General features: G+C 59.4%; 9 protein-coding genes across 17 annotated transcripts; 6 read left to right on the top strand and 3 right to left on the bottom strand.

The window, feature by feature from the left end:
- The first annotated feature begins 416 nt into the window (after window positions 1-416).
- SSU72 (SSU72 homolog, RNA polymerase II CTD phosphatase) lies at window positions 417-26993 on the top strand. The gene is made up of 5 exons (XM_047791077.1): window positions 417-748; window positions 11708-11851; window positions 24834-24973; window positions 25355-25473; window positions 26543-26993. Exons 1-5 carry the CDS (start codon window positions 570-572, stop codon window positions 26642-26644), a joined length of 684 nt encoding a protein of 227 aa, XP_047647033.1. The 5' UTR covers window positions 417-569; the 3' UTR covers window positions 26645-26993.
- A 1041-nt stretch (window positions 26994-28034) lies between these two features.
- Window positions 28035-33551, top strand: TMEM240 (transmembrane protein 240). 2 transcript variants are annotated; one of them, XM_047791074.1, is made up of 4 exons: window positions 28035-28161; window positions 28377-28483; window positions 32385-32752; window positions 32845-33551. In XM_047791074.1, exons 1-4 carry the CDS (start codon window positions 28105-28107, stop codon window positions 32991-32993), a joined length of 681 nt encoding a protein of 226 aa, XP_047647030.1. In that variant the 5' UTR covers window positions 28035-28104; the 3' UTR covers window positions 32994-33551. The 2 variants fall into 2 exon arrangements, with proteins under 2 accessions (XP_047647030.1, XP_047647031.1); XM_047791075.1 differs by having other exon boundaries at window positions 28036-28161; window positions 32544-32752.
- Window positions 33552-33628: 77 nt separating this feature from the next.
- LOC125133070 (ATPase family AAA domain-containing protein 3) lies at window positions 33629-48615 on the bottom strand. Its single transcript, XM_047791073.1, has 16 exons — window positions 48300-48615; window positions 46033-46109; window positions 45500-45601; window positions 45211-45270; window positions 44615-44684; window positions 44275-44440; window positions 44096-44165; window positions 43422-43577; window positions 42875-42931; window positions 42650-42775; window positions 42392-42516; window positions 42090-42141; window positions 41787-41857; window positions 41055-41222; window positions 39892-40000; window positions 33629-34411 (listed from the first exon to the last, which is right to left on the bottom strand). Exons 1-16 carry the CDS (start codon window positions 48499-48501, stop codon window positions 34262-34264), a joined length of 1761 nt encoding a protein of 586 aa, XP_047647029.1. The 5' UTR covers window positions 48502-48615; the 3' UTR covers window positions 33629-34261.
- Window positions 48616-54728: 6113 nt separating this feature from the next.
- VWA1 (von Willebrand factor A domain containing 1) lies at window positions 54729-59814 on the bottom strand. Of its 3 annotated transcripts, XM_047791985.1 has the most exons (4): window positions 59679-59811; window positions 58021-58578; window positions 56167-56445; window positions 54729-56082 (listed from the first exon to the last, which is right to left on the bottom strand). In XM_047791985.1, exons 1-4 carry the CDS (start codon window positions 59743-59745, stop codon window positions 55745-55747), a joined length of 1242 nt encoding a protein of 413 aa, XP_047647941.1. In that variant the 5' UTR covers window positions 59746-59811; the 3' UTR covers window positions 54729-55744. The 3 variants fall into 3 exon arrangements, with proteins under 3 accessions (XP_047647941.1, XP_047647940.1, XP_047647942.1); XM_047791984.1 differs by having other exon boundaries at window positions 54729-56445; window positions 59679-59812; XM_047791986.1 differs by lacking the exon at window positions 54729-56082 and having other exon boundaries at window positions 56313-56445; window positions 58021-58183; window positions 59679-59814.
- A 5961-nt stretch (window positions 59815-65775) lies between these two features.
- Window positions 65776-69071, bottom strand: TMEM88B (transmembrane protein 88B). Its single transcript, XM_047793174.1, has one exon. It carries the CDS (start codon window positions 68211-68213, stop codon window positions 67938-67940), a length of 276 nt encoding a protein of 91 aa, XP_047649130.1. The 5' UTR covers window positions 68214-69071; the 3' UTR covers window positions 65776-67937.
- Window positions 69072-72032: 2961 nt separating this feature from the next.
- On the top strand, window positions 72033-75767 carry ANKRD65 (ankyrin repeat domain 65). 2 transcript variants are annotated; one of them, XM_047793644.1, is made up of 4 exons: window positions 72033-72214; window positions 72356-72549; window positions 72729-73263; window positions 73658-75767. In XM_047793644.1, the coding sequence occupies exons 1-4, from the start codon at window positions 72122-72124 to the stop codon at window positions 74063-74065; spliced, it is 1230 nt and encodes a 409-aa protein (XP_047649600.1). In that variant the 5' UTR covers window positions 72033-72121; the 3' UTR covers window positions 74066-75767. The 2 variants fall into 2 exon arrangements, with proteins under 2 accessions (XP_047649600.1, XP_047649599.1); XM_047793643.1 differs by having other exon boundaries at window positions 72033-72549.
- A 3803-nt stretch (window positions 75768-79570) lies between these two features.
- Window positions 79571-83499, top strand: MRPL20 (mitochondrial ribosomal protein L20). The gene is made up of 4 exons (XM_047792608.1): window positions 79571-79736; window positions 79822-79932; window positions 81515-81592; window positions 83135-83499. The coding sequence occupies exons 1-4, from the start codon at window positions 79650-79652 to the stop codon at window positions 83306-83308; spliced, it is 450 nt and encodes a 149-aa protein (XP_047648564.1). The 5' UTR covers window positions 79571-79649; the 3' UTR covers window positions 83309-83499.
- Window positions 83500-86208: 2709 nt separating this feature from the next.
- CCNL2 (cyclin L2) lies at window positions 86209-95220 on the top strand. Of its 3 annotated transcripts, none has more exons than XM_047791065.1 (11): window positions 86209-86544; window positions 86875-86949; window positions 87212-87321; window positions 88515-88635; window positions 89949-90013; window positions 92414-92513; window positions 92908-93012; window positions 93096-93252; window positions 93714-93825; window positions 93906-93998; window positions 94112-95220. In XM_047791065.1, the coding sequence occupies exons 1-11, from the start codon at window positions 86245-86247 to the stop codon at window positions 94464-94466; spliced, it is 1593 nt and encodes a 530-aa protein (XP_047647021.1). In that variant the 5' UTR covers window positions 86209-86244; the 3' UTR covers window positions 94467-95220. The 3 variants fall into 3 exon arrangements, with proteins under 3 accessions (XP_047647021.1, XP_047647023.1, XP_047647022.1); XM_047791066.1 differs by having other exon boundaries at window positions 86230-86544; window positions 93717-93825; XM_047791067.1 differs by lacking the exons at window positions 92414-92513; window positions 92908-93012; window positions 93096-93252; ... (1 more) ...; window positions 93906-93998; window positions 94112-95220 and adding an exon at window positions 90578-91145 and having other exon boundaries at window positions 86214-86544.
- A 1483-nt stretch (window positions 95221-96703) lies between these two features.
- Window positions 96704-98092, top strand: AURKAIP1 (aurora kinase A interacting protein 1). 3 transcript variants are annotated; one of them, XM_047792767.1, is made up of 3 exons: window positions 96704-96834; window positions 97150-97209; window positions 97477-98092. In XM_047792767.1, exons 1-3 carry the CDS (start codon window positions 96804-96806, stop codon window positions 98022-98024), a joined length of 639 nt encoding a protein of 212 aa, XP_047648723.1. In that variant the 5' UTR covers window positions 96704-96803; the 3' UTR covers window positions 98025-98092. The 3 variants fall into 3 exon arrangements, with proteins under 3 accessions (XP_047648723.1, XP_047648724.1, XP_047648725.1); XM_047792768.1 differs by having other exon boundaries at window positions 96705-96896; XM_047792769.1 differs by lacking the exon at window positions 96704-96834 and adding an exon at window positions 96903-97048.
- The last annotated feature ends 14472 nt before the right edge of the window (window positions 98093-112564 follow it).

Below are 112564 nucleotides of genomic sequence, written 5' to 3'. Positions count from 1 at the left end.
GGGGAGGTCTTCTCAAAGCACCTAACCATCTTTTCAAACACTTCCACGACTTCATTTAAAGGTCAGACTTCGTAGAGTCTTCGGCAGAGCAGGAAAGGGAGACACGGCGGCTCGGGTGGCAGGAGCGAGAACAAGGGGCGTCCCCAGGGGCAGGCGGAAGCGCGCAAAGCCATCCTGGAAGACGCTGCCCGGGACCTGCCACTTCCAACGGCCGTCCCAGCAGGCCGGCGCCTTTTGCGTCACTCCCGGCGACGGCGCTCGTGACGTCATCTGAGCCGGGGCGGTGCCTTTGCGTCATTCCCGGAGACTGCGGCGGCTTGTGACGACGTCGGGTCGCCGGCGCGCGGGGCTGGGCCGGACGGCGACTCCTGTGCGGGGCGCTGGTCTCTGCGGTTCACGCACAGAGAAGAAGCGAGATCGCCAGCCGGCCGGGTGCCCGCGGGGCGGGGCCTCCCTCCCTCCGCTGCCCAGCGCTCCTGGCCGGCGTGGGGAGGTCGCCGGGACGCCTTGCGTACGTCCGTGCCGCACATCCCGACGCGCTACGTTGCCGGCGTCGCCTTTTGCGCGTCATGACTTCCGGGCACCGAGGTCGCCATCTTCCTCGCGCGGAAGCGGCGCCGCTGGGTGGGAGCTTGGAGGCGGGAGTCGCGGACGGTGCGGCTACCGCCATGCCGTCGTCGCCGTTGCGGGTGGCGGTGGTGTGCTCGAGCAACCAGAACCGGAGCATGGAGGCGCACAACATCCTCAGGTAGTTGGGGCCTCCGCCCTGGCCCAGCGCGCCCTACGAACACCGGCCCGACTGGCCGTTCCTCCGGCCGCATCCCTCCCCGGCCCATGCTGGGCAGTCCCGTTTCCCGGCCCATGCTGTGTGGCGGCGGCCGCTTTCCTGGCCCGCGCTTCCCCTGCCCTTGCTGGGCAGCCCCGTTCCCAGACGGGCGGTGCGCCCCGGCCCCCAAAGGATGCCCGAGATGCCGCGCAGCGCCCGGGTTCGTGGGCTTAGGGGCCGAGTGCAGCGAGGAATCGACAAGGCTCGGTCTACCTCGCGGTCCCCTCACGTGCGCGTAGCATTACGGAAAGGTCAGAGTCTCAGCCGAAGGGTTTCCGGGTTGTGGAAATCTCAGAGCTGCTAGTAAACACCAAAGGCTGGTGCGGTTTGCGTCTACTCTGTACGCAAGTCTGTGCATCTGAAAACAGTGGCCTAAATGGTCACCAGTGAGGCGGTAAGTTCCAAGACCAAGGTTTGGGTCCACCAGAGGATAGTCATCCAGTCTGCAGGGTGTGTCGCCTTTTGTCAAATCTGGAAAACTTGCACAACAGAACTCGAGGATAGAACAAGTCGTAAAAACAAAACGAAACCGGGAACGGCCAATTTTGTTGATTTCATGTATTTGTATATTTATGCACATCTCGGTTTCCAAATCTCATGCAAAAACTCCTCCCTCTTCCCTTGGAAAATCTCCAGTCAGTCATTTCTGAGCTACAGGTGAGTTTGGTTTCACGCTTCTAGTTCAAATTTCACTGAACTCCACTTTTGTGACCCTGGTGTGGTTTGTGCTTAATAAAAGTTTATTCCCGTTGGATAAAGTTTTTTTTTTAATCACTTCACAGAATGTGAAACGGAGCCGTTGCGTTACATGTCAACTTTGATAGAAAAACTAAGTTGAAAGTTTTTCTCTTCCCAAGTTTGCTTACATGGACGTTACAGGACAACCACACCTGCCCTCTCTTGGTTTTTTTTTGTCTTTTGTCTGTTGTTGTTGCTATTGCTATTTCTTGGGCCGCTCCCGCGGCACATGGAGATTCCCGATTCCCAGGCTAGGGGTTGAATCGGAGCTGTAGCCACCGGCCTACGCCAGAGCCACAGCAATGCTGGATCCGAGCCGAGTCTGCAACCTACACCACAGCCCACGGCAACGCCGGATCGTTAACCCACTGAGCAAGGGCAGGGACCGAACCCGAAACCTCATGGTTCCTAGTCGGATTCGTTAACCACTGCGCCACGACGGGAACTCCATTACCGCAGTTTTGATCCTCCTGAGTAACTTGGGGAAATCAGAATTCTCCCCCACCCCCTCATTTGTAATGAAACTGAAAGTGCCAGGTGTCCACCATCTGCTAATTACGAGTTCAGTTCTTCCTAACATCTAGCACGTTGTCAACAGTTTTGTGTTCCTGTCAGTATCCGGTAGAGTGTGATATGCTTTGAACCTAGCAAACCAATGTGAAATTTGCTTTTAAACTGGAGTTTTGTAAACTGTAACGTTGTTTTAACACTGGAAAGGTGTTAGAGTTATAGTATGCTCGACCTGATCCCCAAACTGCCCCCCCCCTTTTTTTAGTCTCTCTTGCAGCTTGGGGAAGTTCCCCTGACCAGGGGTGGAAATTGGCTGCTGCAGTGACAACGCAGGATCCTTAACCCGCTGTCCCACAAGAGAACCCCCCCAGCTGCATTTGCAGTCTGTTCAGAATTTTCCTAAAAGTGGGAAATTTAAGGAAAAGAAAGCAAGGTTCACACTACTGGAAAATTATTAAGGGAAATAAAATTTAATATCTTAAATTAGAATAACAAGAAATCTGGAGGACCACCTCGTTCTGCTGCTTCTGGCTGGTGATCTTTTTTTTTGGCCGCCTGGAGGCGTGTGGAGGCATATGGAGTTCCCCAGCCAGGAATCAGCTCCAAGCCACAGTTGGGGCAACGCCGGATCCTTAGGATCCTTAACGGACTGTGCCAGGTGGGGCCGGGGGTGGGTGGGGGGGCAACCTGCTTCCCAGCGCTCCCAAGACACCTCGGAACTCCTGGCTGGTGATCTTTTGTTTATGCTTTTCTGTGTCTGCATAACAAAGTTGGATGTAGTCTTTCAAAAGGAAATGTTTTTAAATTTCCTGTAGCAACTTTGTTAATAAATCAAAGTCTTGCCAGATTGCTCCTCCTGGACATCACTGTAAGATTCAAGCCTCTGCTTAGTTCACAATGGTTGACAGAGCACTGGGTCTCCTGTGGAAAGGAGGGTGCAGAAGACCCTCTCGAATAAGCACAAAGCAGGAGTGTTATGTGCTTTTACCATTTTACTCGTTTTCATATTTACACCTGAACAGGGTAGACTCAGAACGAGGCCGAAGGAGGAAGTTGGGGGTAAGATACATCATGTGTGCCATGAAGCCAAGTTGTTTTAGGTGTGAATTTCTAAAATGCCTACATTTGGGGGTGTTTTCCTTGTTAAAAAAGCAGCATTTGCTTGTTGCAAGACATTCTCCCTGTGGGAAGCCAGAAGGTGAAGAAGATGGTGAGCCCTCACAGTGCCAGTTTGTGCACGTCCTTTTTGAGTGCTGTCTGGACAAACAAACGCACGGAAGGGAGCTCGAAGCGGTGTGCTGGGATCTTTCTCCAGAGAACATGATTGTGGGCGGACGTCATTTCTGCCTTCACCTTGACGTGCTGGGTGGAACATAACTGCTCGTGTGGAGTGACGGCGCGGTTGCACCGGAAGGGCCTGGTCATCAGCTCCTGTGCAGCCGTCACTTGCACCGTCCCCAGGGGCAGACATGGGCTTGTTTGCAGTTTTATCGTGTCAACAGCCTTGTGCCATCCAGGTGGCTTTGCACACTTTTCTAGTTATTTCTTGGCATAAATTGCTAGAGGTGGAATTGTTGAGTCAAAAGGTGGACATAGTTTACATTTTCATACATTTTGCCCAACTGTCAGAAAAGGACCTGTTTCTGGAATCCCCATTTCCTCACAATATGGTCATTATTGACGTCTTTTCATGCCCCTGGGGCAAAAAAAGATCTCATCCTTCCTTTAGTTTTAAAATTGCCATTGATACTGAACGACTTTTTGTGTAGTTTTCACTTTTGAAAATTACGTATGGCTTTATCTCTATGATGTAAGGGTCGAAAAGCATCTTTAAGAAATTTACACCCCTTAGAGTTCCTGCTGTGGCACAGTGCATTAAGGATCGAGCGCTGCTGTAGCTGTGGCTCGGATTGTATCTCTGGCCTGGGAATTTTTTTTTTTTTTGTCTTTTGTCTTTTTGTTGTTGTTGCTATTTCTTGGTCCGCTCCCGCGGCATATGGAGGTTCCCAGGCTAGGGGTCCAATTGGAGCTGTAGCCACCGGCCTACGCCAGAGCCACAGCAACGCGGGATCCGAGCCGCGTCTGCAACCTACACCACAGCTCACGGCAACGCCGGATCGTTAACCCACTGAGCAAGGGCAGGGACCGAACCCGCAACCTCACGGTTCCTAGTCGGATTCGTTAACCACTGCGCCACGACGGGAACTCCTGGCCTGGGAATTTTGATATGCTGTGGGTTTGGCCAAAAACAAAAAAAATTTAGATGACTTTTGTTACAAATAAGAGAGCTTAAAAAAGATGTAGAGATTTATGCCTTAGGAATGCTGTGAACAGCATTAAAAATGGCATGAGGGGTGTTAGTGGGCTAAAAACATGACAGAGTCTGTGAGCATACTCTGGATGCAGCATCGTAGGACCTGGTATGGTTTGCAGGTGCACCTCGGATTCAGTGTGGCTGTGGATGTGCAGGCTGGCAGCTGCAGCTCGGATTCGATCCCTGGCCCAGGAACTTCCACGTGCCACAGGTGCAGCCCTCCAAAGAAAAGAAAAAAACAGCATAATAAGCAAAAAGGAAAATTGTGTGTGCAGTTTGGTTACGACTGTGCGTAGGAGATCTTCTGGCATGAGACAGGAAAAGGGGCGGAGTCAACTGAACATGCACAGTAGATAGTTTATCAGTGAAACTCAGTTTTACTTTATTTTCACCCTGTCGAAAGCCAGCTCGGTTGGTGTCATTCCGACAAGTCGAATACAGATGTTACTGAATGTTGGCATTTTCTAGAACCAGTCATAATGTTCCCTTGGGTGGTCATTCTTGATCTTTTTGTTACTAAATTGTTTGAAATGCCAGTCCTGGGAGGCCTTTGGGTTCTTGAGGGTGAAGGGAGACTGTTTCCGCAGAGCCTCCTGTTCTTTGTGGATTAAGATATTCCTCTGGAGCCAATTTATTTTTTGTTCCAAACTCTCTCTTAGATGTTAAGGGGCATGTTGAGTTTCGGAAGCTCTACAATTCTGTTTTCAGTTGTGACTTGCTAGGCAGTGTAATTTCTGGGAAGAGGAAGAGAGGGGCTGCAGACTGAGGAAGGGTTGGAATCAGTCTCTTGAGCTCCTCTGGCCCAGGTGCCTTCCAGATGCCATCTGAGTTCCTCCTTGGCTCTTAGGGTGTCTGCACTTAACACGGGCGAGGGCATGATACCCAGAGCAAGAAGCCATAGCTCGCAAGTGACAAGGGCTTGGACACAAGGGGCTCTGGTCCTGATAAATGGATGAGTAGCAGCACTGAGGCTCACGAGGGCATAGCACGTGAGCTGGAGAAGGACCCAGGGTGTGGGGAGTGCAGCAGCCAGCGAGGCCCCATGACTCCCTCATTTGGGGTGGTGGCTCTCAATTCTAATGTGCCTGGAGCGTGGGGCCCCAGCCACGCTGGGGTAGAGGTGCTCAAACTTCCTCTCCCACGGGGACGGAGCCTCAGGGCTGCCAGGATCTCGACAGGGTCTGAACCCAGCACACTCGCAGTCCTGGTGCTGGGGAGTTCCCTGGTGCTCCAGCCGTTAGCACCTGGCACTTTTCCCGTGGCGGCCCGAGTTCAGTCCCTGTTCTGAGAACTGAGATTTCACATCAGGGTGCTGCTGCCAGAGTTCCCGCCTTGGCGCAGCAGGGTCAGCATTGTCTTGGGAACACTAGGATGCGGGTTTGATCCCGGGCCCTGCACAGTGGGTTAAGGATGCCACGTTGCTGCAGCCGCAGCCTAGGTGGCAACTGCAGCTTAGATCTGATCCCTAGCCTAACAACTGCATGTGCTGTGGGGTGGCCAAAAAAAGGGAGTTCTCCTGTGGTTCAGCAGGTTCAGGATCCGGTTTTGTCACTGGAGCAGCTCGGGTGGCTGCTCTGGTGTGGGTTCAGTCCCTGGCCCAGGAGCTTCCATGTAGCACAGGCACAGCCAAAAAAATCCAAAAAGCAGTCACAATGCTGAACCTCCCCTTGTCGGGAACACGTTAAACCGGGAAGGGATGGTCAGTTCTGCCTTGTGCCGCCTTTGGCCGCGGTTTCTGGTATCTCGTTTCTGGGTGCACTTGAAGAAAGTAAACTGGGAACCGTGTGGGAAGGTGAAAGGATTTGAAGTCAGATCTTTAAGGATGGCAGAGGAGGCATCTACAGGAGATCACATTTGCCCCCCGTAGATTTTAAGGGACTGCACTGGCTTTTGCTTTTTGCCTTCCGGAGGCAGAGCTAAGACCAGAAGGGTGGTTGGAAGAGAGTAGATTTCTGTGTGAGTGTGACCGTTGAGACAAATCTTGGTGGACCAAGCGTGGTATCAGCTGCAGCAGCTAAAACATTGTCCCTGAAGAAGGACCTTCTTCAAGCTTCTGTAGGTGAGAGCAGGTGGAGCTGAGAGCAGGAGGAGACTTGAGCAGGTTTCCCGTGATGAGTGAGTGGCACTGAGGGCCTCAGTGTTGGTGCTGGAAGCAGCCCCGGATCCCGAGAACCCATCTGTGCTGGCACTGGCAGCGTGGAGACTCTGGGAGGCCGGCGGTGACCAGCAGAGCAGACCGGCCTTTGCGAGGCCCGGGTTGAGGAAGAGCAGGCCTGGAAAGAGGCATCTGAGCAGGAGCAAGCTCCACACACAGTGGTCTCCTGCTCAGCAGCCTCTGGGCTCCTCGACCTTGTGGGAGGCTGAGAATAAAATAAACTCCAGAAAACGTTTATCGAAACGCGCTTAAGGCCCACGTTCTGCTCGTGGTGACCTAAGCTTGACTGGCGTGTTAGCACTGCCCGGTCTTCTGGCCGAACCACTGCGAAATTGTAGGCAGGCACTTAGGTGTGATGGCCCGTGTTCCACAAACGTGAGGTCAGCCGGTGGCTGGAAACTGGGCTGAGTGCGCGGGGAGCGATTTTTACCTGTAGGAAGATATGTGTCCTACTTCTGGGCGGTTGTGCTTACAGGAGGTTGGCAGTCCCTGGGAGTCAGTCTTGGCCCAAATAATCTTTTGAATTAGGTTAGTAACCACACTACAGAAAATAGAAAAAATACCGTAACCCGTGCTGTCTTCATTTTTTTATTTTCTATTTTTTTTTTTGTTTGTTTGTTTTTTTGTCTTTTCTAGGGCTGCACCCATGGCATATGGAGGTTCCCAGGCTAGGGGTCGAATCAGAGCTGTAGCCGCCGGCCTACTCCAGAGCCACAGCAACGCAGGATCCGAGCCGCGTCTGCGACCTACACCACAGCTCAAGGCAACGCTGGATCCTTAACCTACTGAGCAAGGCCAGGGATCGAACCTGCAACCTCATGGTTCCTAGTTGGATTCGTTAACCGCTGTGCCACGACCGGAACTCCCTAACTTTGTTATTTTAAAACATCCTTTAGGCAGTGGAATAACAATCGAAATAGTTCTATTTCCCTGTGATACTGTAATCTCTTCTGTAATTTAGTGTGTTTGTATCTTAATACGTACCATGATTTCCATACTTTTCTGATAGATTTCTGATAACTCTGATAAATACTTGTCTAGAAGATCTGTTAAGTACAGAACAGTTGGCCCTTGAGACAAAGCTGTTTGATTGTCGGAGACATTTTCATAGTGCTCCGTCCCTTTATGTAGGAAACATGTCACCACACACAGTCACCCACGGGATGCACTGTGTTGTCGGGTGCACGAGTTTAGAGGCACCTGCGCTTCTGTTGCTCACTAGCCTTTTTGCCACTCGTGAACATTTTGTTGGGGGAAGAACAAACTTTTTGGTGTGATTTTATATTTAAACTTGCTGAGGAGCATTTCAGGAAGTTGGGGGGCAGTGCAGAGAGGTCAGCGCGCCCCACCAGGCGGCTTCTACCTGGGAGGCCTCCGCCAGCGGAGTTCTGCCACCTTCGCAGACCCGGCGGCCGCCCTCTTAGAAGCCTTGCTAGGGACACGCAAGGGAAGAAGGTCATCTTGGGGTCGACGGACTTCTAGTGACCTGGACAGGGTTTCGTTTGACACTTGACACCGCTCGGGTGACAGGAGATGGCTGAGGGAGGAGCCATCCCGGCCGTTTGGACCCCTGCCCCCATGGGGAGGGGTGGGAGACCCTGTGCCAGGAGCCCCGTGGGCAGGTTTTCCGTGGTGCACCTGCCCTGACCCGACCTGAAACGTCCTGGGGTCCAGTCCCCGGGTGCGAGGGGGCTGAGCACGCTCCGAGCCCCACCTCCTGCCCCGAAGCTTTGCAATCACTGTGCTCCAGCGTCCTGTGTCCAGGGTTTCCTTACTCTGGCCCCATTCCCGGAGTGTTTGAGAAGGATTTGCGTCTGTTTTGATCACTGCTGTACCCCCAGCACATAGTACGCTCGAGAAAATACTGCTGGATCAAGATGGAGTGGTAAACCTGCCGCCAGTGGAAACAGAAGTGGTTTTTCAGTCTTGAAACTTCAGCCACTTGGGATTTAATAGTTTCCTCTGCTGCTGCTTGGCTAAATCAAAGCTTATTCATTGTGTATTTCACTATCGTATTGCAAGAGTAGTTGTGCCTGGGAGTCCCTGTCGTGGCTCAGCAGTTAACGAACCCGATTAACATCCATGAAGACGTGGGTTTGATCCCTGGCCTCGCTCAGTGGGTTAAGGATCCGGCGTTGCTGTGAGCTGTGGTGTAGGTCACAGACTCAGCTTGGATCCCACGTTGCTGTGGCTGTGGTGTAGGCCGGCAGCTACAACGCCATTTGGACCCCTAGCCTGGGAACCTCCATGTGCTTCGGGTGCAGCGGCCGAAAAAAGGCAAAAAAAAAGGGTAGTTGTGCTCACTGTAATAAATTTTGATGTAGTTGTAAGAGGCGGGCTCCTTAATTTTTTTTCCTTTGGCTGCGGCATTCAGAAGTTCCTAGGCCAGGGATCAAACCAACACCACAGCTGTAACCAGAACCACAGCAGTGACTACACCAGATCCTTAACTTCTTGAGCCACACAGGAACTCCAAGGGTTGAGTTTCTTTAAATAAATTCTTGGGAGTTCCTGTTGTGGCACAGCAGAAATGAATCTGACATAACCATGAGGATGCGGGTTCGATCCCTTGCCTTGTTCAGTGGGTTGGGGACCTGGCAGCTGTAGTTCTGATTTGACCCCTAGCCTGGAAACTTCCATATGTTGCTGGCGCAGCCCTAAAAAAAGCAAAAACAAAACAAAACAAAAAAAACCCGCTTTAATTATGGCCGAGTACCTCAAAGGAATGACCAGAAAGAAGTGACTAAGATGTAGAAATAGCGATTAAAAAAAAGAAAGTGCTGGGAGTTCCTGCTGTGACTCAGTGGGTTAAGAATCTGACTGCAGGAGTTCCCGTTGTGGCGCAGTGCTTAACAAATCCGACCAGGAACCGTGAGGTTGTAGGTTGGATCCCTGGCCTTGCTCAGTGGGTTAAGGGTCAGGCGTTGCCGTGAGCTGTGGTGTAGGTCACAGACACGGCTCAGATCCCGAGTTGCTGTGGCTCTGGCGTAGGCTGGTGACTACAGCTCTGATTTGACCCCTAGCCTGGGAACCTCCATATGCCACGGAAGTGGCCCAAGAAAATGGCAAAAAGACCAAAACAAAACAAAACAAAAAACAACAACAACGAAAAGAATCTGACTGCAGTTCAGTTTGCGGTGGAGGCTCGAGTTCAGTCCATGGCCTGGCGCAGTGGGTTAACGAATCCAGTGTTGGTGCACCTGCTGCTCGGATTCGATCCTCAGCCCGGGAAGTTCCATATGCTGTGGGTATGGCCCTAAAAAAAAAAAACTAAACATCAAATTTTTTAAAAAGTGATGAAGGAGTTGCCCCTGTGGCACAGCGAGTTAAGGACCTGCGAGCCCCGGGGACCTCTGGAGATAGGCCTTTGGTTGCAGGTGAGCAGAGCTGGCAGCTGGCGAGGACTGGCCTCGGGCCGGGTGGAGGCCTGGTTGCCCTCCCCTTCCGGGCTGCCGTGCTGCTTGCCTGGACCAATGTGCTCCTCACTCGTCTGCTGCCACCTGCTCTCCATCACGGGCGTCTTCGGGTGCCTGGTTGGTTGCACAGCTCGGGGCTGCCGGGGACCGAGGGACAAGCCTTGGCTCTTTCCATCTTCAGAGGATGTGGGCCAGGGATATCCGAGCTGGGTCTCTCCAGATGGCTGCCCAGGACACCCTAGTCCACGTGCAGTGGCTGCGCTCTTCTGAGAGCCATGCCTCATTCTCGTGGCGGCAGCAGGTGACCTGCCAGTCTAAGGACTAGCACGGAGGACTCAGGCTGGGCTTCCAGAAGTGACGTGTCAGGTGGAGGCTTGCATGTCTCACCTGGTGGGTGTTGGCTCTGCGTCCCCCACAGGCTCTCCCTGGTCGCCACCCAGCTGCAGGGGAAGGCCCTGGCCTGGCGACCTTGGGAGCTGCTGCTTCTTATTTGTTTCTAGAGGTTTCTTTATTGGGAGTTCTGTGATTTTTTTTTTTTTTATTTTAATGATTTTTATTTTTTCCATTACAGTGTTCTGTCAGTTTTCCACTGTACAGCAGCGTGACCCAGTCACACACACACACACACACACACACATTCTTTTTCTCCCACGGGATGTGCTTCTTACCTGTGACTTAGGTGTGTGGGTGGTTGGGGCCTCTGGAGGCTCATGGCACCGCCCAGTTGTGAAGCCAGCACTCTCCAGACCGGCCAGATAGCCCCTGAATTGCAGTAGAAACATAAAAAAGCTTGAGACAGTTACCCTGCAGCCTCAGAGCCAAGGCCCTTGTAACACTCAACATGTCAGCTTCCCGCTGCGAGTGTGAAAGTACTTGAGGTCCCTGGCAGGTTGACCGAGACCCTGGGTGAGGCCCCTGTGTGTTGAGATGATGCTTGGTTCTTGGCATGCGATTGGTCTCGCGTGTGTGCCGCGTGTCCTGCCCGTTCCCCTTTTATTGGTCGGCTTCCTTCTCTTGGGCTGTCAGTTCCAGGGCAGGGTCCATAGCTGTGGGAGTGCTCCCAGCGTGGGTTCTCCTCTCTTGGCAAGCCAGCAGCACAGGTAGTTGGGGACCTGTTGGGAAGGGGACCCCTTCTTAGCTAGCATCAGAAAGTAGGGATTCTATGGCCCCACATCCTGCACAGAAGCCAGGACATGGGCAGGTGACAGGCTGCTCTCATGGAACCTTCCTTGGTCTGCGTGTCTGCCCTGTGGCTGTCACAGTGGAGAGAGACTCATTCCCTCTGTTAAAGGATCCTTCGTCTTCCGTTTAGATTAACTTTATCTAGCTTTTGTGTGACATGCTACAGGATTTTTAAAAATGGGTGAATAAAATACTGATAGTTAAGAACTGAAAAGCACATTGTGATAGCAGCAGAATTGCTCAGGGGTTCCCATGAGGGCAACTGGTGTCCACGAGGATGCAGGGTCCGTCCCTGGGTTGATCATGGGGTCGGGCACCCGGCATTGCCGTGAGCTGTGGTGTCCGTCTCAGATGCGGCTCAGATCTGGCGTGGCTGTGGCGTAGCCCTGCAGCTATAGCTGCGATTCAGCCCCGGCCTCAGAGCATCCACGGGGTGCGGGGACGGCCTAAAACGCCAAAAACATAAGCAAACCCAGACGTGCTCATTCGGTCCATTTCCCAGTTCGTGTTCCTCTGTCAGCTCTCGTGTCGGTCTTAATCCAGCTGCGGTCCTCTGTGTCTTTCAGCAAACGAGGGTTCAGCGTACGGTCCTTCGGGACAGGGACTCACGTGAAGCTCCCGGGACCAGCGCCCGACAAGCCGAACGTCTACGATTTCAGAACCACGTACGACCAGATGTACAACGACCTCCTCAGGAAGGACAAAGAACTGCATCCCAGGGGTCGCCCTTTAGCCCCGCGCTCCTCTCTGGCAGGTGTCACCGTGCGCACCACTCAGGGGTGTCTGCGAGGCGGGGTGGCGGGTGTGCGGGTCCTGGGTTTCTCATCTGGTGCTCGGGGGACAGTCCATGGGCTGGAGCCCCTTGGGGCCCTGGGCGTGCAGGACACGCAGGTGTGCACGTGAAGACACAGTTGGGGCAGCTCAGGCGAGAAAGGTGCAACCACGGCGTCCCGTGGCTTTGCACACTGCTGGCCTCCCGCCTCTGTGCTCCTCAGGTAGGTGTGTGTGCGGGCGTGCAGTGCTGCACACCCTGGTGGTGGTTCCGGAGGGTCAGATCACAAGAGGCCAGGCTGGCTGCCAGAGGATGCGTGTTAGGAGCCAGCAGCTAGAGCGGACTTGACTTCGGCAGAGAGAAAACAGACCGGGTCTGTTCCCTAAGACTCCCACGAAGGCAGGGCTTCCTAAACAGACCTCTAACTGACACCGGGCTGTCGCGTGGCTGAGCTCATCCCGTTTTGTTTCGCTTGTAAATTTTTCTTTTTAGGGCCGCACCCGCGACACACGGAAATTCCCAGGCTAGGGGTCGAATCGGAGCTGTAGCCGCCGACCTACACCACAACCACAGCAAACCAGATCTGAGCCGCATCTGCAACCTATACCACAGCTCGCGGCAGCGCCAGAGCCTTAACCCACTGAGTGAGGCCAGGGACCGAACCTGCGTCCTCATGGATGCTAGTCAGATTCGATTCCATGGCGCCACGACGGGAACTCCCGTCCTGGTGTTGATGGGAGGGCTGCTTCACCCCGGGCTGCTCCCTCTGTTCCCTGAGTGGTGGTCCTTCCCAGGATGGAGCCCGGACGCATGCCAAGCCAAAGGGGCATAGACACCACGTGGGAAACGCGGCCCTTTGACACTCTTGCAGTCTTCAATAAACTGTAAACTGCTTCCGCACAACTGTAGATCAGTCTGTTAGCTCCGAGGGGCCCCAGAGGTCATTCCGGCAGAGTGTTTCGGACGCCAGCGGCTTTTGTGCCCTCTGCTCTTTGGCTGCAGGTAAACGTCACTGGGGGTGTTTGGCCAGAGTCCCCCGCATTTCCTGGCAGTGCCGCAGCCAGGCGGAGGGAGCGGCTGGGTCATGTGGCTGTGGGGCCTCTGTGACGCACTGATCTTGGGGTCCAGGACCCACATGCGCCAGAGCCACCCTGCAGTTCCAAGGCCTGACCTGGGGCTGGAAGCCCTGCTGAGAATTTGCAGTGCCCCCCCCCGCCCCCCCGTATGTTTTATTCTTGGCCACGCCTTTGGCACATGGAAATTCCTAGGCTGGGGATCAGACCCACTCACAGCAGTGACCCGAGCCACTGTGGTGTCAACTCTGGATCTCTCACCTGCTGCACCACTGGGGAACTCTGCACACCCCCTTTCTCAGGAGCCCTGAACCTGCATTAGGAAAAGCTCCATGTATTTCCGGGGAGCTTCCAGCTGTGTCCTGGTCTCAGTGGTGCAGTGATGGGCCCTGCTCACGTCCTGGGTCTGAGCCCCAGCAGGGGAGGCCCCACCTCCAGATCTGTGTGGCAGGAGTGCCCTAGTCTTGCCCAAAGGGTTAGTCCCGGTCCTGTTCACCTGGACAAAGCCTGGTCTCAAGGCCAGGCTTTCACGGCGCGGACTCTCCATGTCCATAGCCTCATCCTCAGGCGCCGTCTGTCTGGAGGTTAGTGCTCAGCACCATTCTTTCTTTAAGACTCTTGTGCAGAAAACAGATGGTAGTGAACTTGCTGACACTCCCTTAACTATCACCACCTCGGAGCCATTTCTGGGCGTGGGCAGTGTTTACGCGTTTTAGACCAAATTCCGAGGAACGTGGAGAAGGAGGGATTTTGTGTGTGTCCCTGGGAACTGGACGGAAGGGCATCGGCCAGCATCTCCGGATTGAGATCCTCTGTGGGTGACCTCAGACCATGGCCTCAGAAGCATCCGGCCCAGGAGTCAGGCGACCGGGGTGGCTGTGCTCACCCTCTGGGGGGTGTGGGGATGTGGCCCCCATAGGCCCCTGTTGGTTCCTCTCAGAGGCTCTGGGTGGGGGGACACACGTCAGTTTACTGGCTTCACTTGGGTGGGATTTCTGGCTTCTGGGTCGGGGAGGAAGGGGCAGAAGGAGGCCAGGCCTGGTGCTCTGCTTAGCTTTGCCCGTTAGCCTGAGGCCAGTCAGGGAGGGGTTTCTGTGCCAGGGGTTCACTGGGGCACTGCCAAGACACCGGGGGTGGGTCCTGCCAGTTCGGGAGGGGTTGGCAGTCAGTGGTGATGTGAGCCCCACGCCTCGCTGTCTCCCCAGTTGCTGAAAACCCGTCTGGAGCCCATCGAATCCCTGGGCTTTTGCGGAGGTGCCAGCTTTCACAGGTGGCAGTGCACAACTGGAAGAGCATCGTGCGCTGTAACCTGCAGATCAGACGCTCAGGAAAGGCTGGCATTTGGGGACAGTGATGTGAGCAGAGGCCGGGGCGGGGGCTGGGCCCGGGGACCTGCTGGCGGCTGGGCAGGCTCCTGAGGACGAGCAGTACCGCCGGGACATTGTGCTTACCGGGCCTTTGGTGAGTTTGGGCCTGGAGCTCTGTTGTTAACTGTTGCCTGTGAATGTGTGGTTTGAGTTCTCTCCACAAGCAGGAGTGGAGTTGAGGGCCTCCTACCTCAGTCCCACGTGACTGCTGTGGCCTCGGAGCACCTGCCCCGGGTGTGTTCCAGCCCCTGAGTAAAGCTAGATTGGGGTGGTTGGGGTCTGCTTTCCCTTCCCTTCCCGGGTTTGTCAAACCTGGGTTCAACTCCCTGTCTGCGGGCAGGTTGCAAGCATCTTCTCTCTGGGCTCCTGATGCAGCAGCTGCCCCTCTGACCTTGAGCGCTTTGTCGCTGAAACGGCTCCAGGCGTGCTGTTCCACAGGGGGTGCATGGGGTTGTGGGACATTCTCCCGCCCCCCTGGCCCATTCCCCTCCTATGGCTCTGCCGCCTCTGCACAGCCGGCCTCTGCCTGGCCTGTAGGGGTCATGCAGCTTGTGGCAAGTATTGAGCTTCCATTTTACGTGTAGGCCCTCGCCCGCAATTGACTCCTTTCCCCTGTGGCGTCCTTTCAAATACAGCAGCTTCATGCTTGTTTCGTGGGGCTTTAAGTGTGGCTCCTGGGTCAAGCTGATGGAGGCTCCAAGGGTTTTTTCATCTGCCAGAGCCGGTGTCCACTCCTGCAGCCGAGCATCAGCTGACTTGGAGCACCTTTGGGGAAAGATCAGTCGTTCTCTTCTGCTAGAAGAATGGCCAGCCTGGACCTGATCACTGGGTCCTGGGCCCAGTGGAGGTTGCAGAGGAGGGGCTGCCGGGAAGACCGAGGCACTTTGTAAGTTTCGGTAGTTGCTTCGTGAGTCATAAAACCACTTGTCTTCAAGAGCAAGTCAATGCGAGGCTGTAGATGGAGGTCCTGGGATTCATTTCAGAGGCCCCGGTGTGCAGTGGCTTCATGTAGGCTCTCGGTTCCCAGACCCGGGATTGGACCCCGGCTGCAGCCGTGAACGCGCTGAGTCCTCATGACCAGACCACCAGGCCTCCCCAGTCGCGGTGCTTATTAAGGCACGTGACCAGTTGCTCCCCACATGGGCAGGTGAAAGTGCAGCCAGGACTGACACGGCCCAGATCCTGCCTCGGTCCGCGTGGTTGGAGACTCGCCTTGAGCCTGCGTCCACCATGCCTTCCCAGTGATTAACTACCGTTAACCGCTGGCTTTAGATGGTTTTTTCATTGTTTGTTTATTCCTCTTCCATCCTCTCGGTTTCATTGTCTCTTAGGCCTTGGGTTCATTTCTCTGCATGCTTACTCCTCTGTGTACTTTGTACCGTCCTGGGGTAGAAGGTAAAAATAAACACGATTTCTGAGACTCTGAGTCCCACGGCCTCAGAGTTCGTGGTCCATCCTGGGTTCGTGGTCAGTGGCGGACGCAGCAGCCCCTTCCTGAGGCCCCTGGGCTCTTCCAGCGCCTTGTGCTCCGCCCCCGTCCTGGGGCTGCTTCCTGCGCTTGAGGCCCCAGCCCCTCTCCTCGCACTCGGGCTCCGCCCTCTGTCATCTCCCACCACTGGCCTGTCCTCCGTGCTTACCTTGCTCGTGGACCCTGGTCCCCCGCCTTGGCCCCTGGCCCACCTGGGCATCAGACCTGCCTGTTGACCTGTCTCGTTTCACCCTGGTTGGCAGCTGTGGTTTCAGATTTTTGGAAAGTGGCATCTGTTTAATAAGAGGAAAGTGTGTCCCTAAAAACCAGACGCTGACTCTCAGGGGAGCACCTGTCTCGCTTTGCTGAGCTTGAGCTGGGGGTTCAGAAGGGCGCTCATGCTTGAAGTAAACCTGTGGCCTTGAGAGCTCGCAGACGAGTTCCTGTCGTGGTGCAGCGAAAACGCATACAACTAGGAACCATGAGGTTGCCGGTCCGACTCCTGGCCTCTCTCAGTGGGTCAGTGATCCAGCTTGGCCGTGATCTGTGGTGTAGGTCACAGACATAGCTCGGATCCCACGTGGCTGTGGCTGTGGCGTAGGCCGGCAGCTGCAGCTCCGATTCAACCCCCTAGCCTGGGAACCTCCATATGCTGCAGGTGCAGCCCTAAAAAGACCAAAAAAAAAAAAAAAAAGATTTCAGATGAGCTATAGAACATCCCGTGTCTGACAGGTGTTACCCCATCTGCAGCCAGGTGCCTGAGGTGGCCGCTGGGGTCCCTCCTGAGTTGACACTGGCCACACTGAGGCCCAGGGCCTCGAGGGCACACCTGGGGCGGGGGCTGAGTCTGGTCCCCACAGCCTGTGGCAGGTGAGAGGCAGACTCAGGGTGTGGAGAGAGTAGTGACACAGTGGAACCTGCTGGTGGATTTACTTTGCCTGAAGACTGGTGAGGCGGTGGCAGACCCCCTGCCAGAGCCCGGGCCACCAAGCCCCGAGTTGGGCAGCAGCGAGCCTGGCAACAGTGGCTCTGTGCTGACTTGGGAGCCTCCCTGAGGAGTCCTGAGTTCGTGTTTGTTTGTCTTTGCGCTTTGCAGAAGCTGCTGCTTTGATACCAAAACAAATGGGTATATGTATTTTGTAACTTAATTTAATTTTTGTGTTTTTAGGGCCACACCAAGTGGCATATGGAGGTTCCCAGATTAGGGGTCTAATCAGAGCTACAGCTGACAGTCTACACCACAGCCATAGCCACGTCAGATCTGAGCCGCATCTGCGACCTACAGCACAGCTCACAGCAACGCCGTATCCTTAACCCGCTGAGCGAGGCCAGGGATCGAACCTGCGTCCTCATGGATGCCAGTCAGCATCGTTTTCCTCTGAGCCAGGACGAGACATCCCCCAAACAAATGTATTTCCTAGCACTAGCAAGTCAGCCTGATAGCTGCTGGCCAAGCGGTTCTCACACTGTGTCCAGAGTCCGACTGTTGCTTTCAGGGCATCTGGAGCTTAGAGCTCTGCTCCCCGCCAGTGGCTGGGGCCTCACTCACCCCCACACACACACTGGTGCTGGTGGCCTGTGTTCTCGGGACAGCGCACAGCAGCTACAGGACAGTCCCGGCGTGAACCTGCTCCTTCACAGTGCTGTCCTCCAAAGCCAGGGATGTCACTGGGGCATCTTTGGAGCTTGTTGGGAGGTTCTAGCGGGAGTGCAGCTGCTCGTATACCCTTAACTGAAGAACAGTCCTTCTCCGTCGCGGATGCTCGGCCTCTGCAACTGAGCGCGCAGCTTCGGGAGGGGCGCCCTTGGAGCCGCGAGGGAGGAGGGGGACGCCCGCCTAGGCAGCCAGATCAACTGAGTCCACGCTGGTGATCAGTGGGGGAACAGATGGCGCAGCCAGATCACCCTCATATCCACTGGGGCGCCTTTGGGGACGCGCATCCTGGAAGCGAAACGTGCTGCAGGGAGGGCCTGGCTCCCACCCTGCAGGCCTGTAACCCCGAGTAAAAGCGGAAAGTCCGTGAGGACAAGGGCCCTCACAGTGGGCTGGCCCTGCTGTGCCCTGCTCCGTGGGGACCCTCCCTCCCGCTGTTGGTGTGTCTCTGAGAGGCCTCTGGACCCCGGCTGCCCCCAAGGGTCCTCTCACTGTGCCACTGGCTTCTCAGATGCGCCCCCATCCCCCCTCGTGGCCAGACAGCTCAGTGTCTTGTGCAAACTGCATTGTTTTGAGGGTGCCAGGCCGAGTGCTCAGCCTTGGTCCAGCAGGGGGCACCGGGCGGCCAGGGCTGTGTGGTCGGTGCCTGCCCTGGGCTGTGTCCTTTGACTGCTTCTGGCTCTGACCTAAATTGCTCCAGTGGAAGCTCAGTGCAGGAGGGGGTATTGTATTTTCCCTTGGGCTCCAGGTCTTTGGGGTGGGTCTCGGCCAGCGCTGGGCAGGCAGGGTGCTGTGTTCTCACCGCCTGGAGGCCGGAATGGAACCCAGAGTGTCACCACGTCCTCCGCGTGTGATGTTTGGGATTTGGTCTGTTTTTGAACCTCTTTGTAGAAGTGATTTGGTATTTGCAGACTAATTCATGATTTGAGGACTTTTTCTCTCTTTTTTTTTCCCTCGTTTTTTGTCTTGAGGGCCCTACCCATGGCATGTGGAGGTTCCCAGGCGAGGGGTTGAATCAGAGCTGTAGCCACCGGCCTACACCACAGCCACAGCAATGCCAGATCCGAGCCACACCTGCGACCTACACCACAGTTCACGGCAACGCCGGATCCTTAGCCCCCAGAGTGAGGCCAGGGATCGAACCTGCGTCCTCATGTTTACCAGTGGGGTTCGTTAATCACTGAGCCACAGTAGGAACTTTTTCTGAAAAAGTTTTAAAAAATAGTTCTCACTAAAACGCTCCAGCCTAAGGCTCGGCTTTGTCTTTTTGTGTCAAGGTTGGTTTGACGGTGTCACACAGCAGGTAGGAGGCAGGGATATGTCCATTTGGAATAAAATACTAAGACTACCGATCTCCCCATGGCATTTTTATCAGCCGGTTGATTAAACAGTTTTTTGAGCTTTCTCTCAAATTTAAAGAAATACATGTCATGTTTTACTCTATTTGGACAGGTGGTCTACCGTTTTTACTCCACTGAAGTCTGTAAAACTAGCTGGTTAGTCAGTCGTCATCCTCCCTGTCACTGGTTCACGTTGGGCTAAGAGCAGCCAGGAAGGCGGCCCTGCCCTCGCTGCCGGAGAAGCCCAGCCCAGGCACCTGACCTTGGTGTTTTTTCTGTTTTGGGGTCTTGGGGTTTTTTTTGGCTTCTTAGAGTCACACCTGTGGCATATGGAAGTTCCCAGGCTTGGGGAGCTACAGCTGCCAGCCTACACCAGAGCCACAGCCAAGCAGGATCCAAGCCACATCTGCAACCTGCACCACAGCTCATGGCAACACCAGATCCTTAACCCACTGAGAGAAGCCAGGGATCGAACCCACGTCCTCATGGATACTAGTCGGGTTTGTTACCGCTGAGCCACAACAGGAACTCCAGGGGTCCTGACCTTGGCCCTCGCTCCCCAAACCTCAGCTGTCTGAGGCAGTGCCTTGGGCTGGAGGGTCGCGTCCGCCTTCTGCGGGTCCTCTGTGGCTTTTACACCGTTTGGGGGTGCAGCTGCTGAAGAAGAGGGGTGTTAGCAGTCTCCCCCCGGTTCCTCGGACCCTCATGCAGATGCGGGCCAGGGGAGCAGAGCTGCATTCCGAGGCGGGGGCGGGGGCAGTGGGGCCTCTGGGGGTGCGTTGAGGCTGCTAGTCACACAGACGTGCTCCCCAGGAACGCTGATCTGCGTTCCAGTTCATTTTTCGCTGATTGCGACTCAGCGTTGGCGACTTTGCTGCTGCTTTGCCATCTGGAGAGCTGTCGTCAGGCCTCTGCTGGCTTGAGCTGCCCTGTCCCTCTGCCTCTCGGGACGCCCCTCCAGGCTCGGGTCCGAGAGCAGAGCACTCGCTTGAGGGCGGTTCTGGGAGCGGCTGCTGATCCCCGGGAGTGCCCGGCATTGGGAGCGCACGCTCTGAACAAGCTACTCAAGATGTTTGTTTTTCTAGTTTTCCTCATTCTTTTTTTTTTACGTTTTAAAAAATAGCTTATTCCACTTTGTCAGTTGAATATCAGAGTTGCTTTTCAGTGGATCGGTGTCAGGGGAGCTGCTTTTCTCCGCTCTTTCCCCACGGGGTCCCCGTTCCTTCTGCCTCCCTGCCCTGTTCTCTGGGGCCTCCTGCGTGCCCACTCGACGGGTCCCTTTGGTCGTGCGCGTTCTTAAGATTTCTGTTCGGGGTTGTGGCCGTGGCCGTGGCCGGAACTCATGGTTGTCTCAGAAGGTCCCGCTGCCACAGGGCTGAGCCCACCTTGCCTCCCCCTGGCCAGTGCGTGTGGGCCTTAGGAGGCCGAAGGCACTGGCTCTAACCTAGTGAGTGACCACAGATGACCCATGGCGCGGGGAGCCGCGTGGCACCTGACCACGGGTGCAGGCTGGCACACAGCGTGGCCTCTGTCAGTGCAGATCTGGAGTGAAGGCCGGGCCACCACCACGTGATGAGGCTGCAGTGTGACCAAGGTGCTTGGACTGCTCTGGGGGCGCAGGTGGGGCTGCCCGGGGGCGATGCCCGGGAGGCCTCATGCGTGGACAGGGGCTCCTGCTACCTCCCCTCCCCCAGGACAAGCACCCTGAGGGGAGCCCCGCAGGTGGGCAGGGGTCTGAGTGGATTCTTGAGTCCAGCAGAGAAGAGAGGCCGTCTCGTCGCTGGACTTGGGAGTGGGACCTCGGGCGTCCAGGTTCGCGAGGTCCTGCCCACCCTGGCCTGTGCTCAGCTCTGGTTCAGGCCTGGGGCGTGGCCAGCTGTCCAGGGGAGCAAGTCTGAGCACAGCCAGCCGCAGGCCTGTCCTGGCCCGGCTGCCCCGGACCCGTTCTGGCCGTCTGCAGTGACCCTAGCACCCAGCAAGCCTGCCAAGGGCACTCGGTCCCTGCCTTTGAGGGCACTTGGGTCTCTGCCGGAGGGCTTTGCACCTTGTGGTTCAGTGGGATCGAGCTCAAAACTCGAGGCAAAGTTCATGCGGAGGATCCAGAGCTGAGGGCGTTCTGGGGGTGTAGCCGATGTGGGGAGCCCCAGTGCCTGGGGTTTGGGGTTTGCACCCCAGCCTGGGCCCCAGGATGGGAAAATTCAGATTTGGCCTGGGGATGTGGGGGGCAGAAGGGCTGATCCGGATGGATCAGGACATCCTTGGGCTCCGTTCGGACGCAGCTGTCCCCCACTGGTGAAGCACCTGCCCAACCTGAGCAATCCGGCCCCTGACCGAGCCACCCGGAGCCCTCTTCCTTGCAGCCCTGGGAGGGGGCTGGGCTGGCACGGCCCTGGCCTCCCCCTCCCATCTGCCCTCTCGGGGTTCTGTCTCCACCCGGAGACCCTGCTCTGTCCTCAGTGTTCCATTGCATCTCCATTGACGTGTGCTGGGGCGACATTCGTGGGGAAGCCAGGCTGTCTCTCCTCCAAGCCAGGAAGCACCCTGTCCCCACCACTGCAGAGGCCCTGGGGGCATGGGGGCCCAGTGAGTCCTGGGCACAGGGCCTCATGCAGGCTCAGCAAGATCGTGGGCTGGGCTCCGCTGTTAACCCACGGCCTTCGGGAGAGCGTCGGCCTGGTTTCGGGTCTGTGGGCGCCTCCGCGTGCTTGGGAAGCGGCATCTGCTCACCGGTTTGGCTCCAGCTCTGCCCTTGGCCGCCTTCCTTCATGGAAACGTCTCTGCTTGACCCAGGCTGCCACCCGTGGGCTCCGTGCGCCCGGGCCCTGCTTGGTGTCGCCCCCACCCTGCTATGCACCATGCCGGGCCCTCCTTGTCCAACAGAAGCCGGGGAGCGGCTCCAGACCACTTCCTTCCACCCACTTGGCCCCTACTTGCTCCGGGAAGGCGGTCACTCATGCTTCTGAAAGGCCTTGCCCTGGATGCCCACCCATCCGTCGTCACCAACCAGCAGGGCACAAACACCTGACAGAGCCTTTTGTGTGCTTAGGACACGTGTGGAGATGAATGTGTGACTGGGGTTAAACCTCACGCTGGAGAAGGTGCCTGCAGTTAGAGGGGCCGGCGCCAGGGCAGGCACTCAAGGGGCAGACGCTGCAGCCCAGGGTGCAGGCCTGGGGCCCAGGGGGCCTCTCCGACTCTCTGGGGTTTGTGCCTTCTGCCCTTGACTTTGGAGGCGAATCCCCACTCCATTTCTCTCTTGTTCGGAACACTCCCTGAGGACACCCCCTGCCCCCCGCCCCGAACCCAAGCACTTCCTCAGGGGCTGCCGGGCCAGCTCCCTCCACCGCTGGGGTCTGTGTCCTTTGATGCTTGAGACCCCAGAGCGTCTCAGAGTGATCCTTTTTCTTTGTCCTTCCTGTGTCGGGTTCCAGAACCTCTGCATCTTTCCCGGGGCCCCACTCAAGATGCCCGCCTGTCTGTGCAGTGGGGGAGGCACCCACATTGCCCTTCACCCACCCCGGTGAGCGGAGTGGACACGCATGGGGCCAGGAATTAGGTGCAGGCAGGAGTCGCACGTGAGGGTCTGGGCCACCGCTGGGGCCCCAGGGCACAACATGGCTCCATCCTAGGCTTCTAGAGCCCTTGGCTTTGCAGGAAGGCTGAGCTCTCCTCCGAATCGCCCTGTCTCTGCGGCCAGGGCCTCCTGGTCACCCAGCTGCTAGGCAGGGAGCCCAGAGGCTACACCCCCCCAGGCCTCTCCCTCTGAGTTGGGCTTTTAGGCTGGTCCTGCCCCTCCTGGGGGTCGTTGCTGACAAGCATGTGAGGTACCTTGAGATGGCACCTGTCTTGGCAGGTCCACTGGCCCCTCACTGAATGAGCTCACCCAGGCTGGTCCCTGCGTCTGGGCCCGAGGTCACTTTTGGCCACAGGGGGCTTTGGGGGGTGGGGGTGGTTCTGGGGCCTGACGCCTGCTTCCTGCCTTCCCCGCTCCCTCGAGGCTCTGGTCCACGGGCTGGGCCCCGATGGGTCCGGAGCGCCCCGGCCCTTGCTCAACCGGGAGCCGTCATGGGAACATGCTGCCCGTGCCTGGGTCTGCAGCCTCGCTCCAGCACACCTGCCTGCCTGCCTCCGAGCAGAGTGGGGCTTCCCTCAGAAGCCAGACCTCAGTAAAGGCGTTGTCTTGGTGGCAGGCGGCTCTCCCGTCCTGATCCCTTTCTCCATCCCCATGTGGGTCGAAGAGGGAGCTCGGGCGGTTTGGGGTTTCATCCTCAAGGGCCTGAGCACCCGCTGTCCTTCCTTGGTCCTGCCTGGCACGGCCTGGGTCTCCCCTCTTCTGTAGTTGTCAGAAAAGGGCCACAAAGGCCACCGATGCACCTGCTCTGTTAGCTGATGCGGGGCAGGGTCTGATCTCCAAACTGGTCCTTTTCTTCTCCCCGGGACCTTCCTTCCATGACAGCATCTGAGCGAATGATCGAAGGTCGGGTGAAGCAGGGGCCAGCTCTGAGGGCTGTCGGACCTTGTCAGCAGTGCCCCAAGCACCTGATGGCCTCCTCTTGGAGCCGTCCCTGTGAGCCTCAGTGTCACCTGAAGCCCTGCTGTCTGGGAGGTGGGTCTCAGAGGATACCATGAGGGGCAGGGTGCCTGCATCCCGGCACTGCCCACGTGGGGCCTCCCTAGCCTTTGTTTTTCTGCTGGTCGTGGATGCCCGGCGTCCGGAGGACGGGCTTGGGGGAGGCAGACCTAGACGTAACAGCAGCACCGGCACCGTGGGCAGCTGGGAGGAGCAGTGCCAGGCAGGGCTGCAGGCCAGCGCGAGGTGGCCGTGGCTAGAACGCTTGTTTGAAAAGTGGCAAGAACCAAAATGCCCCACAGCGAGCAGTCAGGTATCTTCATGTGGCTCTTGAATATCTTTCCAAAGCTGTGTTCATCGTCTAGGAGGATAGGAAATACATTCTGAGCAACGTGAACTTGTTTCGACGGTCCTAACTTCAATCTGGGCAAGACAGGAAGCGTCGCTTGGGGTTCCTGATCAGCTGATGTGTCTGTGAGTGACGTGCTTGTCCCCAAATACCTGCATGACCCTTAGAGACCGTGGGCCTCGCCTTTGGGTCACCGAACCCTCTCCTGGGTCCCAAGTCCCAGCCCTTGGATAGGGCAGGAGTGTGGCCCTGTCTGGAGGCTCCCAGAGGGACTCGGCCCTTTGAGGCTCTGGGCCTGGGCCCCCTTCACTCGCTTGCACTTAGCTCCTCGACACCCTTCTTGCTACTGAAGTGTCCTTTCTTTTTTGGTTTTCTTTCTTGTGTGTTTGTCTTTTTGCCATTTCTTGGGCCGCTCCTGAGGCATATGGAGGATCCCAGGCTAGGGGTCGAATCGGAGCTGTAGCTGCCGGCCTATGCCAGAGCCACAGCAACGCCAGATCCGAGCCGCATCTGCAACCTACACCACAGCTCACGGCAACGCTGGAGCCTTAACCCACTGAGCGAGGCCAGGGATCGAACCCGCAACCTCATGGTTCCTAGTCGGATTCGTTAACTACTGAGCCACGACGGGAACTCCTGAAGTGTCCTTTCTTGGGTGGTTTTCCGCATTTCCTTCCTGCTGTGGCTGAGCTGGACCTGGGATTGGGCTTCCAGGTTGGCGCTGTCTCTGCCGAAGGGCTTGGGTTCAGTGTGAGCATTTGCAGAGATGCCGCAGGACACAGAAAGGCAGGCAGAGGTTCAAACACGGCCGGGAGAGGAGGCTGCAGATACCAAGTCGGCCTTCTGGAAAGGCGTCTGTCTGAGGCAGCTTGGGAGGCGGAGGTCCAGACACCGGGCTGGGGCCCAGCACCGGCTGGTCTGTGAGACAGGGGACAGTAGCACAGCGTGCTCCCCCAAACTGCCCCAGTGGCCCGATGCTCCCGCTGGGGAGGGGACCCAGTGGCCCTGCCTGCGCAGGTGGCAGGCAGGCACTGAGCTCGTCGAGGCTGCCACGCGTGACGAAGCTCTGTATCCAAAGTTCCTTAACTCAAGCACCCAGCTACACGCAGAATGGCATTTTGCACATGTTGGACAGAAACAAGAGAATCAAGCCCCGGCCAGAAAGGTTCCAGAACTGCAAAGACCTGTTTGACCTGATCCTTACCTGTGAAGAGCGGGTGTACGACCAGGTGGTGGAAGGTTAGCGTGGGCGCGGGGCTGGCGAGGCCATGGCGCCGGGCCAGGCCGCGGGGAGGTGGGCAGGGGTGGGGGCAGGAGATTGCGGCCTCCGGTCCACCCGGGTCCTCAGGGCAAGGCCTGCTGTGCGGACTGACAGCCTGGCGCGGGCTTTAGGGCACAGAGGGGGCACGTGGAGCGGGGGGCCGGGGTCTGTGTTTCAAGGGTGCTGCTGACTGCTCTCCTGCAGGACAGGCTGGTGTTGGCAGCCAAGACTGGGTGGCCTGGGGTTGAGCCTGAGGGGCACAAGCTTTGCTCTGGTTGTGACCCTTAACCGTGCGTCGCCAGGGGCAGGGCAGGCGGCCAGGGCAGGGCCTCTGACGCTTGTCCTTTTGTCCTGGTCAGATCTGAATTCCAGGGAGCAGGAGACCTGCCAGCCCGTGCACGTGATCAACGTGGACATCCAGGACAACCACGAGGAGGCCACGCTGGGGGCCTTCCTCATCTGTGAGCTCTGCCAGTGCGTGAGTATCAGCCCCGCCCCTGCCAGGCTGTCGCCGTGAGTGGCGCTCCCACCGTGCGGCTCCTCTGCAAGTGTTAGGACCCCCCAGCGCAGAGGCGCCCACAGGTTTGAGGGTCCACCTTCGAGCTTCTGGACTTGATGGCAATGGGAGCGACCCGCTCGGCGTGCAGCCTCAGGACCTGTTGTCCTTGACGTCTGGCCCTCCCCGAGTGGCCCTGGGCGTCCTCCCCAGATGCTTTTAGGCAGCTGTGCTCAGAGCCACACTTTTTCTCTCAAAGGTCACAAAGGGACCTTCTCCAGGAGAGATGCACTGTCTTGTTTTCAGCCCCTGGTTTCTGCATTTAGGTTGGTGGGCTGTGGGTGACAGGAAAGTGAAAGAAGCAGGGGGCTTCACTGAGAAGTCTGGGGTCAGGCAGGCCCAGGCGGCTTTGCTGTGTGAGTCCAGGCCCTGTGCTCCTGTTGCTGAGCCAGCGCAGCTTCTGCCTCCGAGGTGCCTCGTGGTCCAGGGTGGCTGCCGAAGCTCCAGCATTTGTGCCCGTGATCGGGTCATCATGCAAGAGAAAAAGCAGAAGGGGACAACGTGTCCCAGAAATTGCACACCCCCCCACCCCTTTCTCACTGGCAAGAATTTGCAGAGGAGCCAGCCCCCAGCAGGGCGCGTGTGCTGTCAAGCCGCCAGGGGCTGACCCCTGGCAGCCCCTGCTCCTCCCAGGGCAGTGCTTCTCCACCGAGAGGTCCAGGCACATCCGCACACGCGGAGGGCCGCTGGGGGGGGGGTGGGGGGTGGCGACATCCTAGCGTGGGTAGGTCCCTTCACTGGGTGACTGCGGCAAGAGGCCCCCTCCCCGTGGGGTCTGCTCCTTTACGAAGTAGGGCCAGTACAGGCGCCAGGCGTCTGTGGTGCGTGTCCCCATGACCTTGGAGCCAGGCCTGCGGAGCTGTAGCTGCCCCGTGCCCATCCCCGCGCTGCAGCCCCTGCCCCCCCCCTCCGCCCCCGCCGGCCCTCTCGTGGGCCAAGCACCCCCAGGAGACACGGGGCCGGCAGCTGAGCGCCCTTGTGCGCCTTGCAGATTCAGCACACAGAGGACATGGAGAACGAGATCGATGAGCTGCTGCAGGAGTTCGAGGAGAAGAGTGGCCGGGCCTTCCTGCACACAGTCTGCTTCTACTGAGCCCGCGCCCGCCGCCCCCGCCGCCCGGAGTCGCCCCTGGGCTGCCCTCCGCTCCTCCGCCGTCCTCTGGCCTTGTCTCCCTCGAGTGCCGCTGGCGGACGGGGGCGGTTCCCTCACAAACTGTGCCCATGAAACGAGAAGATAGACACAAATGCCAGATGCAAAACAATCAGGTTTCTTCTGTCCTGCTCTTACTCCTAAGTGGGATGTTGATTATCGAGTTTTTGTCTTTAACCAAAAAAGAGAAAAACGGTTCATCGCACATCCCCCTGAATGCCTGCCGCTCACGGACCGTCCCTCACTGGCTGGAATGTGCAAATCCATGAATAAAGCAACAGGCTGGACTTGGGGGAGAGACCCCATAGTGCTCTGCTCACTGTCGCCCGTCTCTCGGCCCTCGGGCAGCGTCCGAGGCCTGGGGGTCTGGCCGAGCTTCCTAGCTGACCCCGAGGGCCTGCTGTCCACTGGGATCCTGGAAAAAAGTGGGACCTGCACCAGGGCTGGGGTGGGCCGCGCGTCCCTGCTCACCCTCCTGGTTTCCGCTGCCCTGGAAAACCTCGGGACTGCCGTAGGGAAGACGGGAGGCTCCTGTGTGGGGGTCGAGGGTCGTGCTGAGGATGAGGGGTGGGCTCGGGGACCCCAACCCCCCAGCATCATGGGGCAGCCGGATCAGGGCCATCGCCTGGGCCTCTGACCTCCCAGGCCGACCCCCTAGGAGAGCCGGCCGGGGCTGGCCCTGCCCGCAGAGGGTCTCCTTCGAGCCACGTGGCCTGGCTCCAGAGTGACCTCCCTGGCAGCATGCCGGCCACCCTGCAGCCCCCTCCCTCCGCGGGCAGCCCTTCACCCGCCCTCCCGCAGCCCAGCGACCCTGGGCCTGGAGGAGGGGCCTCCAGCCGAGAAGTGAGGAGGAGGAGCGCGGGAGGAAGCGCGGGCCTCTGCGGGATCGCCCCAGAGCCTCGGGCCGCGGCCCCGCGTGGTCCAGGGGCGCTGGGCAGGCAGCCAGGGCCGGGGCGGGCCGGATGGGGGCGAGCGGGCCCTGCGGCCCCCGGGGAGGGGGGGTCCGGACGGTCGTCGCTGCGGGGGAGGAAGAAGGGCGGAGCCGCGGCAAGCAAGGGGCGGGAGACGCGGCTCCCGGAAGAGGGGCGGGGACGGCAGGAACGAGGAAGCGCGCAGGGGGGGAGGGGGCCGGAGCCGCGCCGCGCGCAGGGCGGGAGGCAGGGCCGAGGGCGGAGCGGAGCGCGGCGGGCGCGGCGAGCGCGCGGGCCGGGCGGCCGAGGACCCCGGGAGCGCCGCGTCCCCTGCCCCGCGCCGGCCCCGCACCTCCTCCCCGGCCGGCGGCGGCGGCGGTGGGTGCGCGGCAGGCTGACCTCTGCGGAGGCGGCGGGGGCTCCGCATCGGGCCGGGGCCGGGGGGGCGCCGGGGCCGGGGGGCGGCGCTCCGGCCCGGCCCGGCCCCGCCCGATGTCCATGAGTGCGAACACCATGATCTTCATGATTCTGGGGGCGTCGATCGTGATGGTGAGCGGAGGGGCTTCCCGCGCGCCCGCTCCCCGCACCCGCTCCCGCCTCCCGCGCCCGGCGCCGCCTCCCCCTCCCGCGCCTTGTTTACCGGCCCGCGCGGCCTGCATTCCCCCAGCCCCGCGCCCCGGCGCTCCCCCGGCCCCAGCGCGCCGGCCTCCGCCCGGGGGCCCCGGCCCGGCTGCTCAGCGCTGACCGGTCATGGGCTCTTCCAGGCCATCGCGTGCTTGATGGACATGAACGCGCTGCTGGACCGATTCCACAACTACATCCTCCCGCACCTGCGGGGCGAGGACCGCGTCTGCCACTGCGACTGCGGCCGGTGAGTCTGCGCCCGGGGGGCACGCGCGTGACCACGCATGTGGGGCGGAGGTGGGGCCCGCTGGGGCGGCCAGGCCGCAGGCCCCGCTAGGCCTGGCCCGCGGGGGCTGCCCTGCCGGGCTGGGGGGGGGGGGCTGGCGCCAGGCCCAGTGGGGGGAGAGCCGAGCGGCCTCCAGCCCCCACAGAGGTGCTCCGGGAGGGGGAGCACTCGCCGGGCCGTGAGGCCCCCTCGGCAATGGTCTCTGGAGAATGAACCGGCCGCAGGGCGAGGGGCGGAATGGGTCCAGGGCCTCCTGGTCCAGGGCCCGGAAGCCAGGAGAGCAGCAGCCCAGCCTGGTGTCCCGGGAGGGATGCTGCGCTCCGCTGAGCCCACAGAGGACGGCCGTCCTCCTCCCTGGGCCCTGAGCTGTGTCGGTGAACTTTCCTGGGCGCCAGGTAGGGGGAGGCATGGAAGGTCAAGGTGGGCAGGGCCTACCTTGAGGGCATCGGGCCCAACCGCCCAACCCCCTCGCCGGACCTGGGAGGAACTGAGGCAGGGGGTGGAGCTTGCTCAAGGTCAGGCAGAGGGAGGGGAGAGCCCAGGCCCCTACACCCTTCTTGTGACCCCCCATTCTGTGCACATGTAGTGATGGAGTCTTCCTGGCCATGCATGTTTGTACGTCCATGTATGAAATAAACATCTTCTCATGAGACACGCATGTGTGTACCGTCTGTGCCTGTACATGTGCACACACGTGGCCCCCGCTCCCCCCGCAGGTGCGGCGCTCCGGGGCTGTGACAGCCGACGGGCTGTCTGAGCACGCAGCCGGCGGGGAACGTGTGTTCTTGACCCTGCCGCGGACCCTTGCTCCAGGGACATGTGTGCACACGTGGTGGCGTGGGGTGTGTGTGAGCCACGGGACGGTTTCATGCCTCACGAAGCATGCTCCATGCCTGTGTGTGCAGACTGGGGGGTGAAGCAGAACCCAGGCAGTGGGGCAGGTGGCAACAGGAGTGTGAGCGACTCTTGTGTTTGTCGGCTGAGAATCTCCAAGAGTTTGTGGGGGGGATCGGAGTTCCCGGCTGGTGTGCACGGCCCGAGGCAAAGGAAGGAAGGCAGGAGGTCAGCTCCTTGCTTTCCTGGGCCCACCTGGACTGGGGCGCAAGTGGGGGGTCCTGAGACCCCCCGGGAGAGACGGGCGGTGTGCATGGCCCGGGCCCAGGCGCGTACTCTGTAAACGGTAGCAGGGTGCCTTCCACGAACAGGCCTGTGACCTCACACTGAGGGTCCGGCTGGACAGACAGCGTGTGCTGTCAGAGTGTGTTTGCTCAGGGTGTGCGTATGTGTCATGGCAGTGTCCAGAGTACACGTGGCTGGTGTAAAACAAGTGCCCACTGAGCATGAGCCGCAGCGAGACCTGCGTGCCCAGCTCACACAGACACGGACACAGGACCGAAGCGAGCCACGCCTGCTGTCGGCCTGGAGCCTCCCAGGGTGTGTGTGTCCACGTGCACGTGTCTTGTACACATCAGTGATACAGGATGTGTAAATTCAGTGTTTAGAGGATTCTCGTATACTGCCATGTACGTGTACGCATGGTACATGGGTGCCGCACAGTATACAGCTCTATGTGCTCCCGGGGCGCCGTGACGGTCTGCGGGGTACAGGCTTGCACCCGCGGTGTCTGTGGACAGACCACGCACACGCCTGGCTGCAATGGACTCTACCCGTGTGACAGCCTGTGGGTGGAGGAGGCGCACACACGCACATGCCTCCTCCATGTCCACACGCAGAATCCGACATGGAGGAGCCGTGTGTGAACGCTGCGGGCTGCCAGCGGGCGCACGCCCGTGCCTGTGCCACCGTGCCCACAGAGTTGGCGGCTGTGTGCAGAGCCTCGTGCATGTGCCCCTACATGTGACCATGTGACCCATGCCGTGCTCGTGTCCCGGCAAGCGTGCACACGCACACATGTGGAGCTCGCGGGCCGCGTCCATGGTATACACGCCCCGTCCTGTGCATGTGGCCGGCGTGTATACACAACATGCGTCCGACGTCAGGCAGACACATGCAGCATGCGTGGCCCAGGAGGGACACATGTACACATCACGGAAATACGTGTGCACGTGGGTGACCTGAGCCCCTGCCCCCAGGGGCCTGCCTGACTTGGAGGAGGGCAAGGGGCAGGGAGGAGCAGCTGATGCCGGCCCTGTGATCCGGGCACAGGCCATGACCTTTGACCCCCTGGAGGGCCCAAGGGGCGCCCCCCACCCCCCGCCGCCCCTGGCAGTTGGGGCCCTGGCCCCCTACTCTCAAGAGCATTTCTGGCTCCCTCGGCAACTCTGCTCTGTCCTGAGGAGGCCGCTGTTGGCGTCTGGAGGCTGGGGAGGCAGGAGACAGCTGCGATGCCCATTACCAGCTGCTGCCCAGGGTGACAAAGGGCCTCCTCTCCTGGGCGCTGCCGCGTTCTGGGCCGCAATCAACAGTCCGCCGCCTCTTACTGACGGTTGATAACGACTGTTGGGGGCTGTGACCGGACAAGCTACGGCTGCCTAACCCAGGTCTGGTGGCCCCTGCTCCGGGGGACTGTGGTGGCACAGGGCCCCACGACCAGGACCGGTCACGCCCCAGACAAGCTGAGAAGGATGATCTCTGGGAGTCCCAGGAGCAGGATGGGGTGTGAGAAGAGGCCTTCTTGCCGCCACCCCACTGGGCTGGCTTTGGAGCCCCTGACCCCCGGGAGGAAGGCACCGTGTCACCCCTGCTGGCACAAGGACATCGGAGAGGGGCAGGCAGCGGGGGCTCAGGGTCAGGGACGACCTGGGGGGTTTGCATTTTTGAGGAGGTCCCTGGGGGGGGGAAGGTGCACAGAGCCTGTCCTGTGGCGAGGTGGGGACAGGGACCCATCTCAGCTGAAGGCCAGGCCGAGTTGACATCTGAGGGGAAGCTGGGGAGAAGCGGGCTTGGGGAGGGAGGAGCTATTTTTAGGTGCAAGTTTGAGGTGTCTGTGGATCCCACGTGGAGACGCCATGCAGGCAGCTGGAGCTTGAGCAGACGTGGGGGGCGGTGGGTAGTGGGGACTAGGTGGGGCCGGAGAGTAGGAGAAGTCAGCTGGAGGGGCTCCATAGGAAGGGAGCCCAAAAGGAGGGCCCCAGGGTTGCTCCTGCACTGTGGGGCAGGAGAAGGAGCCACAGCTGATGAGGGGACAGGGGGCTAAGGGTGCCTTGAGCTTCCAGGGCCAGCAGCTCTGTCCCTGCCTCTCCCATTGGGGGGGGGGGGGGCGGGGCTGGGGCCGGTGGCAAGGAGCCCAGAGTCTGTTGTCCTCGGGCGTGGTCCTGGGCAGGACCCCCCACCCACCCACCCCCCAGGATCAGAGGGCCCAGAGGGCTTCCTGAGGCTGGAGGGAGCCTGTGGGGAGGGTTCAGAGGGCAGGTGAGGGCCTCGCGGATTCAGAGGCCTCCGCCCTGGAAGTTGCGTGAGGGGAGGCTGAAGGGCATGGGCCTCAGTAGGGCAGATCTGTGCAGGGCACGGTGGAGGGGGTGCCCCAGATATCCAGCACAGAGAATTGGGGCCGGGGGCTTCCTGCAAGGGATGGAGGAGCAACAGGAGAAGGAAGACCAGAGGCCCAGGGCAGGGCTCATCCCATGTGGTTTTCCTGGAGGGGAAGGTGAGGAAGGGGCCAGCAGGCAGCCTCCCAGAGCCAGCAGGGCTCTGTGGGCACAGGCTGCAGGGGGCCCTGCCTGGGCCCTCACACTGGAACGCCCCGTCCACCTGCACTGTCTTCCTGTGACCTTGTCAGGGTCGCCTCTGAGCCCCGGGCTGGGCAGAGGAGGGAGGAGGGTGACATGGGAGCAGATCCACCCTGGCCACCGCTGGTCTTCACACTGGCCACTGACCCGGCACACTCCCACCTTCTGGGCAGCCTCCCGCCTGGTGACCTGGGTCCTGGTGAGCCCCTGCCCGACCTCGGCTCCCCACGAGGGCTGCTTCAAAGGACCCCAGCAGGCCAGCGGGTGCGGCCTACTGCGGGGGTCCCTGCCCATCCCGCGGGACAGGTGCCAGCCCGCCCTGCCGCCCCCAGGCACCACGTCCACTACGTGATCCCGTACGACGGGGACCAGTCTGTGGTGGACGCCTCGGAGAACTACTTCGTGACAGACAACGTCACCAAGCAGGAGATCGACCTCATGCTGGGGCTGCTGCTCGGCTTCTGCATCAGCTGGTTCCTGGTGTGGATGGATGGCGTCCTGCACTGCGCGGTGCGCGCCTGGAGGGCCGGCCGGCGCTACGGTGAGTGGCGGCCCAGGGACCCCGGGTCCGCGCCCCGCCCACACCCCGACCCCGCCCCCCTACCCCCCCTGACCGCGCCCCCCGCCCGGCAGATGGCTCGTGGACCTGGCTGCCCAAGCTGTGCAGCCTGCGGGAGCTGGGCCGGCGGCCGCACAGGCCCTTCGAGGAGGCGGCCGGGAACATGGTGCACGTGAAGCAGAAACTCTATCACAACGGCCACCCGAGCCCGCGGCACCTCTGAGCCGCATGCAGGACTCGCGGGGCCGCCTGCCACCGCGCCCACGCTCACGGGACTGGACGGCCGGCCCCGGCCAGGGCGCTCGGGCCGTCGGGCGCGTCCGGCGGAAGGTGCTGTCTCCTCTTCTTTTTATAAAGGGGGTCGGGTTGGGGCGGGGGCGCGAGGCGGCGGCACTGGGGGCGCGGGCGGGGCCGCGCGCCCCGTCTGGGACAATGTCTGCCGCTTGAAACCGGCGGTGGCCTCCTGCGCGCCCGCGTCTGTCTCTCTGTCCCTCCGTCTGGTTCAGGGAGCCAGTGCTGCCGGAGGGGGAGTGCGGCCGGGAAGCGGGGGGCCGAGCCCCGGCGCGCCCACGTCTGCACACGGGAGCACGTGCATGAGACGTGTGCTTCCGCGGGCTGCAGTGGGGGCGCGGAGTCAGGCTCTGGGGGAGGCCCCAGCCCAGCAATAAGGCCCCCGAGCCCCGCTGCGGCGAGTGCGGCCACCCTGCCCAGGGAATCCCCGGTCGGGCGCCTCACTGTGACTCCCACCCCTGCTGGTCAGTAAATTCTCCAGAAAGCTCCAGCCTCTGCCTCTTTTTTTCTGACCCCGTGACCCCGCCAAGGGCCACCCCCGCATCAGTCATGAGGTAGACACAGAGAGAACTGCCACTTTTTATTAGATTCTGGATAAAAAGATCCCAACTCCGATAAAGGAGAGCTGCAGCTTCTATGCGCTGGGCAGTTCCCTGGACACTCATGTCCCTGGCTGGTGGGTCAGTGGACTGCTTCTCAGCCCCTGGGTTTCCAGGGCCACAGCCCGGGGTGGGCACACTTCTCCCCAGGTGGGTGGTGGCCAGCTCCCACCAGGCTGCAGGGGGGCTCCTGCCCCTTACTGCTGGTCACAGCTGCGGTAGCCAGCACCTGCCCCAGAAGTTGTGCTACCAGCCTGGCTGCTGGGCATGGGGGGCACTGCCTTCTCCCCACTTGAGCCTGGCTCGGAGAGACATCTCCCAAGAATGTCCTGGAGTGGCCCCAGCCTGTCTCCGGCACCAGCACAGCCTGGGGGGCTGGAGGAGCTAGGAACCCCCCGAACACACACACCAGCAAGGTGCACAGCACAGCAGGTCCGAGCAGAGGCCTCCAGTGTTGCCCTGGCTCTGGCTGGCGAAGACTGAAAAGTCTGGGAACGGGGGAGCTGTGCGGTGCCCCCAGGGCCGCTGGGAGACTGGGCACCTGGGTCCTTCCTCTTGGTGATGCTGCCTGGCCAGTGCACCCCAGACGTCCAGGCCCAGCTCACTTGGTCCAGGCGCTCACGGGTGGGGGTTGGCTCCCCTCGGCCTTCAGCCACTGCATCTTCTGCCTGTGCTGCTGGATGGCATCCTGCACCCGGGCATCCATCATGGCCTCAGTGAGGACTCCATCCTCAGAGGCGTACGCCATGGCCTGGCAGGGGAGAGCACACTGAGGCAGGGCACCTGGCGGGCCCTCTGCCCAGGGGAAGGGTCTCAGCCTCAGTCTCTGGAAACCACTCACCATGTAGGCCAGACCCAGACTCTGCTGCCATCCCCCTGCCTTCCTTGGAGATGCCCTTCCGAATCTGAAGGCTAGCAGGGCGTGGGCAGGTGGGGGAAATAGCCGGGGCACCCCTTGGCAGAAGCACGTGCCCCACAGCCTCTTGCACACACGTGCCCGCATGTGAACCTGGAGCCTGGGGCGGCCACCATCCCTGCAACCCTGGGGCCCCACCATCTCCCAGGCTGGCACCAGTACCACCCACCTCTCAATGACTTCCTAAAATTAGAAACCTGGAGACTGCTATCAGAGCAGCCCAGCTCCCAGGTGCAGGCACAGAGGACCCTGCTCTAGGGACAATGGGACTGCCCTCAGGGGGCTGTAGCACCACCCCAGCCACTCAGACATTTGGGAGGAAGGCAGGGCCCCGGTGGAGCTCCAGGAGCCCCGCCCTTCCGCCCCACAGACCAAACTTCCCCCAAGTGCTGAGCACCCGTGGTCCAGCAGCACCTGCCCCTTAGGACCCCGTGTCTGCAAACAGTCCTCCCAGAACCGAGGGGGGCTGAGGATCAGGCCCACAGCTTGGCACTCCACGGCCTTTCAGCCACCAAGCCAGGTCGCCTCTGGCCCATCTGCCTCCTGTCACCCAGCCTGTGGCTCTGCGTGCACCTGCCCTGCCCTGAGGACAGCATTCAAGTGACCACCAAACAGGGGGCCAAGCCGGTCCAGCGGTACCTCTCCAACCCCTGGAGGAGCCTCCGCCCACAGGGGGTGGGGGTAAACTCCCACCGTTCTCGGGGACCACACCGGCCCCACCCTTGGGACCCGCCTGCCCCGCAGCCCCTGGAGAAGAGCTTGTGAGCTCTGCAGAGGTGGGGGTGGGCTGGGTGGGGACCCCAAGGGCCACTTGCGCAAGGCTGGAGGCAGCGGGTGGGCTCCCTGGCGGGAAGAGGCAGGGAGGGGAGGGCCGGACCTAGGAACGCACTTCCAAACAAGCGGGAAATGGCGGCTTTACCGTGGAGAAGCCAGGCAGGCACCTTTACCAGGCCATCCACGCCAATAGCCTCAAAACTGCCAGAATCATCGAAAACAAGGGCCAACTGAGAAGCCACAGCTCAGAGAACTCCACAGGAGGACTAAACAACCTGGGGCATCTGGGTAAGAGAGTCCTGAGGTGGACTGAGTGAGGTGGGCAGACACTCACAGCCTGGCAGAGGCTCAGTACTAGCCTTGCCACTTGCCTGGGAACCTGGAATTACTCAAAAGTGAAAGTTCATTAAAGGAGTTCTTCCTGCAGCACAGCGGGTTAAGGATCTGGCGCTGCTGCAGGGCTGGCTGAGTACACCCCGTATACTGTGGGTGTAGCCATTAAAACAAGACAAAAACAAGTAAACAAACAAAAGAGCCTCGTAGCAAACATCATCTCAATGATGAAAGAGTGAAAACTTTTCCTCTACGATCAAGGCAAGGATGCCCACTTTCACCATAGCATCAGGAGCTGCAGGCAGCAACTGGACTGGGCAAGAAAAAGCAACAAAAGGCATCCAGCTTGGAAAAAAGTAAAATTATCTGTTTGCAGGTGCTATGATCTCACAGTAAACCCTAAAGATTCCCCTCATAAAAACCAATACAAGTTGGAGTTCCCATCGTAGCTCAGTGGTAATGAACCCGAGTAGCGTCTGTGGGGGCACAGGTTCGATCCCTGGACTCGCTCAGTGGGTTAAGGATCCGGCGTTGCCACGAGCTATGGTGTAGGTCACAGACGCAGCTCAGATCTGGCGTGGCTGTGGCTGTGGCTGTGGCCAGCAGCTGCAGCTCAGACTCCACCCCTATCCTGGGAACCTCCATATGCTGGGGATGCAGCCCTAAAAAGGAAAAAAAGAAATCACTCTAAAATCGTATTTAGGAGTTCCAGTCGTGACGCTGTGGTTAACAAATCCGACTAGGAACCACGAGGTTGCAGGTTCGGTCCCCGCCCTTGCTCGGTGGGTTAACGATCTGGCGTTGCCGTGAGCTGTGGTGTAGGTTGCAGATGCGGCTCGGATCCCACATCACTGTGGCTCTGGTGTAGGCCGGCGGCTACAGCTCCGATTAAACCCCTAGCCTGGGAACCTCCATATGCTGCAGGAGCGGCCCAAGAAATAGCAAAGAGACCAAAAAAAAAAAAAAAAATCACATTTAATCTCAAGGAAACCCAAATAGCCAGAACAATCTTGAATAAGATAAGGACACGTTAGAGGCCTCCCATTTCCGATTTTAAAACCTACTGCAAACCTCCAGTGACCAGGAGAGCAAGGAACTGGCATTAAGACAGACCAGCAAGCAACAGAGCTGGAGAGAAGCCCTCCGAATGGTCATGTGAGTCCCAGCAAGTAGCCAGGGCCTCAGTGGGGAAAAGACAGTCTTTTCCAGGAAGGGTGCTGGGAAACCGGGCGTCCGCAAGCCTTGAACGAAGCTGGACCCCTGCCTCACCCCATGTACAAAAATCAACTCTAAGCAGATCAGAGACCTAAACAGAAGACCCTACACTATAAACCTAGTAGGAAAAGAAATACAGGGCAGAAGCTTCTAGACACTGGAGTCAGCTGTAACTTCTTGGCTATGACACAAAAGCAAGTGACACACACAAAAGATAAAAACTTGCTTCAGGAGTTCCTGTCGTGGCGCAGTGGTTAACGAATCTGACTAGGAACCATGAGGTTGCGGGTTCGGTCCCTGCACTTGCTCAGTGGGTTAACAATCCAGCGTTGCCGTGAGCTGTGGTGTAGGTTGCAGACGCGGCTCGGATCCTGCGTTGCTGTGGCTCTGGTCTAGGCCGGTGGCTACAGCTCCGATTCATCCCCTAGCCTGGGAACCTCCATATGCCACGGGAGAGGCCCAAGAAATAGCAAAGAGACCAAAAAAAAAAACAAAAAACAAAAACAAAAACAAAAACCACTTGCTTCAAAGGACACTAACAACAGAGAAAAAAGGCAATCCAGGAATTCCTGCTGTGGCTCAGTTGGTTAAGAACCCGACTAGCATCCATGAGGATGCAGATTCGATCCCTGGCCTTGCTTTGTGGGTTAAGGATCCGGCGTTGCCCTGAGCTGTGGTGCAGGTCACAGATGTGGCTTGGACCTGGCGTCACTGTGGCTGTGGAGCAGGCTGGGAGCTTCAGCTCCGATTCAAGCCCTAGCCTGGGAACCTCCATATGCTGCAGGTGCCGCCCTAAAAAGAAAAAGGAGAAAAGGGAACCCAGAGAATGGGAGAAAATATTTGCATGTCACATATCTGATAAAAGGTTAACACGTATAACCCCAGGAACTTCTATTGCCACAAGGCAGGCCATAAAAATCAAACAGAAACATGTCCTGTGTGACTCCTGGTCCTTGGAGGGATCAGACGCAGACAGAAAGCAGGCGGGTGGGGCTGGGGCTCGGGAAGGGGCAGGGAACTCGAAGTCCGGGCTTAGGAAGAGAAGAACGTTCTGGAGATGACGGTGGTGACCGCTGCACAGCAAGAAAGTGCTTAACGCCACTGAGCTGTGCCCGCAGAAGTGGCTGAGGTGATGAATTTGAGGTTCAAAAGATAAAAAGCATTAAGTCCTCACAGGTGACTCCAGGTGGCAAGCAGCAGACATGCAGGGAGCGAACCATCACATGGCAGGTCGAGTGCCGTGGGGGGCAGGCAAGGCCAGCGCGGTGGCCTTGGGGCGGCGGCCCAGCCTGGAGTGAGTGGGCGGAGGGGCTACAGCAACCCACAGCCCAGCCCGTGCACCTGCAGCCACAAGCAAGGAACTCGGGGACAACGGCCGACTTGTTCTGTCTGAGCAGGTGGAATCCCCATGGGGGAGGGACTGCCAGACACATCCCAGGCCCATGAGCAGGCAGTGCCCGGCTACACCCTGCTGTGACCCCCCACGGGCTCCAGGCGGCCACGCTTGGCCTCCCTTGCTCCTGCAGGTGTCTCCCCGTGCCAGGCACCCCGAAAGCCTCTGGAGGGAGATGTACCAGACGCCATCTGCCCCTGAGATGGAGAATCTTTGCAAAGCCTTACCGCCCCCAGCATGGCTGCACCTGGACAAGGGGCCTCAGTGGACGAGGTCACGCTGGGTGCGGTCCTAAGGTGGAGCCCTGATGCTGCCAGCCAGGGAGTGGGCCCTCATCAGAAGCCCCTCCCCTGGCCTCCAGAAACACGAGAGTAAAGATCCATTTATGGCCCTGGCTGTGGTGGTGAATTACAGCCGCCTGCGCTGAGACACCCTGTTTGCTACTCTGTCAGGGGTGGAAAGAGTAAAGCTCTGGGGCTTGGTTCGGAGTGAGGCCAGCCTGGAACAGAGCCCCCAGCTCACCCACATGGGGACGGAGGCTGAGATCTGGGGCTGTTTGTTACAGCAGCATGACCCAGCTCGTTCTGCCTAAGAGAGTGCCCCGTGGCTGGGCTAAAGCACGCAGACCAAACAGATGTCTACGTAGTTTATAAAAACGCATTCGTGCTAAGCTGACAGTGCCCGGGCTTCTGGAGGGCTGCTCCCAAGGCTCCTGGGGTCAGAGGGCTCCCCTGGCCTGGGTACCCACAAAGCCTCTGTGGGAAGGTTTCAGGTGAAAAGGTGGGTGTCAGCGAAGAGTTCCCGTCCTGGCTCAGCGGAAACAAATCTGACTGGCATCCATGAGAACGCAGGTTCGACCCCTGGCCTCACTCAGTGGGTTGAGGATCTGGTGTTGCCATGGGTTGTGGTGTAGGTTGTAGATGTGGCTGGGATCTGGCATTGCTGTGGCTGTGGTGTAAGCCTGCAGCTACAGCTTTGATTCGATCCCTAGCCTGGGAACCTCCATCTACCGTGGGTGCAGCCCTAAAAAAGCAAAAGAAAAAAAAAAAGAAAAAAGAAAAGCTGGGTGTCAGGACCAGGTACCCTGAGCCACGACACAGGGTGGAGTCACCGCCCGGGGTCCAGCCATGCTCAGTGTTTGGGACCCATGAGCCGTGCTAAGGCTGGATGGGGCGGCACTCACGCCTTGCGGGCCACGCCCACGGCAGAGGCCTCCCTCTGAGGCGCTGACCTCTCGTCAGGTGCGTCTTGTCCTGAGCACTCAGAGCCCAGACAGCTCACGGGGCACCCCACACTCGGCCCAGGATGGATGCAGGCCAGATCCCTGGACCCTCCACTTGTCTGCAGTCACCCTGCCAGCAGTCTGGGCCCCGGTGTCTAACCACTGCACAGCTGATGGGCACAGGACAGGCTCCTGATTTCAGAGCCTGAACCAGGACAACCTGGGGACCCAACCACAGAAGCCACGGGTGGCCTTGGCCTGGCCACTGCAGGAAAGTAGGGCAGCGGGTGACATTTGCGTAGAAACCCTTCAGAAGCCCCAGCAAAGGCAGGTGCTCGGGGTTCCCTGGGATGCCGCCGAGGGTCCCCAGGGGCTCACCTGCCACGCCACGGCGAGCTGGGAGATCTCCCGGCCGGACATGCCCTCCGTCAGCTCTGCGATCTCCGAGCACTTCTTCCCATAGTCAAACTGGGCCAGCTTCAAGCGCCTGGTGAGGGGGTCCCGGGTGACGCCTGGGCACCCGCAGGGCCTGTGAGGGCCCCGGGCTCCCGCACAGACAGAGCACTGGGGCCCTGCTGGGGCTGGAGCCTACACCGGGAAACCGGGGCAGGCGTGTCTGGTCGCCCTCCTATCGTGCCAGACCCTGCCAGGGTCCAGCCGCTCTGCCTTCCTACCCTCTGGCTACGTCCCTGCCTCCAGGGACCCAGGATCAGGCCCAGGCGGGGGCTGTTGAAGGACATGAGCCTGTGAAGTGCGCAGGGGTGGGGGCGCGGCAGGTGCATGGCCACTTGGGATGTGAAAGAACAGAGGGGCCCCCGGAGCCAGTGACCAGCCCCAGGGCCTGCCCTGCACGCAGACAGCACAGCTGCCAGACTGCTTAGCCCGCCCACAGGCAGGGCCTCCTCAGCCAGGCTTGGCTGAAGGCGGGGAGACATGGCCCGAGGACCTCCAGGCGCGTGCGAGGCCAGGGATTGGGAGGCTGGGCGACTGGGGCCAGGGGCTATAGGGGAAGCTCTGGGGGCCGGAGGCCAGGGACAGCGAAATCCGCCTTAGAACAGCTGCAGCCCGACAGCGACAGGAGGGATTCAGGTCAGCGGGGCTGAGATCTGGACCCAGGTGAAAATAGAGTAGCCCTTGTTTCTGGAGCACTCCATGGCAGGGGCGGGGGCACCCGCGGGAAGGGAGGCTCCCCCACCTGGTGGGCCATGCTCTGTGCTGGTGAGGAGCCCCAGCTGCCCGGGGGGGGGGGGGGGGTCAGGGTCAGCCGTGGCCCAGAGTGGTCAGCACGTCTGGCGACTGGCCACCGCTGCCGCTCAAGAGCCAGGGCCTGACCGTGGCCTCAACCCCCGTGTTCTGAAGAGCAGCACAGAGGCGTGGGGGCCGGCAGGCCGGGGCAGCGGGGCCGCCAGAGTTGAGCGGTCATGACCCCACACCAAGCCCCCCAGTGAAAGCAGGGAGTCAGGGCTGGGGTTCGGTGCCTGGGCTGGGAGCTGGCGGGAGGGGACAGGGTGGGGGTGGCCGAGGCCGGCGGGGACACTTACTGCTTTCCTTCTGTGGCTGGCTTAAGAACATGCTTGTCAAAATACATTCTCACCAGGCGCTCCCGCTCCGCTCGCTGCGGCAGGTCGAAGCTCACGATCTCGTCGATGCGGTCATTGATGGCCCAATCAAACTGCTCAGGCTGGTTGCTGGCCAGGACCAGCATGAACCTGCAGGCGAGGTGCGTGCAGAAGGCTGGCTTCTAAGGGGAGCTACTCGGCCGCCTCCAGGCCCAGAAAACCCCAGGACGACCCAGCCCTCTGCCTGCCAGCCCTCCGGGTCCTGCCCCGATTCCACGCTCCTCCCCGGGACGGCCCAGCAGGACGGGACAGCCACATGAAGCTCCTGGTGCGCAGGACGGATGGGGACCCGGGGACCCAGGGACCCAAGTCCCACCCCCCCAGGCCTGGGGCTCAGGAGGCAGAGGCACTGCAGCAGGAGCCCAGACAGCACTGGGGGCGGGGGGGGGGGGGCCCTCACTGGGCAGAGGAGCGAGACCAGGGTCTGGAAGGACCGGCCCAATCCCAGGGCAACCTGAGCCCTGGGGCCCTTGGCTGGGGGGCGACCCCCAGCCACCCATCTTGAGGCAGCTGGGTGTGCCCAGGGCCTGAAGCCACAGGCAGTGGCCTGAGGACGAGCACGTGTCACTTGACTCTGCCTCAGAGGCCCCCCCAGCGCCCCCCGGGGGAGCCCTGAGAGCAGAGACAACGCCCCCCCGCCCCCTGGCCCCTCACTTGCTGCTGTGCTGGCCCGTCCGGTGCAGGAAGGCGTTCAGGGCGGCCCTGAGGTCCTCGCTTATTTTCTCCTGAGGAGCGAAGGCCCCGGCGTCAGGCCCACACGGCCCCCGGGGTCAGAGAGGCCCAGGCCGCTCCCCCAGGCGAGCACAGCGCACCTTGCGAGGCTCGCTGGGAAGGCCGGGGTCCCCCTTTCCAGACAAGACGCACGAGGAATGCCCCGCGAGAGGCAGGGGCCGCCAGCCTCAGCCCGGGGGCCGCACCCACAACCGCTAGGAGGCCCGGGGGCCACCAGACACTCACAGTGGCTCGCTTCCTGAGAAAGGCGTCTGCTTCATCCACGAAGAGCAGGAGGCTGCAGAGGGGGAGCCGCGTGAGGCGGGCGGGGCTGGAACCCCAACCGCACGCTGCCCGCGCGGCAGGTGGCACCCAGAGCGTGGCCAGGCAGGGATGTGGTGAGAGAGCCACTGAAACTGGGCGGCGGCCCGTCCTAGACTCTCCAAGTCACAGGAACCACGAGGCTACCGCTCCCGGGGAAAAGCTGCAGCCAAGGCACCACCCCTTCCCAGCAGGAGCCCGGGTGGCCCTGGGAGGCGCCGTCTCACCCTCGCCGGCTGGTGCTGGCCCAGTCGAAAACCTTGTGCACGGCCGTGACACCGTCCCGCCCCATGGGGGCCACGTCCCCGCCCGTCATGATGGCGTAGTCCATGCCCGAGTGCAGCGCCAGTTTCTGGGCAGCAAGCGGGGGACAGGGGGCGCAGGGTGGGTCTCGTCCCCGCTCACGCTCCGTTCACCCTCAGCCCTCCTCTCCCGCCGTGGGGGGAGCCCTCGGGAGCGGCCCCCAGCCCCGCCCGGGCTCCCACCTTGGCGAAGAGCGTCTTCCCAGTGCCGGGTGGCCCGTACATCAGGACGTTGCGGTACAGACTCCGGTTCTTCCTGGTGTTCCGGGTGGCGATCGCGAGGTCCCGCACGCGGGCCTCCAGGCTGGGCTGCCAGGGGACACAGCGCTTTAGGGGTCTCCTGCGGCCGGCAGCTCGGCCAGCAACCCTGACTTGGGGAAGGAAGAGCACCCGGGCGGCCCCACTTACACTGAGCACGACGCCCTCCAGTGCGTCCTGAGGCTTACTGAGAAGCCGCCGGCCGACCTGCGGGGGTCAGGGGTGTCAGGGTCAACGGCAGAGCCCCCAAGGCAGGCTGGGTGCAGGGTCACACCTCAGGACACGTGTGGCCAGCCTCCCTTTAGAAGGCCCGGCAGCTGCGACCACTGGCGAGGCTGGGCCGCGTGGCGCAGATTCCTCACTGACCGCATCCATCCCGCAGCCTGGGGGTTGACCATGTCCACACCGGGCAGGACGCCTGACGCCCCTCGAGGAAAGCAGCAACCCCGGGCTGCTTCTAGCAACTTCTAACAGCGGGAAGGCAGCCTGCTGGGGCCCCAGGAGCTTGTAAACAGCCCCAAGGCTGCCCAGGGGACAGTCAGACTGACAGACCCGCAGAGGGAGCACGTGGGCCAGAGACAGGCCCTGAGGGTCAGCAGCAAGGACGCAACGCCACGGGCACGCCCGCCTGCAGGTGGGGGACGTGTCTGGGGAAGAGGAAAGAGGACCCAGGGCTCCAGGAGGGGCCCGCCGTCACCTGCACAGGGTGCCGCAGCGCCTCTAGCACCGTGATCCGAGACGTCTCCCGCACCAGGGAGGGCTTCCCCAGCCGCGCCTCCACGTACCGGCCCGCGACAGACGTGGCGTTTTTGGCAGAATAGACGCCCAGGGCCAGCAGCGTCAGCCCGGCCACCTGGAGTGGGACAGAGGAGACAGGTGGCTCCCACCCCAGCCAGCACCGGTCACAGGAGCTGCAGAAGGAGCTTCCCAGTGGGCGGATGTCAGAGCGCTCGGCACCAACGCCCTCTGCTCGTAACAAGGGCCATCGGAAGACTCATCCCAGCAGCACTAGGGACACTTCAAGCAACAGGAGCTCCAACTGTGGAGCCTGACAAGGAGCAGAGCAAACGCTGCAAGAAAAGCCTGGGCAGAAGAGAAGCACCGGCCAACTCCCTGGAGTGTCGGGGCCCCAGGAGCGGCTTTCTAGCTACGCTTCCCAAAGGGCAGGCACAGCTGAGGTGCCTGCATGCCCTCTCGCAGCCCTGCCAGGATCACTCAGCACCCAAACCCCAAGGCCGGGGTGCTCTGACTTTGGGGGGCGGGGGTCTCCACAACGCTTCAGCTGCAGGTTGCTGAGCACCGAGTGCAGCGCGCTCACGGCCAGCGGAGGCCCTGACACCGGCCGCGCCGGAGGATGGGAGTGGCATTTACCGTGGCTGTCACTTTGTCCCAGTCCGTCACAAAGGCACGGAATCCTTCCCCAAACAGGGTGCCAGCCGTCCTGCAGGAGAAGCAGCAGCACAATCAGGAAGGAAGCGGGCTGTGCGCACAGCTGGAGGAGCAGGCACCCGACCAGGGAAGGGGCTGAGGATCCCGCAGCGCAATCTCACCTGATGGATTCCAGGATGGTCTGGCGGTGCTCGGCCGCCTTCAGGCGGATCTGCTCTCGGGTGATGTCGGCGTTCTCCCGCTCAGCCTTGGCCCGGGCGCGCGCCTCGGCCTCCACCCGCAGCATCTCGTTCTTGTGCCGAAGCTCCATCTCCCGCTCCACGGTGGCTGCTCAGGAAGAGGCGGGAGGGCTCAGCCCACAGCCTCGTGGCCACCCCGGCCACATACAAAGAGCCCAGGGGGCCCCTCCTTCCTCCGCGGGACACTGCAGGACCAGCACCCACTCGTCGGAGCACCCCAGGCTGGGGCCCCCCAGCCTGGCTGCAGGGCTGGCAACCCTACCTCGCCGCAGGGCCTCCTGCTTCTGCACAGACTCCTCCTGCTTCCGTAGATTCTCCTCGTTGAGGAGTTGCTGAAGGGCCGCAAGGGGAAGGGAAAGGCTTCAAAATCAGGAAACACCACACCGAGAGGGGAGCGGCTCCGGCCGCTGCCCCAGGATGGGGTGCCCCCTGCGCCTCTCGAGGAGGCAGGTCTGAGCACAGCAGGGACATGGGTGCCCAGGGGGTGCCCGGCAGGCCCTGCCCAGCCCAGCCTCAGGACCCCATGGCCCTGACTCACGGCTTTCCTCACAAAACAGGGTTTTGGCCTGTTTAAATTAAGTCAAAATGCTGGAGGCCCTCGGGCCATGGTGAGTTAACCATCCAGCATGGTCACTGCAGCAACCCAGGTTCGCTTCCTGGCCTGGGAACTTCCCCACACCACAGACGTGGCCAAGAAAAAATAAAAGACCACAATGCCCCCAAGAAGCCCAAACATTCTAACCCTCACAGGCCCGTCAGGCAGGCCCCGCCAGGCGCCCCAGGGCAGCGAGCAGCCTGGACCTGGCCGAAGCCTGCAGGCCAGGGCAGGCGCAGTGCCTACTGTCAGGCAGAGCTCACCTGCTGCTTCAGCTGGTCCTCGTAGCGCTGCCGCGCCAGCTTGTCCTGGTACTGGGCCCTCTGGGGAGGAGAGAGCAGTGTGAACATGGCCCAGCTGGGGAAGCTGGCGGCCAGGCCAAAGCCAACACCAGGACCCCCATGAGTGGCCACCCCCACCTGCTGTGGAACCAGCCCAGCACTGAGAGACCCGTGGATGTCAGATGGCCACACAAGGTCACCCGGGCCTCGGTGGCTGGGTGAGAGATCCATCTGCACTGGGGACCCCATGCACCCCAGGAGCGCCCCTTACAGCCTGGTGCTGCCGCGTCTCCTCGCTCAGCGTCTTCCTCCTCTCCTCAGCCTGCACGCGGATCTGCTCACTCTTCAGCTGCTCCACGGCGGCCTCGTACTCCTGTTGACACACCAGCTCCCGCCACCAAGAAGCCCCAACCAAGTCCCCCTCCCCTGAGCCTGCACACCCGTAGGCAGAGAGAAGTGCCAGGAAAACGGACCCCCACCCCAAAAGAGCCAGAGTCTCCCAGGGCACCTGAATCTCCCTCCACCACGCTCAGCACAATCACCAAAAGGGTGGAGGCAGAGCCCGGGCCTATTCCTCTGCTGGCCACCTGCCCACCGAGGGCAGAAGTCTCCCTGAGGGACCTCACTCTACTCCCACTGCCCTCCCAGGGGTCTCTCTCTCACCTCTCCCTGTTTCCCTCCTAAGCTCAAGCCAAGCTGATCCTAGGAGGTGCCTGCACGCCTGCCCGGCCCCCACTGCCCAGTTCTCCCCCAGGGGCCCTCGGTTTGGGGACGAGACTACCTCTGCCAGCACCACCCCCTCACCTTGAGCTTGGCCTGCTGCTCCAGCTGCAGCGTCTGCTCCTGCATCTGTGCCAGACTGAGGGCCTCCTTGGCGTGTCCTGCGGGGACCATCGCATGTGCTGAGGCGTGTTTGGGAACTCCAGCAACCACCTCAACCTCATTCCTGGTCAGACCTGCCCAGCAACCCCTCCCTCCAAGAGCCACTGTTCCCAGTTCATCTGCCCCATCCCCAAGGGGAAGCCCCACATGAGGTCTTGTCCCCCAGGGGACCGTCACATCCCAAAGGGTTCCGTCAAAGAGGTGGTCCCACGCGCACTGACAGCAGCAGGGCCAGGACGGGGTTCTGCGTCTCCCAATGAAGCAAAAAGGAAGCCTGTGGCTGAAACGTCCTTCGTTTTTCAAGTGTGTGCATTTCTCTAAATCCTCTGATACCTGTTATTGACCTGCCACGGAGCACACAGGCGAGAGCTTGAATAAGAAGCAAACGAGGACTAGACGAGAAAGAAGCCGAAGCCCACAGGCTGATGGCTCTTCACCGGCGTGAGTTACAAACGTGCATGTCATTAACGTCTCATAGGCGTGCTTTCCTCATTGGGGGGAACTCATGTGTGTCGACACGTGGCAACACACGGGTGTCCTGGAAAGAATCTGAGCCCCGTCCTCTCCCTGCTGGGAAAGCCGAACGTCAGGCTGGACCTGCGTGCGATGCTTCACTGTGGACAGGGTCGAGGCCCCGCCAGTGCACTGCCCCGAGGCCACACGTTTCCAGGCTGCTTCCCAGAGACCTGGGGAACCAGAGAGCATCCGGCTGGGCCGCAAGGGACAGAGACAGCGGTCAGGCTGTGAGGAGCAGCAAGGACATGTCTGGTTTGCGTGCAGACAGCCACGTGGAGAACAAGAGTGGGCTGGGGCCAACCAGGGGAGGCACTGCTGGTGGTCAGCAGCCCAGAAGACAGGCCTGCTGAGGGGCCAGAGGCATGCTGGGAAGGAGGGCTTGGGGACAGGAAGAGGCAGCTGACCGAGGCGAAACCTCTTCCCCCCCTCCCGGGCCAGCAAAGAAGCCAGGGGGATGGCAAGAAAAAAAGTGAAGCAGAAAAAGTTCCCGCCGTGGGTTAAGAATCTAACTGCGTGGGTTTGATGGACCAAGAGTCAGGATTTAGCTTCCAAAAGGAAAAACACTTTGAAATTCTGGGCAGGGTGAATGGGCGAAGCTCCCACAGAAACCTAAGAAATTACATCCTGTAACAAAAGTGTCATCATCTGAGGTGTCCTGAAGCCCAGCCACTATCTCTCAATCCAACCTGACTGTTGAAATGACCTTGCAAACTTAACACACGTAGTCTGGGATGGGGCGTTTCCCAGCCAGGCCTAAGGAAATATGCGGCCCTGGGCCCCAGGCCCGAATATTCAAATGCTCTGAATGTCCCTTCCAGGATCTGAGAGCCAGGCAGGCTGGAGACCTTTGCCCAGGAAATTCTGTGGCCCCTGCAGAAGGGCGGGGACTGAGCCACAGAGTGCCAGGCCACATCCTCCTTGGACAGGAAGACTCCGCTTATACCTGCTTGCCGCAAACTACTCTCTAAGATCTCCTTTGAGAAAAAGGCACCTCTACTTAAAGGTTTGAGAGCCAAGTATTTACTTGGCGCGTGCTCAGCGTGTGTTCCAGACTCTCAAACGCACACGCTGCAATCTGGACACAAGTGGTTTAAAACCACAGAGGAAAAAAGCTGGGAGGAAAGCACGTGGGCTTAGTGCAGGTGCCATCACTACTGATGCCTCAGGGCCCGGGTTAGGAAGGTCAGTCATCAGCTGGGCCAGGGCTGACCGCTGAACTTTGCAGACCTCACCTGAAAGCTAACGTTTCTCAACAGTAAGTGCAGATCTACTTTATTTTCCTTAAAACCAATTACCCTCAAACGCGCTCCCCTCTTCAGCAAAAAATTGCCAGCATCCACCACAAAAAAATCCCCAACCCAGCCAGCTCTGGCCATTCCACGTGGAAGCAGCAATAGGTGGTACCTGAAAACGAAGGTGCAGCCCCGCCAGCTGCTAACTCTACCCTTAGTCCCCTCACCACCGGTTTCCCCACTGAAAGACGCGTGGCAGCTGGGAAGGTGCCAAAGGGTCAGGGGATCCCGAACCTCCCTGCTCGCAGAGTGGCTCCTTTGGGTTTACCGCTGGAAGCCGATTTCCTCTCCCGACAAGAGCTCCACGGCTCAGACCACCGAGGGCCAGATGCCCCGAACCCCCCAGGGGCCGCCCTGCCCGAGCCCCCCAGCGGCACTCACGCGAGTGCTCCAGCTCGCGCGCCGCCTTGGCCGCGCGCTCCAGGCCCGTGGGGTCGAAGTTGCTCCATTTGTCCTTGGGCGCCGGCCGGTCCCCTGCGCCGCGGTCCCCCCCGCCCTCCGCCCCGGGCTGCGCAGGCGGCAGCGGCAGCGGCGGCCCAACGCCTTCGCCCTTGGGGCCCTTGATGCCGAAGAGCCACGACATGGCCAGTGAGCCCCGGGCGCCGCAGGCTCGAGGATCCGAAGCCGAGCAGACACGAGTAGCGAAGTGCAGCCCCCACGCGCCGGGAGCCGGCGGCACTGACTCTGCGCAGGCGCGACAGCGGCCCCGCCTCCCGGGCGACGGGTGCGCGTGAGGGCCACGTCCCGCGCGCGGCACTTGGATTGGTCGCAGGCGAGTGACGTCACGGCGTCGCGGCCGCGATTGCAAGAGCTGGCTTAGGGGGCAGATCCCCGGAGGGGCGGGGCGAGATGACAGCGGCCGGTCAGGGACAAAATTGATGGGCTGGGCGCGTGCGTGCCCTTGAATACGTCAGTTCCGTGTAGCCACGACACTGATCCCGTTGCCATGGGCACCCATGGAGTTCCAGCCCGGGATGAAACCGAGAGGCAGGTCTGGGAGCCGGGCGCTCTTGATGCGCGGGGTCCCGACCGAGGAAGCGGCCGCGGGAGGAAGAGCCTGAGGGATCGGTTGGAAAGGTCCCTGCCCGGGGACGGAAGGCCGGGGGAGCGGGAGGCCAAGAGACCCTGCGGACGGCGGAGCGCGGGCTGGGCGTGTCCCGCGCAGGGAGGGCTGCCCCACAGGCCAGGCGGCGCGGGACAAGTGGACCCTGGAGCGGTGCGGTGCCAACGCATACATTCGGCCCTCACTGAGATGATACAAGGGCAGAAGCGCGGCCCTGGCCAGTCTCCTGCTAGGAGTACGAAGGGCCCTCCCAAGCCGCCAGCGTCTCAGCAAAACAGCGGTCCGCGGTTGTATGATCCTTTCTTTACTCTAAGTGGCTCATAAGGGAGGGGACAGGGATCTCCATCCAAAGTATGCGAAGGCAGAGCCCCCAAGGCCCCACAGAGGGCGCCCTCGCCAGAAGAGCGCTCCTCTGGGCGGAGGGGTCTTGGGTCTGGTCACTGATCCCTGAGCGTTTTCCTTGAGAACCTCTGAAGGCCACATGACCGCTTCTGGGACCAAGGTCCAGGCCAGACCACTGGGGGAGAAGGAACAAGGATGGACAAGACCAGGGTTGCTCCAGAACCCAGTGTCCAAAGTTAGCAGAATTCACTTCTTGGACCAATATCCAAATTGCTCCTGAATTCTTTCCCTGATGGAATTTGTTGCGTTCCCAAAATTATACACAGTGAGTTTCTCCACTAGATTTAAACAACAAACAATTTTAAGCCTGAATAGAAAATGGGGGGAAAAAAAGGGTTCCAGCTTGTTGCAGTGGTCAAGGATTAAACTGCAACGGCTGGGATCATGGATTCTATCCCATGGCCAGTCCCATGGGTTAAAGTATCCGGCGTTGTAGCTCACAGCTGTGACTCAGATTCAATCCCTGGCCCAGGATCTTCCAAATGCTTTTGGTGCGGCCATTAAAAAAAAAAGAAAAAAAAAAAGGAGTTCCCGTCATGGCTCAGTGGTTAACAAATCCACTTAGGAGCCATGAGGTTTGGGGTTTGATCCCTGGCCTTGCTCAGTGGGTTAGGGATCTGGCGTTGCCGTGACCTGTGGTGTAGGTGGCACACACAACTTGGATCCCACGTTGCTGTGGCTCTGGCAGGTGGCTACAGCTCCAATTCGACCCCTAGCCTGGGAACCTCCATATGCCCAAGAAACGGGAGAGGCCCAAGAAATGGCAAAAAGACAAAAAAAAAAAAAAGGAAAAAATGTAAGATAATCCTGTCTGCAGTATGTTGTTTGTTTTGTTTTCCCAAATGAAGAGAAAACCCAAAGGGGTTTTCCAGCCAGCTGCCTCCTGTTGGCTGTCACCAAGGTTTTTAATGTTCCAGCCACAAACCATACCTCCAAGGACACCCCTGGCAGGCTTTGATGGATAAAGCCAGGGAAATGGGTAAGAGAAGTGAAGCCACAGGCCCTCTCGCTCCATCCACAGGCTAGCATTTGGCAAGTTTGTATACATTTATGTGACAAGGAATAACTTTGAAAATAAAACTTTGTTTTTTTAATTTAATTTAAATTTTTTTTTCCTTTTAGGGCCGCACTCGCGGCATATGGAGGCTCCCAGGCTAGGGGTCCAGTTGGAGCTACAGCTGCTGGCCTACACCACAGCCACAGCCATGCCAGATCTGAGCCGCGTCTGTGACCTACACCACAGCTCACGGCAATGCCGGATCCTTAACTCACTGAGCAAAGCCAGGGATCAAACCCGAAACCTCATGGATACTGGTTGGGTTCATTACGGCTGAGCCAGGACGGGAACTTCGAGTTGAGTTCGTGTATAACTGACACATGCGGGGTCCTCACTGCCCCTGCTGAGCTGTGTTGCTGATGGGATCCCCTCCCCCACAGCATGTTCTTTTTCCTTTGAGGGAATCCTCCCGTGCTGAGGACCCGGGGGGAGACTGCAGAAACTAAAGATGCAGGTGTAGAGCTTGGCCTCCAGCCTGACCTTGAGCCCAGAGATGGGGGGACACAGCTGCCCCCGAGAGCCCGCAGCAGCAGGAGCAGAGTGGGCCCCATCTAAGCCCAGCACAGAGCACTCTGCCTCTAGAGCCTGGCCCACGGGCACGGTTTCTCGGTCCCCTGCATCTGGCCAGGCCTCTGGGGAGCTGCCCAGCACGCAGGAGGGAGCTGTGGCCATCCCGGCAGGGCCAGGGCTGGGGCCTCAGGGCAGGCTGCCCTCTTGCCCAGTATCTCCCAGGACATCACCTGTGCAGAAGTCTGTTCACTTGAACTTGGACTCCTCCAGCGTCACCTCAGTCTAGTTACCCAGGACTGTGGGGCCTCCAGGGGCTCGTCTCCTTCTCTCTCACCCGGTTGGGACCCTCCCTCTCCTGTTCTCTCCCTCCAGCTTCCAAAAGAACCCACTTGCCCCCATCTCTGGAACCCCAGGTCACGTGCACCCCATGCCTGCCCCTCAAAGGAGAAGCCCCAGCCCAGCTGGAAGCCGAGCTACCCAGCTGGCCCTCCTGGGCCTAAGCCCCCAAAGCAGCGCTTCAGGCTCCCCGCTCTCCGGGGTTCGTGCAGCTTCTCCTCCTCCTGGTTCCAGGGTTATGAGTGGGAGTGAGGAGCAGCCCTCTGACCTGCTGCGGGGGCTCCAGCCTGGCAGGGCCAGGGACTGAGCCACGCTCGCCGCCTCCAGCCCTGTCTTCCGCACCTTACTTTCAGTGAGCAGATGCCCAGCCCACTGTCCTCTCCCCATCCAGCAGCAGGTCAGCAGCGTGGAGGTCCTTGGCACAGGTGCTCAGCTCTAAGGACAGGCAACGCGCCTTGAGCACCTGCCAGTGCCCTCTGCCTTCTCAGGACAAGAGCGGCTCCACTGTGCAGTCTGGGCCACCCACAGCAGCCAGTCTTCAAGGCCCACAGCTACTGCGGGAGCAGCTGTGTGCCCGGGAGGGGTGGGGGTGGCTCTGGGAGGAGGGGTCGCCCAGCCCTGCCTCGAATGCCCTCATGTCCAGTCGGGCCAGCCTTGGAGCAGAGAAGCTGTGGTCAGGGGCTCAGGCGAGTCACTGGCCACCCACGGCTCCCCTTGTGCTACCCACAAACGGGGCGGGAACAGGGGCCTTTCCTTCCTGCCGAGCTCTCATGTCTGTGGCTAGGACGACAGACTTTTCGTGGGCGTGTTCACTGGCACGTGAGCAATTAGTGCAGTGGTCCTGGTTCCTGGGTAGGCCATGTCAGTGAACGGGGTCCCACCCTGCCCAGGAGACCCCAGCGACCCCCTGCCTGAGAATGGCGCTGGCCAGAAGCATACCCCACCCCCAGGACCCTGTTGCAGGGGTGGTCACCACCACCCACCCAAGGTGGCCTGCCAGGCGGGGCTCCCCTGGGTCCCCACCTCACCACACTCACCTCTAGAGGAGCTCTGACTTCCACTGGCATGTTTTTCTTCTCATTTTTTATTCTGGTTCCAAATAGGCCAGTTTCGGCTTTTTTTTTTTTCCCCCGGGGGTGTGCCTCTCGGCATAGCTCCCCAGCCAGGGGATCTGAGCCACAGTCTCAGCTTAGGCTGCAGCTGCAGCCGCACCGGCTCCATAACCCACTGGGCCAGGCCAGGTCTTAAACCTACGTCCTCATGGATACTAGTTGGGTTCACTACCGCTGAGCCATGATGGGAACTCCCTCGTTGCTGTTTTTTTTTCTTTTTCCTTTTTGTCTTTTTGTCTTCTTGTTGTTGTTGTTGCTATTTCTTGGGCCGCTCCCGCGGCATATGGAGGTTCCCAGGCTAGGGGTTGAATCGGAGCTGCAGCCACTGGCCTACGCCAGAGCCACAGCAACGCGGGATCCGAGCCGTGTCTGCAACCTACACCACAGCTCACGGCAACGCCGGATCGTTAACCCACTGAGCAAGGGCAGGGACCGAACCCACAACCTCATGGTTCCTAGTCAGATTCGTTAACCACTGCGCCATGACGGGAACTCCTCGTTGCTGTTTTAAGGAATGTTGGAAGAAAAATTTTCATCCCAGGAGAAAGGTGGCAGACACACATCTGTGGCCCTCAGGCAGGCTTCCGTTTTCCTGACCTGCCTGCCGGGCCTGAAGGAGGCTGTGAGGGCTACACGTCCCCCCCGGGGCTGGCTGTGCTTCTGGACCTGACTGAGGTTATTGCTGTCGCCTTGGAAAGAGTGCTGGCTCTTGCGGACCCCCACTTCTTGGACACGAGGCAAGACCTCGCCAGACAGCTGCTGTCCCTCACGTCGGGCAAGTCCTGGGCTGGAGCGCAGGCCCCACCTGGGACAGTGGGACATGGAACCTGAGCGAAATTCTTGGTTTCTCCTGTTGAATGAGGGTCGCAGCAGCCCTTGTCAGCGTGAGAACTCTGCCCTCCCAGAACCTCTGGAGCCGCCTCCCTTGGGGTCCCCATGAAGCCGCGAGTCTCCCCAGCCCGCCCGCTCCTGCCTCGAGGACCTGGCCTTCCCAGGGGGTCGCGACCTCCTGCGTGGGCCCTCCTGACTTCCATGCACATTGGGGAGCTCGTCGTTGCGGAGGAAGCAGCAGGTGCAAGTCCCTGGAGGCCTTGGCCTCGGCCCCGGACACAGCGCGGATGCTGGAGCCAGGGCCTTGGTGGCGGGGAGGTGAGGGAAGGGGTGGAGACCCAGATGAAGCCGTTTCCTGGAGGCTGCCTGTCTGGGCTGGACTCAGAGACCTTTGAGAACAAGGGGCAGCGCTTCCGGGAAAGGACTTCCAGGAGGAGCGCCCCTCGGGCTGGAGATGGAAGTCGGGGCTCCCCTTCCTGGGCCTCTGCATCCAGCAGAGACGAGGCAAGGTCAGGCTGGAGCCTCTTCTGGGAGGCAGGGGCCTGTGTCCTCCATCTGCCCTGCTCCCTCTTGGGGGTGGAGGCAGAGTCTGGGGGAGGGGCTCATCACGCACTTGTCCTGTGTGACCAACCGAGCGGAGGAAATGACCCTCCAGCCCGGGTCTCAGCACAGACAGGGGCCTCTCCGCTGGCCAGTGGGCCTGGACCCAAGGGCACCCAGGGGAACCGCGTGGGGGACGCAGGCCTCTGTGAGGGGGATTCTGCCCCTGGGACCGAGAGGGTCCCCTCCCTGGTCAGTGCTGTCTGGGACCCTGGGTCCCCGCTGTCCTCACTGCCCAGCCTTGGGACAGGGCCAGGGTGTAAGCAGTGGCCCACAGGCTCCAGTCCTAGGCTTTCTTGGGTCTGCCTCCAGGGAGTCAGGGGACATGGGGGAGAAAGAACACCCCCTGGCAGCGCCCCCCACCAAGTCTGGCCTGGCCAGGCACTTCCATCTGCCCTCAGGGTCTGACTCACCACCTTCCCCCTGTTCCCACTCCGCTCACACAGGCAAGGCGGGCGTCCCGGGCTCACGTACAGCCTGCCCCCACAGAGCCCCAAGGCACACTAAACTAGGGGTGGTGCAGGCCTTGGGTGCCTGGGCAGGGACCATGTGATGCTCAGAGGTGGGTGCTCACTTGAAGCCTGCCCCCAGCCCCACGGAATCAAAGGCCACTGAGGGTGTCCTGTGCCAGCAGACGAGGGACAGCCCCACAGAGGGCCTGCTGTCCCTGGTCCCAGTAAGGCCCACCGAAACGGGCCTGGGCTCTCTGAAGGGGAGATGCACGGAGAGGCCACGGGGGGCACAGGGGCCTGAGTGCCAGCGCTGGGAGGCTTCCCCTCCACTTCCCTAGTGCCAGCGGGGTGCCCTCGGTCCCCACCCAAGACCCTTTTTTCTTCCGCTTGCAACCGTTTACGGGTCTGGCGTGTTTTAAACGGGAGCAACCACTCGGGAGACGGCAGCGCTGTTTACATCCAATTTACTGTGTGGTCAGTGGGTGTTAGTGGGAAGGGGCACGGTGAGCGCTCAGTGCAGGCAGAGGAGGCGCCTGGCAGGCCTGAGGGGGAGCAATGCTGCCTGTCCTTGGACTTGTCTGGTGGCCCCCGGATGGTGACGAGGGACAGGAGCTGTGATCAGGAGACGCTGCAGAGACGTGCCGGAGTGCAGCCCCCAGGGGAAGGAACCCTGTTGGTCACTGTCCCCACCACAGAAGCTCTCCACCCAGAAGCGGGGACGGCTCCTTGCGAGTGCTGGCCTTCACGCCTTCCGATCTCCAGAGTCCTCCCCAAAGGTGCCCTCTGTGTCCCGGTGGCCATCTGGGCTAGGAAGGCAGGGCCACTTCCCAGCAAACACTGCCCCACGCCACCTGCGCGTCCTGGCGAAGACAGCCTCTGCAGCCCACCTGGCTGCTGCCCACTGCCCTCGCTCCTCCCTCCCCTTTCCAGACCCTGTCCCCTCCAGGAGGCCGTGGACCTGACCAGAGCCAGCTCCTTCCCTCCCCCATCCACCTATCAACATCCAGGACCTGAGTGGCCCATGGGGACTCAGAGCTGCCACCTAGACCACACTCCCTCAAACGGATGCTAGACTTTGCCACCAGAGGTTCTGGCCCTTAACACAAGTAGGAGGCCGGGCTGCCCAGAGGCCCTGCAGTCCTGGGCCCAGAGCCCTCCAGGGTCTGAGTGCTCATCGGGCCCCTGACTCCTTGTCCATCTCCCCGCTAAATCCTGCTCAAAGGACGCCACCGAGCGCCCCGCTCCGGGCCAGGCAGGGGATGGGGGTCGCGACGACATGCGCTGCCGCCTGAGCGGCAGCGGACAATCAGGCGAGGGCAGACGCTGGAGCAGGGCGCCCTCCTGCCGCGGGGGTCCCGCGGGCCAAAGGCCGGCCAGCATCCCAAGACTGCGGTTTCGGCGGCGGGCGCCTCCCCCACCGGGCTCGGGAGAAGGGGGCCCTCGGGTGCGCGGGCGCGGCAGGCTCACGGCTCCCGGCCCCCGGCCCCCGGCGGCGGGGGGCGCAGGGCGCGGCTGCGCTCGCCGTCGGGCGTGCAGGCCTTGGCCGACAGCGCCCTCTCGCGGCCCGAGCGGAAGGAGGCCGTCACGGTCACCAGGTAGGCGGTGCCGGGAGCCAGGCCCTGCAGCGTGGTGCTGTTGCGGCCCGCGGGCACCTCCACGCGCTGCGCCGCGCCGCCCAGCAGGGGCCCGACCTGCACGTGGTAGCCGAGCGCGGCGGCCGGACCCAGCGCCGGGGCCCAGCTCACGCGCAGACTGCGCGGCCTGGCGTGCGAGACGACGATGCGCTCCGGCCCGGTCTCCTCTGCGGGGGAAGCGCCCGTGAGCGAGCAGGAGCGGGCAGCGCCCGCCGCCCTCCCGGGCCCACGCCCCCGGCGCCCCGCCTGACCTGGCAGCGTGCGCACCCGCAGGCGCTGGGGCCCCAAGAGCCGCACGTTGGACTCCGGCAGCAGCGCCACGTCGTAGTCCGTGTCGGGGTCGAGGCCGGCCCAGGTCCAGCCCGTGGCGTTCCCTGGCAGCTGCTGGCGGCGCGCGGTCCTCGGCTCGGCGCTGGGCGCCAGCTCCAGCACGTAGTAGCCGGAGTCGGTGGTCAGTAGGGGCGGCCAGGCCAGACGGAAGCCGCTGGACGTGATCTCAGAGGCCCGGAGCTGCTGCGGCCACATCGCATCTGCGGGCGGGGGCGAAGGGGGAGTGCGGAGGGTCAGAGAACGGAGGTCCGCCTCGGGGGACTCCCAGATGCGGGGATCAGGAGCGTGGGGGAGCCTGGCCAGCCTCGGCCGCGGCTTAGGATCCTCAAAACCAACCGTGAGGGGGCGGGAGGAAGGAGGTGAGTGCAGCCAGCCCTCCTCTTCGGCCCCAGCAGAGGCTTCCCTCACGGCTCCCACCCAGTCCAGCGGCCTGGACAAGGGCCCTTCAAAAGGTGAAAGGGGTCCGGGGTGATGTCTGAGCACAGAGGACCATGCCCAGCCTTAGTGGCCAGCACAGGGTCCGGGGTCCGCTCAGCTCTGCAGAGTCAAGGAAAAGGGAGCCCACGGTCCAGCCAGGAGATGGGAGGCCCCTGGAGAGAGGCCTGAGGGCAGCAGAGATGTGACAAACCCAGGAACAGCTGGACCTGGGGAGCTCCCTGCCTCAAGTCCCCAGGAGAGTGGGACAGGGGGACTCCAGGGTGGGACCTCCAAATGTCGGTTACTCCTGAGTCTGGATGCTGAGCCACAGGGGCCCATCTGAGTGATGGGGCAGGTGGGTGAGGCTGAGAGATGTCCGGGCAGGGTTAATGCCGGCAGGACCCAACTCCGCCTTCGGGAGCCGCCAGAATGGCACTCACCTTGCCCATCCTCCACACTTGGACCTGCCCCCCCATCCCAGGAGCACCACCACCCCTCGCCTCACTGCCTCGCAGTCTTGGTTTTCCTGTCCGGTTGTTTGCCCTCTCTTCCACTGCCCCCTCCCGGCTCAGTCATGGTGGTTGACTCAGGGGCCAGGTGTCCTGGAGTAAATCTTCAGAAGGACCCTCTACCCACCTCCAACCCACAATCCAACCCCTTCTGGTCTCAGGTGCATGATTACCCCATAGGCAGGGACTCAGGAAGAGTCTCGGGGAGGCTGGAATTTCTCAGTGGCTGCAGCAAACCCTGCCAGTGACCAGGCCCTTTAACTCCAGCCCTTCCTCCCACGGGATTAGCCGGGTCAGGGGGTTCCGGAAGAAAGTCGGTGTGGTGGGGAGCTACTGGCCCCTGCAGCTGGCCTCCTTTCCAGCAATCTGGCTCACAGCCCTCAGTGGCTGTCCTGGCCCTGCCCTGGGGGATGCAGGGCCCTAGCCCTGTGAGAGCCAGCTGGGCCCTCCAGCCCTGGCCCACCCCCCCCAGGCACAGTGGGCCTGGCACACAGAGAGGGGCGTGAGTGGCAGAGTCCTCAGACCTGGAACCTCCTTCCTCTTCCTCTCCACTTGGCCACATCCCACCAGATGCAGCCCCGAGGCCCACACCCAGCCCCCCACTCCACAGCCTTCCGGTCACAGGCCGGGCCTGTCAGCAGGAGTGTCTGCTCAGACCTGGCCCTCGGTCCCGCCGCAGCCCCGGGAGTGGAGTCGCAGGTGAAGCGCTGGAGCCTGTCCCAGAGAAGACCTGTGTGCCACCTCCCCCTGCGCCCCCAGAGAGTGCCAGGCCTGTGAGTGCCTCAGGTCTCGCCCGGCCCTCTTCCTGATGCCAGCTGGGTGCCCCCAGGCCCTGCCCCTCCCACCTACCGAGAATGGAGGCCCTCAGCTCGGGGGTGATAATGTGCAGGTCATCCACGTCCACGAAGTGCAGGTGCTTCTCGGCGGGGGCCGAGGCGGCGGCCGACAGCTCCAGGAGGTTGCCGCGGCCGGTGCTGACGATGAAGACAGTGGCGCCCAGGTCCTTCAGCTCCTGCATGGGGGGCCCCACGGGGTCGCTGGAGCCGCCGTCTGTCACCCACACCAGCACCTTGGGCACCCCTGGCCGGGCCCCCGCCTCCTTGGCAAACAGCTGCTCCTTGGCGTATGCCAGCGCCAGGCCAGTGTTGGTGTCACCCATGCGCTGGACTGCAGCGCGTATGGCATCCTGGACGGCCGAGCCGGAGCTGTGCTGGCCGAAGGGGAACTCGGTGTGTGGCCGGCTGCCCACATGCACCAGGCTGGCACGCAGGGCCCCAGGGCCCAGGGGCAGCAGGGCTGCCAGCCGCCCCAAAAACTCCCGAACTCGGGAAAACTCATAATGAGACACGCTGGCCGAGCTGTCCAACAGAAACAGCAGGTCCCCCTGGGGGGCGGATGTCGGGGGGCCTGGGGGAGAGGGGAGGGTTAGCCCCAGGTGGTGGCCCCCAGACAGCCTCACACCCAGGGCACAACCCCCAGGGCCTGAGCTTTCCCGAAGCTGGCACTTGCCTTTACCCAAGGAAGCACTGAAAGCCTCTCAGTCACACCCCAAAGTCCTGGGTCGGCACCTCAGCGGGGTGGGGGGGTCCTTAGCCAGCAGGGGGCTCACACTCTCAGCAGTTCCAGCTCTGCACCCTGGCCTCATATCTGGGGCACCCTCTGGACTTGCGTCTCCTCTGAGAAGGGGTGCTCACCCCTCATGCCCCCACACCTGCCGCGTCTTCAGCAGACTCTGCACGGGCTGGAGCCAAGGGTCCTGGCCCAGCCCTCTGGCTTGATGGGTGGATGCTTCTGGGCCACCCACCAAGGCTGCTCCCTCAGGCCCAGCTTCCAGAGAAGCATCCTACACAACTCAGCCTCAGGTAGGGCGAGCGGTGGGAGAAGGGGGTGGGGGCCCAAAGCAGCTGGGGCGGCTGTGGACAGGGGTGGAGGGATGGGGGCCCGACTGCAGCCCCTCCCATGGCCTGGATGGCCGGGTTAGAGTGTCACCCCACTTACAGATGATGTCACCCCTCCCCTGGCCCCCCTCCTCTCTGGTCCATCTGGTCCCAGGAAGCAGGTTAAGGGCTGCGGCAGCCTGAGGGCCTGATCAGCCCCTCCTGGGTCTACCCCTTCCTCGGGCACCGCTGGTGGGCGGGCAGATGGGCCCCCTCAGCACTGCCCCATGGGTACACGGGGGCCTCGCTTCTGCTCCGGGGCCGTTCGCCTCAGTTTCCCCCAACCCACTAGGGCCACACCAACCTTCCTACCATCCCTCCACCAAGGGTCAATCCAAGGAGAGGGAAACTGAGGCAGAGACAAGCCTCCCGACACACCTCCCCCCAACCCCGTCCGGCCCCGAGAGCCCGCGGAGTTGCTGGGGGCGGGGGGGCGCGTCGCAGGTGGGTGGGGTGCCCTGCCAGCCGTCCCCGCCCCGCAGCCGCGGGAGCAAGACGCGGTTCCAGGGGGACAGTGGGGGCTGGAGGGGCACGGGAGCCGAGCCCGGCCCGGCCGCCCGCCACACTCACCACGCTCCGCGCCGCTCCGCGCCAGCCGCAGGCTCAGGGCCAGGCCGAGCACCGTCCAGGGCAGCATCGCGCGCGACGGGAGGGCTGCGCTCTGCCTCCGCTCGCCGCTCGCTCGCTCCTGAGCTGCGGGGCGCGCGGCCGCGCGGGCCGGATCCGAGCCCCGCCCCCGGGAGGCCCCGCCCATCACAGTCCCGAGGCCCCGCCCCGGCGGGGCGCGCACTGCCCCGCGTGCGGAGGCGCACAGGCTCGGGAGGCGCGCGCACGCAGGGCCCAGGCGCGCAGCCACACGCAGCACTCGCTGGGATGGCACGAAGGCACACACGCATGGCATGCACCCTCACAGACACGAGCGTCTTGTTAATGGCTGTAAGGCCTCGGAATCCAGCCTGCCCCTGGGCCCCAGCCGGAAGCCGAGCTGGGAGCCACCGAGCCGGGTCATCCCCAGGCCCACTGCCCTTGTCTCTGCAGTGCCGGGAGTCCCCGAAGCCCAGGCCCACGAGAGCCCCAGAGAGTATGAGATGCGTTGGTAATGCCATCACCGGACAGGCCCAGGCCCCGGCCGCAGAGCTGGGACGTGTTTCTCCAAGGAATGACCAGCGGAGATCAAAAGGGCCGAACTTAGGACGCTTTTCATCGGGAGGGAAAGAAGCTTGAGACATTAAAGGGGAGCTTCTTGGAGAACGAGGCCTGGGAGCTGAGGGTGGCTGTTTTAGGCCATGTCCACAGGGACCATACTGGGCCTACCACCTATGAGGTGCCCAGGGCCCAGCTGACGTCAGACTCCAGGACTGACCACAGATCCCCAGCGGCGCCCCGGAGAAGCCCTCTGAGGGACTCCCTGTGAGCCAGGGAGCCTTGCATCTGGGGTTGTGGCTAGACCAGACCCGAGGTGGCTGCCTGCAGGGGACGTCCAGGGAGACACTCAGGCCCCCAGGGCAGATTCCTCTTCCGTAGGTGAGGCGGAGCTGAGGTCCGGGAGAGCCCCGCCCCGCCTCGCTCCGGACATGCTACCCCGCCCCTCGCCCTTTCCCAGCCACTCCTCCCTGCGGAGCTGGGGGGACATGGATTCCCCACGGCGAGACGGCGGGGTCCTCTGAGCCAGGATGTCCCCTCCCTTCCCTCCTCCGGAGCGGAGGATGCTCAGCGGGGAGGACGGATGGGACTCAGTGGTTTTCCTTCCTCCCCTTCTGGCAGGTGAGAGCCGGCTGTGAGACACGCTAGAGCTCTGACTTTGCCTAAAAAAGGAAGCGGCTCGGCCGCGCTGAGGAGCTGCCGCAGGAACAAGCGAGAACTGTGTCCCCGCCGCCCCCACCCCCTTGCCGGGAATCTTGGCAGTGGCGGTGCTGGCTCAGCTCCACAGACCTCCATTTCTGGGACCAGAAACTGCCTGGTGCTTCTGCGTGGGCCCCAGAAGGTGGCAATGGGCTTGAACCCCCCAAAGTTCGGGGTCCCCCAGAGGGACCGCACCTGGCCCCCAGCCCTCCAGTGCATGAGGCTGCTGTGGAGATGAGGCTGTGAGCAAAGGCAGCTGCAGGAGACCTGGGGGCCCAGTCGTGGGGCCCAGGGAATCGCTGCAGATGCGGCTTGGCTCACCGGCCACCACTAGCAGGAAGGGGCCGTGCTGGATCCGCCCGGTGGCGTCCCCACGCCTGCCCAGCCGTGGGCCCACAGTCACACCTCGGCTGTCCTGCTGGGCTGACGGGGAAGTTTCCGTCCCTTCTGGAAAAACTGAGCGGCTTTTCTTGGCCATGACGCAAGCCCTCGAGGAAGCAGGCATCCTCCGGCCTCTCCCTCAGAGGGACAAAGGACTGGGGGCCCAGCCTTGGGAATGCTCAGCCAGGGTCTCTGCCCAGCCTGGGCTGAGCTCGGCCACCAGCCTTGACCGAGGCACCCCTGCCCAGAGTCACTCCTGATGTTGGTGCTGAGCTCTGGCCTGACCCCCAGGAGATCAGCCCACCCCCAGCCACTCAGCTCTGCTCCCCCAGGTCCCAGATCTGCCCTGTGGCTCAGCTGGCCACCTCAGCCCTACTGCCCCTGAGGAAGGACATGGGCAGATAGATGGAGGGTCCCCAGGGAACATGGGGGTCAGCCAGGGGTGTAGTGGTCAGGGCCAGGGCTGGGCTTGAGGCAGACACCAGAGGAAGCACAAATATAATGGCCCGGAAACCTCCTCTCCGACGGGGGTGGTGTGGGGGATGGGGGAGAGACGTTCAGAGGCCGCCAGGACACAGCAGCCCTGGCCCCAGCCCTCTCCCTCCCCTGGGCTCAGCACCCCCCCACTGCCGCCCCCACCACCTGGCCCTGGTGTCCTGGGGTCCAGGAGGAAGGAGCAGCCCGTGTGCTTGAGACAGCCCTGCCCACGGCCTCGGTCCGGTCCAGGAGTCCGCAGGCATCATTTCTGGAGCTGGCCCACCCTGTCTGTCAGTCCACAGGCCGGGGGACAGGGTTCCCCAAGACCCAGGGACATTGCTCTCCAAGGCACTGCCCCTGGCCCCAGCGGGTTCGCGGGAATGTGCACTCCTCCGCACCCCCAGGCTTCTGCAGAGAAGAAGGGCCTTTTGTCCCCAGCTTACTGTGGTCATGTTGACCCCAGGGAGAAGGGCAGCTCCCGGGGCCTCCGACCCCACCCCCGACCCCAGCTGAGGGCACTCTGCCGGGCCTGAGGGGCAGAGCAGCTGGCCCCGAGCCCACCCCGTGGGGTGCCTGGGCTCTGTTTTCTCATGTCACTCGTGTCTTACACTTGCACCCACAAACATGCCAAGGGATAGAGAAACCAAAAGTGGGGTAGCTGCTGTGGGCCTGGGGGGTGTGACCTGAGGCCCCCTGACTAGACCCCACAACAGTAAGTGGGGTGGAGGAAGGCTGTGGCTGTGAGCAGCAGGGCGGAGAGGCCCCGACCCCTCCCACTCAGCTCCCCCACCCCACATGCCTCTAGACTCCACCTGCCTGGTTGTGGCCGGGGACATGCCAGGGCCTGAGGGCCAGTTGTGGGGGGGGCGGTGTCTGAAGGTCCCATTGTCTCACTCCCTTGGAGTCCTGACCTGCCCTTTGTGGCCCCAGATCTGACCCCTCCCCAGTCCTCCTGCTGGCCACAGCCAGGGTGGCAGGGATGATGGCTGAAGGGATGGGCAGCCTGGGCACAGGGTGGGCGACATTTTCTCTGCATTCACTCATCATCTCCGTGCTGGGCCCAGCTACACGACAGATTCTGCCCTGGGGACATGTGGGCACTGGGCAGAGCCCTCGTCCTCTCGGCCCTGCCAAGCCGGACGGGGCCCCGGGGGCCGGGTGGGGGCCGGCTTGCAAAGATGCATGTCTGCTTGTTCTCCCCACGGCCAGGTGGGCAGGAGTCCGGGGTCTGTGAGAGCAGTAAGGAGCCATGGGAGGGAAAAGGGCAAGGGGCAGCAGCGGCTTCTGGGAGGCCAGGGCCCGGGGCAGGGTGAGGGGTAGTTACCATCAGAGGTGGGGCTCAGTGGGCAGGGCTGGCAGGAAGAAAGGCAGGCAGGTGTCCAGGTTTTCAGCCTGTGCCCTTCCCCAGGTGGGACCCTCCCTAGTTTTGTCCCCTGCGCTGGAACCTTCTGTAATGGGGAGGTGAGCACTAGGTCCTGACCCAGCCCCAAGCGGGGAAGAAGACAGCAGGGAGGGACAGCCCTGTGTTCGCACCTCTGGGAGGCTCCCCAGGCATGGGGGCAGGGGGAGCCAGCACCAGGCTCTGCTAGTTCCGACCCAGCCCACCCGTCACAGCTGTTTCTGCCCAGCGCACCTTGCTGGTCCCCATGCCTGGGTGGGGGCAGGGCTCACTCTGGGGTGTAAGCTGTGGGGACAGGAGGGGCCAACTCTCCTGGCCCCCTCCTAGCTGCTCACCGCTCAGGGTGTGCCTGCAGACACCTGAGCTGCCAGGAAATACTTCGGGAATGAATATATGGCCTTGGGCAGATCGGGGAAATGTGCAAAGCCCAGACTCTACACCTGTGGGGTCAGGACCACGCCTGGCAGGGGTGTGAGGGCCGGCAGATGGGGGGACGCAGGCATGCATGTGTCCACCCAAACGGAGGCCCCCCAGGCCAGGCACACTCTCACAGGGCGGCGCCTGGGGAGACACTGTGTTGTCTTAAGTGGAGGTTTCCTCCTGGCCCAGCCAGTAGCCCAGGGCCTCTGCTCCCCTGGCCCAGCCTCCCTGACAGCTGGACCCCTCAAAGCAGACCCCGGGGGTCTCTGCAGACCCTCCACAGCTCCCCGCACGTGTTCCTTTTGGGAGTGGGCAGGGCGGGCCTGGGAAGCTGGGACACACCTTAGGAACCAGCAGGCTCCACCACGGAGCTTCCCCCGCGGCCTCCCCACCCCCAGCAGCCCAGCTGTTGTTTTGATGACTCCGGGGCCAGGCCGATTCTCAGGAGAGTCCTCATTCTGGACGCCTGGCCAGAGCCTGCCCAGGCCAAGGCAGGAGGGGAAGGAAGGCGGCCTCAGACCCAGGGAAGCAATCCTTGGGCGCAGGGCAGGCAGCCAGGCTCCCGTCTGACTGGCTACAGGCAGTTGGAAAACCCCAAGGACTCCTGCTGGACCCAGGCCAGCCCCAGCCCAGGCCTGCTCCAGCCTGAGCCCTGGGCGCTGCACCTTGGGCGCATCTGGGCTCTGACCTATTGGTCACAGGTGGAGCCCGGCCGGCCGAGATGGTGTGCGAGACCCCTTACAAGGCCTTTCAGCTATGACTAGACTCTGGACGAATTACAACAAACATATATATATATATTTTTGTCTTTTTCTAGGGCTGCACCCACAGCATTTGAAGGTTCCCAGGCTAGGGGTCGAATCAGAGCTGTAGCCACCGGCCTACGCCAGAGCCACAGCAACACCGGATCCGAGCTGCGTCTGCGACCCACACCGCAGCTCACGGCAACGCCAGATCCTTAACCCACGGAGCGAGGTCAGGGATCGAATTCGCCACCTCACAGTTCCTAGTTGGATTCCTTAACCATTGAGCCACGACAGGAACTCCTACAAACACATTTTTAATACACTGCTGGGCTTACGGGGAAGTAGATATGCCCTCAAAATGAAACACTAAAAATGCGTACACACATGAACAAATGGAAGAGTGAACAGAAACCCAGGACGATGAAGGGAAATGAATGGGAAAGCAGAGAATTCCTCAGCACAGGGATGGGGAGCCACATGGTATCAGGGGTACAAGTGGGTGGCTCAAGCAGTGGGCTACCCACCAGGACCCTACCTGGGTCACCAGGGTACCCTCTCTGGACGGATGTGTTCTCAGAATTTTCACTGGTGTGGGCTGACACTTCACAGGAATAAACATTCAAAGAAACAATATTCTAGGGGTTCTCTTCATGGCTCAGTGGTTAATGAACCCGACTAGGATCCATGAAGATGCAGGTTCGATCCCTGGCCTCGCTCCGTGGGTTAAGGATCCCGCGTTGCCATGAGCTGTAGAGTAGGTTGCAGATGAGGCTCGGATCCTGCGAAGCTGTGGCTGTGGTGTAGGCTGCAGGCTACAGCTCTGATTGGACCCCTAGCCTGGGAACCTCCATATGCCACAGGTGCTGCCCTTAAAAAAAAAAAAAAAAAAAAAAAAAAGAAAGAAACAATATCCTATTACTGAGTCAGCAGAAACAACAAGTAACATATTTTGACCCCCAAGTAAACTAAGCAATTGGAGTTGTTAGGTACGGACTCTAAAGTAAGTACATGCAAGTGTTCCTGGCGCAGCACAGCAGAAACGAATCCAACTAGCATCCATGAGGATGCGGGTTGGATCCCTGGCCTCGCTCAGTGGGTTAAGGATCTGGCATTGCCGTGAGCTGTGGTGTAGGTCAGCAGATGAGGCTCAGATCTGGAGTTGCTGTGCCTGTGGTGTAGGCCAGCAGCTGTAGCTCCGATTTGACCCCTAGCCTGGGAACCTTCATGTGCCTCGGGTGCGGCCCTAGAAAACAAAACAAAACAAAACAAAACAAAAAATGAGTACATGTAAACTGTTCCAGAAATCAAAGCTGGAATCTAAAAAATGATCACATTCCAAGAGACCAACGAAATGATCAGATTGGAATCAGAAGGAAGGACAACGTTGAGATATGATAGCGGAATTATTTATTTATTTATTTGGCCACAGCCACACCCACGGCCCCGTGGAAAACACAGAGGAGAAATGAAGTGACAATGACAGGTAAAAGGAAAATGGGAAGCAGTCGTGTAATGGGTGTTCCCCAAGAAAGAGTATGTGCAGTGAATGAGGCAGGATTGAAGAAAAAATGTTTGAGAATTTTCCAGGACCGAGGAACGATGTGAATCCTCAGAAACGGGAAACAGCGGGTACCAAAGGGAGAAATAAGAGCAGAGCCACAATCAGAACGATGCCTGAAAGCACAAACCGCCAAAGACAGCAAAGATCCTAAAGGTGTCCTTTACGCCAAACGCAAGCCCTGAGCTCTGCAAGCTCCGGCGCTGTGGCCGCCGCTGAACTTGGGGAACCACGGGTGTGGAAGCCTCCCGGGCAACTCCGATCACCTCTGGGACTCGCTGGAGGCCCGCTGACGGACTAGACAGCGGGCATGCAGGGACTGCCCTTTGTGCACGGACGGGGGCCCAGGGCAGCCTCAATGGCAGACGTCAGAAAACCGCCCTTTCAGGAGTCTGGCCACGCGCGCCTTCTCGGAGAGCCATCTGCCTCCTCCCTGGGGCGTCCCAGCTTCTCCGCAGCTGCGGGGACTTCGGGGCCGGGGTGAGGGAGGGGAAAGGCCGACCGGTCAGGGGGAGTCCGGAGCCCTCTCGCGGCCCCTGGGAGCGCTGTGCACGGAAGCTGGGCAGCGTTCTGGCGCCCGGCCAGGACCTGGACCCTAAGCTCGCCAGCCTGGGGCTACGTGATGGGGCACACGGGGACAGTTCGGGGGCCTCCGGGATTTGGAGAGATCTCCGGGGTCACACCCAGGCGCAGAGCTGCTCCTCCCCGTCGGGATGGCTTCGCGTGCACCCCCAGTCGCTGGACACCGAATGACCGCGGGGTCCGGGACCCCTAGTGGGGGGTGGCAGCAGCGCGCGGAGGCGTCGGGCCAAGCGGGCGCGGGCGGCAGAGGCGAGCACCAGCAGCGGAGGCAACGAGAGGAAGCCCAATACGATGAGCGCCGCCGATCCGCGGTCCGAGAGCAGGGCACGGCACGCGGGGCGGGGCGCCGGGTGGACCTGAGGGCGAGGCGGACCGTCAGGCGGGGCTGGTGGGGCCTCCATCCCGGGATGGGGCCTGGGAGCCAGGGGACTGGGAGGGAGCTCAGCCTCCATTCCAGTTGGAGGGCTGGCGAAGGGGGGGGGCGGGGCACACGGAGCCGGGGAGGGGCCTGAGAACACGTGGATTGGGAGAGGGAGGGGCCTGGCGCCCACGGACCCAGAGCGGGCGGGACCTCAGCTCCGGGGCGGGGCCCGCAGGTGGGCGGAAGGATTGGGTGGGTCCTGGAAGCAGGTGGCCCGGGGCGGGGCCTGAGGTCTGGCGGAGTCGGGTGGCTGGGGCCGGCTCGGGGCCGGGCTTTTCTGAGCCTAGAATGGATGATCGGAGACCCAGGTGGTAAATGGCAGGAGGAGGAGTTCCTGGAGGGGAGGCTCAAAGAACAGTTGTGCGGTTCCCCGACCCGCGCCTTCCTCCCTTCTCTCCTCTCTGACGGCCCTTCCCTCTGTTGGCATCTGACCTCAAGGCCCTTCCCGGGGGTGTTGCCAGCTGGCACCACCTTCTAGTGTGTGGCTCCGCGTTTGGTCCCCTCCCCACCTTCTGCCTACAGAAGGAGGGACCCGGGGACCCATCTGCCTGTGCCCTCCCCATCCCTAAACCGCAGCCCTTTCCACAGGCGGGAAGCCGGCCCAGGGTAGGAGGCATCTGCCAGGGGCTCTGGGCGTGGGGACTTCGGACTCCTTAAATCTGACGACATCCCTGTCGTCTCTTCCTGGAACATCCTCCTCTTCGCACCCTGCCCAGCTGTCCAGGCCCTGGCGGCCCCTGGTACAAGGCCGAGCAGCCTCAGGGGAGGGGAGAGAGCTGTTCCCTTGGGGGACAAACAAAAGCCCTTCTTTTGCTGTGGCCGGCGGGGGGGGGACACTTGGCAGAGGAAGGGGCTCTGCAGGGAGGGGCACACATGCCTCTGGGGACAAGAGGCCATGCTGGAAGGGCGCAAATCCACCTTCACCCCCCGGGCCCTGAACTTCCACAGGACCTGCTCCCCCCAAGGATCCCAGACCGTGCCCACCCCTGCGCCCGTGGAGGGCTCAGCTCACCCTCGAGTGGCACAGGAATCCCAGGTAGACGATGGTGGCTGCTGGCAGCAGCACCAGCAGGAACACAGTTGCAGGAAGCAGAAGGTGGAGCAGGAGCCCCGCCAGGGCCCGGCCTGACAGCAGCAGGGTCCCTAGGCCTTGGGCAGCCCACCCTGGGGACATCCGTGCAGAGGTCTGGCGGTCAGCAAGCCTTCCGGGCAGCATGGGTGCTGTGTCTGAAGTGCCCTCTCCCTCATCCTCCTCTGTCTCCCTCTCCTGCTCACTCATGCTCTCTTGGGCAGTGGGCCTGGTGGGCTCACAGCAGTGGTCACGTGGTATGACTGCCCCCCGCCCCTGCCTCCCCCCGTCAGACTAGCATCCTTTTCACCCTAGGTCCCCAGGTCAGACCTCCACCCAGCAACCAGATAGTGGAAGAGCTGGAGAGCAGGACCTTGGTCCAGGTAGGTCCAGCCCTGACCATCAGTCTCCAGGGCCACACCTGAGCCTTAGGTCCCTCCGCTGCCAGGCTGACTCTCTCTGCCAGGTTACTACAGCTCTGGCCCTGGCCAGTCTCCCCAGCCAGCTCCCGCACATTCTGGTCAGCGCCTGCCTGGCTGTCCTGTCCGCACCGCTCTGCGCCAGGCCCTCCTCCCTCCCCATCCCGCCCTCTCACACAATGACTGCGGTTCATCGGCCTTGACTCTGGCAACTGGAGAGGTCAACGCCCACCTCACCCGCAGCCCTAGCCCCTGTTGGTCCCTCGAAGAGAATCAGAAAAGAGCCCCAGAAGATGCCAGATGCCTACACTGAGAGGGCGGGTGGGCCATCCTTAGTGGGCGCCCAAGACGAGCAGCTGCCATCCCAGGCACCCTTCCTGCCTGAATCCAGTCCATCCTGAAAACAGTGGGAGCACGTAGTCCACTCTTCCAGGTAAGGAAGGCGCCCTCCCAGCCCCTCCAAAACCCCAACTGACTTCTCCAATATTGACTCAAACCCTCTTCGCAGCTCCTAGGATCCCAGAATTTCAGAGCACGACAAAGGGTGTTTTCAGTACCTCTGACGGGGAGTTCCCTGGTGGTGCAGTGGGTTAAGAATCTGGTGTTGTGGAGTTCCTGTGGTGACAAACCTGACTAGGATCCATGAGGACGTAGGTTTGATTCCTGGCCTCGCTCAGTGGGTTAAGGACCCGGTGTTGCTGTGGCTGTGGTGTAGGCCTGCGGCTACAGCTCCGATTCAACCCTAGCCTGGGAACTTCCATATGCCACAGGTGCAGCCCTAAAGAGACAAAAAAAAAAAAAAAACGGGTGGTGTTGTCACTTGGGTTCCATCTCTGGCCTGGGAACATCCATATGCTGTGGGTGCGGCCAAAAACCCTGATAAACAAGCCACCGCCGGCATAACTAGTCGACACTTAAACCCCTGCATTGGTTATCTGTGAGCTGGACCAGGGAGGCTGTATGTTTCGCTTCACTCCACCCACAGGCAGCCTCAGCCCTTCCAACTGGGCTTCTAACATTTTCCAGGCCTCTCCAGCTCACCGCCGCCCTTCAGACACATGGGGACGTAGGCGATGACGGCGACAGTGTACACCTGGTTCAGGGGGCACAGGTGCAGACATGCCTACCAGGACGTAGTTGAGGCTCCCTGCAGCTCCTGCCCGCCCTGCTGCCCAGCACACATGCCCTTTAACTGTCTTTGCTGGCACACACGTGACCTCACAGTAGCTGTTTATTTGGCATGACTCTCAGAGGTGGATCTGAGAAAATGTTGCTGTGGTTTATGTCGGAGAGGGTTTGGCCTATGTTTTCCTCTAAGAGTTTTATAGTATCTGGTCTTATATCCAGGTTTTTAATCCAATTTGAGTTTATTTTTCTGTATGGTGTGAGGGAGTGTTCTAATTTCATTCTTTCCCATGTGGGTGTCCAGTTTTCCCAGCACCACTTATTGAACAAACTGTCTTTTCTAATAGCTGCTTATTTGGAAAAAAATGGTGAAAATGAATAAAGTTTGGATAGAGAGAGTTCAGACGGCAAGGCTAGCTATCTTATTTGCTTTCCTTTCTTTTCTTTTTTTTGCCACCCCGCAGCATATGGAGCTCCCAGGCCAGGGATCAAATCCGAGCCACAGCCTCAAATTAAGCCGCAGCTGTAGCAACACCAGATCCTTAACCCACTGTGCCATGCTGGGGATCGAACCTGCATCCCAGCGCTCCCAAAACACTGTCCATCCTGTTGTACCACAGTGAGAGCTCCTTATTTCCTTTCCAAGCCCATCCTATCCTCAGGTCCCTTCCTCATTCATTCACTCATTCAACAAACACTCTGTTGAGCCCCCACTGTGCACTGGGCACCTTAAGGCCTGTGGATTCAGAGGGGAATGAGGCCAGCAGGTACCTCTGCCCTGTCGCAGGACAGCTCTGTGGGGGGGCCTGACAGTCTGGCCCCAGTCCACTGAGGTCACCTGAGCAAGCTGCAGTGCCCCCAGCCCCCATGGCCCTGCTGTCTGGCTCCAAGGAGGCCGCCAGGAGGTGGGTTCTAGCTCCCCAGCTCTGACGAGGGCTAGGACAGCCCACAGGGCCCCCAGGCACGGCTGCTGCACCTGTGCGTCCCTCGTGCCTCTGTCATCTGGCCATGCTCCTTATTAAAAAGAACAGCAACAGCAACAACAACAAACAGTGGAAACGAATCCGACTAGGAACCATGAGGTTGCAGGTTCGATCCCTGGCCTCGCTCACTGCGTTAAGAATCTGGTGTCGCTGTGAGCTGTGGTGTGTAGGTCGCAGACTTGGCTTGGGTCTGATGTTGTGGGCCAGCGGCTGGAGCGCCGATTGGACCCCTAGCCTGGAAATCTCCATATGTTGTCGGTGCCGCCCTAAAAAGCAAGGAAAAAAACCCAAAAGAAAACAGGATCTGGTGTTGCCGTGAGCTCCGGTGTAGACACAGCTATGGATCTGGTGTTGCTGTGGCTGTGGTGTAGGCCGGCAGCTGCAGCTCTGATTCAACCCCCAGCCTGGGAACCTCCATATACTACCCCCGCAGACCTAAAAAGACAAAACAAAACAAAAGTGCTGTGGCTCCGTCACTGCTGTGGTGGGTTCGATCCCTGTCCTGGGAACTTCTGTATGTAAATAAAATGAAATAGGTACTTTTGTGCACTGAGAAGCCCTAAATAGGAACATAAAACAGAGTTGGGGATGAGGTTGCTTCAGCTCAGTGGTCAGGCTCCAGGGCCTCCCAGGGAGGGGCTATCTGAGCAGAGGGCCTGTGCCCCCCCCCCCCATAGGGCCCATGTGGCTGCCGAGTGGGAGAGAATCTCCATTCCCTGCCCGGACACCCACCCTTGGGCCTGGCCCTGGGACAGGCTGCCTCCCTCTGGGGGCAGGGCTCTCAGGAGGCCTCGTCTGGGGGAGCCTGGGGGGAGCTCTCTGCTCTCGGGGGACAGTCACGAGGCCATTGGAGGGACAGGGCTATAGGAGCCAGCCACACCTCCTTCTCCCATCTGGGCTCTGGACAGGTGGGCTTCCCCAGGGGTTGGGGGACGGGAAGCCGCCGTCAGGGCCTGCCCGCAAGCCCGGGCCACCCAGCCTCAGGGCCCCAGAAACAGCCACTTCCTGGCTTCCTTTGCCTGGCTGCCTCTTTCAACGGCCCGGGCGTCTGCCCCTTTCACAGCCCCAGAGACTTGCCTCAACCTCTCGAGTGGTTTCCGAACTCCACCCCTCATCCAGGTCGCCTGCCTGGTGCAGCGTCTGGGTGGTGAGGGTCCCACCAGACCCTGTCTGCCCCAGCCTGGAATCAGGCAGAGGCCAGGCTCCAGCAGGGACAGCAGTTGGGGTGAGGGGCAGGGCTTGAGGTAGGGACCCAGGAAGGTGGGGGAGTGCCTCCTGGGGGGCAAGTCCTGGCACCGCAAAGGTTGTGCTCCTTGGAGGAGCTGTGGTCCTTGGGCAAGTTCCTGCCTGCCTGGCCTTTGTCTCCCAGGATGGAGGACAAGCCCAAGGCCCTGGCAGGTGACAGGCTGAAGGGGGCTGGGACAGGGGCTGCGGCCTCCCCTGAGTAAGTTGCTGGGTAAACACTGTGGGGACCTGGCTGTTAGTCTGGCCGGGGAGGCACCACTGCCCCTGCCAACCCACACGCAGCTGCCGCTCTGGCCCTATAGCCCTGTGGGAGCAGACACGCCCACTGCTGCACCTTCAGAGCTTCATGAAAGGGCCCTTCAGGCTGCGGCTGGGCCAGAACCACATGGACGGTACCCCCAGCCAGAGGACGGAGCCCCTGGGCAGGGTTCCTTTGGGGGTAACTGGGAGCCAAGGCCCTCAGAAGCTAAATGGTGGCTGGGTTCCCCTGGGGAGAGAGGGGTCTATGTTGGCCTGGGGACAGTGGGCCAGCTCTGGCGTGTGGCTTCCAGCGTCCATGAAGGATCCCTGTTCTTGCCAGACGGACTCCGAGGTCTCAGAGCCTGGAGAACTGGAACTACGGTGGTCGGAGCTGGGCTCTGAGCAGGCCCTGGGAGCTGGGACAGAGGGGCCCGGCGGCTCCCGGGCCTGGGGGTGCCTGCTGCAGGCTGTGTGGCAGGGTCACGTGGGCCTGGTGACTCAGCTTCTACGACAAGGGGCCAGCCTGGAGGAGAGGTGAGCCCCCAGATGGGACCCAGTACCTTCGTGGGGGTGGGGGTGGCTGCGGGCATCCCTTCACTGGCTGGGGACCAGCTGCCCCTTCGGGGCCGAGAGGGGCCCCTAAGGTGGGCAAAGGCGGCAGATCTCTTCGCCCGGCAGGGGCCCATCCCACCGCGCACCTGCTCACCTTGCAGGGACAGCGCCGGCAGGACCCCCCTCCACCTGGCCGTGCTGCGTGGCCACGTGCCGCTGGTGCGTCTCCTGCTGCAGCGCGGGGCGCCAGCGGGAGCCTCAGACCGCGCGGGGCGCACGCCGCTGCACGAGGCCGCCTGGCAAGGCCACTCGCAGGTGGCCGAGCTGCTGCTGCGGCGCGGGGCGCGGGCGGACGCGCGCTGCGGGGCGGGCCTCACGCCGCTGCACTGGGCCGCCGCGCTGGGCCGAACGCTGCTGGTCGGGCGTCTGCTAGGCGCGCGAGGCCCGGGCCCCGAGGCGGCGGACGCGCGAGGCTGGACGGCGGCGCAGTGGGCGGCCGCGGGCGGCCGGCTGCCGGTGCTCGAGCTGCTGGCGGCGGGCGGCGGCGCTGGCCTGGACGACGCCCTGCTCGTGGCGGCCGCGGCCGGGCGCTCGACGGCGCTGCGCCTCCTCCTGGCGCGCGGGGCGCAAGTGGACGCCCGGGACGGCGCAGGGGCCACGGCGCTGGGCTTCGCGGCCGCCCTGGGCCGCCCGCAGGTACGTCGGGGCCCAGCTGCCCCCGGCCCACCCCCGGCCTGAGTGCCCGGGAGGTGGTGGGCAGGGCTGGCGGGGAGGGGCCGGCCACCGAGGGCCCAAGGCCCGCCCTGACTGTGCTGCCCCCTGGTAACCGATTCTCAGGCCCAGGGAGGGCACATGGCTGGCAGTAAGATAGTCACTGAACACCAGGCCTACGTCCAGTTAGCGCCATCCCCTCCCCCCGCAGCCAGAAGGGGCACCAGGCACCTCAGGACTCTCAGGGGCACAGTGGACGAATCCCCAAGTCGAGGCCTGTAGGTGTGGTGTGGAGAGAGAGGCTGCCAGGGGCTGAGGGCAGAGGTGGTCCGGGCCTGGGCCAGGCCAGGGCCTGCCCTCTCCTCCCCTCCTCTTCCAGGACGTGGAGGTGCTGCTGGAGCACGGTGCAGACCCCAGCCTCAAGGACAGGCACAGCCGCTCAGCCCTTCACAGGGCTGCCGCCGGCGGCCACCTGCTGGCTGTCCAGCTGCTGGCAGCCTGGGGAGCTGAGGTAGACGCCCAGGACTCATTGGGCCTCACACCTCTGCACTATGCTGCTCGGAGAGGCCACAAGGAGGTCGCAGGCCACCTTCTGGACAGGGGCGCGGAGGTCAACGCGGCTGGCTGGCTCCACAAGACCCCCCTGCATCTCGCTGTGGAGCGGGGCCATGGACCCACTGCAGAGCTTTTGCTGAGCCGAGGGGCCAGCCCCACACTGAGGACGAGGTGGGGGCAGGTGGCCCAGGACCTGGGACCTGCCCTCTGTGGACAGCCGGAGAGGCCCTAGGGATGGCAGGGCCAGAGCAGGACAGAAGGTTCTGGGCTCCCGAAGCCTAAGAGCAACCCAGGCTCCACTCTGCTGGCCTGAGGCCGCCCACCAGGGTGGAGGCGGGAACTGCCCAGAGGTCCTGGGGGAGAAGCAGGCAGCAGGCCAAGCCCCAGTAACAAGCAGGTGGCCGGAGCTGGGACAGCCCCACTGACTCCCGAGGCTGCATCACCCCTGCAGCCCCAGCCTTCTCCATGCTCTTTGGTCGAGAGGCTGAGTTGTGGCAACAGAAGTGACCACAGCTGCTGTGTCCCCTTGGTGGGTCCACCATGGCAGCGTCTGCAGCAGTGCTCCCTCTGCACATGTCTCCTTACTTGCTGGGTTCCCTTGAATTTGGCATTCGTCCCCTGCCACCCATTCGTTAATGACCGGGCCAAACGAGAGGCCAGTTGTATTCCTCTGCTGCCGTCCCCAGCCCAGGCCGCCTTTTCTTACTGCCCACCCGATACTCCTCTGCTCGGTACCCCCCCAGGCCAGGAATGCCCCTGTGCACCAGGGCCCCCTGGCTTCTCAAAGGAACCAGTGCTCCGCTGCCGCCGGCCGCCGGCCCTGCCCGCCTTTCCTGCAAGAACCTCGGTAAAGGCCTGAGCTTTCCCTGGGCCCCTGTGCCCTCTTCCTGGTCGACACTGTCTGTGCCCCAGTGGGGTGTGGTGTGCCTCCCGTCGGGAGATCTAAGGACTGCAAGCCTTTTTTCAAAGACATTAGCCTCTCCCTGTCGCCCCTGAGCCATCTCCATAAGTTCAAAGTCCTGCAGTACAAGTGCAACCGAGGGACAGTGGCCCTGGTGGCCACCTCTGTGTCCTCACAGAAGATCAATGGCATTATTCGGATTCTCTGGAAGAACAGCTTTGGAGGACAGATTTCACTTTGCAACAGGGAGAGTTGTCATGCCAATTTCGTGCCTCTCCCAGGGGACCACGGGAGCCCTTGGATTTTTCTCCCAAGACAGCGGAAGCCTTTGGAGAGTTGGTGCTTCTTTGACTTTGTACCTTTGGCTCACGGCGTGTGCAAGTGCAGAGCGGACTGAACTTAGGAGAGAGACACCCAGGAGATCAGGGAGATGGTGGTGCCCTTGCAGTGGAGGCGGGAGACGCGGGCGGCATAGGGATGATCCTGTGGGTACAGCCCTCTGGGCTCGCTGGTGGCTGGAGGAGAGTGGCCAGGGCCGGAGTGGGGGGACACAACCAAGACTTGTGTGAGGCCGAGGCGGGGGCCTGAGCTGGAGGGAGTCTTCACGGGAGATGTGGATGTGGAAGGGGGCGGCTGGAGCGACATCTTCAGGGTCCTCAGAGTAAAGGTGGTTTTTAAAGCTACAGGACGACCCCATGCCCAACTCCCCGGCAGCCTGAGCTGTGTGAGTTTCAGGTGGGTCCTGCCCTGTGGCCGCCAGGCCGTGGGGAAGCCTGTGATGACCGGGACCTCTAAGACCGTCCTTGGCCTCCAGGGCCCACAGGTCCTCAGCAGTCTCGGCCTCTGGCCTCCCGCTTGCTCACTGGTGCTGGGCCCACGCTGACTCCACTCCCACTGTGGCCTCTGCGCCCTTGTGCACACCGGGCCTTGCACTTGCTGCTCCCTCTGCCTGCTCCATCCTGCTTCCTGCATCACTGGACCGCCCCCCCCAACACTGTCCTAATAGCATTTAAAATGGGAAAAAGGAGTTCCCCGTGTGGCTCAGTGGTTAATGAATCCTACTAGGAACCATGAGGCTGCGGGTCGATCCCTGGCCTCGCTCAGTGGGTTTAGGATCCAGCATTGCTGTGAGCTGTGGTGTAGGTCGCAGACTGCGGCTTGGATCCTGTGTTGCTGTGGCTGTGGTGTAGGCCCCTAGCCTGAGAATCTCCATATGCCACAGGTGTGGCCCTAGAAAAGACAAAAAGACAAAAAGGGGGGGGGGGCTAGAATTTAAAATGGAAAGCTCTTCTTTAAGGAGAATGCTAGTTAGTCAACATGGAAAGCCTTTTTTTTTTTTTTTTTTTTTAAATGAGAGTTGCAACGTTTATTTCAGGTTCTCTCTTGGGTTTTTTTTTTTGTGTGTGTGTGTGTGTGTTTTTCTTTTTTTGCCACACAGGCAGTATGTGGGAATTCCTGGGCCAGGGATTGAACCTACGCCGCACAGCAGCAATCAGAGCCACAGCGGTGAGAACGCAGGAGCCTCAACCTGCTAGGCCATCAGAGAACTCCCTGGAAAGCCTTCTGAAGCCAACGATGGCAGTGACGGACGGAGAGAGTGAATCCTCTCAGGGCAGGGCCACGGAGAGGGCCACTAGCACGTCCTTTCCTTTCCCAAGAGGGGTCAAGCTTCACGTCGAGGGTGGCATTTCAGCATTTCAGCCCACGGCATGCTTTTCCTGGCAGCCCCAGATGCTGGCTGAGGACAGCACAGGTGCTCGGGTCTGGCGTTTCTGCCCAACCCAGGGCTTCCCTTCTAGGCGGTCTTTGGGCTGGCTGAGGTGCTGTCCCATCCGCATCTTCCCTCTTTTGCAGGCATGGCCCAGCACACTCTGGGCCTCCACTTCCCTCTCAGCAGCTACAATAGGAGGGCCTGTAATGACCACAAAGTGTCTGTCTACAAACTATGTATCAGCTACAAATGAGGTGGAGAAGCCTGCTGTGGCAAATGACATAGTGACCAAGGAGCTGACACCACCCATGTCCACGTGGGCTGCCCTCATGGCCTCCTGATACCGTGAACTGAAGACACTGTAATTTCTGCAGCATTCTGCTAAAAACGGGTAACCTGACCCTAATCACGAGGAAACAGCAAACACACTCAGATTGACAGGCCAGCCTGTACTCTTCAAAAATGCCAAGGTTAGCACAAATTGTAAGTCAACTATACTTTTTTGTTTTTCGCTTTTTATTTTTTTAGGGCTGCACCTGTGGCATATGGAAGTTCCCAGGCTAGGGGTCGAATCAGAGCCACAGCAACGTGGGATCCGAGTTGTGTGTGCCACCTACTCCACAACTCACGGCAACCCCAGATCCTTAACCCACTGAGCGAGGCCAGGGATCAAACCCGTGTCCTCAGGCATCCTAATCATGTTCGATGAAGGGAACTCCCTGTACTTTAATAAAAAAGAAAAAAAAATGTTAGAGGAGAAATTTAAAGGAAAAGAAAAATGCCAAGGTCAAGAAAGACAGAGAGGGAGTTCCTTTCATGGCACAGCAGAAACAATCCAACTAGGATCCTCGAGGATGTGGGTTCCATCCCTGGCCTTGGTCGGGGGGTCAGGGATCTGGCGTTGCTATGAGCTGTGGTGCAGGCCGCAGATCCTGCAGAGTTGCCGTGACTATGGTGTAGGCTGGCAGCCATAGCTCCAACTGGACCCCTAGCCTGGGAACTTCCATATGCCATGGGTGGGGGCCAAAAAAAAAAACCCAAAAACAAAAATGGCGGAGAAAGGCTGAGGAACTGTTCCAGATTTAGGACTGATAATCAGACAGACGTAACAACCACACAAAGTGTACAATCCTGGACACTCGACAGAGCTGGAATAGGCACCGTGGACGAGACAGCAGTGTCGTATTAATGCTGAATTTCCTGATTTGGATCATGGTTAGAGAATGTCCTTTTCTCGGCAAGTACAGTGAAGCGTTTAGCTGCTCCGTGTCCTCGCCCACGGGCCGGAAGAAGCATTGACAGAGACAATGAGTTTAAAATGGAGGAAAGGTAAACAGGTGGTGCATTTGGGTAGAACACGTTGGGGAGTTTATTTTAATATTTTTATTAAGGGCTATAAAACCATCCAGAAAGTTAAGTAAATGTGAGCAGGGGTGTGTGTCCTGATAAGAACTTTCGCTGCCTCCTTTCCCTTCACGGTGGCCTTCACATCACAGGAGGCAGCGATTCTGCGCCATTTTCGCTTCTTTTATTACGTGCTGCAGAATTTCTGAATCCATATCCGCCCTCAGTCTTCTCCTTTATAAATCAAATTCATTTTCAATCCATTGCTTAGAGGGAACCTATTTTTTTACTGTTCCACAATGAGGACTTTTTTTCCCACAACTTGTCCGTAATGCAATGGAGTCGGTTTCCCCCGCAGTCTGTTGAAGGAAAAACCGGTTCCAGCTGGGCTCATCGTTTTCACCAGAATTGTTCTAAGATTTAAAAGCAAGTTTGACTTGCTCTTGGCAAAGTGGCAAGAGCACCCTGCAGGGTCTGTAACGGCCCGAAGTCCCTCAACAAAACCAGAAGTTTCTTAAACTAGTCTTGCAGCTTTTTTTTTTTTTTTTTTTACTGCTTTTTAGGGCCACACTTGCAGCATATGGAGGGTCCCAGGCTAGGGGTCCAAGCGGAGGAGCCGCTGGCCCACACCACAGCCACAGCCATGCCAGATCCAAGCCGCGTCTGCGACCTACACCACAGCTCAAGGCAACGCTGGATACTTAACCTACTGAGTGAGTCCAGGGATCGAACCCCCAACCTCATGATTCCTAGTCGGATTAGTTTTCGCAGCACCATGACAGAAACTCTGCAATTTTTATTTTTATTTTTTTATTGGTTTTTTTTTTTTTTTTTTTTTGCTATTTCTTGGGCCGCTCCCGCGGCATATGGAGATTCCCAGGCTAGGGGTCTAATTGGAGCTGTAGCCGCCAGCCTACACCAGAGCCACAGCAACAGGGGATCCGAGCCGCGTCTGCAACCTACACCACAGCTCACGGCAACGCCGGATCCTTAACCCACTGAGCAAGGGCAGGGACCGAACCTGCAACCTCATGGTTCCTAGTCGGATTCGTTAACCACTGCGCCACGACGGGAACTCCCGCAATTTTTAACATCAGATTTAAATTATAAGCTACAAAGTTACAAAGCTACAAAGAAATCACACACTCCATTCTACCACCTTAATTATCTTATGTAATAACGGTGATATAATGGTAAGATGGTAAGATAGTGACAAAGTACTCGCAATATAAACTGCTCTTCCGGAGTTCCCATCCTGGCTCAGTAGTTAACGAATCCGACTAGGAACCATGAGGTTGCGGATTCGATCCCTGGCCTCGCTCGGTGGGTTAAGGATCCGGCGTTGCGGTGAGCTGTGGTGTAGGTTGCAGACCTGGCTCGGATTCCCGCGTTGCTGTGGCTGTGGTGTAGGCCGGCGGCTACAGCTCTGATTAGACCCCTAGCCTGGGAACCTCCATATGCCGCGGGAGCGGTCCTAGAAAAGACAAAAAAAAGATAAACTGCCGTTCCAACCGTCTTAAAACGCACAGCTTGCGAGCGAGTCCCCTATGGCAGGCAGTGCGCAGGGGACAGCCCCGCTCCGCCTGGGTGTCGGCTCACCTGCGGTGGAACCTGCGCTCGCGCCCCGCCCCGCCCCGCCCCGCTCCGCCCCGCCCCGCCCCGCCCCTCGCGCCCGACACGAGCCGGAGCATGCGCACGGGAGAGGGGCGCTGGCGCGGGCCCGGAGCGCACGCGCGACGCCCCGGAAGTCCCGCGGCGGGAGGAGGGCGGTGAGGGAGGTGCTGACCTGGAAGCGTTCCGGCGACCTGGCGGCGGCGGGGGCTGCGCGTTGGTGAGTGGAGGCGCCGGCCGGCGGGCGCCATGGTCTTCCTGACTGTGCCTCTCTGGCTGCGGAGCCGCGTCACCGACCGCTACTGGCGGGTCCAGGAGGTGCTGAAGCACGCGCGGGTGAGTGTGTCGCTCGGCCCGCGCCCCCGCCCGGCCCTGCGCGCGCGGGCCCCGCCGACCGCGTCCTCTCCTGTTTCTTGACCAGCACTTCCGGGGAAGGAAGAATCGGTGCTACCGGCTGGCCGTCAGGGCTGTGACGAGAGCGTTCGTGAAGTGCACGCGGGCCCGCAGGCTGAAGAAGAGGAGTCTGCGGACGGTAAGCGCCGCCCGTCCCCCTCGCTGGCCGCTGGCGGGCCTGGTCCCGAGAGAGGGCCGACGAGCTGTACAAAGTACCGGGCGCGCGGGCGTCGCAGCCGCAGATCGTGGAGATGCAGCGGCTCGAGCCCCCCTGCTCCTCGCGGATCGGGAACTTGGGGTGGTGCTCCGTCTGCGTTGCGCGTTGCCTAGACCTCTGGATGGGTCGCGTGCGTGTTCAAACCTGGAAAGCGGTGACGCTCAGGAGGAAAGCGGGCTGAGCAAAGAACGGCTTGGGCGTTCCCGTCGTGGCGGCGCGGCAGCGAGTCCGACTAGTATCCCTGAGGACGCGGGTTCGATCCCTGGCCTCGCTCAGCGGGTGAAGGATCCTTGTTGCCGGGAGCTGTGGTGTAGGTCGCAGACAAGGCTGGGATCCCGCGTGGCTGTGGCTGTGGTGCCGGCCGGCGGCTGAAGCTCCGCTTGGACCCCTAGCCCCGGAGCCTCCATGTGCCGCGGGAGCGGCCCTAACATGCAAGGAAAGTTATACAAATAAAAAGCGGCTTGAAGAGCCCCCACAGACAGAGCCACGCAGGGCTCTGGCAGCACCCTCACTCACCCTGAAGTCTGGCCCAGCCTCCTCCGAGCCTCCGGCTGTGCTGCCTGAACAGACCCTGCTCTCCCCTGGCAGGCCAGGTCCTTTGTGTGGTCCCTCCGCCCTTCCCTCCAGGCTCTTCACTTCTCTGCAGTTTCCTCCCTGCCTGGGAGCACGTCTCAGTGGTTCTTTTCTACAGAGCATTTGCCTCAGATTCCTCGCTCTTTGTATTCCTGCTCGGTGCCTTAAAACCGCATTCAGGCATTAAGGCTTTACAGGGTGTGGTTTTCCTACTAATCTTGTGGAAAGAAGGTGGCATTTGGGTAAAGAGCATCAACTTTTGCTCACTATTGTATTTCAGCCTATTTGCCTGAAGAGAACTCTGACTTTTTTTTTTTCAGGGCTGCCCTCATGGCATATTCAAGTTTCCAGGCTACGGCTTGAATCGGAGCTGCAGCCACTGGTCAATGCTATGCCACAGCAACACCAGATCCGAGCCTGTCTGCGACCTACACCACAGCTCATGGCAACTCTGGATCCTTAACCCACTAAGCAAGGCCAGGGATCAAACCTGTGTCCTCATGGATACTAGTCAGATTCTTTTGCGCTGAGCCACGACAGGAACTCAGAACACTAACTTTTGTAGTTCCTTTAACAAAAAACTTTTTTGTTCGGTCAGAACTTTTGCTGGGAGCTGGACGTAATATATAACTAGTTCTTTATTTGTGTGTGTGTGTTTTAGGGCTGTACCTGCGGAATATGGAAGTTCCCAGGCCTGGGGTCAAATTGGAGCTACAGCTGCTTGCTACGCCACAGCCACAGCAACTCGGGATGTGAGCCCTGTCTGTGACCTACACCACAGCTCACGGCACCGCCAGATCCTTAACCCACTGAGCAAAGCCAGGGATGGAACCCACGTCCTCATGGTTCCTAGTTGAGTTCATTAACCACTGCCATGAAGGGAACTCCTAAACAACTACTTCTTAAATCTCTCAATGTTTTCTCATTTCAGCTCTGGATTAATCGAATTACAGCTGCCTCCCAGGAACACGGCCTGAAGTACCCAGCGTTTATCGTCAATTTGATTAAGGTAATGGTTGAGAATGTGGTCCAAGCCTGCATGGTCCCGTGTTGGCACCCTAACACTGCCTTGATTCGTGGGCTGGGGTTTGGCAGGTTCAGGATTTGCCACCCTTGTCCCGCCCTTGCTCCTCTGGTAGCACAATTGGTGACAGGGCACGTGGTACCAAAGCCATGAGTCTTGGTGTGTACTCATTAAGGAAGAAAGGTAGAAAAACTTGGCTTTAACTTTAGACTTTAGTTTCGGAGTTTTATACTGAGGGAATTCTGATGAGGTAGCAGATCAAGTCGAAACTCATAATCAAAGGAGTGCCCCAGTGGCTTAGTGATTAAGGATCTGGCATTGTCACTGCTGTGTTGAGGGTTCAGTCCCTGGCCTGGGAACTTCTGCATGCCACAGGCTTAGCCAAAAAAAAGAACTTATGATTGAAAAGAAGGTGGAATATCTCGAAGGGAGTGAGTTAAGCATGTGTGACAAAAATCTTGGTAACTTGCATCTGGTGGTCAGGCTACTGTTTCTGCTTTTGTGTAGGAGTTCCCATCGTGGCTCAGCAGTAGCGAACCTGACTAGTATCCATGAATAGGAGCCATTCCTCCCTACGGCTGTGCTGATGCCGCTTTCTCCTGCGCCTCGGGCTCACTGACACTGCCTGTAGACCTTGCTGCCGCTTTACTTGATGGGAGACTTACTTGGCTTTCTTAGGAAATTAGCAACACTTGTCTTTGTTGTTGTTGTTGTTTTTTAGGGCTGCACTTGCAGCATATGGAGGTTCCCAGGCTAGGGGTCTAATCAGAGCCGTAGCCGCAGGCCTACACCACAGCCACAGCAATGCAGGATCTGAGCTGCATCTGCCACCTATACCACAGTTTACAGCAACACCGGATTACCGCTGAGTGAGGCCAGGCATCCAACTCGCATCCTCATGGATGCTAGTCAGGTTCGTTAACCGCTCAGCCACAATGGGAACTCCAAGAACACCTGGCTTTGATCCTGGGTTCCTCTGCTTGCGCCTTACATACCTTTTCTGTCTTACTCTTCATCATTTGTAAAATTGGAATTGTGGTTTCCTCTTCCTAGCTGACGTAAAGAGCAGCCCGCGCCAGCAGTCTGGGTGATGGCCTTGGCCTGTGGCTGGACAGTGCCTCTCCTCGCCCCATTTACCCTCTGGTGTCCTGCTCAGACAGGTCGCACCACTCAAGCGATCTGTGCTAAGGTTGCTCAAATCATAGGACACGCAGCTAAAGTGCATTTAAAAAAATTTTTTTTTTCTTTTTAGGGCCGCACCCATGGCAGATGGAAGTTTCCAGGCTAGGGGTTGAATCTGAGCTACAACTGCCAACTTGCACCACAGCCACAACAATGCCAGATCCGAGCTGCGTCTGCGACCAACACCGCAGTTCATGGCGACACTGGATCTCCCACCACTGAGCGAGGCCAGGGATCAAATCTGCACCCCTCGTGGTTACTAGTTGGATTTGTTTCCATTGCACCATGACTGGAACTCCCGAAATGCATTTCTGATGCTCACACAGGCTCTGCTTTTCTTCCCAGTGCCAGGTGGAGCTCAACAGGAAGGTACTTGCAGATCTAGCCATCTATGAACCAAAGACTTTTAAATCTCTGGCTGCTTTAGCCAAAAGGAGGCGAGAAGAAGGATTTGCTGCAGCCTTGGGGGACGGGAAGGAGCCTGACGGCATTTTTTCCAGGGTGGTCCAGCACCGCTGACGGGGAGGCTGACATCGACTGCCCTCTGCAGCGGAGCGTCTTGGGAAAAGGCTTCCCCTGTGATGATTGTACTGCCGTTTGTAAGTTTGACTTGCCTTTGTGTTAAATTTATATTTCAGTAACAGGCCTGAGTGGTGCCGGTTCAGAACTGTCTCGTGTGCATTGTACAAGTAAAGGTTATGTGGGGTTCAGTGTGGGGTGTTTTTTGGCATCAACAGACACCTCAGGGGCACCGCACGTGGGTGCCCCGCGTCTGGGCCGGGTGGTGTGAGGGGGGAGGCCACCAGGCGAGGGGTCAGCTGTATGCCCTTCCTCTCAGAAGCCTGGCTCTTCCTGTGAGCTGGGGGCCGTTTGCGCCGGCCTCTGAGCACTGGCCGGCCTGCCTGCTGTGCGCCTTGCCCTCTACCCTAGTCCTCCCAGTTTGTTTCCAGCAGGGACTCCCTGGCTCAGCTCTTCAGCCACGAGCACCAGCTGGTTTCCCTTACTCCTGAGCCCAGCAGGGGCAGCAGGCAGGGTGGCTTTCCTGGTCCCAGTCTCAGGTGAGCTGCCCCTGGTGGGGTGATCAGATCACCTGGAGAGCCTTAGACTCTTGGCTTCATTAATTCCAGGGAAATCACACAGCAGCCCCGCCCACCTCCGCTGACCACAGCCACATGGAGGTGGCATCACCCTCCCTCAGAGACAGGGCCCCCCCCTTGCCCTCTTTGGGAGCTCAGCCTGCCTGTGATCCACCCCACCCTGCCCCAACGGCGCTCACCAAAGCGACCTGGTACCAAAATCCAGGGGACACTGTTAGCCCTTGACCTCCAAAGACCATGCAGCTCTCCCTCTCCCCTCTGCTCTAGGAGAGCTCTTCAGGCCCACAGCAGCCCCACCGTTTGCTTGCTGCGGACTCCACTGAGCTGCTCCGGCCCGGGACCTCTCGCTCTGGGTCGTGTCGTGACGTCCTCCACCCTGCGACAGTCCCCCTGGAAGTCACCCCTTCCTGGGACCTCACTGCCCGGCAGCCTGAGCTTTTGAATCTGCCCACATTTCTCCATCCTCACTGCAGGCCCCATTGCTTCTGGCTCCAACCGCTACACTGGGTTCCCGAGAGAAACTTGTCACCAGGTCCAGAGAGGACTAAGAGACTGCAGGTGTGTGGAGGCAGGAGGCCAGTGCTGTTGGGCCACACCTAGTGCAGTACCTGACCACTCACGCACTAGTGTGTCTGTCTTCCTTTTTCGCACTGCACTCCTGGCATTTGGAACTTCCCAGGCTAGGAGTCAAATCGGAGCCACAGCTACTGGCCCACATTGCAGCCACAGCAATGCAGGATCCAAGCCCTGTCTGCGACCTACACCACATCTCACGACAACACCGGATCCTTAACCCACTGAGTGAGGCCAGGGATCGAACCTGCAACCTCATGGTTCCTAGTCGGATTCATTTCCAGTGCACCATGATGGGAGCTCCATAAATGCTACTGTTGAAGAGACAACAGGGTGGGGGATCCAGAGAGCCCTCTGGTGTCGGGGACCCAATTCTGTGCAAGATGCACCGCTGTGGAGGAGCTGCCTTCTCTCTCTTCATCTCCATAAAGGAAGGTGGGATGTGACAGACAGCTGTGTGCTGTTCCTGGCACCTGTGCCCCCTCTGGCTGCAGGACCCGGGTTTCCTTCCGTGCAGGCCCAGGTGCCATGGCCCTGTCCCCAGCCCCAGTCTGGCTCTGACTGGCTACAGCCATAAACTTTTCCCTCTGGCTAGTCACTGCAGGAAATGGGAAGCAGCCCAGGCAGGGGCAATGGAAAACACTGTTTCCAGGGGGTTCCAGAAGAGGAAATTCTTCCTTTCCTGGACAGTGTGCTGTTGTAGCCCACAGAGGAAACATGCTGGCAATGCCGGCCTGGGGGGTAGGGGCAGGGGAGCATGGTTATCATGTGGCCTGTGGGGATGAGAGACAGGTTTAGTTGGCACTGCTTGAGCTGCAGGATTAAGTCTCATCAGGAGTGAAAGGCAATGGCACCCTCTGGGTTTGGGGTTTGAGTCATGGGCGCAGTGACTGGCAGCTCCTGTTCTCCCGCACCCATCCAGGCGCCTACCCTGCCATCTCCTCTCCACCCTGCCCTCGCCCGGTCTTTTCCACATCCTCCCAGGTTCTTCCACTAATCTCGGTGGAAGTTTGGGAAAACTTTAGTAATAACGATTACCGCATCGTACGCGATTGCAACACTGTTGTCCGGTGACGTAAAAATTCATTGATTCTGGGAGCGCCTGGTACAACCGATGAGGAAATGAAGTCAAACCCGTCGATGGCTCCCCGCTGTTTCCGGGAGAAATGGCTGGAAACTACCCTTTCTTTTCTGTATGGACTCGACTTGAAGGCGAGAACTTTGAGAATATGGCATTAACACGTGTACCCCAAAACCTGGCCTCAGTAAAGGCTAGAGAGTAATGACCGCGCCGGCTGCCTCGAAGACCTCCGACACCTCCACCCAAGCTCTGGACCCCTGCCCTGCAGGACGCAGTTCCGGCGGTAGGAGAGCCGCCCCCACCCCCACTGCCCGGCAAGGGCCCTGCCCTCCCCTGGGCCCCCGCGGGACCCCCCCAAGAAGCCTGCGGCTGCAGCGGAACCCTCGCGACCTCACGGACCCCGGCACCAGCTGTGCGCCAGCACCGGAACCGGCGTCTACGGCTAGTACTTCCGGGTCGCGGCCGCGGCCTCGCCAGGGCGCCGCGGGGCCTCCTGGGTAACGTGCCCGGCCCCGCCCGCTCCGGGTTCCGGCGTCGGGTGAGACGCTGACGGGCAGGAGGCACAGCCAATCGCCACAAGGCGGGTTCGGGCCGCCCACCAGTCGAACGAATGCTACGCGGCGGGGCGGGGCGGTCGCGGCCGTAGAGTGTCGCGAGGAGCCGCCCTACGGGGAAGGAGCCCGAGAAGGAGTCGGCGGCACAAAATGGCGGCGGCGACGGGGACGGCCGGGACCGGGGCCGGGACTCCGGGCTCGGCGGCCCCCGCGGCAGCGGCCGGCACGCCGGGCTCGGGCAGCGCAGCCCCGGGATCGCAGGGGGTGCTGATCGGGGACCGGTTGTACTCTGGGGTGCTCATCACCCTGGAGAACTGCCTCCTGCCTGACGACAAGCTGCGCTTCACCCCGTCCATGTCGAGTGGCCTCGACACCGACACCGAGACCGACCTCCGCGTGGTGGGCTGCGAGCTCATCCAGGCGGCCGGCATCCTGCTCCGCCTGCCGCAGGTGAGGGAGCGGCCGCGAGCCTCGGGCCGAGGTAACCGCCGTGCCGGCGCCGGGGGAGGCGGCGGGGCCCTTTGTTGGCGGCAGGGTCGGGCCGGGCCGGGCCCCCGGCTCGGCGCCGACGTCCGACCCCAAGCCCGCACCTAATTCCCACCCGGGCCCCGGGCCCCGGGCCCCGAGCCCAGCGCGTCCCGGAGGTGGTGAGGGAGGCAAAGCAGCGGGACACGTTTTAGTTTCTGGTTCTTTGTCAGGAGTCTCAGGAAACCCAGTGACTTAAGTATGAAACACTCGGAGTAGGCGTTTGGAAAGGATGGAAACTTTTCTCTTCTGTAGGTGGCCATGGCTACAGGGCAGGTGTTGTTCCAGCGGTTCTTTTATACCAAGTCCTTTGTGAAGCATTCCATGGAGGTAAGACCTCCTCCTCGTCTGTCTGTCCCGCAGAAAGGGGGGGACCGGAAACCTGAGTTTGTTGTTTTGCCGTGTTGCTCAGTGGAGTGAGTCCTTGTCTTCTACCACCTGCAGCGCTGTCCTTAAAGGCTTTGGGAGCCCCCTGTGCGGTAGATAGGTGGCCTTTTTCTCCCGGTGCCCCTCTTTGCTCTCAGCTGGTTTTAAGCTGTGGGAGGTTGTCGCCGCTGGAGCAGACGTCCGTGTCGCGTTGCTTCCATTTCAGCATGTGTCAATGGCCTGTGTTCACCTGGCCTCCAAGATAGAGGAAGCTCCCAGAAGGATCCGAGACGTCATCAACGTGTTTCACCGGCTTCGACACCTGAGGGAGAAAAGGTGCGTCCGCGTTAGAGCTGTTGCAGGTGTGCGTATGCTCGTTCTCACGGCTGTCCAGTTACACGGACATTTCTGAAACAAGATTCAGGATGTAAGCTTCTACTTGCTCGCTTTTTCTTTGTCACGGCCGCACCTGCGGCACATGTAAGTCCCAGGTTAGGGGGCAGATCAGAGCTGCAGCTGCCAGCCGTCAGCACAGCTGCACAGCTGCAGAAACGTTGGATCCAAGCCACGTTGCAACCTACACTGCAGCTCTGGGCATCCCTGGACCCTTAACCCACTGAGTGGGGCCAGGGGTTGAATCTGTGTCCTCATGGACAGTGTCGGGTTCTTAACCAGCTGAGCCCCAGCGGGCATTCTCGGGGTTGTGAGGTTTAAACTTGTGCCCAGAGGAGCCCTGGTGCAGAGGGGGCTGACCCATACTGTTTAGTGAGTGAAGAGTGGTCAGGGAAGTGTGGCAGTCGTCTTTCTGGCATCAGTTTCCTGGTGTGCCCCCATCAGTCTCTGAATGCTCCAGAGCTGGCTTGTCACCCTCAACGCTGTTTCCGTTTTTGGGTGGGTGATGCTTTGTGGGGGGCTGTCCTGTGCGTTGTAGTTGTAGGGTGTCTAGAAGCATCTTTGGCCAGGCCTTCCAACCTCCAGCCAATAAAACAGCCTCTGCTATTGAAATGCTGTGCTCTGCTGGTCCTTTGCTTTCTCATTCACCTGTGATGCACATGCATCTTGAGCAGGACGAACCAGGAGCAGTCCTTGGGCGAGGAGCTTGTGAGACCCTCCAATATGTTCAGTTGGCATTTCTCAGTCAAACATAGGGAGAGAAGTTCACACTGGCACAGTGGGTTAAGAGTCCGACCGCAGCAGCTCAGCTCACTGCAGAGGCGAGGTTCAAACCCTGGTCCTGGTGCAGTGGGTTAAAGGATCCAGTGTTGCAGCTGCGACTTGGATCCATTCCCCGGCCTGGGAATTCACAAGTGCTGTGGGCACGGCCATTAAAACAAAACAAAACGAAAAGAAAACGGGAGCGCCTTCCTGAGAAGGGTAAGCTGGGTGGTGCTGGGGTTCGAGGAAGCCGGTAGTCTTGCTGGTTAAAGGAAGCCGACTCTGTTTACGGGAGGCTGTTGGCGGCGGCCATCCTGGGTTGGACAGATTCTGTTGTATTTGACCCTCACTAGACGCGTGCTCTGTCTTTGTAGAAAACCTGTGCCTCTTCTGCTGGATCAAGATTACGTTAATTTAAAGAATCAAATCATAAAGGCGGAAAGGCGAGTCCTCAAGGAGCTGGGCTTCTGCGTGCACGTGAAGCACCCTCACAAGGTGGGTACGAGGCCCCGCTGCCGCCCCGTGTCACCCAGATTGGAAACGGAAGAGGAGTAACTGGGCCCCTGACTCCAGTGTCCCGTTTGCACTCTAACCTGGAAATAAGTTTTACCGTGGTCTTGTGTTACGTTAATCTTAATGGTGTCTTTTTAAGAGCTTTGAGAACTGCATCTTGGGTTTGAGCTTTTCAAGATAGGAATGAACTTGTCAAAATGAGGTGTCACTCTGCATTTTTCTTTCTCAACAGCTGACTTTCTAAGTTGCTTTAGTGACAGTTAAACCAATCTTATCGTTGATTTCCACTGCTGTCAGCTTCTGTTGTACAGCGGAGTGACCTAGTCCCGCCTGCACACCTGCACCCCTTTGCTCGTGTTCCTTCGCGTCACGGTCCATCACGAGTGATGGGACTAATTCCCCCTGCTGTCCAGCAGGACCCTATTGGCTTTAGTGGTAACCTGATTTCCTGTTACGGGGCAGTCGGGAGAATCCTAAGCCCTTTTCCTCAGGAGCGCAGCACACTCGCGGTCGAGCGCGCAGTTTGTGCGCTCCTGCCACGTGACACACCGGCACAGCGTGCTGGCTTCATCTTTTTTTTCTTTTTGTCAACACAAAAGCGCTATTTTCTTTTCTTTCTTTCTTTTTTTTTTTTTTTTTTTTTTTTTTGCTTTTTAGGGCCGCACCCATGGCATATGGAGGTTTCCAGGCTAGGGGTCGAATTGGAGCTACAGCTGCCGCTGCCGGCCTTCAGCAGCGCTGGCTCCTTAACCCACCGAGCGAGGCCAGGGATCGAACCCATACAGATTTAGTCAGGTTTGTAACCTGCTGAATCACAACGGGCACTCCCTCCATCCCTGTTTTATTGGGAGTTTCCCTGTGTTCTCTCTCGCTCGTCTGACTGTCCAGCATTCGTTCCCAGTCTTGGTAGATCACTTACTGTAGGTTGAGAGCTTTTTCCTCATTTGCTGCAAGTGTTGTCACACCACCTTTTGCGTAAGTTGGCAACTGGGAAGCAGGAACGTTCAGGGCAGGCTGATCTCACTGGTGGAAAATGTGTGGAAGATGAGAATGAGCATCAGCCTGGTACCAGCCAAGACAAACCCGGTGCAGCTGGGTCCTCCTGTGCTTTTGTGACCCTGGGCTGCGAGAGCAGGTGGCGGGCGTGTCGGCCAGACCTCCCCTCCAGCTGAGCTGTGACCAGGAGCCACCCCTGGGGTCTAGCCTGAGGCTCTTACTTGCTGCATGGACACCCTCGAGAGCTGCATTCGGGGCCTGGAGGTTCTCGGTAATAACTGCCTGCCCGTATCTTCCAGATAATCGTTATGTACCTTCAGGTGTTAGAGTGTGAGCGTAACCAACCCCTGGTCCAGACTGCATGGTGAGTTGACCTTTCTTGTTCTATGCGACCAGCAAGGGCAGTGCAGGAGTTTGTTGGTTTGAGGCGCTCGGGCAGTGGGTAGTCGGTCCCATGACTTGGTTGTGGGCTGGAGTTGTCTAAGTGCCCAGTGTTCCTGGCGTGTAAATGCCAGCCGGCCTCCCCAAATATCGGGCACTGGTATAACGGTAAGATGGCCGTGCCGTCCCCAACCCTCGAGAGCAGTCAGCGGGCTTCCCTCTGGGGGCTGTTGAGTTGGCACATCGGGGTCTTTCCCACCCAGGCCACCGTGGCCTTAGGGGTTTCACATCTGCTGTGAAACTGCTCCCAACAGCCTGTATTAAGGAGGAGTTGGGGGGAGGGCTCGAAAGCGTTCCTCCCCCTCTGGGGCCGATTTGAACGGTGCGCATGCTGGCGAGGAGGCCTAGTGAGAGGTCAGCGCTGGGAGCTTTCCCCAGAGTTAAGTCAGTGAGGGCGTATTTTTGCTGCTGAATTGTCTGGTGCTGTGTGCTGTGCGTCCTGGAGAACCCATTTTGACTTTTCTTTTCTGTACTCTTTCAATCAAAGGGTAGCCTCTGAGGGTAAGTGACTAAGACTTCTCCTCTCCTGCCCAAGCGCTTTGGTGCAGGGACAGCGGCCGTCCTCAGCCAATCCAGTGCAGGCTCCGCGCCGAAGGCTGGCTCTAGAGGTGGTATGCGCACGATAGTCTAGTGCTGGCCGACGCTGCTGTGGTTCTGACGATTGTGCTTCTTGTTAACCCTCTGTCCTGCTTGGTAACTGTATCGATTAGACTTGGTAACTGTTGACTTGAATTTTGTCCTTTAAACTGCTGTACCTGTGCAATAAAGATGCAGTACCTTTCTCAGTGGGAAGCGGTCAAAAGTGGCTGGTGGGAACTCAGACTGGAGCGTGGGAGGTGGTTGGCTCTGGAAGCCCCACAGTTGCTCTGATCGGCCGCTGAGGGGCGCCACCCTCGAGGTCCACAAAAGGTGTGCATCTTTAGATCACCCGTGGGCCCTTTGGATATTTATACTGTAATGTGTTTCAGACGTAGCAGTCAGTTTAAATGTATGTTTTGAGGACTCTGTTTTTTGGGGGACCTAAAAGTTAATGCATTAAAAATATCACTCTCTGAGGACTGAGATTTTTTTTTACTAGAACTCCCAATGTTACTGGTGGTTACGTTCATAAACGGTCTGAACTGTTCACTTGCAACTCTTGGGACGTACGGCCTTGGCACCGTCACTCGGGCCTTTGCTTGGTCACTTCTGGGTGCCTGGAGCCAGAGCTTCAGAGGCAGGTGCTGCTCGCGGGCACATGCAGAACTGGTCATTGCGAACTCTCCTGGGTTTGTGTGTCACCTCTCCTGGGAGGTGGGCCGAAGAGACCGGGTGGGGGCGCGTCGGTCACATCCCAGCACACCTGGGTCCCTGAGGGGGTGGCCTGATAGAACTGGGGTTCACTAGGTGCTCTGAACATTTGACCTGTTCAGCTGTGTTCTCATGGCATTAGTTTTCTGTTTTTGCAACCTTGATAAAGTTGACGTGAGGTCTGCTGTTTCTCTATTAAACCTCAGAGAAATGTGTCTAAACGAAATGCTGACAATGTAGCTATTGTTTAAACTCTTTTAAGTTTTTAAAAATGCAAATGTTTTGTATCTTTATGTCTCTAAAATACGGTAAAGTTTTTAAAATGCACTGATTGTGATGAAACCTGTATTTTGTTGCTTTCATCTGATCTTATGAATGTTCATTTTAAGACTCCTTGTTGAAATGGGACAGTTTGGAAACGGTTCTTGGCTAAGCCCGAGAAGAGGCTGTCCCTGGGCATCGAGCCCTCCTCTGCGTGATGTTCCCCTGCAGCCAAGAGCCTTTCTCCCCTGTCCAAGTGGATGCGCGAGCGGAAGAAGGCCCGGCCTGAGCGCCTCTTCCAGGCGAAGACCCGCCGGAGGACGACTCGTCTCAGAAAGAGCCTCGCAGGCCTTGTGCTCAGCCCGGTCCTTTGCGTTTGCATGTTTCTCTGCACTATGGATCTTGAGCCTTTAGGTTTCTCTAATCAGCTCTGCTGGACGGCCACGTAGACAGCTCTCTGAGGCCCTGTTTTGCATGAGAGCAGCCGAAGGTTGAGAGGGAACAGTAAAGCCGAAGTCGGTTCTCTTTCATGGCAACACACGTTGTCTGACATTCAGCCAGCTTTTTAAGTTTTTTTCCAGTAACTTCCCTGTCCTCCTGGCCTCTATTCAGAAAAAGCAGCTAGAACGTTTCTCCCTGAACTCGTGAGTCCGGGACTGTGTAGCTCGCAGTCTCGGCAGTGGACTTAGACGCATAGCGACGTGGCTGAGGTGGCGCAGACGGGTATTGGGGTCCCCCGGGTGTTGCAGTTCTTCCTGCCTTTGCTTTGCAGGAATTACATGAACGACAGCCTTCGCACAGATGTTTTTGTGAGGTTCCAGCCCGAGAGCATCGCCTGCGCCTGCATTTACCTCGCTGCCCGGACGCTGGAGGTCAGTGTTGGGCCATGACGGGGGCCCCTCCCGATTCTTCGCGAGCCTTCGGTGTGCTTCAGGTTATGCTCCTTGGTGCCACTAAAAAGCCTCCTTGATTTTTGTCTTTTTTTAGGGGCGCATCTGCGGCATATGGAGGTTCCCAGGCCAGGGGCTGAATAGGAGCCGCATCTGCGACCTACACCACAGCTCAGGCCAACGCCGGATCCTTAACCTGCTGAGTGAGGCCAGGGATTGAACACGCATCCTCATGGGTACTAGTTGGGTTCTTAACCTGCTGAGCCACGGGCGGGAACTCCAAAAGCCTGCGTGCTGATGAGCAGTGGGCTTGTTCTCTCACTGTTAAGAACCTTGCTGGTGATGAGTATAACCGGGATTGCTCTCCTGCTCACAGATCCCTCTGCCCAATCGTCCCCACTGGTTTCTTCTGTTTGGAGCAACTGAGGAAGAAATTCAAGAAATCTGCTTAAAAATCCTCCAGCTTTACACTCGGAAAAAGGTTCTGTGTTTTTTCGTGTGACCTGTCTACCTGTGTGTGCCTGTGAGTGTCTGTTTCTGAACTGTGGGCGCCGCCTCTCCTAGGTGGATCTGACGCAGCTGGAGAGTGAGGTGGAGAAGCGCAGGCACGCCCTGGACGAGGCGAAGGCCCAGGCCAAGGGCCTGCTGCCTGGCGGCGGTGGCGGCAGTGGCACCCAGGTGCTGGAGAGCGCGTCGCGGTTCTCACCTGCCCCGAAGCCGGGTGAGCATCAGGGTGCAGCTCGGGGTCCGCCCTCCGGCATCTCCCTTAGGGTCCCGGCTGCAGCCAGCCTGAGCGCTCCCGCGGCCCCAGAGTCCCCAGCACACACCAGGTCTTGGAAATGAGGGGGGGTTTGTGCTTATGTCTCTGTCAGGAAGGGACATGGACGGGCCTTCCGAAAGCCTCTTTATTCAGCCCACCCACATAGCGTGTCTTTTGATGCAAATCTCGTACGTCCGGGGCGGGGGCAGTAGGTCGTGTTGTCAGAGGCTGGAGTGAAGCATGATGCCGTCCCCGGTCCCCAAGGCAAGCAAGACACGTGGCTTTCTGCATCTCGGGGTTCCGAGTCCAGCAAGGAGTCAGGTCGGCCCTGTAGGTCCCGCAGGAAGAACCTCATCCTGCTCTGCTGACCCCTTTCTCGCCAGAGTAGCAGTCAGGGTGTGACTTCCTGTGCTTGATTCTAGCAGGCTCCCCCCAGGAGGGCAAAGGAAACAAGCCCTCCCCGATCTCTGCGAAGAATGCCAGGAGGAGGACGGAGGGCGCGAAGAAGGCCAAGGCCGACAGCCCGGTGAATGGGTGAGTACCTGAATGGCCGGCGGGCCCTGGGCTTGGCTGCTGAGGCGCCGGCTCTGAAACTGCTCCCGCCCTGTTGTCAGCCTGCCCAAGGGCCGAGGGAGCCGGAGCCGGAGCGGGAGCCACGAGCAGAGCTACTCAAGGTCCCCGTCGCGATCCGCTTCCCCTAAAAGGAGGTGCGTGCTGCTCGGGGCTCCCCGGGGCCTGTCCCTGGCCGGGGTCGGCGGGGGGGGTGTCTTCCTGGAGGTGATGAGCCGGGTGGTCCCTCACCTGGTGGTCTCCTTCACAGGAAGAGTGACAGCGGTTCCACGTCTGGCGGGTCCAAGTCACAGAGCCGCTCGCGGAGCCGGAGTGACTCCCCGCCAAGACAGGCCCACCGCAGTGCCGCCTATAAGGGCTCCAAGGTGAGGGGCTACCACAAGGCCAAGGACTGCAAGTTCTCCACGCAGAAGCCCCGCAAGTCCCGCAGCCGCAGCTCCTCCCGCTCTCGGAGCCGCTCAAGGGAGCGGGCAGATAATTCTGGAAAATACAAGAAAAAAAGTCACTACTACAGAGACCAGCGACGGGAACGTTCTCGATCTTACGAGCGAACAGGTCGTCACTACGAGCGGGACCACCCTGGGCACAGCCGGCACCGGAGGTGAGGCGCCGGGTCCCTCAGCGCGCACACCTCAGCCCCTGGCCCCGGGGCACGGCTCTTTCTTGGAAACGGCTGTTGACCCTGGGCCTCGCGATGACTTTGGAGACGGAATTGAGAGGCGGGCAAGGTGCCCTCTAGCCTGGCCCGGGCCCGGCCCCCACCTGTCCTGCAGGGCCCTCCACAGCAGCTGGCGGCCGAGGCCCGCGTCCTGGTGGTGTGGCTTGGTGCTAAGGACAGGCGGTCTCCACCCCCGTACAGACCCTCAATTACGTTAAACCAAGAAAATGACTCTTTGAACCTTTGCCTATATTAGGTTGTACTTATGTACGTATCTTGCAGTGTTTGACATGAGAAAATGGCCTTAACAGCCCCTCACTCCCTGCCCATGTTGTAAATAAACGTGTTTCGTACGTGTTAAAGCTGTATCGGAAAACTCAGAACTTGAATTCTGTCAGCTTAAAACATGTAGAGGATTCTGATTTTTTAAATGTGAAGGTATTTCGATCTGTGTTGAAAGTCCTATATTTTTATCTGCGACGCTGAGTGCAGGCCACCAGCTCTAATACCGAGGCATTTCCTATATATGCATTTTATGTGGTTAAATAAACACAGTTCTCTCTACTCAGGACATTTGGAACTTTAGAGAATTTGTGGTGTGTCCTGCTTGCTGGTTACCGGGCCCAGCCTGCAGCATCCGTTCTAGTGCTTTGTCTGCGCTGCCATCTCGAGCTCATTAAAGCGTTAGATTTTGTACTGTGTGCCATGCGCCTGCCCTTCTGTGGAGCCTTGTCAGGGTTCATGTCCTTGGGTAAAGGGAGCGTGTAAAGGACACAATGGTCCTGGGTCCCCTTACACTGGAGGGAGCTCGTTTGCGACCCACCAGGCTGTGTGTCAGGCTGGCAGCAGCTGGGAGCAAGGCTCCTGGTGTGGATCAGGGGCTGTCAGGGGCCTGTCGCAGGACCTGGGTGAATTCTCTCCAGGCCACACTAGGGCCAGTGAGCCTGGGGGAAGGTGCCCAGTGTTACAAAGCCAAGGAGGTGTCAAAGCGACGAGGTTGGCACCCACAATCCAGGTGGTTCACTCTTAAGACCAAACTTAAAAGACTGGGGAGGTGGGGCGGCTGGAGTGAGAGGGGCATTCCCACACGTGGGACCAGAAGCAGCCCCTGCCACTGAAGAGCAGGGTCATCATGTGACTCGGCTATAGCACTGGGCCTGGAGGCTGCAGCTTCTGCTCTCCCACTGGCCTGCCCTCCACTCCCTGCTTAGCCAGGTTGGAGCCTGGGGGTGGCCAGGCCTGGCCACTTCCTGCTAAGACTCACTGGAAGGCCCTCCTACAGGACAAGCCTCTGAGCAGAGCCAGTGGGGCTCCCCCTACATCCCTTCCCTACCAGGCGCCCCTGCAGGTCATTCTGGGGATCCTGTCCACGCTAGCCAACCTCAGTGAGGACAACAGAGCCTAGACTAGACAGGTGAAGCCCTTCTGGTCCCCTACTCTTGAGGAGCAACGCTGAGTTCTAGCCAAACCGCAAGCTCCAGGGAGACTGCTTTTGGTTTTCGGACAAAATCTTAGGCACAGGATGGGAGCTTGCTCGCTCTAAAGGAAACAAAAATCCACCTACACAAAAAATGTCACGCTTTCTATCCCGCGATAGATGCGGGGCCTCCTTCGCTTATCCAAACCGGCAGAGCGAGGAATCTGAAAGCCAAATGGAGGGGGCGGCGGGTCCCGAGACCCCCGAGATCTTACGGCGCCCCGGCGCCGCACTATTGGCTTTCGGGCTGCAGGAGCCCGGGCGCGCAGGCACCACGTGTCGGCCACCTTCCCTCCCATCCTCGCGAGGAGGGCTCGGGGGTAGGGGCCACGCCCGCAACCTCAGCGGCTCCTGATCCTTAGCCTCCCGCTCCAGGGGGCGCAGTAGCTCCCGCCACTTCCGTCGTCCCGCGAACTCTATTTCCGTGGCCGGGACAACATCCCTGTCGCAGCTCCGAAACGCCACTTCCGGCCGCCTGGACCAACTGGCCCTTGGCCAGTCGTGGAGGGAAGGGAGTTCGGGCCACTCAGGTGCAGACGGCATCGTTTGGGATTGTGGGAAATGTAGTTTTCTAGCCTTTGCTAGGCACAGGCGGAACTGGCGATCTGGGAGCGGGGCGTGCGGGGGTGGGGGGCGGTTCCTCCGGCCGGAAGCCGTCGATTTGGGGGCCCGTCCGGGTCTGCGCAGACGCGGAGCAGGGAGCCATGATGCGCTAGGGGGCGCTGGGCGTAGGAATTGGCGGACGGCCGCAGGCGGGCTGGGGGTCGGTTTAGGGAAGGACCGGAAGTGCTTGAGCGCGGCGGCGGAATGGTCCGCTGCGTCTCCCGGCGGCGTCTGGGTAGGCTCGGCGTGCGGCCGCAGAGCTCGGGCTCCAGGGACAGCGAAGGCGGCCGCGGCCGGGTAGGGCTCGGGGCCTGGGGCCCGAGCGTCGACCCCACTTGTGCGGTGGGCGCCTCGGGGTGAAGCTGAGGCTCAGGGAGGGTCGGTACCTGCCCGGAGTCGCGCAGCTGGGGAACGGCGGAGGCGGAGGTTTTGAGGGAGTCGTAGTCGAAGTAACGTTCCCGTCGCGGGAGGGGATGGTGAGGGCGACGGGAGGGGAGGTGGGGCGTGAGCGCAGTCCTCGGAGTGACCTCGGCGCCCACCTGTGTTCCAGCTCAAACCATGTTCCTGGTGCGCTTGACTTCCCAGCTGCTCAGGGCTGTTCCCGGGGCAGGTAAGAGGCCCCACGGGGGCGGACGGGCTGGATACGCACCTGGGGTTGGATGTGGGACTAGCAGCTCCGCTGCGCCCCGCTGCTGTATCTCACCCCCTGGAGCCGGGGGCCTGGCTGCACAAACAGCCCCGTAAGCTTCCAAGTGTCATAGTTTGGGCCTGAGAACGTAGTAGGCAGGGGTTCAGCCCAGTCTGACGTGGAGGTTCTGCGCCCCAGGCCCGCTGGCCGTGCATAGGAGTGGTAACTGTGTCGCCTTGTTTACTGCAGGTCGCAGTGGGTCCCCGCGGGTCTCAGAGATACTGGGCAGGCACGCCTGCAGGCCTCGCTACAGCACGCAGCCCCCAGGCCCCAGTGGGATTGCCTCTCTTCCTGGCAAGCACGTCCACCCAGAGCTTGAGGAGATGCTGGTCCCCAGAAAGATGTCCATCAGCCCGCTGGAGAGCTGGCTGACCATTCGCTACCTCCTGCCCAGACTGGGCGCTGGGGCCCCAGGGACTGTGTCTCCAGCTCAGCTCTATCAATGTCCGCCTAGCCAGGTGGGGGAAGGGGTCGAGCAGGGGGATAAGGAGGTTCGGGATGCACCCCAGATGCAGTGCAAAAACATCCTGAAGATCCGCCGGCGGAAGATGAATCACCACAAGTACCGCAAGCTTGTCAAGAGAACCCGGTTCCTGCGGCGGAAAGTCAGGGAAGGGCGCCTGAGACAGAAGCAGGTCAAGTTCGAGAGAGACTTGAAGCGCATCTGGCAGAAGGCAGGCTTGAAGGAAGCCCCTGCAGGCTGGCAGACCCCCAAGATCTACCTGAAGAACCAATGAGTCTGGAGGTGCCCCCCCGCCCCCCGTTACTGCCCATCACCCATTGTAATAAAGAACCAGCACACTCAGCTGTCTGCTGGCCTGGACCCCTGTCTGCTTGGGCGAGCTGCCTGGGGCTTGAGGCTGGTGCCAGCCTTTGATGTTACAGAAGGAACAAGGCCCCTCGGCGGGCAGATTGGCCATCCCTTCCTCAAGCTGGCCCTTGCCCTGGGGCCAGGCGTGCACGAGTGGGAACAGCTTTGAAGAGTTCCCATCCTGCCCTGAGGGCAGGCCTTTTTTTTTTCTCTCTCTCTCTTTTCCCAGCTGCCCTACAGTATATAGAGTCTCTGGATTCTTTAAGCCACCGTGCAGGGTCGGGGATTGAACCTGTGCCCTGGTGCTGCAGAGATGCCGCTGATCCTGTTGCACTGCAGCAGGGACTCCAGGGCAGACTCTCAACGAGTACACCAATGGTGAACGTGCCGAGGGACCTGCCCGGGGCCTGGAATGCCCAGGCCGAGGTGTTGACGTGACGAGGGTGTACAGTTAGCTTTCCAGCAGTTGAAAACCTGAGTATGATTTACAGTTGGCCTTTCACGTCTGTGGGTCTGGCTTCAACCAGCTGCAGATTGCATGGTATCATAGGCCCCGTTCAGTGAAAAACCCTCATGTATGTGGACCCCGCGTGGTCAGGGAGGGTCTTGCTGGGCAGGCAGGAAGGGCGGCCTTGTCCTCAGCGGCGGCGATGGACGGTGTCCTGTGGGCTCCTGGCCTCTGCCGCTTGGTGGGGCCCTGCGTAGAGCCGGCGAGGGGCTCCTCGGGCAGGGAGGGCCTGCTCTGGCCAGGGCAGGGGTGGACCGGCTGAGGAGGGGCTGCCGCTCCTGGAGCTGGAGAAGCCTGGCTCTTCCAGGGTGCGGGTGCCCCGTGGTTCCGCTCCGTCCTGTGTGGGGAGGAGCGTCGTCCCAAGGGCTCTGCAGTCTGTGGGCTTTTGGGGACCAGGCTGTGGGGATGGGGCTGGCTCTTCACCAGCGCTGCCCTGCCCCTGAGGTCTGGGTTCCAGGAGGGCAAGACAGGCTCATATCTGGAGCCCCAGGGTGGTTTCTCCAGGTCGCTCTGCCCCATCCTGCTTCACGCTGTGGGAGAAGCGTGCAGGGCCTGGTGGGTGGCGGGAGGGCTTGGACACAGGCCTCCCCTCAGCGCTCAGGAAGGGGCCCCAGTGCTTTTTGCGTCTGGGGAGACGGGCTCCCGCAACCCTCCGTGCAGTGGACACCACGAGCCTGAAGCCATCTGCTGGGGACCTGGGGAGACCTGAGGCCCATAAGGGAGCGGGGCTGCTTTCGGCTACAAGGGGGCAGCAGCTCAGCTCCTGGCAGCCCCTGGGGTCCCCGCTGAGGACCAGGACCCTGGCTTCAGTTTCCTCGGCTGTGGGGGGGGTGGGCAGGATCCCAGGCCAGGGTGGTGGGGGGCTCCCCTGCGGTGGAGTGGACCCTGACCTCTTGGTGCCAAGTCTGGGCCCAGCTCCGCCTGGCCTCCCAGCAGGGCCTTGGCCACCAGGCTGCCTTTGGCTGACTCCCGTGGTGGCAGAGGAGCGGCTCCCTGTGTTTCCTTGAGTCCCACTGCTGTCACTTCCCCGGCTCACCCCACCCTTCCCTGACCGGGGGGAGGAAAAGTGGGGCGTTCAGTCTGGGAACACAGCCTCCAATGGGCTGGGGCCATGAGTTCTGGGGGTGCAGTGGGCCAGGCTGTGCAGGGAGGCTGCCAGCTGGCCAAGTGCCACACAGCTCTGGCACCCCAGTCCCACTCCATCCTCCACCTGGGTGTGGGTGCCAGCTGGGGAGGCAGGCTGCCCAGGGCCACGTGGCCTCACCAATTCTCCAGAATAGTGGTTCTTTTTTTTCAATTCCTTTTTGGCTGCACTCGTGGCATTTGGAAGTTTCACGCAAGGGATTGAACCTGAGCTGCCGCAGAGGCACCAGATCCTTAACCTACTGTACCACAAGGGAACTCCTGGAGCCATGGTTCTTAAGTGGGCGTTTGGCTGCATCTGGAGACAGCAGACGGGACCCCCCCACTATGACAACAGTGGGTGGAGGCCAGAGAAGCTGTGAGATGCTCCAGTGAGCTCAGGGCAGCCCCTGCAGAGAATGGTTAGCCCCAGATGTCAGGGAGGGTCTCGCTGGGCAGGCAGGAAGGGCGGCCTTGTCCTCAGCGGCGGCGATGGACGGTGTCCTGTGGGCTCCTGGCCTCTGCCGCTTGGTGGGGCCCTGAGTAGAGCCGGCGAGGGGCTCCTCGGGCAGGGAGGGCCTGCTCTGGCCAGGGCAGGGGTGGACCGGCTGAGGAGGGGCTGCCGCTCCTGGAGCTGGAGAAGCCTGGCTCTTCCAGGGTGCGGGTGCCCCATGGTTCTGCCAGGCTCTGTTTCCTTGGTCCCTGTCCCCTGCCCTGTGGGCCTGGCCCTGGCACCCTCTCTTGGCCCTGGATCATGTGTGCAGTCCTCATCCTGCCTGTGGTTTGGATGCCTTGGGCCCTGCCGGCGACCTCAGGAGGCAGTTCGAGGTTTTATGTGGACTCTGCAGCCCTCCCCTCTTCCCCACGGGGCTGCCGCCCTCCCCAGCCCCTCCTCCCCGTTGTCTGCGTACCAGCCCTGCGCACCTCCCCCATGTGGCTCTGGCCTGGGATCCCTGCTGACTCCAGCCTCCTCTAGCAGGGCTTAGGGCTTGGGTTCAGCCAGGGGCGGCCCAGCCAGGGCTGCAGCTGATGGGGTGGTCTCAGCACTTGCTGGGGATCTGCCTTTTGGAGCCAGTGTGGGGGTACCTTGGTGAGTTCAGGCTCCACGCCTTGTCGCTGCTGCTCCCTGTCTGGGCATGGCTAGGTCTTCGGGGCATTCCTGCCAACACAGTGGGCCGAGGAAAGAGCCAGGCGGGCTCAGACCTGGTAGGAGGATGTGAGGCTGGACGCTGGGCTCATCAGATGCACAGGGGAGGGCACAGCACACCCGTGTTCCCACCCCCCCCCCCCCCCCCCCCCCGCAAACCCTGTGCAGCCAATAGCAGACTGGCGAGGGCCTTGGCAGGGAGCAGAGGCTGGAGGAGCCTCCCTCAGCCTGCTAGACCAGAAGGCGGGGCCCTTCCTCCGCAGGGCAGAGGGCCAAGTGTTGGAGAAAGGCCCTGGTGGGCTCTTGAGGTGCAGCCCCTAGGGGGCCAAAGAGTCCAGCCCCGGGGTCTGCAGGTGGGGGGGACATGACACCCCCAGACTCCTTAGCATCAGACTCTGCCCAGCACCACCCTCGGTCTCAGGCGCTCCAGCCACTTGGAAGAGGAGGGTGAGCCCCCCGCCCCAGCCCTGGGCCCTGGGTCCCACGTCAGCCAAGTGGCTGGGCTGGGGCTCGAGTCCACACCTGCTGAGACTCTGCCACTTGGGACGTCCGGGGAGAGCAGGAGTGAAGCATGCAGACCGAGGCGCTGCAGCACCAGGCCCGCAGCTCCCTGGCCTCAGCTGTGGTAGCAGCAAGGCTGCCAGGGCCCCTTGTGGGCACGTGGAGGGAGGCCTCAGCCCTCAGGCTGGAGCGAGTTGTGCCATCTCCTTGGGAGTCTCTGAGCTGTGGCCAAGATCAAGGTCGAGGTGAGCTGGGTCACCTGGTTGCATTAATTGTGCATGTGCCTGTGGAGTGAATTGGGGCGACTGCTCTGTGACCTGGCACCCCACACCCTGGCCTCTGGGCCAGCCTCACCATCGTGCAGGTGGCCTACGGTGTGGGAAAGAGACAGAGTCAGCCCTGGGTCTGGAGGAGGCCCCAGAGGCCACCAAGACCAGGGGACACCAAAACCCACCAAAGCCCTCACGTGAATGGGGGATCACTCCTGGGTCCCCTGGGATGCAGACCCTGGCTTCCCCCTGAATCCAACAAGGGTCCCCTGGCCCTCCAAAAAGAACCTGTTCACCATGCTTGTGTTACTTTGGTTTGCTTGCTTTGGTCATGCCTGGGGCATGTGGAAGTTCCCAGGCCCGGGATCAAGGTGCTGCGGTGACCATGCTGGGTTCTTAACCTTCTGAGCCACAAGAGAACTCTGAATTCTTATGTTTGCAATTTGCGGGCCAGGTAGGATTGTCCGTGGCTCAGGGCTGCGTCGTCAGCTTCCCCCCTGCCGCCTGCATCTCCCTGCAGCTCTGTTGCTGCTGGCCTCGGCCACCTCCTCCCCGTGTCGCCTGGCCACCTGCAAACTGCATTCACACAGGCCTCGAGCCCAGCAGGCTTCTATTTCCTCTCCTATAACTACCTGTTCTCAGTCTTGTTCGGCTTTTCACATGTTTTTCTGTGTGACTCTGACTCAGCCCCAGACTTGCTGACTTGCTGTGAAGACTCTCAGTGTGGGCCTGGCCCCACCAGTGGCCCCTGTTCGGTGCAGCTCCCCCGGCCCTCGCCGGGTGGAGCCTGTTTGTGGAATGCCACGCTTTCCTGTTTGGTGGCTAACATGTTTCTTTTCACGGAGCACGTCCCATAGAAGCTTTCCGAGAGAAGGTGCATAGGAGGTGGATCATGGAATAAGAATTAGGTTTTTAAGAAATGAATAATTGACACGTTTGAGCAGTTCCCTCGCCGCTGGCATCATGTGGGGTCCTCCACAGGCATTAACCTGGGGTCGTAACAAGTCTACAGCTGGCCTTGCTGGACCACTGAAGGCCACTGAGTGCCGAGATTAACCTGCCATCTCTTGTGGCTGCAAAGCCACCATTCAGCTTGAAGTCTGACTCTAAAACTTAATTTTATTTCTTGATTTATTTTTCATGATCTGTGATTTTGTTTTTAATTCTTAGGCTTTATGACCAGATAATTTACACATCTGTGCTGATGCTACTTTTGTTTGTTTTTTTGCCTTTTCTAGGGCCGCCCTGGTGGCATATGGAGGTTCCCAGGCTAGGGGTCCAATCGGAGCTGTAGCCTCCGGCCTACACCAGAGCCACAGCCACATGGGATCCGAGCCGCGTCTGCAACCCACACAGCTCACGGCAACACCGGATCCTTAACCCACTGAGCAAGGCCAGGGATCGAACCTGCAACCTCATGGTTCCTAGTCGGATTCGTTAACCACTGTGCCACGATGGGAACTCCACAGCTCCCCTACTTTAAGCCATCCATGAGTTGGCAAAAGCACCAGCATCAATTGCACACATCCAGTAGTTCTACAGTCGGGTTTCTGAATGCCTCCTTAAAAGACAATCCCAAATTCTAACGGCCTGGCCTTGTAAGGATTCACACACGAAGTTTGCTAACATGTCTTGTCACACTGAATTTTAAAAGCATCTGATCTTTTTTTTTTTTTTTTTTAAGCATCTGATCTTAAAGATCATCTATAAAATGTGAGAAATGCTGAATATTCTTTACTTGATGCTGTACATAAACCTCGTTAAAATGCCTTTTCCAATAAGTAAAAGGCGGTATTTTAGATCCAGATAATTTTAATGAAATTGGCATAGTTAAGACCAAAAAGATAAAGGGGACATTGTCAGTTTGTCTGTGGCACATGCCTTAACAGGCTAGTGAACACAAGTTGAAACCCAAGTGAATCTTGCTCTGTTCTATGAGACAGGGATGGGATCTTCTCAGTGTTTAAATGTATTAATATAACCTGTTGTGGAAATCTAAATAAAATCCAGTCTCCCATAGGTTTCGAGAAGGTGTTCACCCTCTTCCTGAAAAATTAACACGCCACATTCACATTTAATCTTCTCTGTACAAGGGGAAAGACAGTGACAGTACTTGTGGACCTGGAATTACTACTAAAATTCAAGAAGCTGACCCACATTCTTCTAGCCTCCGACCCATCTTAATTAAACCAGGACCGTCTGACAGAAACACTCCGTCAGCCATACGTGATCTGCAGTCCGGTGTGTCAGATCAGTTTAAATACGCACACACGTAAAAGTCATGAGCCGTTCCGGTTTTTATGAATAAGGCGGGGGCCAGCTTTCACCCTTTCGCAGCTTTTTTGAGACGAGCTACCAAGCTTTCCCTGCCCCTTCTTCATGCCCGTGAGGATCACGGCCCTTCCAGGGATGTACTGCTCGGGATTCTCCAGGTGCCCCGCCAGCGTCTCCTCTCCCCAGGGGATGCCTTTGGTCTTGTTGGCATCTGTGTAAGTGCAATCTGACCTGTCTTCCGCCCACACGGACCGTGGAGGTTTGGACCAGTCCCGGGCTTTCCTCGCTTTGCTACAGTGTGGCCCTGGGCACCCTCTGAGCGAAAATCTTCCTGCACTTCTCAACATCACCCATTTTAACATCATTCTTTTGCCAAGTGCAGCAGATAAGTGGCCACTTGCAGGCTGGACATCCTGCTTTCTAGTAAAACCTAATTTTAATTTAAAAAAAATTTTTTTTGGAGTTCCCGTCGTGGCGCAGTCCGATGAGTCCGACTAGGAACCATGAGGTTGCGGGTTCAATCCCTGGCCTTGCTCAGTGGTTAAGGATCTGGCGTTGCCATGAGCTGTGGTGTGGGTCGCAGACACAGCTGGGATCTGGCGTTGCTGTGGCTGTGGTGTAGGCTGGCGGCTACAGCTGCGATTGGACCCCTAGCCTGGGAACCTCCATATGCCGCGGGAGCGGCCCAAGAAAATGGCAAAAAGACAAATAAAAATAGAAATAAATAACTAAATAAATTTTGGGGGGGTCTTTTTTAGGGCCACACCCGTGGCATATGGAGGGTCCCAGGCTAGGGGTCTAATCAAAGCCATAGCCGCCAGTCTACACCACAGCCACAGCCACGCCAGATCGCAGCTGCGTCTGCCACTTATGCCACAGCTCACGGCAATGCTGGATCCTTAACCCACTGAGAGAGGCCAGGAATTGAACCGCCAACCTCACGGTTCCTAGTCGGATTCATTCCCACTGTGCCACAACGGGAACTCCAGATGTGGAGCTTTTTTAAACGTCTTTAACAAGCTACCTTGGAGCTCAATTACAAAAAACAGGTGGATGTACCAGAACAGATGTTTCTTCACAAATACAGCCATTTGGAAGGATGGTCCTGGATTAGAGGTTTTATTCCTGTCTGGCCTCATCTCGGTTGTCGTCATTGTCCCCATAATTTCCGCCGCCGTAGGCGCTGGCCCTTCCACGTCCACATCCGTATCCCTGTCCTCCTGGTCGACGTCGTATCTGCCACTTGCATGGCTCTGGTCCCCTCCACCTCTAGAGGAACCACGACCACGGCTGTGGGCCCCAAAGGCACCCCCTCTTGTTCCCAGGGCCGACTTGCCAGCGAGGTCCACACGGATCCGGCGACCATCCAGAGACTCTCCGTTCGTGGCTCTTGCTGCATCTGAAGCAGGTCTCCAGACTGGGGAAGGGAATGGAGCCCAAACCCGGCGCTTCTGGGTCCCCTGGTCCTCGACAGCCACCACTGCAGAAATAGGTCCGAGACCGCTCAGGGGGTCCTCCGGCGCCTGCTCCTCGGTGTCGAGGTGGGGCCTCCCACTGAGATCTTCCCTTCCTCAGAGGACAGGCCAGTAAATTGAGTCCTGGAAAGGAAGAAAAAGGCAGAAGACACGGCCACAGCCAAGGAGCCCAGGACTGGGAAGACCACCATGCCGGAAGACGCCTGATGAAAAACTGAATTTTTAAAACTTTGATAAAAGGTATGCCTCTTGGAGTTCCCGTCGTGGCGCAGTGGTTAACGAATCCGACTAGGAACCATGAGGTTGCAGGTTCGATCCCTGGCCTTGCTCAGTGGGTTAAGGATCCGGCGTTGCCATGAGCTGTGATGTAGGTTGTAGATGCGGCTTGGATCCCGCGTTGCTGTAGGCTGGCGGGTACGGCTCCGACTGGACCCCTAGCCTGGGAACCTCCACATGCCGCTGGTGCGGCCCTAAAAAGACAGACAAAACAAAACAAACAAACAAAAAAATGGTATGCCTCTAGTAAACCAACACTAATGGAAAAATTAAAAATCATTAAAAAAAAAAAAAAGGATGCTCCTGAATGTCTAAATGGTTTACTCCTCCAAGGTGCTTAAGAAAACCAGTAGTTTCTCCCTCCCACAGCACCCTTCCCAGCCCTTCTAGACCATTCTTCTGGCCTTTACCGTCCCTTCTCTAAACTGGTGAGTTTTAGGCTTTTTGGCCCAAAATTCAAAATAAATACATTTTGTATATCACTACCTGGGACACACACACCCCTACACCTGAAAAGGTTTAAAAATAGTGCTTGGGCCCCCGAGGGCAGCAGTCTCAGATGCTGTCTGTTCAAGTCACTTCACTGAGAAATGCTGTTTATTGAGGGAGTTTCTGCTGTGGGGCTGCAGGTTAAGGATCCAGCCGTGCAGGTTCAGTCCTTGGCTTGGGACCGGCCGCACGCGGTGGGCAGGGCCACAAAGAAAGAAACAGTGTTTTATGATCCACTAAGTCGATTGCGTTCACACTTGCTAAGCAGGCAAAACTTTCAGCTTGAGAAATGTGCACTAAATGTGATACTTATGTTGCTGCCTTCTTTTTTTGGCCACCTCATGGCCAAGTGGGGGCCAGGCCAGGGATCAGATCCAAGCCACAGCTGCAGCAAGTTTGGATCCTTTAACCCACTGCGGGGTCAGGGATCAAACCTGTGTCCTAGCACTGCGGAGACATGGTGGGTCCCATTTTGCCACGGTGGGAACTACTCACGTCACTACATTTTGATTTCGTTGTGGGTGGCGTCCGCTGCCTTGTGCTGTCCCACCTCACCGCCCTCCTCCTCCTGGTGACCCTGAGTTGGGGTTTGGGAATGTCTGTGTTTATGTGACTGTAGCTGTCAAAGGAGACTTGTTGCTTCTTTTCTTTCCCTGTGCGTTTTGTTTCTTCTGGACACAGTCGCTGTCTTCTTCTTTTGTCTTTACGGTTGTTCAAGTTTTCGATGCTCTCATCACAATTTCAACACCACATCCTCACCCCGACTCCCAGAAGCACCTGAGCTTCGTTCATCTCGGGAGTCCGTCTCGTCCTGGACTCCTGGACTTCGCACCTGCCCGCTGGCCGCTTGCCCCGTGTCTGGACACAGCGTTCACCTTGGGGTTCTCTCTGACTCTCCTTGCCTTTGCTCCCTGCCTTCTGATTTCCATCCCTTGCTTTTAAAGGGCACTTCCTCCGTAGTTTCCTGTAGAAAGAAATGAGGGAAAAAAATTGAAAACTTGCACATCTGCAAATATCTTGCTTGGATTCTGTTTCCTGATTGGCAGTTTACCCGGATGTAGACGTCTAGGTTGGAAATGATTGCCTGCAGAAGCCTGCGGGCATGGCTGGCGGTTACATGTTGCAATTGAGAAACTAAATGTACTTGGTGACTTTCTGTCCGGCAGATGGGCGGTTCTTCACTGCTGTAACATTCCCAGGGACAGACTTTGGCCTGGACCCACTTTCGCCCGACGGAGGTCAACTTTAGTGCTGGGACCTTTTCTTTCTTTCTTTTTCTAGTGCTTGATTTACAGGGTTTTGTCAGTTTCTGCTCTACAGCCAAGTGACCCGTCATACATATGGGTATATACATGCCTTTTTTCTTCTCATGTTATCCTCATAAGTGAGTAGATACATAGTTCCCTGTGCTGCACAGCGGGGTCCCACTGCCCCTCCACTCCAAATGCGACAGTTTTCATCGACCAACCCCAGAATCCCAACCCATCACTCCCCTCTCCCCGGGACACTTTCTTGAACCATTTTGTTCTAATTGTCTCCCATCTATTTCTTTTCTTTATGAAACTCCCTATTATTTGGATGAATTTCTCTTCCATTTTCCATCTCACTGGCATCTTCAACATTTTCTTCTAATCCATTTTTAACGTGCTTTTTCCATCTCTGTTACTTTTTTTTTTCTTTTCTTTTTTTGGGCCACACCTGTGGCATATGGAAATTCCCAGGCTAGGGGTCGAATTGGAGCTGTAACTGCCAGCCTACACCACAGCCACAGCAACACCAGATCCAAGCCACATCTGTGACCTACACCACAGCTCACAGCAAAGCTGGATCCTTAACCCACTGAGCGAGGCTCCAGGGGTCAAACCCATGTTGTCATGGATACTAGTCGGGTTCATTACTGCTGAGCCACAAAGGGAACTCTTCCTGCTACTTTCTTAATTTCTAAAAGAGTTTTGGGGTTTTGTTTGTTTGTTTGTTTTTGCCTTTTTTTTTTTTTTTTTAGGGCCGCACTTGTGGCATATGGAAGCCCCAAGACTAGGGATCAAATCAGAGCTCCAGCTCCCAGCCTATACCATAGCTCACCGCAACGAGGGATCCCCCACCCACTGAGCTAGGACCAGGTCAGGGGTCGAATCCACATCCTCATGGATACCAGTCAGATTTGTTTCCACTGGGCCACAATGGGAATTGCCAAGACTTTTGTTTTTTGGGTGGTTTCAGCGGTGGCTTGTTTATGTTTGAATCTCTTCCGTGACTGTTCATGGTCCATCGTTTCTCTGCCCATCCCCTCCCCACTGCAGGTCTAGTCTCCACTTCTCCCAAGTGCATTTCTCTGCTTGTGGACTTTGGCCTCTGTTTCCCACTTTCTGGGCTTCCTCTGGTGGCACTTGGTTGTCTGCTTATGTTTAAGAGCAGAGTCTACAAGCCAGGACATCCAGAAGTTGATCTCAGCACCCTCTCCCACTTGTGGTGGGAACAAGACTGTTTGAGACATGGCCGGTTCCAGTACGGTGGCCAACTTTAGCAAACAAAAATATAGGACTTCTAGTTAAATTTGAATTTCAGATAAACAACAAATAATTTCTCAGTATGTCCTGTGTGGTGTCTCCTGGCAACCCTGCCAGCAGGCCTGTGGCAGGATGCATTCAGGAGCCTGCTGTGTTTTTTTATGTCAGGGGCCATGGCAGGCTTTGGGGGCTGGGGGGGGGGTGCCCAAGAAGGGGGCTCAGAAGGCTTCACTGGCCAAAGAAGGGACCATGTGAGCCTCAGCTGACAGTGGCCTCACTGGTCTGAAACTCACAAAGTGTGCTGAAATCCCCCAAGTGCCTTGGAGAACCTGCAGACCCAAGTCCCGAGGTCCCGGACTTGCTGAGGATTTGAGCATTTAGCAGGACTCCCGTCTTCCTGGAACCCAAATAATGTATAGGAACATAAAGCTCCTACTCTGGAGTTCCCATCGTGGCGCAGTGGAAATGACTCTGACTGGGAACCATGAGGTTGTGGGTTCGATCCCTGGCCTCGCTCAGTGGGTTAAGGATCTGGTGTTGTCATGAGCTGTGGTGTAGGTCGCAGACGAGGCTCGGATCCCATGTTGCTGTGGCTCTGGAGTAGGCCGGTGGCTCCAGCTCCGATTAGACCCCTAGCCTGGGAACCTCCATATGCCGAGGGTGAGGCCCTAATAAGCAAAAATAAATAGATAAATAAAGCTCTCATTCAGATGGTTTAAATAGACTCATACACACTTGTTTAGATTTCAAGTAGAGAGCATGAGAATTCCAGAAAGAAAAGGGAAATTTAATTTCTAATGCCTTAGAAGTGTTCACCCTTTTAAAAAAAAAAATCATTTATTGGAGTTCCAGTCGTGGCTCAGTGGTAACAAACTCAACTAATATCCATGAGGTTGCGGGTTTGATCTCTGGCCTCGCTCAGTGGGTTAAGGATCCAGTGTTGCCATGAGCTGCAGTGTAGGTCACAGATGTGGCTCAGATCCTGCATGGCTGTGGCTGTGGTGTAGGCCAGCAGCTGCAACTCCGATTTGACCCCCAGCCTGGGAACCTCCATATGCCCAAGGGTGTGGCCCTAAAAAGACAGGAAAAAAAGTCCCCCACTTTCTTACAGAATCAACAGCTTAAAAAAAAAAAAAAAAAAGCTGAGACAATGGTTGGTTGTTGGATAAGAAGCAGAGAGCAAATATTACCAAGGAGACATCACTTCAAACAAACAAACAAACAAAATTCAGGTAATATTTTTTTTCTTTTTCAGCAGCCCCGTGGCACATGGAGTTCCACGGCCAGGGATCAGATCTGAGCCACAGCTGCAGCCTATGCCAGATCGTTTAACCCACTGTGCGGACCTGGGGATCACACCTGCACCCTGGTGATTCAGAGATCTGCCAGTCGTGCTGTGCCAGTGGGAACTCTAGGTAATATTTTTAGTCTTTTGTTGTTTTTCTTTTTAGGGTCACACCCGTGGCATAAGGAAGTTCCCAGCCTCGGGGTCAAATTGGAGCTGCAGCTACCAGCCTACACCACAGCCACAGCAATGCGGGATCGGAGCCGTGTCTGCGACCTACACCACAGCTCACGGCAACACCAGATCCCCGACCCACTGAGCAAGGCCAGGGATCAAACCCGAGTCCTCATGGATTCTATTCAGATTTGTTTTCACTGTGCTACAATGGGAACTCCTCCAGGTTATATTTTTAATCAAGATGAATCTTTGGACAAATTAGTCTGGTTTCATAATTTTGATTTAAAACATCTGTGCGTGTCCCCAACACACAACACATTATAAGATAATGTAACATGATGCTTAGATTCTGGAAGAATTAGGTTTATTTATTTATGCAAAGCTTAACTAAACTTTCCTAAATTTCCTAGTCTGGTGTTATCGGTCAGGTGAGTTATTTTTTTTCCAAAAAATATTTAGGGTCATATAAATGTAAACAATATGTTTAACGATATTTAATTAAAAATACTGGGGGCTCCCCTGTGGGCCAGCAGGGTGAGGATCCGACATTGTCGCTGCTGTGGTGCAGGTTCAATCCCTGGCCCAGGAGCTTACACAGAGCTCAGGTAAGTTCTGAATTATCTGCATTTTTTTGCATTTCTCTGTGCCACTTGTCTCTCACCTCTTGTAGTTGTCACCTCTCAAGACGTCACAACCCCACCCCTGCACACAGCAAAGCGATTTTGCTGCCGCCCTCACCAAAGCCAAAGCTGGGGTCCGTCTCTTTTTCCCAAGGGTCTGGGCCGTGACCGGCTCTGACAGCGGGAAGTGGCGGACGCTTTCGAGCTCTGGCTGTTAAGGGCCTGGCGGGAAGCCTGGCTTAGACAGCTGAGGGACAAGGGGTCACGTGGAGAGATGACACCCTGATGGCCACACGGAGACCCCAGTTGCTGGGGAGAAGGGCCGGCTGTCCCGCCAGCCGCAACGCCTGACGCACAGAGTGGTGGGCAGAAAAGCACGGCCAGCTCCGGGCCCCCCTGTGCTTGCTGAGCCTGGGAGCCACAGTCCCGCTCCAGCTGGTGGATCATTTGGGATTCTTCCGTTTGGAAGGATGCCCGTTCCTTCCGCATCACTCAGTCTCTGAAGTGAACGCGTCGATGCTCGCTCTCTGTTTGGGCTGCGGCCCAGCACCCTGGGTTTTGTTGCTCCACTGGCTCCAGTGTTGACAAGCCTATCGTTTTTTTTTTAAATATCACTTCCTTCCTTTCTGGCACTACAGGTTCTTCAAGCTTATCTTGGCTATTTCCTCCCCAGCCCTAAAATCTGCCATTTGTCCAGGAAGCCCTGATTCTTTCTGCTGGAAAATGGTTTTAGAAGCCAAGATCCAGGAGTGCCCGTCGTGGCGCAGTGGTTAACGCATCCGACTAGGAACCGTGAGGTTGCAGGTTCGATCCCTGGCCTCCCTCAGTGGGTTAACGATCTGGCGTTGCCGTGAGCTGTGGTGTAGGCCGGAGGCTACAGCTCCGATTGGACCCCTAGCCTGGGAACCTCCATATGCCGCAGGAGCGGCCCAAGAAATGGCAAAAAGACAAAAAAAAAGAAAAGAAAAGAAACCAAGACCCAGAGGCAGGTGTGCTCGCGGCTGCCGGGCCTTCTCAGAGGGCAGGGCTGACAGCTGGCCCCACGCACCTGAGCCCACTGCCCCCGTGTATGCTCCACTCAGCCTGAGTTCATACCTGCGTCCCCAACTGTGATCCGGGACCTCGAGGGTCATCCCAGCGCCCCCTTGCTGCTCTGTAAGCCTCACCGATGGTTCAGCTCCTTGTTCCCGCACAGCAGCGAAGGCTGATAAACAGCATTCCGCCAGAGGCACCTGTGTCGGCTGGAGCACAGCGCGGTGTGGGGCCCTTTGGGGCCCTTCTGCCTTCACCTGCACGGGTTCTGCTTACTCTCGAAGTTTCTCGGGCCGGCACTACCCCCCCCTTCAGTGGCATTATTTCATTGGTGACACAGCCAACTTCGTGGTCACATTCTGATTCCCCCAACTGCCTTCACGAGTTTTTCAGAGTTTTCTCACTCTTTGTGCTGTGCAGTTTGTCAGATTTTGATAAACGCATAGTGTTTTTTGTTTGTTTGTTTTTGTCTTTTTGCCATTTCTTAGGCCGCTCCCGCGGCATGTGGAGGTCCCCAGGCTAGGGGTCCAGTTGGAGCTGCAGCCACCAGCCTATGCCAGAGCCACAGCCACGCACGATCCGAGCCGCGTCTGCGACCTACACCACAGCTCACGGCAATGCCGGATCCTTAACCCACTGAGCAAGGCCAGGGATCGAACCCACGACCTCATGGTTCCCAGTCGGATTCATTAACCACTGCGCCACGACGGGAACTCCCACGCATAGTGTCTTGAACCCACCTTGTGGCGGGTCCTGCAGGTGGTTTTGTTGCTTTGGAAATGCC

Source organism: Phacochoerus africanus, chromosome 8 (genome assembly GCF_016906955.1).
Source record: "Phacochoerus africanus isolate WHEZ1 chromosome 8, ROS_Pafr_v1, whole genome shotgun sequence".
Lineage (NCBI taxonomy): Eukaryota > Metazoa > Chordata > Mammalia > Artiodactyla > Suidae > Phacochoerus > Phacochoerus africanus.
The sequence above is the reverse complement of the archived record's forward strand: the minus strand, read 5'-3'. Positions and strand labels throughout refer to the sequence as shown.

Coding starts and splice junctions, on each gene's coding strand:
- SSU72 (XM_047791077.1), top strand. CDS start 570: ATGACTTCCGGGCACCGAGGTCGCCATCTTCCTCGCGCGGAAGCGGCG. Junction 749..11,707: donor GAGGCGCACAACATCCTCAG/GTAGTTGGGGCC, acceptor TGTGTCTTTCAG/CAAACGAGGGTTCAGCGTAC. Junction 25,474..26,542: donor TCTGTGAGCTCTGCCAGTGC/GTGAGTATCAGC, acceptor TGCGCCTTGCAG/ATTCAGCACACAGAGGACAT.
- TMEM240 (XM_047791074.1), top strand. CDS start 28,105: ATGTCCATGAGTGCGAACACCATGATCTTCATGATTCTGGGGGCGTCG. Junction 28,162..28,376: donor TGGGGGCGTCGATCGTGATG/GTGAGCGGAGGG, acceptor GGGCTCTTCCAG/GCCATCGCGTGCTTGATGGA. Junction 28,484..32,384: donor TGCCACTGCGACTGCGGCCG/GTGAGTCTGCGC, acceptor CCTTCTGGGCAG/CCTCCCGCCTGGTGACCTGG.
- LOC125133070 (XM_047791073.1), bottom strand. CDS start 48,501: ATGTCGTGGCTCTTCGGCATCAAGGGCCCCAAGGGCGAAGGCGTTGGG. Junction 45,271..45,499: donor AGACGCGGCAGCACCAGGCT/GTAAGGGGCGCT, acceptor TCTCCTCCCCAG/AGGGCCCAGTACCAGGACAA. Junction 42,142..42,391: donor GCCAGCACCAGCCGGCGAGG/GTGAGACGGCGC, acceptor CCCCCTCTGCAG/CCTCCTGCTCTTCGTGGATG.
- VWA1 (XM_047791984.1), bottom strand. CDS start 59,745: ATGCTGCCCTGGACGGTGCTCGGCCTGGCCCTGAGCCTGCGGCTGGCG. Junction 58,579..59,678: donor GCGGAGCGGCGCGGAGCGTG/GTGAGTGTGGCG, acceptor CCTCTCCCCCAG/GCCCCCCGACATCCGCCCCC. Junction 56,446..58,020: donor GCTGAGGGCCTCCATTCTCG/GTAGGTGGGAGG, acceptor CCCCGCCCGCAG/ATGCGATGTGGCCGCAGCAG.
- TMEM88B (XM_047793174.1), bottom strand. CDS start 68,213: ATGAGTGAGCAGGAGAGGGAGACAGAGGAGGATGAGGGAGAGGGCACT.
- ANKRD65 (XM_047793643.1), top strand. CDS start 72,122: ATGAAAGGGCCCTTCAGGCTGCGGCTGGGCCAGAACCACATGGACGGT. Junction 72,550..72,728: donor GGGGCCAGCCTGGAGGAGAG/GTGAGCCCCCAG, acceptor CTCACCTTGCAG/GGACAGCGCCGGCAGGACCC. Junction 73,264..73,657: donor CCGCCCTGGGCCGCCCGCAG/GTACGTCGGGGC, acceptor CTCCTCTTCCAG/GACGTGGAGGTGCTGCTGGA.
- MRPL20 (XM_047792608.1), top strand. CDS start 79,650: ATGGTCTTCCTGACTGTGCCTCTCTGGCTGCGGAGCCGCGTCACCGAC. Junction 79,737..79,821: donor AGGTGCTGAAGCACGCGCGG/GTGAGTGTGTCG, acceptor TTTCTTGACCAG/CACTTCCGGGGAAGGAAGAA. Junction 81,593..83,134: donor TTATCGTCAATTTGATTAAG/GTAATGGTTGAG, acceptor TTTTCTTCCCAG/TGCCAGGTGGAGCTCAACAG.
- CCNL2 (XM_047791065.1), top strand. CDS start 86,245: ATGGCGGCGGCGACGGGGACGGCCGGGACCGGGGCCGGGACTCCGGGC. Junction 93,826..93,905: donor GCCGACAGCCCGGTGAATGG/GTGAGTACCTGA, acceptor CCCTGTTGTCAG/CCTGCCCAAGGGCCGAGGGA. Junction 93,999..94,111: donor TCCGCTTCCCCTAAAAGGAG/GTGCGTGCTGCT, acceptor TCTCCTTCACAG/GAAGAGTGACAGCGGTTCCA.
- AURKAIP1 (XM_047792767.1), top strand. CDS start 96,804: ATGGTCCGCTGCGTCTCCCGGCGGCGTCTGG. Junction 96,835..97,149: donor CGTCTCCCGGCGGCGTCTGG/GTAGGCTCGGCG, acceptor CCTGTGTTCCAG/CTCAAACCATGTTCCTGGTG. Junction 97,210..97,476: donor CAGGGCTGTTCCCGGGGCAG/GTAAGAGGCCCC, acceptor TGTTTACTGCAG/GTCGCAGTGGGTCCCCGCGG.